The following is a 107649-nucleotide window of genomic DNA, read 5'->3' as shown; positions in this document are numbered from 1 at the left end:
AGCTCATCAACGCTGGACTGAACATTTAAATCTGTGCCCAGAGACAAGCGTGCTTAGCTTGGCCCTGCTTCAAGGCCTCAGCACTTGTTGATCTCCTTACCTGGTACTTTCCCCAGCTCCAGCATCAGCTGTAACCTCTGCAGAGATGGTGCTCCTGACCATTGAGTTATTGCCTTCACTCCACATTCTATCATATTTTAAAATTTTCAGTATTTGAAATAATCTTGTTGGTTTATTCATTTGTCTTCTCCACAAGAATATAAGCTCCATGAGAACAGGGGCCTTAGTTGTCCCTTCATTGCTGTATTCCCCAGTTTCCTATAATTGTGCTTGGCATATAATAGGTGCTCCATAAATATTAATGAATGCTGAATTGATTCTAAATTAAATGGCTGGGGGAGTGGGCCTTTGTACCTCTTCTCCAAGACTGAACAACAGGTCAGTATTGCAGAGATTGCAAACAACAGAGCATGTGGCTCCTGCTTCCCAACTGCTTGGGGAAGAAAGAAACAGCAGTATAAACATCATCAGAACAAGACAAGGCAAACTCTTACCAGGCGCTAGATGTGAGGCACAGAATCAAAGGCAAGAGACACAGGTGGTGGCTGGAACACAGCTTGAGTGCAGGGACCATCGTACTCACTCCACTATGTCAGCACCTAACTCAGAGGTTGTAGAGAAGTGCTCTGTGAGCGACTATTGAATTGCACTGAGCAGACAGCCCACCAAAGAAGTGCAGGAGGTTAGCTGAGATACAGAGAATCTGTGTTTAACTTGCTATCTTCCTACTCAGTTAAGTTTTCGACCTGTGTGTGTCAAGAGAGCCTCTTAATTTCAAACTATTTAAATATAAGCATATACAGAACAAGATAATGTTTTGGCTAAAATCCATGTCATTTATTTATTTAACAAAAACCTGAGTATCTTCTCTGTTCCAGACCATGTCCTTGGTGCTGAGAATGGAGATAAACCCTGGCCCTCAAGGAGCTCACATCTGGGGGAAAGATACGTACATGAGTAAATATAATGTAGCGTATGCCGAGGGGACCCTACAGGAGGCAAAGAGCAGAGGGACCGGATTCTACGGTTCACGTCCACAGGAACGAGAGACCTGGCTAACGGGTATTTTTTGTGAAGAACAGATAAGGTAGTGGTCCTCAGAGTGTGGCTGGCTAATTATCTACATCAGAATCATCTGGAGCACATATTAAAATGCAGATTCCCAGCACTTCAGCAGGTTGGGCTTTGGGACCTGGGAGTCTGCATTCTAAAGTGCTCTAGGTAATTCCACTGCAAATTAAAGTTTGAGAACCCGTTTGCTTATAAAACTGGAATGAAGAATGATCTGCACATCTGAAATGCTCATTTGTGTTGGCCTTTGGTGAGAGGCAGGGCAAGAAGGGAGGAAGAGGGGAGATGACATTTATTAAGCTCTATATAGTCTCTATATAAGTTAATTTAATTCTCACAATAATTCTGTGAGGTAGATATTATTACTCTCATTTTACAGATAAAGAAACAGAATTAGAGAGCTTAAATAATTTGTTCAACATTTGGAGCTAATGAATCCCAACACTGAACCTAGATTCACTTAACTGTAAAGTCTGTCCACTTTCTGTAACACCATGTTGTACCAGGGGACTGAGTAATGTAATAATTTTCTTTTAGTTCTTTGCCAGATCTTGCTAGGTAAATATAAAGAACAGCCAGATGGTACTCTGATCATGTCCGAAGTAACTGGCCATGGATACATACTTCTCTGGCGAGTGGGGGACTCAGGGCAAAGCTGGGAGGAACAATAAAATGAGCAGCCAGTTCTGGCTTCTTTCCCCATCATTTTCTCACCTTCTGGTGGAGGTGTTATGAAAGGTACTATGGCTAAAGCCTGGGTCCATCTGGAGGGAAAAGGAAACATATCCATGAAAGTAACTCCACCTGATAGCAGAGATTCCTGGGACTCCAAACATCCAGACTCAAGTTTCTCAAAAAAGTTAACTGTCAGGAACAGAGGCCTGAACTTGCATTAGGAAACAGCTCAACCTTAAGAGAAACTGTGAAAGACCAGCAACTTTTCCAGGTTAAACAAACACTATCTCTTTCTACACACAGACTCAGAAGTACAGCAAAATAACCACAGCTCAGAAAATAATGGGAAGTCCAACCCCCCATTTTATAAGCCCAACTTATAAAAAGTCTCCTGTAATAGAGAAAACACACACACAAACTGCAAATCCTGGTTAAATTCCCACTCACTATATTGTGTCATTCGCCAGACCATAGGCAGGAGCAGCGAAGTGGAGCATGTTAGATGAAGAAAAGGAAAGGTGTTATAATAGAGGCAGCTGACAACAATACTGGGGGCGGGACACGCTCCGGGGCCTCGAGTTCAGAAGGCAGGTGTGTAACCGCCACCGGCTTCTACCGCTGAGCTTGGAGCCACAACAGTGGCACTACTAACCAAACCTGAGTTTCCTGGGCTGGAGAGCTTCTTTCGTATTTCTGGCATTTCAAGCAACTGCTGAGTCCAAAGATGAGTTTTGATGAAATCAGTCCACAGTACTGACGCTATGGATAGAACACAGCTTAGATTTCACTATTTAGTGTAACAAAGATGATAAGCCAGACTTTATTTTATTGCTACATTTTCCCCACACCCATTATGGGTACATTTGCTTCCACCTACCTTTTCTATAATACTGGCATGGTTTAGAGTTGTTAAAAAAAAAAAAAAAAAGCGAGTCTGGATTCATCCTCTCTTTACAAAAGTGTTGATTTATTTATACTGCACTTGATTCAGCCCCTCCAAATACACAGCTCCCAACAGGCAGAGTTAGAGAAGCAGGCACCACAAACCATAGTTTAAAAATATGCAGGCAGCAGGCACTGTACCCGTTTAACTATAACTGAAAGCTGCTGATACTTCAAACCAGCTACACTAAAGCCATCTCTGGGGGCATCTAGACGGAGTCTTAATCCTGATGGCAGTATCTGGTTGTTCTAGAGTCTAACAGGATACCTGGGTTATGCCTTTGGCCAGCCAAGTGGGAAGAGTACGTAGAGCCCACATCTAACTAGAGCAGGTCTTCAAGCTTATTATCCTGTCACAGTTTATAAAGATGAGGAACTAATCATTTGGGAGCTGTGCAGTCAAAATGTCCAGAAAACAAATATACTATTACAGTGTGTAAAATCAAGTCAACCATCTTGTGGATCCTTGGCTGTCTCTGGTCATGACCTCAAACACTTAAAAAGGAAACCTCAAGTATGCTGGGAGATAATGATCAGAACGCTTGGGTACCTTGGTTCCTGACTATCAAGTAACAGGGCTCACCGCCATGTTACTTCTTGCAATAAGCATACAGGGCAACTCCTTAGAGACTGCTCATTATCGATGCTAAGCTCCTGAGAGGTCAGGGGGTGGGCAGGCTCAGGACTATCCAGGGCTGAGCAAACTCTGTAAACCAGCCTTACAGCTCTAAGTCTTATCCTGGTTCTGAGAACATTTCAGTTCTGCTCCAAGTCCGCTTTGTTCCAATTCAGCGATGACAGACATATATTTGAACTCGTTTGGTCTGAAGTTAAAGGTCTCCACTAACCCGTAGGTCTCTTTTCGATCAGTGGCATAGAAGAGCTGAACTTGGTTGGCAATGCACCGTGCCTCAGCAACATTCTGAAAGGTAAAAAGAACAGTCAGGTCCCTTCCAGCACAGGGCCAGGAAGCTCTGTGTCTAAGTCCTATGGCAGTTGGGGGCCCTCATCCAGGAGTCACTGCTTGCAGAAAGCTTCCCTGACATCCCAAGTCTTGGTGAGGTGCCCCTTTTCTGTGCATTCAAATTACCCTACACGTCCCTCTAACATATATGCATCATACTGTATTGTATCTGTCCTTTTTTTCCTCTTTTCTTTTTTGTCTGTCTTCCTTTGTGTGAATTTCTCAAAGTATGTGCTTCTTTTACATCCTGTACCCAGTGAAATCTGGTGAATGTTTGCTAATAAATTAATGCATATGTTAAAAATTTCCCTCTTCATTCAGTTCTTTAGTAACTGTTTAGTTTATCTCAAGGGGGAAAAAAATAGCAATAGTTACCCAGCTCCAAGAACCAGTTTGTGAGTTACTACTAAGTTCTTGACTAACCAGACATACTTTGAAATAAAACCTGTTCCTCATACCACCTCAGTCAAAAAAGTAGTGCCAAAGCCAGCTGTAGTTTTACAATTCGTCCATAAAGTCTATGACACAATGTTTTTTTCTTTTTTCTTTTTGACTGTGCTGCGTGGCTTGTGGGATCTTAGTTCCCTGACCAGGGACTGAACCCAGGCCCTCGGCAGTGGAAGTGCAGAGTCCTAACAACTGGACTGCCAGGGGATTCTCTATGACACTCTTTCTTCCCTGTGATGGAGCCTCGTTTCTCTTTCCTTGAGTGTTGGCTATACGTAGTGACTTGCTTCTAACGAATGGACTAAAGTGGAATGATGAAAAATGACTTCTGCTATTCAGTCACAGAAGACATTGCAGGTTCTGTCTTGCTATCTCTCTTGAATCACTTGCTTTGGGGAAAGTCAGTTGCCATATCATGAGGACATTCAAGTAGCCTACGGAGAAGCCAGTGTGGCAAGGAAATGAGGCCTCCTGCCAACAGCCATGCAAGTGGGGTCAGAGGTGGGTCGTCAAGCCCAATCAGCCTTCAAATGACTGTCGTCCTTGCCAACATCTTGACAGCAACTTCATGAGAGACTCTGAGCCAGAGCCACCCAGACATGCTGCTCCTGAACTCCTGACACACAGAAACTGTGAGGCGATAGATATTTGTTGTTTTAAGCCACTAAGTTTTGGAGTAGTAATTTGTTATGCAGTCATTTCTAACTAATCCACCCGCAAAGCCCCAGGGAAAAGAAGGGGCCACCTTCTCTAAAGCTCAGTAGCAGGGAAATGGTGACCAGACCACTCTGTGTAACAGAAGTGGGATCAGGACACAGGCTACACTCTTGAAACCTTACAAGAGAGTTACTTCAAAAACTCTTACTTTTGTTTCCTATACATTCTCTGGTGCCAGCTGATCAGAGGCACTTATTCATGATTACAATGTTCACACAGGCAAAACCCAACCCCAAGCGATAATGGAAAATTCCTACTAAAACTGTCAGAAGTGTGCTATGCGTAGCTACAGTGATGAAAAGAGGTTTATAAATACCACAGCCTGCTTCACCTCCATTCCCTCCTATGGGCCTTGCAGGTCATTTCTCATAAGCAGGCACTGATCTCTGAGACTGGATGTTCAATCAAAAGCCATTTTCCAAAATGCTGGCTATTTCAAATTAATAGAATTTTAGAGCCGGAAGGGGCCTTAGAGATCACCCAGTCCTCATTTAATGGACCAGGAAACCAAAGCAGATGAGGGTCAGGGATAGACCCAAGGTCATATGGCTAACAAGTGGCAGACCAAGGACCAGACCTCTGGACTCCCAGGCTGGTACTCCCTCCACTTCACCCTGATAGTATTTCTGGTGGGGCAAATAATTAAGACTGATCAAGGTCGATAACTCTACTTCATCATTTTTATCTTTCTTATATTCAAACATGCCTCAAGAACAAACCATCTCTAAAGCAAGTGCATAATCTGAGGCAGATACCACCACTCTCTGAGGCCCTAAACTGTAGGGCCTGTGAGTCAACTTTTATTTGAGGCTTAGGATGGTGGAGGTAAGGGTGATTTCAGTTGTGTACATTCTAGAACAGTGCTGCTCAAACTGCAGAGTCCTAGGTGGAGGTGCCTCTGGTCCCTTCACCTCTCTTTCAGCTGTTATATCCTGGGGTTTTACATAATAAGATTCTGTGTGGATAAAGGGCTCTGACCACTAGTTTGAAGACCATTAGAATGGTGGGTAGAGAGTTAAGATATGGAGATATGTGCAAATGTCTCTCATGGAGGATTATGGAAAGCTCTCCTGCACCCCAACCCCTGCCCACTTATTCACCCCCTGCCTTTTATTCTCTCAACATGAAACAGTAGTCTCTTCCCTTTCCAAGACCCAAGAAGATAAACATATTAATTCCCTATGTTGCTCAACAAGGAGGTTTATTAACAAACCTGATTCCTCCCTCTTTTCAATCTTAATAGCTACAATCAAATTACCGAGTCTTGCCCATTTTATTCCCTATATATTTCTGGAGACATTCTCTCTCCTCCATCCCTACTACCACTGCTCTAGTTTAGGTCTTTACTACTTCTTGCCCAGACTATTGCAACTGCATTTTAAATGATCACACTGACCAGGCTAGAACTAAAAAATATTTAGGAAGCAAATACTTAAGGTTAATGGTCTTAAAATCCAACTCTTTATGGGTCAACCCCCATTCAAAACCCTTTAATGATCTTTTTGTGCCCACAGGATAAAGCTGATCCTTTAAACACAACCCACCAAACCTCCTTTTTTAATATACCAGTGACAGCAAACTGCTTGTAATACCCCAAGTCATTTTATGCCTCCTAGCATTTATGTTTTCTATTTCCACCACCTGGAACATTCCCCTCCCCCTCCCCACTTTACCCTGCTAAACTCCTGCTAATCTTTGAGGTTCAGCTCAGGTGTCATCTCTAGGAAGGCTTCTTCCTCCTTCTGGGCCAGGAACGCTCCCCCTGCCCCCTCCCCCAATGCTGTGCATGTCTCTCTCCTAGCACTTACTACATTCCAATGAAATCATCTGTTAACACACATGTGGACACAAATAAGGCTTTCTAATACTATACTAAATTTTCATCATTAAAGTTAATCAGTTCAGAAGAAACCTCTAGTTTCCAGGTATTTCTATTCATTTGCTTTACTGTATTTGGAAACACTATGCCTAAACTGCAAACTCATGCATGAGTGTGCAGGGGATCATATATTTATATTACATTTCTAGGTTTCCCATCTCTGAATCGTGTATCTCTACACTAAATTCTAACATGTCTAATTCTGTACTACATTAGAAACTCACAGTGAAGTTGACTTATACAAGGCAAAGGTGTGTTGTCTGGTATGATGTTAAATATAAGGCTAGGAAGCAAATTTTAATAATTATGGGTCTGAGACTACTAGGGTGAGGGGGTATAAATGCTAAAACAGAAAGCGTCTCCTCTGACCTCTAGAGTCCACTTCTAATACAGTTAGATATTATGCTTTGCTGAAGATCAGAAAATGCAGTATAATCTCTATGTCACTCACTCCTGTGGTCAAATTTTAAACTTTATCATTATTGATAACTATATCCCCTCCAAATCTCAATTTGAAACATCCGTACTTTGTCTACTATTTCCTATATTTAACACTCACTCCCAAATTAAAAAATCCTTTAACTCAAGTAGGACTCGCAGTTCTGTCTCTAACCTTTCTCATGTTTCCACTTCCCTCTTTATCCAACTTGCACTCCATTGTCAATAATTACAATCATTCCTTTGCATTCACTTTTAAATTCCTGGTCCCTATCTTGCTTCATTACATCACTTGGCTAAACCATAACCCTAGTTAAATCCAACTCTCGGTCCTCCCTCTCTGTGCTTGTACCCGCACACCCATTCTCTCTTCCATTTTCCTAGATCACACGTCAACAAACACTTTCTGGAAAGGGAGACACTGTTAATATTTTAGGCTCTACGGCCCTACAGTCTCTGTTGCAGCTACTCAACTCTGTTGTAGAGGTAAAGCAGCCATAGATAACATGTAAATGATAAACATGGCTGTGTTCCAATAAAATTTTATCTACAGACACTGAAATTTGAATTTCATATACTTTTCACAGGCCATGAAATATTATTCTTTTTTAGTTGTTTGTTTCCTCAACTACTTAAAGATGTAGAACACATTCTCAACTCATGGGCCTGTCCTAGACAACAATTTCACACTTTCTCTTTTCCACCCAAAAGTCCAACACCTATTCTTCCATCCTCACTCTCAGCTGACGATCTTTCTTTTCACTAAGCAATCTGAAGAGAACTTCTTACAAGCTACCACCACCTCTATTCATTTAACTGTATTTGTGTCATTATATCCTGGCTTCTCTCCTGTTGTTACGTTTCTGGCAAAGATCAACCCCTCATTCCCAAGACTCACCCCACTCAAAAACTTCACCACTTCAACAACTCTCCAGCCTCCTTCTTGTCCATTATCAATATTTCCCTCTCTACTGGATCTTTCCATCAGCCTATACATATAATGTTATTTCTCTCATTTAAAACAAAACCAAAAAAACACTCTCATCCCCACTTCTTCCCCTATTCTCTCCTTCCCTTCTCAAAAACATCCCTTGAAAGATGTGTTTATGCTTACTCTTTCTCTTCCCATTCTTTCTTAAATGTACTCCAATCATGCTTCTGTCCTACCACTCCTTTGAAACTGCCCTTATAAAGGTCCCCAATGACTTCCATGTTGTGAAATCTAGTAAATTCTCAGTCCTCATCTCATTTGCCCTACCAGCAAGTGAGATTTGGCTAGTTGAGCACCCTTGTTCCTTGAAACATTTTATCTTAGCTTCCAGGGGCTTCTACCATCTTAGTTTTCCTCCTGTCTCACTGACTCTTCCTTTTTAATCTTCTTCGCTGATGCTTCCTCATCACTCCAGGGCTCAGTTCTTAGACCTCTTCTCTTTTCTACCTTAATTAACTTCCTTGGTGATTTCATTCAGTCTCATGGCTTTAAATAACAACCTGTATGCTGACTACTCTCATTTTTCTCTCTCTAGCTTGGACCTCTCCCCTGAACTCCAAGCTCATGTATCTAACTGCCTACTACTTGGATATCTAACAGGCGTCTCAGATTTAACGTGTTGAAAACTGAGCTCCTGATCTTCCTCCCAAACCTCTTCCGCCTGCAGTCTTGTCTGTCTCAGTTAATGGCAACTCCATTCTTCTGGGTAGGATTTTGGGTGACTTCCAGTTGAGTGTGATGGGTAGAAGGAAGAATGGGAGAAATGGGACTGAACAGTTACAGGAATAACAGACAAGGAAGGAGAGTCTCAATTATGTCCTAGACTTGGGACTTACTGCTACTATGAGATACTAGCTGAGTAGCATAACTTTTCCCTTTCTTGTATGCAGCTGATTAAGAGACAGAGGAAAAATAAGTGGGTGTTGTAAAAAAGAACCTCAGGAGGAAGAGGCACTAACGTGCCCACTGTCTTGAGGACATCCTGAACTTAAACCCTGCCAGATAAATGAGACTGAAATGAGCAAGGACTAGACGAACAGGCTGAACAGTAATCATAAAACTGCTCCTGGCCCTGGATATGTAAAGAACAAACACAACAGACACCATTACCTACGGGCATATGGTCAATGCTCTATCCCAGCAAATGGGAAAAGGAGGAAGGAAATTCACTATGTATGATGAATGCTGTACATGTGAACAGTGTGGAGGAAGATAAAAGATTAAGAACTATTCTAGACTTTGAACTCTTCCCTACATTTAAGAAGCCAATTTACTTGTCCATAGTCTCTTGCCTGAAACCCCTAGGGTCAGATGTGTCTTGGAGGCAGAATTACTGGATTTTAGAAAGGTAACAAGTGCAGATACCATATAACTGTATCTGAATACCTTCAGGGTCACCAGGTAAATCCAAAAAGGTAAAAGTTGATTCTTACCAGAAACGTGGAATCCATTTCTGCTGTCATCAGCACTATGCCCTTTTCTTCCTTAAGTTCAGGGTAGTGATACAAAATCAGCTGGCTGGCTGCAGCTTCCCCTCGGGTCTGTAAGGAGGAACACTTAATCAAGGCTCAGTAAGGTGCCACCACAACAAAACTGCGACTTCACAGCAACAGAGAGTCTGGAGGGAATTCTGGCTCTTAACAGCCCCTTGGGTGGCTGGTGAGTCGGAGGACTAGCACGTGGCGGTGGCCAGGTCTGCCAAGGCACATCGAAACTGACAGCTTGCACAGTGTTATTTGTGTCTTCAATTGAAAAAGGTTTGGCTTTTCTCCCGGAAAATGTTTACAGTAGGCAGTGAATCCTTCATCACGGCCATATATTTAAAAACAAAACGGCACAAGCAGCTACCAGATCAAGTCCTAAATAAAGCAATATGCCTGTGTAATTGCCGCCTTTATGGACTAGTGCATTTCACAGTTGAAATCTACTCCCCTTGGCTGGCTCTGAGGACTAAGCTCTTTTAAGCTGTAGCAAACAGCTGGAGAGTTTGCACATGGGCCAGATTTGTAATGTGCAGTTTTAAAATATAATCTGGGTGGGAGGAAGGGGGCAAAGAAGAATGGGAACATCATAATTTCATGAAGAAGGGACAGGGCAGTGGTGACTAGACCTCACTCCAGACTAGGAAGAGAGGCTGGGTTCAAAGCCTAAGCCCTCATATAGTATAGAAGGAAACAACTATACATTCAAAAGATCTCTGGGTTTCATCTTTAAAATTTCAGCAAAAGTCCTTTTAATTATCAATACCTAATTATTGCTAGGGTACTCTTAATAATAGTTCAGCCTCAGTTCTCTCGAACGTACTTCAAATACACATCATTTTGGTCATAATTATGTTTCTGGATCTTTTTCCTATACTTGTATATGAGCTTCACGAAGGCAGTCCTAGCGTAGTTTCCAACACAACAGCATAATGGTTAAGTTCATAGACTTTGGAGTCAATAACCTGGAGTCAAGCAACCCCAGCTCTACCACTTACCAGCACTGTGAACTAACTTCTCTGAGCCCACTATTTATTTTTCTTTTCTTTCTACTTTTTTTTTTTTTTAAAAAAAACAAACACAATATAACTTTTGGATATAATCACAAGGGCTACAGTCATGAGCAAATTCTCATTCTGTTTTGTGCTCCCTTTACCCCAACTTCAAAGCCACTATAATACATTCTTGTTTTTGCCAGATGCAGCCTCCAAATATAGAATGTCAATCCTAGTGATGATCTCATTTAAAATACTTTTATTTTAAAAGCTTCAAATGCTTTGGATCAAACTTCTTCATCTAATACTTGGGAGTAAAACAAAGAAAAAGGAAGGAGGGAAGCAAACAAAACGACATCTGTGAAATGAAAACTATGCATCTAGCACCTTAGAAAGTGCTGACCTGGTTAATAAAACACACGTAAGACAAAGAGCCTACCTTAAGGTTATAAAGATAACCATCACCACTCACCCATGTTTGTTAAGCGAGGTACATGCAGTAAATGTTATAGACATATGGGGAAGAGAGCAGAGAGCCAGCAATAGTCAGAGAACATGTTTTGGGATCTTTTCAATTTCTAGGTAGTGAGCGGGGCCTAAAAAGCTAGCCCAAAAAAGTATGACAATTCATCAGTGCTACAGCAAATCCTGCTGGTAGTTAGTACATATTATGCGTCCTCAAGCCTCAGCAAGGGCTCATAATAACACAGAGGGGTAGGCCTCCTTCATCTAGGGGCTGAGCACAGGCCACCTACCTGAATATTTATAAGTGCAGTGAAATGGAGTTCAGTACCTGTCCACTGCCCGACAAAAAACTCATAACCTTCCCTTCTTGGCAGTGCACAAAGAAACTGTGGGAAACAAATACATGAGGAGACAGATGAATAAATAAAATCATTTGCTCTATGTCCAACCACCTGTGTCATTCACTCCATTTCTTCAAAGTTTGGGTTTTAAAACTTTTTTTAAATTATGAAATTCATATGTATGTGATAATGTAACAAACACTCATGCACTTCCCAACCCACCTAAGAAAGAAGGCATTAGAGATCCAGTTGAAGCTCTCTCTGTAAACCCATTCTAATTCCATTCCAGTATAACAGGTAAACTGCATTTGGTGTCTGTCATTCCCTTTCAGGTTTTTATACTTTTAATGTATAGGTATACATCCATAAACAAGAAACAGTACTGTTTGCATGTTTAAAAAATTAAATCGTATCAAACTATATGTATACTTTTTTTTAACATCTTTATTGGAGCATAATTGCTTTACAATGGTTATATGTATACTTTTGCAACTCGCTTTTTTTTACTTCACATCATACTTCTGAGATTTACTCATGTTGATAAGTATAACTTCTAATTCATTATTTTCACTGTTATATGGAATTTGACTACAGAAATTTACCACAATTTTATCTATCCTTCTTTTGATGAACTTTTGGGTCTTTTTCAATTTCTAAACTTTCTAATGCTGCTGCATTAATTTTTGTCACAATTATTGTAATCACTTCATATTCTACTATCTGAGGCTGATACTGAAGCATGTCTCTAAACACCAAGAAATAATTAGTTTTATGCTCAAGATGAATTGGGGAGGAGTGGTGAAGAGAATGGTGCCAGAACAAAACAAAGTATAATCAGTCCAATATGCATTAGTCATGGAATTGTCTCCTTACTGCTAACCACCAAGGCTCTGTTTTATTATTATTACATGAGATAACCTCAGTGCCTAATGGGTAAACATTTTTTTTTAAAGCTTTATTAAGGTATACTTGAACTATAAGTTGCATATATTTAAAGCGTACAATTAGAATCGTTGTGACATATGTATACAGTGAAACCATTACCACAACCAAAGCAATGAACATATCTATCATCTCTAAAAATTCCTTTGTAATTCATATCTCCCTCTCTCCCACTGCTCTTAAGCAGCTACTGACTTGGTTTCTGTCACTACTGGTCACTCTTCATTTTCTAGAATTTCATATAAATGAAACCACAGAATCTATACTTCTTTTTGGTCTGGCTTCTTTCACTCAGCACAATTGTTTTGTGATCTATCCATGTTGGTGCATATATCAATAGTTCATTCCTTCTTATTGCTGAATCTTACTCCATTATATATGTATTGTATATGATGTATATGTACACACACACACAATTTCTTTATTCTTTCACCTGTGATAGAGTTGGGTATCTTCAGTATTTGGTTATTACAAATAAAGTTGCTATGAACACTTGTATACACGTCATTGAACGGACATATGCTTTCAGTTCCCTTGGGAAAATATCTAGGAGTAGAATGGCTGGGTCTTATGGCAGGTATATGCTTAACTTTTAAAGAAACTGCCAGACTCTTTTCTAAAGTGGTTGTACCATTTTACATTATTACCAGCAATATATTAGAGTTCCAGCTGCCCCATATCCTCACCAACATTTGGGATGGTCAATCTTTTTAATTTTAGTCATCTTAGTGGTATCTCACTGTGGTTTTAATTTGCATTCCCATTATGACAAATGATGTTGAACATCTTATAACTTCCATTGCACTTCACTGGTGAATTGTCTGACTCTTTTGCTCATTTTTAAATTGGGTTGCTTGTCCTCTTATAAAGTTGTAAGAGTTTTTAGTATATTCTATATACAAGTCACTTGTCAATATATGTTTGCAACTATTTTCTCCCAGTCCGTGGCTTACCTTTTCATTTTCACAACAATGTCTTTTGAAAAGTAGAAATTTAAAATTTTTTTTATTGTGGTAAAATAGACATAACAGTTACCATTTTAACCATTTAAAGTGCACAATTCAGTGGCATTAAGTACATTCACAATGCTGTGAAACCTTCACCACCATCCATCTCCAGAACTTTTTTCATCTTCCCAAACTGAAACCCCATACCCGTTAAACAGTAACTCCCCACCCTGCTTTCCGCTCATCCCCTGGCAACCACTGTCCTTCTTTCTGTATATGAATCTATTCTAGGTACCTCATATAAGTGGAATCATACAGTATTTGTCCTTTTGTGACTGGCTTATTTCACTTAGCGTAATGTCTTTAAGGTTCATGAATGTTGCAGCATGTGTCAGAATTTCCTTCCTTTATAAGGCTGAATAATGTTCTACTGCATGTATGTATCACATTTTATTTAACCATTCATCTATCAGTGGACACTTGTGTTGCTTCTACCCTTTGGCTACTGTGACTAATGCTGTTATGAACATGGGTATACAAAGAGAAAATTTTAATTTTGATGAAATCTCATTTATTGATTTTTTCTTTTATGGTTTTGTGCTTTTTGTGAGGTATCGATACTTAAATCTCTGCCAAGCCCAGGTCACTAAGATTCAATCTAAGATTTTTTTTTTCTAGATCATTTTTTTTTTTTGGCGGTACGTGGGCCTCTCACTGTTGTGGCCTCTCCTGTTGCAGAGCACAGGCTCCGGACGCGCAGGCTCAGCGGCCATGGCTCACGGGCCCAGCATCTCTGCGGCATGTGAGATCTTCCCGGACCGGGGCATGAACCCGTGTCCCCTACATCGGCAGGCGGACTCTCAACCACTGTGCCACAAGGGAAGCCCTTTTTCTAGATCTTGAGTTAATTTTTGGATACTGTGTGAGGTAAGAGTAGAGGTTCATTTTTTTGCGTATGGATACTCAAATTGTTTTGCACAATTTGTTGGACATGTGTTGAAAAGATTATCCTTTCTCTATTTAATTACCTTGGCACCTTTGCTGAAAAACAACTGACCATGCATACGCTGGTTTACTTCTGAATTCTCTATTTTGTTCCATTGATCTATTTGTCTGTCTTTATGCTGGTACCACACTGTCTTCACTACTGTAGCTTTATGAAAACATAGTCTTGAAATCAGGTAATGTAAGTTCTCTAAATTTGTTCTTCTTTTTCAAAACTGTTTTGTTATTCTAGGTCCTTTGGATATCCAAATAAGTTTTTAAAATTGGCTTGTCAATTAAAAAAAAAGAAAAAAAAGGCCTATTAGGATTTTGATTGGTATTATATTTTATCTAGAGATCACTTTGGAGAGAAATGACAACAATATTGAGTCATCCAACACAGTATATCTCTCCATTTACTTAGATGTTTTTTATTTTCTCTCAGCAATGTTTAGAAGCATTTTTTGAGAATCTTAGAAATTAGTATAGACACCAAGTCAGCTGATCCATCTCACCTATTCCCTTTCTCTTAGGTCTTCTGGCAGCTCAATACCCCAGCAACAATTTCATAATTCCTTTTAGGTATATATAATCAAAATAGCATGGCCAAAGCTGAAAAGAAACTGCCAATAAAAGAGAAACTTAAAGGAGGCTGAAAAGATTAAGGTCTCAGGTATTGCTTCCAACATTCACTTCTATTAATAAATAAAGATCCACATCAGAAAGGGCTGAGACGTTTCAGAGAGCTGAACAGCCACAGGCTCATTGGGCCAAACCCACATGATTTCATAAGGCTAAAAATCTTACTTATCAGTACAATCAATATGTGAGCATCTTTGTTAAATAACTATAACATGTGAGATGGTATGGAGCATGAAGAGATTGGTTAGGAAACATCCTTGTCTGGCAGCACTGATAAGGAATCCTCATATGGTCACTGGACACTTACTGTTGGACAGGACTGAGCTCGGTTCCAGATCAAATCAAACTTCTCTTTCTGTAGGTTAGAAAAGAATAAAATTCAAAAACAAGAAAACATAAAAGGCCACAATCACATTTAAATTCACCAAGACTGAACTCTAGAACTAAAATACAACTAAAACAACCCCAAGTTCCATCATCTACAAATCCCTCTTACAACAAAGAGGAAAAAGTAGAGGTACGCTTTCCTGTTCAATATCAGAATTCTGTGTGAAGAGTGGATACTGCAAATGCTCTAACTCTTCAGGGGACTCTGCCCAGTGTCAGAGACAACAGGTCACTGAGTTTGTCCAGGGAGAGCTAAGAAGGCCTGTTCAAACAATGAGTCAGCATTGGAGACCTAAAATATCATGAAAAGTGCCGAGCCTTCTGAATGTTGCACTCATGAAAGGAAAGGGTATATATGTAAAAGATCTTTTTATTTTCTTAAAAGAAAATAAAAGATAGCAATACTCTCACAACAACCAAAAGGCCTGGCTTTATTTTTCCATCTGTAAGTTTTCCTCCTTAAACTTACACGTGTAAGCTCAGTATATATTTGGGTGCTTGATATAAACTTAACCTAAAGCTACTTCCTCTTCAGAGAAGAACAATTAAAGAACTAGCTGATAACCCAGTACATTAAATGCTTTCTTCTGGTAGAAGGCAGCAGGACATAAACCAGAAGAAGTCGGCAGCCTTCCTTCCCAGTCACAGATCTTAATGGTCAAGCAGTGGCCCGTTACTATCTCCAAGAAAGCAATTTTGAGAAAGGAAAAAAAAAAAAGCCCCTTGCTAAGGGGAAATGCCAGAAAAAGACTAGGAGGAAGCTCCAAGTCAGCTCAGGTACAGGTCACTCATAGACAGGAAGGGAAGAAAGCTAGGCCAGAGGCCCTGTCCTAAATTCCAACAGCTTGGCTGGAAAACACCAAAAAGAAATAAAAGACACTTGGAAATTGCTCAGCAACATAAACTTACACCATACTCCCTTGTCAGAGACTTGACTCAAAGAGACATTTCTAAACCAGAAAGATGAAAAACAAAAGCCATAAATATACCATATGGAGCTCCCAATCTTTGGTGCTCAGGGTATAATAAAAACCCTCAGAGCTATAAATGTAAGTTCTCAAGAGGCAATAAACATAGGAAAAGTAAAAGCAACTGGCCTGCTAAGGTTAGAGCCCTGACCTTCATGTTATAACACTCTCATTTTCCCCTACAAACTACTTACAGGAATAACTGCATAGACTGTATCTTTTGCTGCAAAATACTGCTGCCAAATCTGTACAAAAAAGAGAGAGTGTCTGTGACCATCAGTAACCTTTTCAACCTGTACCAAGACGTGGTGACAGCTTTCATTGCTCAGAGTAATATGCTATTTGATAACAGGGAGGAAAACCCAACGTAATACTTTTATTACTAGTACATGATTACAAAAAAGATTTAATACAACCTACTCTTCTAGATGATCAAACTGTAACTCTTAATAACAAATTCCTATCAGAGAAACGGATTCTGAGACCTTGTTAATCACTTCTCCCAAGGTGTGCCTTGTGTGTAATAGACAAGCTTTTTTTTTTATCATACGTTCTCTCTTCTCTCCCAAAACCCGCACTGTCCGGCCAACTGTGGGCCCTCTCAGAGAGCCAGGATCAGTCATTCGGAACCCAGGGTCTGAAGTCAGGCAGATCTGGACGCAAATCCCAGCTCTTATCATTTGCTGGCTCTGCTACTTTGGGAAAACTACTGGAAATCCCTAAATTATATCAATATACTCATCAATAAAATAGTAATATTAACCTTAGAGGATTACCGTGAAGACTACTGAAATAATGTTTGTGCTTAGCACAACAGAATTACAATGCAAACCAAAGCCAAGGTGCTCCGAGGGCAAAAAAGAGGCACTTAATCCAAGTTAGGGAACAAGTGGCAGAGGAAGGGACACTTGAGCTGTATCCTGAAGAATGATCAGGAGTTAGCCAGGTGAACAGGGAGTCTGGGAAGAAAAACAGGTAGGAGAGAAGATAAGAGACACATTCTAAGCAGAGAATGACAAGCAGTAGCAAAGGCATAGTGGTTGGGGAAGGCATCATAGCCAAGGTGACACCTGAGGGAGCTGGTGTTGAAGACTGGGTCACCTTCCTTTAGAGCTGCTCTGCTTTGTCAACATTCCCATGAAAATGGGGGGGGAGGGGGCAACTGAAGATACTAATCAAAGTGTGATCTCACCAACACAAAGCACAGAAGGACTATTACCTCCTAGGACCTTACTCTATCAATGCAGTAAGGTTGCTTTTCTTTTTTTCCTTTTTTTTTTGCATGTCAAAACACTGTCTCATTTTTTTTTTTTTTTTTTTTTTTTTGCGGTACATGGGCCTCTCACTGTTGTGGCCTCTCCCATTGTGGAGCACAGGCTCCGGACGCGCAGGCTCAGTGGCCATGGCTCACGGGCCCAGCTGCTCTGCGGCATGTGGGATCTTCCCGGACCGGGGCACAAACCCGTGTCCGCTGCATCGGCAGGCGGACTCTCAACCACTGCGCCACCAGGGAAGCCCTGTCTCCTCATTTTAAGGACAGCATATCCAGCTTATTTTTATTTAATTTGTATTAGAAGATAGTTTATGAATCCACACTGAATTTATGAGACTGACAGACGTTCCCTAACATAGTTGACCTGGTTACTCAAAATTATATTAATGAACACAAATTTGTATCTAAAAATATAGGTCTAAATGATATTTGTCATATGATTATCAGGCCTCCTGGGCCTGGCTTCTCTCCCCCATAAAGGACATGCCTGGTGTCCACTTTCTATTGGCACTTCTTCCCAAAGGCAGTTTGAGGTCTCCTGGAGACTTTGCATTAAGCCTCTATTAACAGAAGTTAGAACTCTGCACTGTTTTCTTTTTGTTTTTCTGTCTTTCCACTAGGCTGAAACCCCTTGAGAGCTGGGGATTCTCTCATTTATTTCTATGCCTGGCACAGAGGCTGACATTTAATAACTGTCTGCTGAAATCAATGACACAGCGTTCAAGGACACCCACAGCAATTGGCACAGCTTCCCGTAGGGGAATTTGATGTAGAGTCAAACAGACAAGGGTTTGAGTCCTAGCTCTGCCACTAAGTTGCTTCATGTCTTTAAGTTACAGTTTCCCAGCTGTAAATTGGGAATAATAGCACCTACTTTATAAGGGGGTCATGACAATACAATGAAATAGTGTATATAAAGCACTAAGTACAGTACCTGACACGTAGTATACTGCTTTTATTATTATTTTGATTCTCTCAAGATACCTAAAATATAATTCATGGAACTATAAGGAATGCCAATAAATAGCTTATTATATTCTAATTAAAGAGAAAAGAATCAGATGTGAAAATGTAAATAGCATTTACAAATGCTAATTCAAGCAATATGGAATGCCTGGTATATGGAATGACCAAACAAGCGGAATAGATCACACGTGGTTTGAAGGTGTCCAGGAAGCTTCCTGCAGAAGGTCCTAAAATAATGGAGGACTCTGAATGTCAAGCAAAGGAATATGGGAAGTCACTGAATATTTGAGAGCAGGTTACTAACATAATATTTATTTTTATTTATTTATTTAAAAACACAAATATAGCACTTATTCTGTGCCAGGCACTGTTCCAAGTACTTTATAAATATTAACTCATTTAATTCCCCAAATAACTCCATGAGGTAAGTACTATTATTATGTCCACTTTACAGATAGGGAATCTGAGGCCCCCAAAAGTTAACTAACTTACCGAAGTCATTCTGCTAGTAAGTGGCAGAGCTAGGACTTAAAACTGGCAGCTTGGTCCTAGAGTCTGTGTTCTAAACCAATACACTATGCGAAGTAGAACTTTAGGAGGATTGAACTGGTGAGGATATGATAGGGGGAGAGGGGGTGGGAGAAATAAGAGCAGGGAAACCTATTTAGAAAGGTAGTCATCCAGGCATAGAGGAGTGATGATTTTAAATAAGATGTGGACAACAGGAATGAAAAAGAAAGGGGAAATGTCAGTTGATTAGATATATAGGAGTGAGACCAAGTTTTTGTATGCACTATTTTTCATGTAATTCATCACTTTTGTTTTCAATGATTGCCTTTCATTTTGGCTAGAAAGAGGTGTCAGGAAATGTATGCTCCTTTCTACTTTCAGATTTGGTTCACAGAGCACACATTTTCATAAAGTATGACAACTCATTTTCATTCATTACCTGTTTTATTTCTTCTGCAGTTTTGTCTTTCACCATCTCAATGTTAAAGATTGAACTGAGGGTCTGAAAGAGAAAATAAAAGGCAATTAACACCCACAATTAAAAAAATAAAACAGTTTAACTCTATCTGTAAGCCTTGTGGGAAGCAACATGGGAGGACAGTACAGCAGATCTTCAATAAGTGGAGAATGAGTATAAGAAAACCCACATGCTCAGAAAAGGGAGCCCCCAGGGCAGGTTTCACAGTTCTATTTTCAGGGGATATCTACTGGTACTTCCCAAATGTTTCACGCTCACTAATAAGTGTTGCAGCACTTTGCAGCTCCTAAGAGGAGAAAGTTCGGTTGTTACCTTTAACTGCTATTCTGCCAGAAGTGGCTCCTTATTTGCAAGTTAAATGACAGAGTAAACATGTTTTTATTTGATTTTTTAAAACTACTTCCTGGGACTTCCCTGGCGGTCCAGTAGTTATGACTCCACATTTCCACCACAGGGGGCACGGGTTCAATCCCTGGTTGGAGAACTAAGATCCCACATGCTGCGCAGCGTGGCCAAAAAAAAAAAATCTACTTCCTATAGAAAGTAGTAAGTAGTATACTACATTTCCTTCACATTTCCTCTAGCAGCCCCAGGACCCACACTATACTAGGAGTCATATCAAGGTCATAACAAAAATTCGTAGAAATATCTCTCATCTCCACAGTTAGAAAATCACAAAATCACTGAACCACAGTAAATATGTTCAAACTTGCAGCCTCTTATTATAGATGCTCCATATGAATTTACGCTTGGATATTTAATTAAAAACCTACCTTGTCCTTGGTGAATCCTCTGCTCATACGCTGTTTCCCCAATGTGTCTGTCTGAAATATACAGTGGGACAGGATATTAATCTATACTTTTAAGAAGAAGACCACCCTCCCTAGGTGAGGTGCCCAATAACTCATTTAGTAATGTTGCACCTTCTCTCCACTCTATACAGTAACTGTACATACTGTTCTAAGAGTTACTGTTTGTGAGACAACTTTTCTTTGACTGATTCTGAGATACAGAGATGAGAAAGGAGTTCTTTGTTAGTAAACACCATCTACTGGTACTGAGAGTCCATTATATCCCTGCCACCATGGATGAGGGAATCCTTCTCAGAACAAGCCTACTCGGGTTTCCTGTGCTCTCTTTCCCAGTGAGCCACAGAGGAGGTAAGAATGGAATGATGTATTTTCCAAGCTGCTTCTTATCTGTGACAGCATTTCTGAAGTCAGGCAACCTCAGCAGACTATTGAGTCTTTTCTAGTACTCCATCTTAGTATTCCCTCCCTCAAATTAGACTCCCCCTCAAAAAAGGCCAGGAACAACTGAAAGTGATTATTTTCTCTCCTAGCCCACTCTCAGATAAAGGTCACGGCCAGGAAATACAATTTTGAGTTGTTTCTGACAGTAGGGATGTGTTGTTCTGAGTTTTCCATTCAATTTCTGTGCCTTTCAGAGAGGAGTGCAATCCACACCTGGGATTCTGAAGCTGAAACATACTTTCTGCATTAAACCCTGTTTTTCATTACTCTGTGCTTTAATGAATCCAAACCTTTCATAAATGATGTCGGTAGAACCAGTACCCACAAACTAGACAAAAGCGTGCTGTAGAAAAACCTGCTGGATACACCCTATGTGCCCAAAGTCTCAAGAGCAATTAATGAAACATTTAAAGCATGTCTACTACAGATGCTTTGGAAACCTATGGGGACCTGTTGTTTTGTTATCACAATAATTGACTGGATGGTTTCACCTGCATTTATGGGCGAGGCAGTGGCGCTAAATGAGCTGCAATTTTGCAGATGAGTTCTACATAATGTATTTTCCCTCATCCCACACAACTTTCCAATTCTAGCCAGACCTTCCCTCCTTCCTCCCTCCCTCCTTCCTCCCTCCCTCCTTCCTCCCTCCCTCCTTCCTTTCCGTTCTCTTTCTTTCTCCTTTTTTATTCAATACTGAATTTTTCAGAAATGCAACTACTATGTAACTTCAGAAAAGACTGTACATTGTGGAATCTCATGAGGGTCACTGATAACAACACTGCTTATGGTTTGGGAGTTTTTATAATTACCAACATCCCGTACCAGTTTGCATTTGTTGCTTACGTATTCATGGTGATTCCATACAGAGGTGAAAGAACCTGATGACTGTACTAGGTCTCACAGCATAGTTGTGCCCAAGAACTTACATGCTGAAATCTGTATTTTATTTAAAAAATACTTCCCTTTATTACAGCTAAGGCATTATATTTATTTTTCCCCCTGAAATTATGTGTGTAGGTGGGTTATATTGTCTACATTTCATTTCAGGGTAGAATTAGAGAGAATTAAATACAATTTATTATAAAAAGGGGATGTTGGGTATCACGTGGTAGGGAACCAATGACTCAAAGTAAAGAAAAGGCTTTAGAAATGTAGCCATTAGCTATTAGCCTTCCTCTAGCTAGATAAGAAAGACAGTAAGTGAATATTTACCTAAGAGTTGCCATAATTTAAATTAAATCTTTACTTATTCTGCTCTTGTCATCGTAAAGCTGAATTTCTAAGTCTTGTTTCAAAAAGCCTTCCCAGATAATATTGAAAGTTTATAATACAGTAATATTTCCCATAGCTATTTATTTGTAATCTTGACACTATGTTTGCTAAAGGAAATTACATTTGATAAAATATTTGTAGTAGAAAGTTATTTGTTCATATAAAATTGTAAACTACGTTTATCACAGGTTGAATTTCTCCCCAACCTTGTAATGATTAACCCATTAACTATTCTTATTCTAATTAACTCAACCAGTTATTAAAAGACTGAGTGGATTCTCTTAAAATTTAGGATACCCAAGGCAAAAAAAGTTATTTTCCAAGTAAAATAAACATCTCTCCTTTTACAATGTAGAACCCCAATTTTCCACTGTAACTACCTTATTTCAGGCCCCTGCAGCCCACACCTGGATATATTCTCCCTGGCTTTGCCTCTCCCCCCTCCAATTTGTTCTGTACACCACCTTAGATTAGTATTTTTCAAATCATAGGTTGTGAAATCAATTTAGTGGACTGTAGCCAAAGTTTTTTAAAAGATGAAAATAATAATAAGAGTGCATTGCATGTATCAATAGTAAAAGTAAGCATTTGTTTCAGTTATAATTATATACATATATGTGTAATGAATTGCAATGTAAAATATATTTCTTACCGTGGGTTATGGTCAAAAAGTTTGAGAAGCACTGCATTAATCTTCCTATACAATTGTCCCCTGGTATCAGTCAGGGATTGGTTCCAGGACACCTGAAGACACCAGAATCTGTAGGTGCTCAAGCCTCTTATATAAAATGGTGTAGTATTTGCATATAACCTACGCACATCTTCCCATACACTTTAAATCATCATACTTATAATACCTAATACAATGTAAATTCTATGTAAATAGTTGTAAATACAATAAATGCTATGTAAATAGCTACCTGTAAGTGGTAAACTCAAGTGTTGCTTTTTGGAACTTTCTACAGTTTTTTTTTCCCCTGAATACTTTCTATCAGCTGTTGGCTGGATCCACAGATGCAAAATCTGTGGATGCAGAACCTGCAGATAGGGAGGGCTGACTAGACACAGCTTTCAACATGCTTTTCCCCAGCTCTGATTCTTGTTTAAGGGTAATAAGAGCTAACATGTATTAAGCACTTTTTCCCTCCCTGATCCCTACATGTGTGCCTTGACCACTCGACTATACCCCCTGGGAGCAGAGATTACCCTTTTCATCCCCTTATATCTCCACCATGACTACAGTACCTTGCCAGAAGGAGCAGTATACCATTTACGGATGGAGCTGATCCCCTCAATGAGCCCACTCCCAGGATAAGGGTCAGGGGTGGGGATGTAGAGCACTGGTGAGCCAACAACACCCAAAGGGGTAGGTCTTACCTTCTGTTCCACACATTTGATAAAGTCACCTTGCTTGGAGTGCCCCACTGGCTGCTTCCGAAACTCACTGCACTTCTCCAGTCGGGACTCAAAAGCAGTTGGGTCAGACCTGATCAAAGGTAAACCAAAGGATAAACAACCTGGGCCTTTCTTTCTTAAATAAATTTATTTATTTAATTTATTTTTGGCTGCGTTGGGTCTTCGTTGCTGCACGCGGGCTTGTCTCTAGTTGTGGAGAGCAGGGGCTACTCTTCGTTGTGGTGTGCGGGCTTCTCATTGGGGTGGCTTCTCTTGCTGCAGAGCACAGGCTCTAGGTGCGCGGGCTTCAGTAGTTTTGGCACGCGGGCTCAGTAGTTGCGGCTCATGGGCTCTAGAGTGCAGGCTCAGTAGTTGTGGCGCACGGGCTTAGCTGCTTTGCAGCATGTGGGATCTTCCTGGACCAGGGCTTGAACCCGTGTCCCCTGCACTGGCAGACGGATTCTTAACCACTGCGCCACCAGGGAAGCCCGCCTTTCTGCATTTTGAAATAACAAAGCACCATGTTCCACTTTCACAGAGAGAGGACACAGTCAGAGGCTGAAGGATTTGTCTTAATTTAGTTAGGCCTGAGCACAGGCCTACAAATCAAGAAAGTGGAAAGAGAAATCCACTTATTCAACTGTTATTACTCCTCAAGGGGCCTGTGTAACATTTTTCTCCTGCAGGATATTCCCTAGGGTGACACAGGGCTTGCTCCCTCAGGTACTTACACTCTGGGTATTTGGAATTTAAATCCTTAAGATAGGAAAGGTACTTTGTGGTCATCTTGCTGGGTTAGATGCAAGAATCCTCAGGCAGGAATCCCAGGTGTCCAGCTCTTACTGGAACACATCTAATTCTTAGACATGTCCCTTCCCTCCCCGACTAGGGCAAATCTCTATTTATTCAGATCCCAGCAACTCAGAGGCTTCAGGCAGCCTCTTTTGCAGATTTAGCACCTGAGTTCTCCCTGACCCTCTCTCCAAAGAACCTGCTCCAGTTGATGGATCATCAGAATTTGTCCTTATGTCAAAATGGGGCTGGTCTTCAGGCGTCAAGTCCGGGTTGGGGCTGCCATCTGTTAAGAATGCTTCAGGCTGTGTAGCTGACAATATTTGGCTGTGTACACTTTGGTGAAGATGTCATCCAGGGGCTCCAGCTCCCAGGCCATGAGACCTGTAGTGTCATGGGTGACGTCTGCAGGCTCCAAGGGCATCCTGGTTACCCCTCTGGTCCTTCTTGGTCAAGGCAATGGAAGGCGCTCGTCCTCCATGTAACTCCTTTCTGGAGGTGTTGTCGAACACCACTCCCTTCACTGCCATGTACTTGGATAGATCGTCCTTCCTTCCGGAGAAGGCCAGCTCCTCCTCGATGAAGAGCTGCACCAAGGGCCTCACCTGGTAGGGTGTGGCACCTGCCTGGCCAGGGCTGCAAGTACCAGGGCCTAGGTTAGTGTTGCCAGTGAGCAGATGGAGATGGTGAGGGGTGGCCCAGGCAGTGGAGCCCTGTGTACTCTCACCCTGGACATCTTTCATTACTAAAACATTTTGAGTCTAAGTCTACCTCTCTGCATCTTTCACTCCCCCAGGAACAAGAGAAAATGTCTAGTTCTTTTTATGAGTACCTGAAAATTGCTCTTATGTCACCTCCTAAGTTTCTCTTCTCTAGGTTGAATTTCTTCAGTTTTTTCAGCCTCTCTTCATATACATGATTTGTAAATCATTCCTTACTGTGGACCTGCTCTCTGGGCATGTTCGTTTATGCACACGCTAGATACAGTGGGCCTAAAGCTCTCACCAGTGTAGAGTGTGATGCAAAAACCCAGGTACTGGACTGGAGTGGGGTCAGCAGGGCACACAGCCTAGTCTTGCTGTTGGCTCACACTGAACTGGGGTTATAAGTGCTCCAAGAGCCCAGGTTTTAGTGAGTATGCTACAGCACTAACCAATCAGGACTATAATTCCTTTTAAAATATCTCACGATAGCCTACCTGTTGGTCTTGGGCCTCACGGTGAAGCTCTGTCTTGCCTCTTTCCTCGATGACTTGGCCCAGGTTCTACTGATCCTTTCTTGGCCCTGCTTTCACTGCATACCTCCCTTTTCCTCTACCTCATGTTCTTTTCCCTTTTGTAGCCGCAGTTTTCCCTCCCATCTCACTCAACTTCTTCTAGAACTTATTCCTTCCTCTCTCCCTTTCACTCATTCAACAAACTTGACTTGTTGTCTCTCGCCTGTTGGTTGACTTGCTGGGCTTCAGAGATACAGAAATAAATAAGAAAGAGTCCCTACCTCAAGGAGCTTACTATCTAGTAGGACAGAAGGACATGTAAATAAGTACATGAGAGTGCTACAGGTATTAAGATGAAAATTTGCTCAGATATTCCCAAATGGCTAAGGTCGTTTCAGGCTCTGTTGCTCCCCATACCTGGAACACCTGCCCCCAACGTCAGTCCTTTATTCCTTTGCGCTGGGCCATAGAGCTAAAAGGAAGTTTTGGTATTAGATAAAGCTAGGGAGACTGGCAGGTACTAGAGCACAAGGGCCTTGCATGGAACACTAAGGATATGGAGTGGCCTTGGAAAGCCACTCTTTAGGAGACAGCAGTAGTATGTGTAAACACTGACACAGGAATGATCTAGTGGGGAAGGAAAGTAAAACCAGTCATTCATTTGTTATGAATAAGAATGAACAGGAGCTGTGAAGTACTCAGAATATTAGTAGACCACTCTTCTGAGATGCTTGTCTGTGAAAGGGATCAGTGAGAAAAGGCTGAAGGGGAATGTAGGTCAAGAAAAGGTTTTTAAGATGACAAATACTTGAGTATATCTGAATGCTGTTGAAGGAGAGCAAAAATCCTCATTCATTTATTCTGTCATTCTTTCAAAGAAAGATCATTATAGTAGCAGTGACATGGACTGAGGGTAGATGGGTCTAAGACCAGAAGTGAGGAAGACTAGTTAGAGCAGGGGTCCCCAAGCCCCGGGCCACGGACCGGTACCATTCCGTGGCCTGTTAGGAACTGGGCCACATAGCAGGAGGCCAGCAGCGGGCAAGCGAGCGAAGTTTCATTCTGTATTTACAGCCACTCTCCATCCCTCGCATTACTGCCTGAGCTCCGCCCCCTGTCAGATCAGCGGCAGCATCACTCTCATAGGAGTGCAAACCCTACTGTGAACTGCGCGCGTGAGGGATCTAGGTTGTGCGCTCCTTATGAGAATCTAATGCCTGATAATCTGAGGTGGAGGTGAGGCGCTGATGCTAGCGCTGGGGAGTGGCTGCAAATACAGAGTATCATTAGCAGAGAGGTTTGACTGCACAGAGACCATAATAAATCAATTGCTTGCAGACTCCTGTCAAAACCCTATCAGTAGGGACTTCCCTGGCGGTCCAGTGGCTAAGACTCCACGCTCCCAATGCAGGGGGCACAGGTTCAATCCCTGGTTGGGGAACTAAGGTCCCACATGCTGCACAGTGTGACCAAATAAATAAATGTCTTGGGGCTTCCCTGGTGGCGCAGTGGTTGAGAGTCCGCCTGCCGACGCAGGGGACACGCGTTCGTGCCCCGGTCCGGGAAGATCCCACATGCCGCGGAGCGGCTGGGCCCGTGAGCCATGGCCGCTGAGCCTGAGCGTCCGGAGCCTGTGCTCCGCAACGGGAGAGGCCACAACAGTGAGAGGCCCGCGTACCGCAAAAAAAATCAAACCAAACCAAACCAAAACAAAAAAACCCTATCAGTGAGTGGCAAGTGAAAACAAGCTCAGGGCTCCCACTGGTTCTGCATTATGGTGAGTTGTATAATTATTTCACTATATATTACAATGTAACAATAATAGAAATAAAGTGCACATTAAATGTAACGTACTTGAACCATCCCGAAATCATAACCCGCCCCCCACCACGGCAGTCTGTGGAAAAACTGTCTTCCACAAAGCCGGTCCCTGGTGCCAAAATGGTTGGGGACCGCTGAGTTAGAGGATGACTGCAATATTCTGGGTGAAGATGACAGAGTAAATTAAGGCTGTGGAAGTAGAGATGAGCTAGAACTCAAAGAAGTTACAGCATCAGTCTTAGGTTTCCTTTCCTAAGACAACTGTGCCCACCCTGCCAGATTCTCTCCCAAGTCCCTTCGATTTTCCCTTTTGATCTCTTTCAGCTCTTCCCAGTTCAACTCTTTGGACCCTCCAAGGCCCCCTTATACCCACCTCAACCTCCTCTACTCTCCAGGTCCTTCTCTCTGGAAGGTGAAGGGTAGTGTTAGGAACCCCGGATTCCAAGTCAGAGAAATCCCAACCAGCTGTGTGACCTTTGGCAGGCCTCTTACTCTCTCTGATCCTCAGTTTTCTCATCTTAATGAGAGAGTTCAACTGAGAGCCAACTGTAACACTATTAATCTTTGATGCCCTGCCCCCACCCAATCTCCTTTCCTTACAGTCAGGGTCCTCAGCTAGAAGCCTGGGAACCCGAGTCCTAGGACAAGGCTCAGCTGCCTCAATAGGTGACCTTGAGCAAGTCAAGTCCCTTCTCTGGAAGGCTCCATTTTTCCCATTTCGATAATGAGTACAGGTTTCTCGGAGTTGCCTGCCTCTTAAGGGCTGTCGTAAGAGTCGACCTCAGCGTTTTGAGAACTAAAGCAGACAGAAAGACAACTGGGGCTTCGCAGAGACTCCCGGCTCTCACACTAGCTGTGTGATCTTAGGCAAGTGACCAAGCCTCTCTGAGCCTAGATAACCATCTGTAGAGTGGGGACAGTGCCAGTGATCCTCTAGCAGGGCTGCTGGAAGGGCTGAGAGCGCCAGATACAGATACACCAGGAGCGCGGGCCGAGCGCCGCCCCTCCTCCCTGCCCGCCGCCCGCCGCCGGCCGGGTCCGCACCTGCGCAGCTGCTGGATCTTGTCGCGGTAGCGGTCGTAGAAGGGGTTAGCCTCGATCTCTTTCCCGACCCCGCTGCCTTCGACGCCCCCCGCGGGCCGGCCCGAGCCGCGGCGCACCGGGAACACGCGCAGCTGCGCGGGTGACACGAGCCCCAGGCCCAGGGCGCGGCTGCGCACCGCGCACAGGCCGCGGTAGAGACCGGCCACCTGCAGGACGGCCGGGCCCGCGCCACCCGCTGCCGCCACCACGGCAGCCATGGCTGCCCCCGCCTCCTCCTCCTCCCCGGGCACTTCGGCCTCGGCCCGCGGCCCGCGCGCCCGCTCCATTGCCCTCCGGGTCCGCCGCGCCCGCGCTCCAGCAGCGAGGTTCCGCGCACTCAAGGTTCCGGGAGCCGGTGAAGGGCGCGGTGGGAGGCAGGGGGTTCGCCGCTCCTGCCCCGGGCCCTGCCCGCGCGCCGCGTGCTCTGCAGCTTTAGCGCCCCCGCCCAGCCTTCTCGCCGAGCCTGCGACCAGCAGCCCTTGCGGGTTAAGTCGCCTCTTGAAAGCTGCTCGGACCTACTGGTCCTCACCGAGCTTGCTCCCTTTTAAACTCTTTAGGCCCGTGCTGGAGTAGTCATCCTTCAGCATCGAAGGCCCTTTCATCAGCTGTAATCACAGTAGCAGCTTCTCTTTATTGAGCGTTTCTATGTGCAGGACACTATTTGCTTCATACTGTGTGAGGCAGGTTTTATCCCCATTTTATAGACGAGGAAACTGAAGCTGAGAATCATTAAGAGACTTGTCCAAGACTTGTCCAAGGGCTGAATTCTTTTAAAGATGCCAGCTGCCTCCGAAGCCTTTTCTTCCTCTGCTTCCTGACACCCACCTTGAACTCCAGCCAAACTGAACTACACTTCTCCCCAAAGAGACACCTGGATTTGTCCTTGACAAGTCTTTATACCTGGAATGCTGTCTCTCCACCCAATGCCACCATCTTCTTCACCCCCTGAACCAGGTGTGAGTGAACTCCTGGGGTCAAGAACGGTGACATCAACACCTGGTCTCACCTGCGCCCAGCACAGGGCCAGGCCTGGAGCAGGCCCCCTGTGATGGCACTGATCAGTCTGCCCTCATGAAAGTCCTCCTGTCGGGTCTTACATGATAGAAACCCCTCTTGAATGATGGACCTCTTAGGGTCAGGGACAGTGCCTTCAACTCTGCTCAGTCCAGCCTGCACTTTTGGACATGGGCCTTGGGCCCTGGCCTGTGCTGGGAGTAGTGTGGTAAACCCTGAGATTAGCAAGTCCTTTAAGTGCGCCAGCCTGTACCTGCCTTAGCATCCTTGCACTGGCTGCTCCCTTTGCACATGGCTATCTCCTCATCATCTAGGGCTCAGTTCACAAGTCAGCACCTCAAAGGGACTTTTCTTGATGCACCCCCGTCACTTTATATTCTTTATCCCACTACCTTATTTTCTTCAGAGCAGTTAAGGCTACCTGAAATTCTTACGTATTTATTTCCTTGTTTACATTAATTCATGGAGCTTACATTCTAGTGGGGTGAGACACAATATGTATACATACCTACATACGTACATAAATAGTGTTAGGTGATAATACACATTATGAAAAAACAAAGCAGGCTAGGAGAGACAGAGCTAAGGGGCCAGTTGAGCAGAGACCTGAAGGAAATGAGGCATGGTCTGTGTGGATACCTGGGGGAAGAGCCTTCCAGATGGAATAGCAAGTGCAAAGGCCTTGATGCAGGAGCACGCTTGCCCTGCTTGTGGAACAGCAAGAAGGTTATTGTGCGAAGGAGGCATGGAGAGGGGTAGTTTGATCGTTCAGGGCTTTGTAGGCTTTGGTTAAGGACTTTGATTTTAAATCTGAGTGAGGGTCCTCCTTGGTAGTGCAGTGGTTAAGAATCTGCCTGCCAATGCAGGGGACACGGGTTCGATCCCTGGTCCGGGAAGATCCCACATGTCATGGAGTGACTAAGCCTGTGTGCCACAACTACTGAGCCTGTGTCTAGAGCCCATGAGCCACAGCTACCGAAGCCCGCACCTAAAGCCCATGCTCCGCAACAAGAGAAGCTACTTCAATGAGAAGCCCATGCACTGCAACGAAGAGTAGCCCCCACTTGCAGCAACTAGAGAAAGCCTGCACATAGCAACGAAGACCCAACACAGCCAAAAATAAATAAAGAAATAAAAATAATTTATAATAAAAAAAATTAAAAAGCCTCATTCTGACTGCTGGTGGAATATAGGGCGTGGGGGACAAGGATGCAAGCTCTCCCAAGGGTGATTAATTTGTCCTAGTTTACCTGGGATTTTCCTGATTTTAGCATCAAAAGTCCTATGTCCTGGAAACTCCCTCAGTCCCAGGCAAACAGGGATGGTTGATCACCCTAAAGGGAGACCAGGTGAGAGAGGGTGGTACTTGTATTAAAGTGATGATGATGGAAAAATGGTCAGATTCTGGGTATTTTTTTTTTTTTTTTTTTTTTTGTGGTATGCGGGCCTCTCACTGTCGTGGCCTCTCCCGTTGCAGAGCACAGGCTCCGGACGCGCAGGCTCAGCGGCCATGGCTCACGGGCCCAGCCGCTCCGCGGCATGTGGGATCCTCCCTGACCAGGGCACGAACCCGTGTCCCCTGCATCGGCAAGCGGACTCTCAAACACTGCGCCACCAGGGAAGCCCCTGGGTATGTTTTGAAGGCAAAGCCTAAAGATTTTGCTACTGGAGTGAACGTGGGTGTGAGAGAATGAAGGGCGTCAAGGGTGACTGTCAGGTTTTTGGCCTGAACAACTGGAGGGAGAGAGTTGCCACTTACAGAGAGGAGGAGGCTGGAGTAGGTTTTGGAGATGGACCATCAGGAGTTTGGTTTTGGACATGGTAGTTTGAGATAACAGACTGGCAAGGAGGGATGTCAGCCAGGCTTTTGGGAGTATGAGTCTAAAGTCCTGAGGAATGGTCTGGGCTGGAGGTACAACGTTGAGAGTTGACAGTGTATATATGGTAGATACGCTATTTAAAGCCATGAGTCCGGGTGAGATCACTGAGGGAATGAATGTGGACAGAGGGCTGAGGACTGAGCCCTCGGGCACCTGACATTTAGAGATCAGGGAAAAGAGGAGAAACTAGCAAAGGAGACTGAAAAGCAGAAGCCAGTGAGGTAGAGCCCAGAGTAAGTGGAACCTGGAGAGAAATCTGTGCTCATTAGTGCCCCAAGTCCCACGCTGGGGACTTAAAGAGGGAAGTACTTAGATGGTGCCCAGAAGCTGAGCTAGGCCTAGTGGTGCAACCTTCAGGCAGGCTGACGTGGGTTTAGTTAGGGGAGGGCTTTCTAACTGAGCTGCCCATAAATGGATGAAGCTGCTTCAGGAGGTGTGGGCAAGTCCCTGACCCAAGCAATTCCCCACGTATTAGTGCTGGGTAGGGGAGATCTGCCTCTAGGGCTCAATCATGTGCTGGGAGTTGGACTACACAACTCTCAAAGTGCCTTCAAACTGGAGACGGTGTGATTCTGGGAAGCCAACTGAAAGAACTTTGTCACAGAGTAGGGGGTGTTGAGCTGAGCCTTGAAGGATAAGCAGGTGTTCGGTGGTGGGGAGAGTGGGGAGGGGCACTCCTAGGTGGAGGAGCAGTGTGAGCAATGCTCCAGAGATGTGAATAAGCAGGGTCTGTTAAGCAGGGTCTGGTCAGAAGGGAAAGGTGTGTGAAGGATGGGGAGGAAGGTGAAGCTGAAAAGAGATGTAGGGCCAGATGGTGGGGAGCTCCCATTCGGCCTGATGCCCCGGAAGCACTTGCCAATACTCATTGAAGGAAGGTAATGAAACAAAAGAGAAATTGTAAGAGCCAAGGAAGGCGGTGTTGACCACATAGCTCCCTTGAGTGGGTTGTCTCCTGACAAGTCAGTCATAGCAGACTTGACGGCAGGGCTGCCCACTGCTCTGGGTGCTCCCTGCCCAGGGATCCATCAACTGTTCCTTAAAGCCTAGGGACAAAATAAGCCCCCGAGGAATCTAGGGCCCTTTCCTGGGGGCTGCTCTGTAGGTCAGAGGTAGGGGGCCGACAATTCAGAGGGTGGGTCAGTCCTTGGTAGAAGCAGTAGAGACGCACTAGGCCTAGGAAACACCACTGGTGGCGTCTGTTCCTCCCATTAGACTTCACAAGCATCGCCCTTGGATGCTCAGTGTTCAGAACTCTGTGAACCACCTTTAGGGAACAATGGGGTCTGGGAATTCTGGGGACTCCTATTGGCTAGACAGATGGGTAGGTGAACTCCCTCTCCCCAGAGCCATCGGCCAGCTAGGTACCAAGGTTTGACGTTATGGATTCCCAAAGGGAGGACCTCAGCCTCCCTGGTGGTAAGTGTGCTCCCTCCCCAAATCCCTGCCCCCTGCTTTATGCCCTAGGCCTGGGGGCACTCAGGGAAGACCTTTTGCATGGGTGGGGGTGATGGCTGCCTGTGTGGAAGCATGCTAAGAGTTAGGACAGGGTTTCCTCTAGAAAACTATGGATTTCTTGAGGGCATAGACCATGTCTCTCTGACAGCCCAGAGGGGGTACCACAAATACCCCAGGCCATCACAGCTGAATGGTTAGCGGTATGGTGGAATGGGATGGGACATTGGTGTCCCGTCGACTGGTAAACTTTTACTCTCTTGATGGGCTTTGCCTTTAGTGAGGCTTCTCATTCTGATGGATCAGACGGGGCCAGGGTTGGGAACCAGAGGCTTGAGTAAGCCTGGGCAGGTCGTGCCCCTCTAGACCTAGCTTTTCTTATCTGTGAAGAGCGAAAGGTGGCCTCTTAAACTCCCTGGAAATCCTGCTTTGACTGAATAAAAGAATGATGAGGCCAGTCAATGAGAAAAGGAAGGAATGGAGAGAGTGGTTAAGTGGAGGGAACGATTGGTGAAAGGGCTAAGCAGAGGAATGAGAAACAGCTGAGACCCCAAGCTACAGCTATCAGCCAGCTTGCTTTTTTTCTTATTGCCTTCCTTAGTGTGGGTGCCACTGTACTTTGGATTCCTGGGGCTGTGTTCTGTGATAACCGGCGGCTGCATTCTCTTTCTGCACTGGAGGAAGAACCTGCGGCGGGAAAGGCGTGCCCGGGAGTGGATGGAGGTGATGCGAGCAGCCGCATTTACCTACAGCCCGCTGTTGTACTGGATTAACAAGCGACGGCGCTATGGCATGAACGCGGCCATCAACATGGGCCCTCCCCCTGATGCCACCAAGACCGAGACTGACACCCAGAATTCAGATCACCCGTGGGAGTTGGACATCCCCGAGAGCAGGAGCTATGCTACTCAAGACAGCAGCCCCAAGGTGGAGGCCCCCAGCCCCCTGCAACCTGCAGTGCAGCTGATCCCACAGCAGCCCCTACCTTCCCCGGTGCTGCGGCCCCAGGCCAGCTCCCGACCCCCGATTCCCATTTTTCAGGAGGTGCCCTTTGCCCTCTCGCTGTGTAACCTACCCCCGATGCTGAACCACTCAGTCTCCTACCCTTTGGCCACCTGTCCTGAAAGGAACATCCACTTCCATTCCCTCCCCACACTGGCCCAGGGGGACCACTGCTTAAATGCCAAGCTGTCTGCTTCAGAAGTGTAGCCTCCTCTCACTGAGGATGGGAGCTGGAGGTATCGGGGCAGTGCAGGAAATGGAGCTGACCTCAGGGAGGTGGTACTGACACAGAGGCCAGGGCCCATCTAGATGTCACATAATGAAAGATTTAAAAAAGTCCAAGACTCCCTTGTGTCTCATTTGCTGTTAGGAGGGAAAATGTCTGAGGGGGGCACTTCACAAACCAAGCTGAAGGTCAGAGTCTCACCAATACCAATGGGAACTGAGGGCTTGCTGCGGGGAGACACGCTGAACCAGTAGTTGTGATGGGCTCAACATCCCTCTAGACAGTATTTAAGAACAAAACCATATGTCAGACCCTGGGCTAGGTACCCAAAGGGAATGACATTCTGTGGGACATTAAGCACAGTTGCGACAAGAGTGGCAGCCACTGAGGATGCATGAACGATGGTGATTGGTAGTGGCCAAAACAAGTCAGTATGAAACCCATGAGCCACACTGCACTGCTGCTGGAATTGCATTCTTTGTTAACATCTAAGATGTATTGCGTTCTTGTGTGGTTGTCTACATTATTTCTAATACAAGAACACTGCCAAACAGATATCACAATCCTCTTCTTACAGATGAAGTTTCCAAGGGCATTTGCCGTCTCATGTTTTTTTTTTTTTTGGTGGTACGCGGGCCTCTCACTGTTGTGGCCTCTCCTGTTGCGGAGCACAGGCTCCGGACGCGCAGGCTCAGCGGCCATGGCTCACGGGCCCAGCCGCTCCGCGGCATGTGGGATCCTCCCGGACCGGGCCACAAACCTGTGTCCCCTGCATTGGCAGGCGGACTCTCAACCACTGCGCCACCAGGGAAGCCCTGCAGTATCATTTTTATGTTACAGAGCAAGGTCTCAAATTTATGTCTGTCTAGCATCAAATTTCCTGATCTTCCCACCATATACCGTGGTGTCCATTCCCTAATGAAGTCTTGTTTGAAGCCACTTGGAAAATGATTTATTGTGTGTGTAATTAACTTGGTTCAAGGATTGGCTTGGGGGAAGGGCTGGCCAATGAACCTCCTAAAAAATGTATTTTTTTTTAAATCTTTCTCAAGGGGATTCATGGCCTCTCCCAAAGTTAAGATCCACTGTGTACAAATATTAATTTTTGTACCTTCTGGAAACTATTCTAAAAGGAGAGACAAAGATAATACTGGCTATTTGGTCCCAGTTCAAAGATAAGAAGACCCAGCTCTGCTCCAGGATATAAAATTTTCCCTTTCACTTTGGGAATGAGAAAATCATCTTACCGTATTTGTAAATGAGCTAAGCTTTTTTCCTCCTGAGAGGAAAGGCCACCCAGATTGTGTGTGTGTGCAATCCCAGAATCTAGCGGTCATGTAAAGCTATTAAAAATTTTTTTTTCCTGTGTGTGAAAAAAGCCCAGCTCCTCCCTATATGACCCCTTATCTTGAAATGGATTTCAAGCCTTTTTCCTTCTTTTTTTCCAAAGACATTGGAATATTTCTTGTAAACATGCTCTCATATTGAATCTCAAAATAGAAAACAGGCGTAAGTGGAACTTCTCTGGTTGATACAGAGGCAGGGGCTCACTCTTCCCTCATCCTGCTCCCTTCCCACCCTGCACATGCCAAAACAGCCTTCATTTCTTCAGGCCAAATTGGGCGGATCTTCAGGCAGATTCTTCAACGTTACTTTCTGTCCACCATCTGTTAGGCTTTGCATTCAAAAGAAGGAAGGAGTCCAAAAAAATACGGATCAAAGCAGATTTTTTTCTTAGTAATTGGGAGGATGGAGGGGCAAGCCTTTAATCACAGACACAGTGAGAGAAAAAAGAAATGTTTTATTTAAATTAAAATTGTTTTATTACTGATATTAAATTAGCAAAGCCCAAATCAAGTGATGGAAATCTTGAATTCCCTCCCTAAACAGAACCAAAATTGCTTAAACATTACCAAAATAGCTCCACTTAAGCAAAGTAGATTTACATTTCTTAATATGAGAAAACAACAAGGTAGGTTAGGTTCGTATAACAAACAGTACACGCTCTATAAAGTCTCAGGAATACCCAAATGTTTTCTGGTTTGGATATGAAAGAGGGGACCATATCAAACTGGCGTTGGTAAGCAAGCCAATGAGGTGTAGCAAACAAAAGCTGTTACTAAAAACAACTCAACAGCAGGCCATATGAGTATGAGCCTATCACAGTCAAAATCTTCAACTGTGACCGGCAGGACCAACATGGGGGGGCGTGGGGGCGTGCAGATGTGGTTACGGCCAGAGATATAACGTGAGGGGGAACGCCAAAGGAAGGGAAAGAAACCAGCAGCAGGTGAAGGGTGTCCACTCTTCAGCTGTGCTGTATCAGACACAATCCTAAGAGCCAGGCCCTTCTCGGCCTTTAAGACGACACTACAGTCATCCCTAAGCCAGGTTCTCTCTTCTTTTGGTTCTTCTCTTCCTATAATATATTGCCTCTCTGATTTATGGGGGAGGCTCTCTAGGTAAACATTATACCAGATAAAAGGCGAAAGAAAAACAGGACCAAGAAGACATGCTTTGGGTAACTCAGGAAAGCAGCAGGAGGAGCTGCCGGAGTGCAAAGGTAAAAGCATTTGAAACGAAAACCAAAACCAAACTCACTACTACTACCTAGCTGAGGGCTGAGGTGTGGTAGGTGAGGCTTGATTAGAGATCGACACAAATCATAGGCTGGATAAGTTAAGACAAATTTCAAATAAAAATCCCAAATTAATAATGATAAAGGCTTATGAGAATTCTTTTTTTAAGCCAATGAATACGCTCAACTTAGAACAAAGGAGTTCAAGATGTCCTAGTTCTGCCTGGGAGATATGGCACCTTCCCAGGCGGTGTGGCAAGGGTACTCGCAGGTCTGAGGGCGCAGCAGGAACACCTCTGCCAAATCTGGTGGGGAGAGGATGGAACCATCCAGCTGGCTCAGGGATGATGGTAGGTGGCGGACAAGCTTCAGGTGGGAAGAATGGAGGCTAAACTAAAAAGCACAGCTGATGCAAAAGAAAAGTATATACGAAGAGTTAAGGTGTCCTCCAACTATTTGCCTATGAATAAGAATTTGAAACTAAAAAGGACAAGCTACATTACCCTCAAGTATACTTCATATAAATCAGTTCTCAAAAAAATACCTTCCAGGTACAGACATACTATTTATGGTACAGTACATATAAATATAGCAGTATAATTCAATTTATTGCTAGAATTTTATTTGGTTGTTACAAAATCTGCAAGGGTATATATATTAAAAAGGGGGGGGGCATGAAAGGCAGCCAGAAGAGTAAGTTATCTTCAAGTTACCTAAAGTGCCAGGCTAATTTTATACTATATTTAAACCTTTCCAAGAAAGTAAAATAGCATAGGTAGGCAAAGGAATTGTTTGAGAGAAATAGAGCGAGAAGCGTAAGCCATAATGAGGTAAGCAGACACATTCATGGGAAAAGACTTCATCCTACTTCAACTAAATTTTAATATTTCTAGAAAAAAAACCCAAGGTTAGCCAACACCGACCTGAACATCATATAAAGAAAAAAAACAGCCCTTAAATATTTAAGGGTGCTCCACCACATCCATGGCTAACGGGCAACTTGGACAAAGTTAAAATGGAAACAAGCTTTACTAGAGAAGTCTGAAAGCTTCTCCAGTTTCTCCCTGACTTGGCCTACAGCACAGTTAAGTTTTGCAGGTTTCCTTTTGTGTTGCCTGAAGATTGCTTCTAAGATCAACACAGCACACACAGAGGTGACATGGAGGAATAATTCCTTCCAGTTCAGGGACCTTTAGTAGCAGGGCTACAGAAGCATTTAATGGGAGAAGTACTGCACTTGCTTGTATTAGATTTGCTGCCATAACGTGAAGCCCCCCGCCCTAGGCCTGCCTGCCATGTTTGGCATCCTCTGGACAGAAAGCCTCTAGCTATTTCTGAGCTGTAATTGTCAGGAAACCTAATATGATTTCAGGTGTTTCATTTCACAACCTTTTTGGCCTTAGCCCACAGAAGAACATAGTAGGTTCTTGGTTAGGCCCCAGGTAAAATCTCAAGAAGTTTCCTGGATCAAAATTAGAGGCAGAGCTTTCCTCTATAGTTCCTGAGTAGCCAGGCTGAGACAGTGGCCGAAGGACTGCAGCCCTGCCATTCAGAATGGAGACAGTATCAGAAGTGAAAGTCAGCTACGGCTTAAAGGTAGACTTGAGTGGGTGCGTGGGGGAAGATAATCTAGTTCACTCAGGGAGGAAATGTAGCTCCCACTGGATAACTTTTTATGCTCATAAATCCTGAAACAGGATTAAAAGAGAGAAAATCCCCAACAAGACTTCTCTGGTTCACAGGTTGGGAGGAGCTGAGAGGATAGACCAAAGAGCCAGAATCCTGAGCCTGGAGGCAGCACCGTCCCCAGTGTCCACTCCCTAAATCTACTCCCCCAGCACCAGGCCAAACCCCATGGCAGCACCCAAAGAGGATGTCTTAAGGAGATGGGGACACAGCTTCAAGCTGCTACCAGATCAGATTAGCAATTTTTAACAGCAAGTCATTTGTTCACGTCCTGTTTCAAACCATTCTTCCTACTTCCCACAAAATATGCACAACTCTTTCTTTCATTTTAAATATTTACAAACAGAAAAGGTCTGTCTGTTAAAGCAAAGACATTTTCTGAGTCTGTATAAAGTGCAGCTAATTTAAGGCAAATTTATGCGAAATATAAAAGGTGGCTTATTCTCTCTATATACACATTTTCCAGTTTTAAAAGATAAGGTCTCCTCCCCTCAAAAAAAAAGGAAAGAGAAAAAAAGAGGGCTTGACTTTTCTTCTGGCAATTTTAAAATTAAGATCCTACTGGTTTAAGGAAATCATAGATTTCTGAATATCATATTATAAGTAAAATGGTCTTTTTTAAAAAAATAACTTTTACATAGCTTTTTCAAACAAGGTAAAAGGTGGCAATGTGTCTGCTACTGTAGTTTGGAGGACTGGAGGATTGATGGGTAGGTAGAAGGGTTGTTTTTGTTAGCTGAGTAGATATTAGGTAGTCCAGGGCATACATCCATTTTTAAAGTAAGCCTGATGAGGCTAGACACCTAAAGCTGCTCTTAGCTCCAGGAATGAGTATCTTCCGTCTCCATCAGAATCAAACTCCCTCAAACGCTCTGGTTCTGGCACAGCAGAATGTAAGGAGTCCCAGATTTCCTGGTAGGTCAGCTTCCCATCCACATCCTGCCCAGTCTTATGGAATAAATCCTGAAGATCTGTTAAAAAGGAATTACAAAAAAATGTATATGTCTATACATATAACTAAATTTAGTTAACAGTTTAAAAAGTAGTCTCAACAGAATTTTAAGCACTGAAGGAAAAGCTACTTTGCAGACTTTGTTCCCAAAAGGTAAAGTTTAAGATCTCACTAAATCTGAAAGACTAATTCTTGATCCTTTAAGAATGAGAGGAACACTGTAGGGTACTATCGTCCCAAAATAGAATCAGTGACAGATAATCACAGGAGAAGTGAATGGACTGGCTTTCTCTCTGTTCAGGGCCTTTCTTTTAGATTTTCCAGATTTTATTCTTACGTTGAAGGGGTGGAAAGGACTGTAGAAGCCTTAAGAGCTAACTGATAGGAGCTCTGATAGCCTATAAAACAGACTACGTATGGCATATTGTCAGTTCAACAGTTACTATATAACCCAGCAATTCCATTCCTAGGGTATATACTCAAGAGAAATGAAAACATGTTGTCTACACAAAAAGTTGTATACGTATGTTCATAGCTTCATTGTTCCTAATAGTCAAAAAGTGGAACCAACCCAAATAAATGTCCATCAACTAATGAAAGGCTTAACAAAATGCAGTATATCCGTAGGATAGAATATTATTCAGTCATAAAAAGGAATGAAATATTGCTGCATGCCAACCTTGAAAACATTATGCTAAGTGAAAGGAGCATATTGAAAGAAAGAAGCATACATAAGACCACGTATTATGATTCCACTTATATGAAACACCCAGAACAGGCAAATCCAAAGAGACAGTGGTTGAGAGATTAGTGGTTGCCAGGGGTGGGGGCAGGGGGATAACAGGGTGTAACTGTTCTCTCTTGGAGACTGACCCCCTCCCCGACCCAAGAGAGGGCCCTATAATAAATACCTAGGAGGGCTGCTTGTTTACACGTCTAAAAAGGGCTTGGATGTGTCCCCACTGAATGACTTAGTGGATTCAGTCTCTAATACCAGAGGACAGTACTGTCAAGCAATTTTGTAGACAAGCTTTTGGGTAAGTCCCTACTTTTAGTCCTAAGACAGCTCCAACAAAGCAGCTGAAGTCTCAAAAGCTCTCCGAAAAGCCAGAAAAGCAGTGAGACACTTGTTCCCAATGCCTGCCACCAAGTGGCTAGCTGGAAAATGTTTGTGTGTGTGTACATGGGGCATGAGTTTTAGAGCATGCTATGTACTCTATAGCAGTATTCAAATAAAAATCTCATTGGTGCCTCAGGTCATTTATAAAATGTAGTCATTCAAAAGTGTGTAAGGTCTCCGTTAGGGATTAAAGTATAAATGTTAAATTGGCTATTTCTTAATCTGCTCTAACAGTCTTTCCTCTTTTTATTCTCATCAATTCTTGATGTAATAATGAAGAGTAGGAGGAGGCAACTTATGTTGCCAATAAACACAACTTAACACTCTCTTGTCTCTCCAGAAAACAGAAAAGAAAAATTGGGGACAGGGAAAAAAGTAATTGCATTTAAATGACAATATAAATTTAAGCCTCTATGCTTTAAAAGCATTAATTGTAGCCTGTAGACAACTCATTCACTTAACAAATATTCACATGTACCAGGCACTAGGCTAGGGGCTGGGACTGAAGTTAAATGTTATAGGTCCCCAGGAAATTACAATGGAGTGACACGTGCAAATGTAAGATATTATGAGTGCATACACAGGAGAAGCCTAATCCAGTCCTGGGAGGTAAGAAAATGTTTCCTGGTGGAAAGGTATCTAAACTGAGGTGAAGAGCCAGGTAGAGATAGGGTGACAGGAATGGGTGATTTTTCAGGCAGTTAGCAAGTGCAAAAACAGGAGACCAAACACCACGAAGAGGGATGGAACACACACTGTTGGAAGCAAGGCAAGCACATTTCTCTGTGAATCATATCCTTCCTACTAAAGTTTTTCTTGCTGATTTTCAGCCAAAGGACCCCTCATTTTTGGAGGGCTCTGACAAAAAGGGTCAACTTTTACTTTATTTTGCTAATCTCACAGTATTGTGTTTGCTTGCTTGTCTTCTCCACTAGACTGTTATATCCATGAAGAAAGTGAGAATGATTCTTACACTGTATTCTTACTGCTTACACTGGGTCTAACCAGGCACTCATCGAATGAATGAAGAAGACTCTAAAAAACATTCATAGAGAGATAATATAGTGCAATGTGGTTAAGAGTGCAAACTTCAGCGTCAAACTGCCTTGGTGTGAATTTTGCCTCAATCGTTTGCTATGTGGACTTAGGTAGTTTCCCTATCAGTAAAATGGGTATAATACATGAATATTGATGGTCCCAGGACTGTTATCAGGATTATATGATATAATGTATATCAAGTATCTGGCCTATAGGAAGTGCTCAATCAATGTTAGCTATCATTCTTTATCTTACAAGTTTAAAAAGTCAGAAAGTTATAACTTTGAGCATTTTCTCTATCACTCCATAATATAAAAATTTACCTTCGATGCTAGAAATTCCTGGTAGGGAGACAGGCCTTAGCTGAGCAGCTTTCTCAGTCTGGCCTCCAAGAGACCGTGGGAATTTTGGCAATGCTGATGGCTTTGATGTGAAACTCTGAACTTGCTCTGTAACAAACAATACAGTTTTAGATTACTAATGTGACACCAAATTAAACCGGTATTGAAGGTCCTAACCTTTTAGGGCAAATTCATATTACTTAATTTAAGAGAAACAGCTGAGAATTAAGTAGCATAGTGACTACATGAAGTTAAAGATACAAATTGAGATGTTTTGTGGATAAGTGAAGATCAATCAATATTATGTAACATTAAGGTTTGAAGCCGTGGTCCCACTGGTTGCTCTTATAGTACAAGTTAGCATTCCACATGTTTAGAGGTTGAGAGTTCAAGCTGCAAGTGAGAAAAGCATTGGGTATTTGACATCCTAGGAGCTGTGCTATGAGCCCGATCTGGGGGTATCTGCCACCAGACCAGCTGGTGCTGAAAGAGTGCTAACATACGATTATGTAGCACAGTGTTAGGGCAAGGCCTCCCACTGTACTTTGTCTCTCACTTAAAAGAGAATAAGAGAAGTTGTATTGCTTTCCCCAAAATGAAAAATACTTGTGGGAGGGTAGGGGTCAAAACCAACATAATATAATGCCGTGGTTACATCTTCATAGAGCAGTACCAGCAGAGGTTAACGCACCTGCTAATACTGATTAGGTTATGTCCCTGACTAAAGCCAAAGGCCCTTCCAACCCGATGATCCCATTGTTATTTGTTAATGGTTTTTTACAAGGACTAATATTTATTTTTAAGTAAATTTTTATGCATTTACAGAAATGAAGACTCTCGTAAACAACATTTAGGGCTGGTTTAATACATGCTACGGCAGTAATGTTTTTGCCTATAATTGGATGCAGACAGCATGGAGAAGTCTATTTCCAGCTAAACACTACCCATTTTTCCCTTAATAGACTGGAGTACAAATCATGTGCAAAATGGGCTTTTTCTAAATGAAAGCAAAGTGTAGCAGCTTCATCTCAGTGCGCTCAGGCATCACTCACTCAGTGCCATCAGTCCTGCTGGAACACCTTTCCCCACTCTCTGTGTGGGAGGCGAGCTGCCCAAGCCTGCGTGAAATATTCAGAAGCCAACCCTGAATATCTCACCTTCATCGGCAGTCTCTGGAGGCCTGCTGCTCTCAGGTTTGTTTGTGAGAGCACTGATCAGCTGCAGTTTCTCTCTGAGCTTGGATACCTGAGAATCTGAACTATCTTCTTTCTGTCCAAAACAAAGATCACAGCAGGTTTAAGGCGGAAGGAAGACCTCAACTGATTCTTCATGATATACCCAGAGCCTATTTAGCCTGTAGTGCTTGACCCCAAGTAGGCTTCCTCTGAAGGCAATGAAGGAATGAATCAACAATTACTAGAGATATCTTCAGTACTCAGTGTTGATTAGGGCCTGGCTGGATTTGAGCCTAGACCATCAAGGGGACATTATGCTACAGATGATCTGATTCACTGTGTGCATTTGGCGGACGGGGAAGGCAAGCATGTGTCAGCAGTAAAGGAAACATATACTTGCTCAGGTGCTGTTGTGATACCCATTTCCTAAATGGGTAGGATATTGTTTTCTAGGTACTATTTCACACTAACTAACTAATTTTCCTGAATAGCTTACTTCACCTTGTGACTAGATCAGTTTAGGCAGTTTTATGCTTTTATCATCTTAAAAAAAAAAAAAGCAACCAAACCACAAGTATTCCCCCTGATCTTCCTTCTCTGCCACCATGGTAATGATTCAACTGGTGGCAGGAACTGTTAGGAACATAAGGGAGCTACAATATTTTTTTTCCTGTTCTTCATTCATTTATTTGTTTATTTTTTAACATCTTTATTGGAGTATAATTGCTTTACAATGGTGTCTTAGTTTCTGCTTTATAACAAAGTGAATCCGTTATACATATACATATATCCCCATATCTTTTCCCTCTTGTGTCTCCCTCCCTCCCACCCTCCCTATCCCACCCCTCTAGGTGGTCACAAAGCACCAAGCTGATCAGGGAGCTATAATATTTCTAATTCGAGGCCTTACTTGTATCTTTAAAAAAATTTTTTTCCCCTACCCTGCCTCATTCCCAGATGATATAGTAGCATATAAAAAATACAATTAATTATAAAAAGAGAGAAGTCTGGTTTCTGTGAGGTCAGTTTCTAACTGCATAGGCTAGTGTGAAAGGTCCTGAGTCCATGTTTAGTTAGAATATCGACCATTACACATTTCTTTTATTCAATATTTATTTACTTATTTCTCTCCTATCCTTATTCTACCCTAACAGTTACTGTACAGTAGATCACACTTAGCTTATTTAGGGAGCTAAAATATGGATGTATATAGCTAAAACTAGGTACTAAATGCTTGAATAATTTATGGCAAGGAGAAATTACATTTCTTTTGGACACTTAGATGAGGTAGGACAAAGGGACTAATACATTGGGGTAAGAGTTAAAAACACAAAGTGTCAGAAAGTAAAGCCAAAAAATTCAGGCAAAAATGTGTACTAGCTCTATTTTATTCTGATATTTACTGTCAAAATCTGAACTGTTGCTGAAATCACTATTATTTTCCAATAGTAACCACCCATTACTTTTTTTGTGCTTGAACATTTTTATCTGGATCTTAAATTTTTCTTGTCATTCTCTAGGTGAATATAAAATTTTTTTTGGGTAGCAGCAGTTAGAAAACTCAACAAAAGCCTAGCTTATAAAGCACTAAAATCTTAATATATGTGATTTTTATCCAGACAATACAAAACTGTTAAGGAAGAACAAGTCTAGATGCAAAGCATTACATTGAAAACTGCCTGACATATGTGGTTCATTTCCAAGTTCATTTCCTGTGAACCCCATCCTTGAGCTCATCGAATGCAATGTGCATCTGAAATGATATTTTAGTCACTCAGTCACAATCTTTCTGGCTTTTCCTTTATTTTAGCCAAGATCTTATAATATTAAACAGTACTCTAATCACAGAGAATGCTGAAAACAAACTTTCTTTCCTGGGATAACAAAGCAACATCACAGACTACTTGTCTTATCTTGACAATATGTCTGGGAAGAACAAAAAAAGGGAAGGTACAAGGTGAAGGCAACAGGCTGAAGCTTAAAGAGACTATGTATGTACTGAGACTGCAATCTTTCTTTTCCCCCTTCCACCCCCCAAGAGTCTGTAATTTTAAAAATAAGAAATAATTTTTAGTTTAGACACTATTTTTAGATTATCTATGCCTCTCATCATTAGTACAGATAACTTACTGTCTTAGCTTAAAAGTCACTTCCTTAGGGAAGCCTTCCTGTTCTCTGTTAGCACTGTTATACCCTATACCTTTCCTTTGTAGCACTTATCATACTCGTGATTATCTGCTCAATTATGTGTTAATGATCTTCTGGCTGATGGACTTCGAGCTCCACCAGAACAGGTGTCACGTGTCTACACTGCTCACTGTGGTCACACCAGCTCCTAGCAAAGAGCTGAGCAAGGGGCACGTTCCTGATAAAGTACTTGCTTATTTACAAATATACTAATTTACTAATTACTTTGTCTTGAAGTTTCAAAAAAAGACCAAAGTGCTCCCTTTGAGAAAGAAGCAGGTGCTCATGCATTTATTCTTACTTCAGAGAAAGCCTCCTATTATTTACCTTTATGCTCTGGGATTTTACTGACTCTGTTCTGTTGGTCACTTGATGCAAAGACTCTCTCTTCAGAGTGGCAGCTCTATCATTCATCTTAAAGGGTAAAAGGAACAAAACAAGAGAAGATTAAAGGAAAACATTAAAACTTAAACAACATCCAGCATTTTAAAAACAAACTGGCCAAACTTATTTAAAGGGTCTCGATATACAACTGATTCACTATGCTGTACACCTGAAACTAACACAACGTTGTAAATCAACTATATTCCAATAAAAATTTTAAAACAATAAATAAATGAAGGGTCTCAGAACACTTTCAACAGAAAACCAGCAGGAGAATGAGAGGAGAGAGGGAGAAAGGCCTCAGAGAGACAAAGCTGAAACTGGTGCTTCTAGTTTCTGTCACAAACTTTAAAACTTTGAAGTATAAAAGGCGAGAGGACTTCTACCCAAAACCATGCTGGGTATGATGCTGCTGGAAGAAACAGTAGGACAGATGGCACTATTAGCAATTTCCTCTTCTGGAAAAAAAATAGGGTGAGGAGAGGAGGGACAGTATGGAGAGCTTTGGGGCTGGTGAGTTTTCACTATAAGCCTTGAAAACCAACCTTCAAGACCTAAGACTCATCAAATCATCCAAAATTCCTAGCCTCTACTGTACTCAGTTTAGCTAAGTTCAAAAAGGCTTTTAAAAATGAGGAGGCTCCTTTGATCTTCACAGCTTTGTAGTAAATCACACACCCCTGTAAAGGAGGAAGAGGAGCAGGTCCTCCTACTCTACCCTCAAAGCCAAGGCCGGGCCACTTGCCAGGGCTCCACTGTAGCAGAGCCAGTTCAAAGGCTGCTTCCTATGTGCCAGGGCTTGACTTTACTTGTAGGCTTGCTTGCTTCTAGCTTTGGCAGTTACTTGATTTACACAATTTATACAGTTACTTGACTTATACAATTTATACAATCTCCTGTATTTGGTTTCCATTTCTATATGCCTATGTCTTGGCTGTGGGAAATCTTTAAGAGTGGGGCTCGCAGCTATTAAAAAATGACCCACGTGGATTCTAGAACAATGCATATGTGAAAGGTGATTAAAAGAAACAACCACCACATCTTATTTGCAATAACATGAAAACCAGTAAACCATACGGTCTGTCAGCATCAGTGACTTAGTACGTCATTCAGGTTCCTCTTATGTAAAATGAGAGGGCAGACTCAATGATCTCTTAAGGGGAGGAGCTGGTCTGACTGATTTGTCTTAAATAGCTTTCCTGACATTATCTGCAAGGGGATCCCCCTCATATGCCCATGAAACAGGACAAGTCTGAAAGCCGAGTCTGGGCTTAAGGAAATGACAAAAGATTCTCTAGTTATTGTCACTGTCATTGTTCCCATCCTTAATAAATTAAAAAAGTAAAGATCAAGAAGACCTCCCTTGGAAATATGTGCCAGAGCTTCCCTACCAGATGAGTCACTGGCAACATAAAAGGAAGCTTGTCGTCTCTGCCAACTACTTGTGGTGAGGCCTTGGCAAGCAACTGAACCTCTCTACATCTCCCTCCCAAATCAGGACTGACATTGTCTGTGCCATTCACATCACACAGCTAGTGTAAGGATTAAAGGAGACAAGGATTAAGCATAACACAAACGTGAAGCCTCTCAAGTGTCCTAGAAGTCGTGGTCTGAAAAGGTTGTGGAATGTCATCCATGTACAGACAAAACACACTGCAACACAGAACATGTCACAAAAGACGTGAAGAGGCTTACCATGCTGAAGGACAGGTTCGCTCGCTTTTCTACCTTGCTCATAGCAATCAGATCTCTTTCTATCAAGTTGACTCTCTGGGTAAGATTACTGACTGTCTCATTCATCCCCTTGAGTTTAAGATCATTCTCTCTTTGGTACCCCACTAGGGCACTGTTTACCTCCTCTAAAAAGTTGTGGAGGTACAGGATATCCTGGAGTGGAAATAAATCAAGTTGTGGAATCCAGCTAAAGACATGTACTAGACAAGCAGGCCAGCAGCACTGAACAACCATTATTATGTCAACTTATTGAAGTAAACTCCTTTTCCTGCTCTTGACCATTGATTGTCAGTCTCTGTTTTGTCCCTCCACTCTGAACTGCTCCCAGTTTACTCCCTCTGGAATTGTCTGACCTCAGTTAGACAGGAGGGGGAAAGAGGGAAGAGACTACCAACATGATTCACTCTCTGGTCCCAGAAAGCTGAGAGCTTGAGAATTGATTTCCCAATGTTTACCTCACCTGCTGGCGAGAAAGCCTGCTGGGTTATTGACTGAAACGCTCAGTAACCTAATTTGTCAGAACAAAACTACCGTAGAAACAATACCAATTACTGAATTGGCTCATGCAGCAAAACCATAACAGGTAGTGCATTATTTAGTACAAGATTCAATTATTTTTGACATTCTCCAGTACTGATTATTTAGAAAGGAATGATGATTATAGGCTTTAAAGGGCATTAAATTCAGGACAGGAATTCTTCGCAGTGAAGATTTCTTTTATTCTTTTTAATGTGATTCTGAACTCATCCTTTTCCCTCCTCTGGTCTTTAGAAGATCTTGATTTTCCAGGATATGCTTTCTAATGTTCTTAGTACTTACTGTGACCCCAAACAGCCATCACTTTGAATTAATCTGCTATCCATCCATCTTTAACTTGCCCAGATTGCTATTCAAAAACTGTTCAAAAACAGTTTCAGGATAATCTGGTCACTTTATGACTTTCAAGATGTGAAAAGGAATTTACTCCACTGATCGACATGCAGGGAGAAAAAGCAGACTGCCAAGGAAGACACAGGCAGCACGCTGGCTCCCTGACAGAGCCACACCCCCCCCCAACTCTGCTCAGCTCTCAGGCAGGCAAACGTGTGCACGAGATGCCTGCTCAGGGATCGCAACATGGAGCCTACGCTACTCAGGCCGCCTCCAGAGTTCAATGGTCATAGGGAGTTAAGCCAGAGACAAAAGTACCTGTTTCAAATTCTCACTGTGGGTTTTACTGTCAAGTTCAGATGTAGCTGACGGTGATGGAATGATCTGGTTGCTTCCACTGGTTTCCTTTAAGGCGTGCTGATTCTGTGAACAGGAATGAAGGTTGGTACAGGCAATAAGTAATAACTAAGTTTGCTTATCCATCAGGGACGGTCCTGGAACATTCCAGCTTCTCACAGGTGGCATCCACAGATTAATCAACAACTATTTCCCAGGAGCCTTGGTATGACCAAGCCTGTGCTAGGCCTGAGGGCACCAGGTACTTCTGGGATCCCCAGCCTAAAGCCTGGACTGGATCAGCAGCACCCAGACTGCGTCAGGGAACTGAGGTCCTCTGTTTCTCAGTCTCTGAATGGAATGAACTCCCTAGAAACCAGGCCTCCTCTCCCTGTCACCTGTAACTCCCAGAGAAACTATACAACCACTGTATCTCCCAGGACCAACTCAGTCTGAACCTGGTTAGTGTCATTGTTTCCCCAGGACTAAAGAGCTTTATACATTCAAAGAACAGCCAGTCAAGGAACCACTGGCTTTGGGCACTGAGCACAGTAACCAACCGTGCACATTATTAGCTTCTCAGTTTGTACAGCACATGCCAAGAGTTATGAGGGTTACCCTTCCTTTCTCATCCCCTTCCCACTGCTCAAGTCTCTCCTGGCGGCGACTGAAGTATAACATGCTTATATACACTTTTCCCTCTAATGGAAAAACTTTGTATGGCTTATTCAGCAGGAGGATTACCACTGGAAACCATGGAAGTTTAAAAGATACACATTTAATGATAACAGGATGCAACTGGTAAAAATAAACTGTTTTCCTTGAAATCTGAAATCCTAGACATTTGTCAACTCTGCTTTTATAGGAGACAAATGGTAACAACAAAGAGAAAAGGAGGAGAGGATGAGAAAAAAAAAGAAAAAACCCCATGGTTCTATAAAGTATGAATTTTTGAGTTAGTAAAAAGTATTTTAGAAAATAATTACTTTGAGAAAATGCTCAAGCTATTAAAATAATAATAATAATAAAAGAACTGTTGAGTTAGAGAAGTCTTTATTATTATGGATCACACAGTTACTCAGTGGCAGAGTTGGAATTAGAATCCAGGGTGTCTGGATACCTAGATCAAGGCTTTTTCGTCTGGGTCAGCCCCACTAAATAAAAGTGAGGAGTATTTGTTCTGAAGAAAATGAAAAACCCTCCTTTCTAGAGCTCTAATACAGCCCAGGTCTCCTTGGCACAAACTGCCCAGTTTAAACTTGAAACTCCAAAGCTTGAAAAGAGCATGTAGGGCAGATCTAGAAATTGGGGGAGAAGCTAGGGAACTTTTGTGTGCCTTGAACTGTCCTGATTTCATACATGTATAACTCATCTCTCCAGCAGGACAGCGAGGGCTGTGCCATCCTTTTTCACCCTTCATAAATCTTTCATGGAGCTGAGTATCCGTTAGGAGATTAATTAAGGCCTCTGAATGACTGCAGACAGCTTACATCTGCACAGCATTAAGCAATGTTTGAAAACAATTCCCGAGCACTGCAGGGGTTTGCTTCTGTCTCAGTTATCTGTTGCTGTAAAATAAATCATCCCCAGGGACTTCCCTGGCAGTCCAGTGGTTAAGACTTCGCCTTCCAGTGTAGGGGGTGAGGGTTTGATCCCTGGTTGGGGAGCTAGGATCCCACATGCCTTGCCGTCCAAAAACCATGGCATAAAACAGAAGCAATACTGTAACAAATTCAATAAAGACTTTTAAAACAGTCCACATCAAAAAAAAAAAATCTTAAAAAAAAAAAAGAATCATCCCCAAACTTTGTGGCTTAAAACAAGTTTATTATTTCTCATGATTCTGTGGGTTGACTGGGCTCAGTGGGGTTGGGGTGGCTTCCTGTTCCCCGTGGTATAGGATGAGGTCACACATGTGGCTGTATTCGACTGCGAGACAGGCTGAAACTGGAACACCCAAGATGGCCTTTCATCCTCTGGAGCTCCTCTTTGCTTTGCCTCTAATCATTCCCAGTCTAACAGCCCTGCCCAAACTCCTGATCCACAGAACAGTGAGAAATAATAAACTGTTGTTTTAAGCCACTAAGTCTTAGGGTGATTTGTTATGTAGCAATAAATAAGACACTTCCCCACTCCCCTTTCCTTCTTTTCCGTTTTCCTTCCTACCCATTCAACTCTAAGGACAGTGTCTTAGTGCTGTAACTCCTCTACCACGTTTGCAAAAGACTCAGCTTTTAATCCTATCTACCTCAATTTATAGATTGTAGTAAAATCAATCAACACTGCTTATTTTATCTTTTAAAAAGGTGCCTGTGGGGCCTGTTTAGGTAAATGGAAAGTTGGTATCACAAGATTACACAGAAAAGGGTAGGCAGGAGTATGCTAACTTTCTGTAGCATTTGTAGATTTCCGTACCATATCACTCTGCAGTGACTCCATGGTTTTCTTGTGTTCGTCCACAGTCTTCTGTATTGCCTCCACAGCAAGATGGACGCTGTTTAAAGTATTGCCAATGGAAGCAACACTCTGAACAGAAACATGTAGTAGGGTCAGTGTTTTTTCCTTTTTAAAATTTTTTAATAACTTTATTAAGATATAACTGAGAAACAATAAACTGCACGTATTTAAAATGTATAACTTGGTAAGTTTTTACATATATATACATACATATATATATATATATATATATATATATACACACACCTGTGAAACCATTACCACAATCAAGATAATAAACATCCATCACCCCCAAGTTCCCTCATGCCTCCTTGTAATTCTTCCCTCCCTGTTCCCAGGCAACCACTGATCCACTTTCTATCACTATATATATATGTGTCACTATCTATCTATCTATCCATACACTTATATATCTCAGTTTGTATTTCCTAGAATTTTACATGAATAGAACAGTGAGTGAGCATGTACTTTTTTTTGGTACGGCTTCTTTCATGCAGCATAATTATTCTGAGATTTATGCGTGTTGTAGCTACTCAGCATGTTGTGGAGTAGCATTCCATTCTACAGATACATCACCTTGACCTGCTGATGGTGTTTTAGATTTTAGGTTGTTTTCAACATTTGACTATTACAAATAAAGCTGCTATGAACATTAACGTACAAGCCCTCATGTGGGCATATGCTTTCATTTCTCTTCATCATAAGCTTTCTTGTTATCACAATTCCTAGGAGGTGAGTGGCTGATCACATGGTAGACGTAGGCTTAACTTTTGTACTCCATCTCCTCATCAATACTGGTATCCTCAATCTGTTCCATGTTAGCTGTTCTAGTGGGAGTGTAGTGGTATAGCATTGTGATTTTACTTAACCACTGACCTAATGGAGGATTATTTCAAATACCTTCGAACTATGAACTCCATGTAGTTTATACTGACACAATTAACCAGAAAGTACACATACACACACACATAATTTTCATAGACGAAAGCCAGATCTTTCCTTAAAAACAAAACAAAACAAACAGAACAAAAAACCCCCCAAAAAACTAGCTTATAAATCTGGGATCTGTAGGTAAAGTTCTCCCACAAACTGCCTCTATGAAGCCCTGCAGGCAGATGGTCAGAGCTATCATTGTAGATTGCCACTCTCAGGAGCAAATGATGACTTTTGAGTGAAAATGGGTGGAACCATTTTTGGCCTTGGAAAACCCAGCATTGTAGAGATGAAGGGAAAATTCCATTTGGCAGCATGTGTTCTGCTTTAGAATCCCATCAGTAACTACTGAGTAGAGTTAGATACGGCTAGTAGCTTACTTGCTTTCATTAGGTCCAAGGAGCCCAAGTGGATTGCGGACTTAGGAATATAATTCAGAAATGATCTTTTAAAACAGCCTTGTCCTACAGGAACATCTATAAGAGTGTTACTAATTTGATAGGTTTTGGTCTTTCATTAAGATATACTGATAATTTTATAGTGTCCCATTAGTATTTTTAACCAAGTGTGTTTATTATACTGATAGTCAAGAATCCAAGAGAAAAAGAAATGACATTTTCAACATTAAAAAAAAAAATTACATGAGATACACTGGAGTTAGGTTTTTTGAGATGACCTACCACTTCAAAACCGAGCCACCTGTGATAAAAGTAGTGCCTGACATGATAAATGCACAGATTTGCAAAGAGACAACATACTGGGTAGAAGTCTCTAAGCTGGGATTTTGTCTATGTAAGGTCTGTTGTTACAGCAGCTACAAGCATTCAAAGACATCCACTGTTAGAGAATCTTCACTGGCTGGATGCATGAGCCCATCAGGACGCAAGAAGATAGTAAGCTCTTGTTTAAGATTTTTTTTTTAAGGAAGCAGCTGACAGAGCCATGTGAACTCTAGAGCAAAACCCTGAAACTAGTATTCTCACCAACTGCAAAGTGCCTGGCACATACTGGAGGAAGCCCCACAAATGTTTGTTGAATTAACGAATGCAAGAATAAACCAATTTCCTTTTTGAATGCAAGACTGCCAGAGTTGCTTCTGTATTAAAGGCTACAGAGGCCTACCTTTTTCCCCACTTGACCCTTGGGAATAATGGCAAAAACAGTCTGGTCTCATCAAAGTTGTCCCTACTTTTTTTTTTTAAGTTGTGCAGATGACCATATTGGACAAACAGCAGACTACAGAGACTGAGCACACACAGGTGGTGTGGCTATAAAATAACAAGTTTTGTTTCTGGCTTAGGAATTTCTCACTCCTTTGAGGAAACAATTTGTCTGTTTATAGAGCCTGGTATATAATCAAATCAAACTCAGCACACACTGACTTTTAAAAGCCAAAGATTCTAGATTTGATACCCATTGTTTGGGGTTCCCTGCTCCAGAATCCTTCTTCCACTTACTGCTACAGGAATATATATTAAGATATAACTGAGAAACAATAAACTGCACGTATTTAAAATGTATAACTTGGTAAGTTTTTACATATATATACATACATCCTGCTTCCACTCCTGGCAGCTACAAGATGCCTAACCCTCATGTTGCTTGTGTGCCCATTAAGCACTCTTTTCCTTCCATTCCCTACCCACTCTCCCCACCCAGCTCTAAAGATCCCAACATATTCTTCAACTGGTTGGTTACTGCCTCCTGCTCTAGGCTGAATCCTAGGGATCAAGTAAATAGAAATTCTAAAGTAATGTTTGCCTAGGCCCTAGAGTCTAGGGCATATACCTAAGAGTGATTTGCTTAGAGGGTGTGTCTCTCTACCTTTATAAAATAATATATATTGTTTTCCAAAATGCTTCTTACCAATTTATACTCCCAGCAGGAGTGTTTGGAAGTTTCCCTCTATCCACATCCTTGCCAGTATTTATCACATCCTGAATTTTTATTTTGCACTTCCCCAAATTATCTTTAAAAAACAAAACCAATGAAAACAAACAAAAAAAATCCCCTCTCTTTCTCAATCATGGAAAATAATAGCAACTTAGAGCAACTCTCATGTACAATTGCTCTGCTTTCATAAAGACATTGTGGATGATGAACTGAAACAGGCAAGTAATGAAAAGCAAACCCACACATGTTAACACAAGAGTCCCAGCAAAGCAATCCTGGGACTTGGAAAGCCAAATAAAAAGGTGTGAATCTATATAAACCATAGCTAAAACCACCTGCTGCAAATTAAAGGCCCAACCAACCAGACCAAAGCAGAGATGTCTTGAACTCTATTACTGTCCTTGGAGTAGCTGATTTCAAACGCCAGCCTTTCAAAGAGAATTTGTAAGAAGACAGAATTACAGTAGGTTAATTTCAGTGCCCATACACAGCACTTACCTTCTGAAGTCCCTCTACAGTGGCAGGCAGGCTAATTAAGTCTGCAGCTGACTTGACATTGGCTTTGAGGTGGTTTACTGCAGAAGTCAGCAGAGAAATCTGAAAGGAAATGAGTAATAAACAATGAAAACAGAACTTGTAGAACAATGCTCCCTTCACACACTCTACAGCTGATGGTGATGTCAAGCACCTTTGGGCATCATGTGATTCTGTGATCCAGACGTTCTGCCCGGTCAGGTCACAGGAGTAGAAGAACTCTGCAGAATACCTTGGATAGACTTGAGATGTGGGAGGAAGCAGTAACACCCCTTCTCTCCCTGCCCAGTTTAAATACCAGCGCCAAGGAGGGAAAGGCAGGCATTATTCTTTACCCCACTCCTGGCAGCTACAAGATGCAAAAATCTTAAATTACCCAAAAGATGTAGTAATTACAACACAATCCTTCAACAACTGGACAGGAAGAAAGCTAATGATCAAGGACCTCTGAAAGATTTTATTTTGGTAAAAAATACCACCTCAGTTATTTGCTGAACTTTTGTTTCTGCCCAAGTGGGAACATATAAAGTAAAAGCCCAACATCACAATATACAGTTGACAGCAACTGAACCCTGACAACTTGAATGGCACTTTCAACTGCCTGGGGATTTAGTTTTGGTTTAACAATGTGATTAACATTTCAAACTCAATAGCTCAACCAAAGCACTACTTTGTACCCTGAAGGGGCTCAATAAATACCCACTGACCTGCTGGCTGACTGAATGTATTAAAATAGGAATTGAATCAAAATAAAAAGTATCTTCCCTTCTGCTATTTATGGGTGAAATTCTAAATAGCTGGACTTCTCTCTAGAATGAGGACTGGTGGAACCTGTGTAATACTGTTTCAGGTTGCAGAGATCATATTCTAAAAACCTTGCAATGTGGCTCAAAACTTGGTTCCACACTGCTTTCCTGTCCCAAGTTCTAGGATGAGGACACAGATCTACCAATAGCAATTATATTCAGAATGGCCTCACAGAGTAACCATGAAAGTTTCTGGGCACTTGTGACATGCCTAACCCTGTGGTGGGCATCAGATGGATACAAGACAAAGTAAACCTGACCCCTTATTCTTTTCTTCAACAAATGCCTGGCACCTTCTCTGTGCCCAGAACTGTGGAGAAAGTGGCAAATAAGACTGTGAGGTTTTGCTTTCATGGAGCTTACATCCTGGTAGCAGGTGACAGAAGAACAAAGAAGCAAAGTATTAGATAGTAATAAGTACTGTGTACAGTATTTAAGGAGAGCTCCTGGAGTGAGCCCCAGCGTGTTCTGAACAACGGGGTGCAGTGAGGAGCCTTGGAACTCTTCTCCCTCTTTCCTTTTAGGAGGGATGTGTTCAGGGGCGTCAGACCATTTTCCTTTCATTCACCCACTCATTCATTCATTCCTGCAACAAATATCTATTAAGCCCTATTTTATTCCAGTGGTGAACAACACAGATGTCAGTGATCTTTGGAGTTTACATTTTAGTACAAAGAGACAGACAATTTGATATAAGAAAAATTAGATAGCGGGATACATTAGAGGAAAATGAAAATAAGGTGACTTCTGTTTACAACAGCCAGGACATGGAAGCAACCTAAATGTCCATCAACAGATGAATGGATAAAGAAGATGTGGCACATATATACAATGGAATATTACCCAGCCATAAAAAGGAACGAAACTGAGTTATTTGTAGTGAGGTGGATGGACCTAGAGACTGTCATTCAGAGTGAAGTAAGTCAGAAAGAGAAAAACAAATACTGTATGCTAACGCATATATAAGGAATTTTAAAAAGCGGTACTGATGAACCTAGTGGCAGGGCAGGAATAAAGACGCAGAGGTAGAAAACGGACTTGAGGGCATGGGGAGGAAGGGGAAACTGGTATGAAGTGAGAGAGTAGCATTGACATACATACCCTACCAAATGTAAAATGGATGGTTAGTGGGAAGCTGCTGCACAGCACAGGGAGATCAGCTCGCTGCTTTGTGACGACCCAGAGGGATGGGATGCAGGGGTGGGAGGGAGGCTCAAGAAGGAGGGGATATGGGGATATAAGTATACATACAGCTGATTCACTTTATTGTACAGTAGAAACTAACACAACATTGTAAAGCATTTATACGCCAATAAAGATGTGAAAAAAAAATAAGGTGACGATGAGTGACTGGGTAGCTACTTTAGATTGGACTGCCAGAGAGGGCCTCTATTAGAAGATGAAATTTAAACTGAGATCTAAATAATAGGAATTAACCAGAGAGAGAGATAAAAAGAAGTACATTTCAGGGCAGAGGGAATTGCTAGGGCAAAGGTCCCAGTGTGGGGAAGAGCTTGGCATATTTGAAGAATAGAAAGAAGGCCTGGGGGCCAGGAGCAAAATATGAGTGAGAAAAGGAGAGGGAGAGGGGGAGGGGAAGAGAGAGGAGGAGGGAGAGGCAGAGGGAGGGAGGGAGAGGGGGAGGGGAAGAGAGAGGAGAAGGGAGAGGGAGGGAGGGAGAGGGAGAGGTAGAAGTAGATAGGTAACATTAAAGAAACAAGTACTAAATGTGATACTGAATACAGTCTAAGAAAATATTAGTGCAGGTTGAAAGGGACAGGCTTCACTGAAGCAGGACTCAAATCAGACTCTGAGAGAGAAGTAAGAGTTTTATATATAGAAATAAATCAGCTATCCTTTCTAGGTTAGAAGGGTGAGTGTGGCATCAGGGAAGAGGTAGGGAGCAATAGCAAGAATAGGCCCAGGAATACTTTTCCTTCATAGCATTTCTCAGAGCGACAATGATTTATTTATGTGTGTGATTTTAAATTAAGGTTTCTCTCCTCCACTACTAGACTGTAAGCTCCATGTCATCAAGGACCATGTCTGTTTTATTTTCCATAATACGACTGACACAAAGACAGGCATTCAATAAGCATCTACCAAATGAATGAATGGCTAAGAATGAACACTCTGTGTCTGGGATGGACGCTGAGAAGGGTAGACCAAGCAGAGTAGAGGGTAGAGTCTAGGAAGCAGGAGATAAGGCTACATAAGTGTGAACTCATTTTCCTCACTGGTAGCATGGTATAACAACAACCATCTCATAGGGACATGTGATGGTTTTAAAATATGTCCACAAAATCTTTGATAGTCCTCCCTTCAAGAGGTGGACACAAATTCCCTTTCCTTTGAGCATGGCCTGCACTGAGTGTCTCACTTTTGGCCCACAGAATAAAGTGCAAGTGACAATGGGCAACTTTGAAAACTAGGTCATAAAAAAGCACTGTCTTCCTTTTTGCTCTCTTTTGGATCACTCACTCTGGATAAGCCGGCTGCCATGTTGTGATAACACTCAAGCAGCCCCATGGAGAAGCCATGGTGGGACAAACTGAGACCTCCTGCCAACAGCCATATGAGTGAGGATGCTTCAGTCCCAGTCAAGCCTTCAGATATGCAGCCCTGGCCGTATATCTTAGCTGCAACCTTAGAGAGATCCTAGCCAGAACAACTCAACTAAGCTGCTTCCAAATTTCTGACCCAGAAAACCTGTGAGATAATACATGTTTGTTGTTTTAAGTCATTAAGCTTTGGGACAAACGTAACACAGCAACAGATGACTAATACAGGCTATGAGGCTTAAATGAGATACATATCTAGAGCTCTCAGCACGGTACCTGATACAAACAAAATACCAAGTAAGTGTTAGCTCTTTAATAATGAAATTTAATAAGCACTTAAACATGCAATTCTCCATAAGTGCTCCAAAATACTCAGACTAATCTTCAACATTCCAACTCTATCCATTTAAAAATAAAATGGGTGAGAAACTTCAGCTCCAGAGAGATACTCTCAGCAAACTATAAACCTCTTAAGAGCAGCAGTTACATCAAGGAGGTTTTAACACGTGCCCTTAAAAAGATATGAATAACACTGAGGTCTGAAAAGCACATACGGAAATAGGTATTCTCATGCACTGTTAATGGAAATGTAAATTGGAGAAGACTTGTTAGATGGTTATCTAGGATTATCTGTCACAATTTGAAACATTTACACCCTTTAATTCAGCAATTTCATTTCTAGAAATCTATCCTAAAGGTTACTTGTTAAATCAAAAAGAATAAAATACTTAGGAATAAATCTAACTAAGGAGGTAAAAGACCTGTACTTGGAAAACTGTAAGACCCTGATGAAAGAAACTGAAGACGACACAAACAGATGGAAAGATAGATCGTGTTCATGGATTGGAAAAATTATTCTTAAAATGAGACCATACTGCCCAAGGTAATCTACAGATTCAATGCAATCCATATCAAAATATCAATGGCATTTTTCACAGAACTAGAACAAATAATTCTAAAATTTGTATGGAAACACAGAAGACTCTAAATGGCTAAAACAATCTTGAGAAAGAACAAAACTACAGGTATCATGCTCCCTGATTTCAAACTATAGTATAAAGCTACAGTAATCAAAACAGTATGGGACTGGCACAAAAACAGACACATAGATCAATGGAACAGAATAGAGAGCCCAGAAATGAACCCACACTTATCTGGGCAATTAATCTACAACAAATAAGGCAAGACCATACAATGGGGAAAAGACAGCCTCTTTGATAAATGGAGCTGGGAAAACTGGACAGCTACGTGAAAAAGAATTGAACTGGACTACTCTCTCATACCATGAACAAAAATAAATTCAAAATGGATTAAAGACTCAAATGTAAAGACCTGAAACCATAAGACTTCTACAAGAAAACACTGGTAGTAAGCTCTTTGACACTGGCCTTATTAATACTTTTTTGAATATGTCTCCTTAGGCAAGAGAAATAAAAGCAAAAATAAGCAAATGGGATTTCATTAAACTAAAGTGTTTTACACAGTGAAGGAAACTGTCAACCAAACAAAAAGGGATCCCACTGAATGGGAGAAGATGTTTGCAAATGATATATCTGACGAGGGGTAAATACTCAAAAATATACAAAGAGCTCATACAACAACATCTAAAAAACAAACAACCCAATTAAAAAATGGGCAGAGGATCCGAACAGACTTTTTTCCAAAGAAGACAGGCACATAAAAAGATGTTCAACATCACTAATCATCAGGGAAATGCAAATGAAAACCACAATGAGATATTGCCGCATACCTGTCAGAATGGCTACTATCAAAAAGACAACAAATAACAAGTATTGGCAAGGATGTGGAGAAAAGGGAACCCTCTTGCACTGGGAATGTAAATTGGTGCAGCCGCTATGGAAAACAGTAGGGAGATTTCTCAAAAAAAAAAAGAACAGAACTACCATATGATTCAGCAGTTCCATTCCTGGGTATTTATCCAAAGAAAATGAAAACACTAATTAGAAAAGATATATACACCTTTATGTTCATTGTAGCATTATTTACTATAGAAAAGATATGGAAGCAACCTGAGTGCCCATCAATAGATAAATGGATAAAGAAGTTGTGGTGTGTATGATACACACACACACACACACACACACACACACACACACACAATGGAATATTACTCAGCCATAAAAAAGAATAAAATCTTGCCATCTGTGACAACATGGATGGACCCAAAAGATGTTATGCTATGTGAAATAAGTCAGACAGAGAAAGACAAATACTGTATGATATCACGTATATGTGGAATCTAAGAAACAAATGAACAAACATAACAAATCGGAAACAGTTACAGATACAGAGAACAAACAGGTGTTTGCCAGAGGGGAGGAGGCGTGGGGGAAGGAAAGAACTAAGTGAGGGAGATTATGAGGTACAAACTTCCAGGTGAAAAATAAATGAGTCACAGGCATGAAATGCACAGTGTTGGGAATGCAGTTAATAACTATGTATTATCTTTATATGGTGGCATAAGTAACTAGACTTATTGTGGTGATCATTTTGAAATGTATATAAATATCAAATCACTATGTTGTATAACAGAAACTAACAGTATTATAGGTCAATTATAGTTCAAAAACAAACAGACTCATAAAAAGAGACCAAATTTGTCGTTGGTTACCAGAGGTGGGGTGGGGGGGAATTGTGAGGGGAGGGGGAGTGGGAGGAAGGTGGTCAAAAGGTACAAACTTCTTGTTATAAGATAAATAAGTACTAGGAATGTGATGTACAACATTATAAACTTAATTAACACTGCTGTACGTTATATATGAAAGTTAAGAGAGTAAATCCTAAGAGTTCTCATCACAAGGACAAATATACATATTTTTTCTACTTCTTTAATTCTGTATCTATATGAGATGATGGATGTTCAGTAAATGTACTGTGATAATCATTTTATGATGTATGTAAGTCAAATCATTATGCTATACACCTTAAACTTATACAGTGCTGTGTATCAATTATATCTCAATAAAACTGAAAGAAAACAAATTAAAAAAAGATTACTTTATGCTCACCAGCATAGAGATGTACGCTTAAGACTATTCACTGCTTTCTTATTTGTAACAGCAAAACTCTAGAAACATCTAAATGTCTAACACTAAGGGTGTAGATATATTGAGTAAACAGAGAACGCCGTAGAATATATACCTAATGACTCCATTTAGTTACACACACGCGTATGCATGTGCACACGCTAACCTAAAAGCTAATTCACATTAAAAGCTATTACAATTCTGTAAATGCATATAAAGGGGACTGTAAGAATGTAGCCCAGACTACTGACAGCGAAGAACTATGGGGACAGGGAATGTGTGTTATGTGTGTGTATCTGTGTGTGATGGGGGCACATACAGAGATGGGGTTGAAGGGGAGTTTTCGTAAGAGTTCTATGTGTATTTTACTATTAAATCTTATATAAGAATACATTCACATATTACTTATGAAATTTTAAAGACAAAAGGTGGGAAAGAAATATACACATAGGAAAACATATCACAAAGCTTTAGAAGGGGTGTGACAGATTTCCTTGGCTGGCCCTTTCCCCATGCCCTCCACTGGGCCTTCGAAGACTATCTTAACATGCTCAATCATAAAGTACTTGGAAGGGGTCTCCCCCATGTGTGTTTTACTCAGCCCCAAATCATGTACACAACTGGCTCTACACCAACTTGATGGGCAAGGATATGATTATTCCAAATGACCTATCAATTGTGTGGTTCCCTTTTTTTCACCTGAGGGAACAACTCCTTCCACTGACAACTGGCCAGAGCTTACAGGGACAACAAGCTGTGTTCTAGGTGGAACAATCTGGGTAGAAACTACTCTCCCAGGTACGGCTCTATCCTGAGGCTGCGGCAGAGCCAGATGCTAGTCACAGGTACCTCAAGAATGGTAATGGCTTCACGAATGGCCAGTGTGGCTGGTTGACAGCTATCATTTCACCCAAAACCAGAGGAGCAGCCTGAAAGCCGAGGCAATGTAAGGTGAGGTGCTGTTCCACTTCTCCCCATGCCCCAAACGCTCTAGGCCTAGGGTATCAGCTGCCTCACAGAAAGAGTATGCTCTGGAGAGCTGACCACTAGTGCTCCAATTACCAGGCAACACTTAGGACTTCTTACTCACTTATAAGACCTGGACCACACACTGTCAGTAGGACCCAGCTACAGTCCCAGAAACTGCAAAGCTGGATTCCATTTTTCAGCATTCCTCTCTTGGGTGGAATAATGCCCAAATCTGTGGAAAACTACAGCAAAGCTACATGTTTAACTAGAATAGAGAGACAAGGGGCACTCTCCCATTATTGATATCTGGGACTGCTTTGGTCTCTGACAGACACATTCTAGCATAGCATGTCAGAATGGATTCAAGTGTTATAGAACTTATCTCTAAAGTCACACATTGCAATTCAAAGAGTCTAAAAAGTTGAATTAGGTACAAACCATTAAGGAAAAATCCCCCACATTCCAGCCAAAAGAGGAGTCATGACTTTCATGCATATTACATGACTTTTCATTAGTGAAATTAAAAATAGCTACTGTAGACCATTTTATTAGACCATTTTACACTATAAAGCCTGAAATGCTGCTTTGGGGTTAAAATTAAGTGCTCTTTAAATAGTAAGTAAAAAAGTTACTAAAACAGACAATCATCAATGATGAATGATTATGAGCCCTGACAGGGACTCGACTTCACATCCTTTCAGCTTTATCTACTAAGCACCTACTGTGTCCTTTAGAGGTTATAAAGATGGAAGGCAGAGTAGAAAACTGGAAAGAAAACAGGTTCCTACAACTTGAATATTTTGTTAGAACTGCTACACAGCTGTTGACCTTGGTCAAACTACTTAACCTCATTGAGCCTTAGTTTTTTAATCTATAAAATGGAGATAGCACCTCCTACTTCACAGAGTTATAGAAGCGAAAAAGGAGAAAGGAGATCTCATATGTAGTACATCTAATGCCTTCTTTATGCAGGCATTTAATGAGTGGCAGTTACCATCATCATCAGTCTGTGCGCAAAGCTCAGAACACAATATACAACCTTCTGGTGTAATTAGATGCCTCAGAACGGTAAACTCCACGACTGGCTACTATAAAGAGCCCACAGTTTGCCCCAGAGAGAGATGCTAACTGTCTCTCAGTGCTTCATGATGGTTTACTTTCACCTGAGGTACTCTCTGGACAAACTGCTCATGTGCTCTGTGAATACAAGCAAGACCACAGTTTATCCTATTTTTCTTGTAAAAACGGAGTGAATACCTGCTTTTCCCTTATAACTCAGAGTCCAAGGCTAAATGATAACTAGTAAATACTAGGTGCTGCAACCCATCAATTATTTCACGAATACTTTTTAAAAATGAAAGAGAACTGAATAAAAAATAATAAAATATCATAAGGCAGCATAATATTAAGGACAAGTGACTGTTTTCAGAAACTTTTATTTCAGTCACATACACGTATGCATGTGTTTACCGGGTAATGATGGAAAATATTTCTTACTGTGGGTTCCAGGAAAAAGTTTGAAAGCTTCTGCCCCAGGCCACTGATCTCTGGTCGCAAGTGCTGAACCGCCCCACTCCCAAACTACTGCTGAAAGGAGGGGGTTGCTTCAAAAACAACAGCAAGCACTTCATTCTAGCATGGTGCTCTCTGCCCTGGCTGATTCTGAACTTTGTGACTCCACTCTGAGAAAAGAATATCCTCTTAGCCCCGACAGGGATGACAAAACTATTTTTAAGCACTTTGTGGGTGTACCATTCACTTGGCACTTGAGTTTTCTTCTCGACGCACACGTCTTTCTTAACTAAGCCACAGAAACTGAGAACAGGGGCTATAGTTACCAAGTGGCAACTGCAGCACCTTATTCGTATAAGCACAAGGTTTGACTGCTGAATCCTGACAATGCTGCATCAACATCTTCTGAATACGCCCTTTTCCTCTGGCAGAGTCTCTCTTTCGGAATGAATGTGAGATCTGGCCAATTTAGGGGCTGGAAAAGTTTAGGCTCTAGTCCTTCTTGCCTGGTCAAGGTATTTAACCAACTCTGCCATTTCCTCCAATGCTATTCTAGAATAATACTTACCATTAGCTGCTGATAAGTTTTTAGTACAGCATATAGCACTACACCCCAAGGCTGTAAGTTTGTAAACTATATTAAACAAAATAAGCTCTCACTATCTAATAAAAACAATTTTCTTGGGCGTTAGACAACACTTTTTTTTTTTCTTTTTTTTTTTTTTGCGGTACGCGGGCCTCTCACTGTCGTGGCCTCTCCCGTTGCGGAGCTCAGGCTCCGGACATGCAGGCTCAGCAGCCATGGCTCACGGGCCCAGCCGCTCTGCGGCATGTGGGATCCTCCCGGACCGGGGCACGAACCCGTGTCCCCTGCATCGGCAGGCGGACTCTCAAGCACTGCGCCACCAGGGAAGCCCAACGACACTGTTCTTAAATTTAATACCTACACTGTTCCTTAGGAAAAGTTGATTCAAGAATTTCTAACTTCCTCTAAACTGTTCTACTTGGTAAAACTCTGTTCCTCTGCAGAAAGGGTTAACATTTTAAATATTGGGTAAATGCATAACTATTACCTATTTTACCTGACTTTAATGTGTTGGGATCACAGTATGCAAAGCACCATTTCAAAAAGTAAAACAATCTGAAGTGAGTTCCCTATACTTACAGATACATACTGAACAGACAAAATGAAATATTCATAGCTTACACAGAAATAGAATCACACTTTTGCTACCTGCTTATTCATTTCTGTGATGTTTATCCAGACTTTGTTCAATCCCAGCTCTCCAGATTCAATCTTCTCAAGTTGTTTCTGTTTGCTGAGTAGTTCTTCGTTAAGTTTGGGAATTTCCTGGAATGAGCTTTTCTGATTAGATTCCACTGAAAGCAAAAATAAGAACAATAATAAATAGCCATAAAGTTCCCTCATGGCTCCAAGATGAAAAAATGATCCTACAGCAGGAAAGAAGACAGATTAGTGAAAGTTAATTCTGGGAGGATAATGACAATTCGTATCTATCAACTCCACTATTCTTTTATTTATGTAAATGTATATCTCTAACACTAAAGCTCCATTTAACTGGGGCTATTTCACTACTGGCAATACAACTTCTTAAAGTCAGGTGGCTAAAAATGATAACCAACAACATCAGCAGAGAGTTCGATTTGAATTTCAACTCTGTAACTTACTGGGATTTTGAGCAAACTACTCAAATTTTTTGAGCTTAGTTTCTTCACCTGTAATACAGTGATAATTCTAACCATCCTGTGAAGTATATTTTAAGTGAAAGAATGGCTGTAAAGCACTACACACAGCTGGCCAGGCATACAATACGTGATAAATAAATGTTAAGTACTGACCTGCTCAATTAAGAAGCTTTCTGACTGGTCAATGAAGATTTATAAACCTTACTCCATTAATGCTCAAGGTGACATCCTAAGTTATATCTCTAAATGTTTAAATCTATTTTTTTTCTATCTCAAATTGGTCAAACGCAAGATAGATTCTTGCCACCTTTCAAGTACTGTTATGAGAGCGAAGATATTTAAATCTTTTTCATAAACAGCAAATAGTGTTTTCTTAAATCAACCCCAAAGCTCAAAGTGAAACAGAAGATAAAGGAAAATGTTAGGTGAAGTATAGGGTATTATCTGGCCTTTCTTTTGGGAAACAACATCTCATGGATGGTTTAGAGATTTGCCAGCCTGCAGGTAGAGGCCTGAAAGAGTGCTTTCTCTTCTTTCTTTAGAGTATCCTTTCCTTTTCATGGAAAATAAAATACTGATTGATAGTGGTTGGTCCTCTAGGATAAAACCTATGTCTTTCTTTTAAAGCCACAGACTGCCTGATTAGTTGTCATATGCTTTCTTTAAAACCAAAAAGTGGCATAATGGACAGATAAAAAATAATTTACTAAAGTGTAAGTTCCCAGACTTTTTTTGTTCATTTCTGTATAGTTGGCGTTTAGAATATACCTGGCACACTTCAGGCACTCAGTAAGTATTAGAGACTAAATACATCTGGCCTTTGCTTACCTCCCAACCATATTTCTCATCACTTTAGCTACCACTTCAATCTACTTTCTAGCCAAGCTGATTTTCCTGACACACCAACCTCTTTAAGCCTCAGTGACTGCACACACTATTCTCTCTGCCTAGATGTCCTTGGCTTGCCCCTTCTTCATTTCTGCCACCTTAGCCTAGTTAATTCCTTTCAAGATTCAGCACAAAGAGCTGGCCCCCACCTTGGACCACCGTTACCTCTTTACCACTCCAAACTCTACTGAGCACTGAACACACTGTGCTATACTTATTTACTTGTCTGTCCCCTCCATCAGACTGACAGAGAGCTGCCTGAGGACAGGTCTTATTGGGTCCTGTATTCCCAGGGCCCAGCACAGTCCCACGTACACAGAAGCATGCAAATGCCTATCCAGTGAAATGACTGTATGGTATGAAATGGAGTTAATGTTATCCTATTAAGTTAAACAAAGAAAACTCAACAAATAAATAAATTCGACAACAAAAAAATCCCCCCAAAAATCAGGGGGTGGCGGTGGTATCCTCACTGTAAGCAAACCCACTACCTGAAAATTCAGAACTATTAAAAGAAATTAGATATTTTTATTCACTTTTCAAAAATATGTGAAGGATTTCTTTAAAAGTAGCAGACTTGGCTAAGTGCTTTTAATGTAACATTTGATTTACACACAGTTTGCAGGAATACATTCATCTCATATGGTAGGAATATTTTACCAGTCGAAATTAATGTAGCACTTATAGCACCCAACTGAATTTCGTATACATATCCAGTTAGGTTATAAAGAAAAACTTATCCCACACACGTCTGCCATTCTCTGGTGGTAAAACATCCTAAGGCTGGGGGAGAGTCTCTTTTTTTCCTGCAGTCTGTATGAATTAAGTAGAGGAGGAAGTAGGACAAACACATAAATAACTTGGATTAAAATTATTAACTAATAAACATGTGAGTCTGACAAGCCCTGAAAACACTCTGGATCCTGAGGATTGTATGAGCTAAGAGGGGATTATATTCATGATCTGATTTGGGGTTTTTTAGGAGAGATAAGACAAGCAAAGGCACTCTGATTACATAAGGGAATGAAGTATAGTAAACAAACAACTTATGATTACTAATTCATGTTCTTTCAACATGGAAAGCAACTTATTTAAAATTTAGTATAGTCATACTCAAAAGAACTTACTTAGCTCTTTTCCTGATCAGGAAATGGAGATTTTTGCCTACACCCTTTAGATACAACATATAATGCCAACAACAATACTTTATAATTATACATCTTTATAATTTGCAATAAATTTTTATGTAATTACTCATCTTGTGATCAAGCCCCTACTATGTGCCCGGCCCTGTACTTGGCACTAGTGCATACAAAAGACCCTGAAGCTCTCAGTCTAGTGGGGAGCAAGGCGTCGCCCCAGAATTACTATACAGTGTGACAAATGTTATGACAGAGGAATGCCCAAAGTGCTTTCGTAAAACAAATACATCTTTACATATTATGGATGGGAAAATGAGGCTCAGAAAGAATAAGTGACTTGCCTATGTTTCATAGCTAGTGATGAGCAAGTCAGGATTCGACAGTCAAACCTTGTGCTTCTAAGACCAATACTCTTTCTAGTATACTTCAGCTGTCACAGATGCTTATAGCCTAACAAGACCATTTTTAAGTTCTGCACTGAATGACCAAACTGCTACTCTCCCTGTATGACCAGCAATGAAGATGTCTGATTTATCAATACTGTCCTTTTCTTCCAAATTCTTTCCCCTCACTTTAGCCTTGAGCGATATGGAAGATTGCTTGGGAATAGAATCTTCTTTATAATAACTGTGGAGGTCTTCTGGAGTACCTGCTTCTAGAAGAAGAATACTAAGCTTAGAGTTTCAGGCCAGCCAGCACTTCAAGCTTAAGGATCAAGTTACTCCTTGGCCTCAAGGGAAAAATACCAAGCCTATCTGCTTTGCTTTCTGTTCCAGATATTTCAGCAATCCTGCCTCCTTTCCTCACAAGTGTCTTGGAAGATAATGAGACAAAGGACAAGGGGCTCTGAATTTTTCAAAAAGGTATTTAAACCAGGTCAGCAGGTGGTCTTATTTCCACTGTCCTCTTGAAAAACAAGAAATAAAAATAAACTTATTGAAATATATTGAAAGTAGAAGCATAATTCAAAGGAAGACTATTTAAATTTAACAAGATTAACCTCATTTAGCCAAGAAAATGGTTTTCACAAAAAAAACTCTTGCCAAGTAGTCCACAATGGTTCAGCCTGCGGATTGATTTATGCCCCAGGCCCTACCCCATCCTCCTTCAGGAAGTCCTGCTTTAGACTGTATAGGTGCTGGTGTATCTATTGCAGCAAACCAAAGCCCACAGAGCAGCTGGACTGACAATTCCAAATCTGCTTCATTCAACTGGCTGACAAATGCAGTCAGGGTCCCAGGGGAAGGCTGCTCAGTGATAGAAAGTAGGTCTCACAGTCCAGGGTACAACTCCTGGCATTTCCTGAATAGAGTATTTCCAGGTATTAACATGTGCTCAATAAATATTTGTATTAACATGTGCTCAATAAATATCTGTTGCCTGATCGATTGTCAGGTCTATTACATGTATACATTTCAAATATGCTTTTTTTTTTTTTTTTTTTTTCGGTACGCGGGCCTCTCACCGCCGCGGCCTCTCCCGTTGCGGAGCACAGGCTCCGGACGCGCAGGCCCAGCGGCCATGGCCCACGGGCCCAGCTGCTCCGCGGCACGTGGGATCCTCCTGGACCGGGGCACAAACCCGTGTCCCCTGCATCGGCAGGCGGACTCTCAACCACTGCGCCACCAGGGAAGCCCAAATATGCATTTCTAAACAAAGAAATTTCCTGAAAATGAAAAGCTCAGCTAAGGTACAAATTACACTGGTGTTCTAAAAACACAGGCACAGAGCAATCAGAGAAATGAATCCCTGGAAGGCAGAACTGAGCAATGTTTTGAAATGTATAAATAAACAATTGCTATATGTAACCAAAACAAGCTGTAGTACAAACGGAGGAGGCCCAACTAGTTATGGAGAGATGATGGCACAGACAGGTGTCGTCAGTGGTTATTTATAGTTAAAACACTGCTTCTCAGAACCTCATTTCCAAGTTATGATTACTACTTACCAAGAAAACACTGGCCTTAAAAACACCGTGTAAATACTGCTAAGGACAACATTCAGGAGAATACAAATACAAATCTCATTCTTACACTGTACTCTGATCCCACCAATTGATAAAACATATAGGTCAGGATGATCCTGGTAGAGAACTGTGGCCTACCCAATCCCATTCCCTGAATCAGAAGCTCAGAAGAAAACCAAAGTTAGTATTTCAATATATTTTTTTCAAGCAACATCACTAGGAACGTCATTAACATACTCACTAAGGATTAGCTGTCCCTAGGTCAGGTTTGGAACTTAACTAACTGCAGGCAGCAAAGAGAAGCTGGGGTGAAGGAAAGCTAGGATGTTGTGATCTCCTATGGCTTAAGAGAGGAAGTGAGGAAACAACTCTAATTCTAGTTCTGGGGCCAGATTTCTTTATGGCTTTGAGAAAGCCTGGTGGTCAGTTTCCTGGTGTGTTAAAGCTGCTAAAGTTAGGGTATTTTTGATTAACCTGAAACTGCTTCCTTAGCTTAGAAACTTTTTTTAAAAATTAATTTTATTATTTATAATAAAATTCAGATTGTAATTGTAGCTATGCACTAATTGTTAGTTAAAACAAAGACTGAGTAAAGCATCTTTTGGGCATAACTTTACTTTCTTTTTTTTTGTACATTGTTTTTAAAAAATTTTTACTAGTTTTAGAAAATTAACCCTTGAAACCTAGAACTAAACATCTCAGTGTTGCTAAAGGAAGATCTTTAGGTTAAAACAGGTTGAAGCTACCATGCAAACACACCTTTCAGAAAAAGTACTTTGGATGTGCAAAATACAACTTGACAATTTTGCATACATAAAACTCTTCAACTTCAAGTTTCTTAAACTTTAAAACACTCAAGAGACAAATATTTATTTCTGAGTTGGCATACAGTAAGCACTCCACACATGCTGGCTACCATTATTACTGCTCAGTCCTATGTTTCTATAGGTTTTTATTAAGGAGGAAACTGTCTGACAGACACTCCCACATGCTTTCTCAAATGTCCCTGTGAGGAGGAAGGAAACAGCCTAGTGTTGCTATTGCCACTTTATAGTTGGGGAATATGAAGTGGCAACAGGTGGAGATTAACCAAGATTCTAGACTTCTGGATCTTAGCCCTTGCCTTCTGCACTGTAAGTGTTGACTGCAATACCATTATTTCAGATGCTATTTGTCCTAGTGGTGCATAAGCACTGTTTTTTGTTTGTGGATTTAGAAATGAGTAACTGTTACTGCCTTCAAGCTGACAGCTAAGAAAGAGTTTAAAAATGCTGACAGGGGCTTCCCTGGCGGCGCAGTGGTTGAGAGTCTGCCTGCTGATGCACGGGACACCGGTTCGTGCCCCTGGTCCGGGAAGATCCCACATGCCGCAGAGCGGCTGGGCCCATGAGCCATGGCCGCTGAGCCTGTGCGTCTGGAGCTTGTGCTCCGCAACAAGAGAGGCCGCAACAGTGAGAGGCCCGCGTACCGCAAAAAAAAAAAAAAAAAAGCTGACAGGAACATATAATTGCTTCATCAGAGTGAGCAAAAATCTTAATTCAGTGTGGTTCACTTTGTCCTAGAACCTGGAAAAAGAGTCCAAAATTATACTCTGAAAAGGGTGACCACTTACTTGTTCTAAATTTTTCCTTGAGGGCATCCAGATCCTCCTTCAGAGCAACTTGCATCCACACCAAGCCAACACAGGCCACGACGCAGGCGGCAAGGATGACGAAAGCACAGAGGGGGTAACAGATCCTGCAGCATCGCAAATAGTCTCCCCTGATCGTAAGAACAAATTCAACCAGGAGTACAGAAGAGATTGGAATACAGCCTTACTCAAAATAGCACGTTTCGCCATGCAATTATCATCTCTAATGAATACCAGTTAATTCACCAGGGAACACGGGGGTAACACACTTAAATCTGAACAGCAGGTTGAATATGTCTAAATAATATGACCTATAAAGGGTTCATCTATAGGGGACAAAGGTTTCAAACTTCACATGAAACAGAGGGAGTTCCTGTGAGCTACAGGAAGCACCTGCGGGCACTGCAGCTCACTGCCATCTTCAATTCATCATCAGTTTCTTTGGAAACTGGCTCAGGTTAGGGAATTGTAAAGACCAGAGCTTCTCTGCCATTCCATCACTGTACTGTAATTCACTTATCTATTTCTCTCTCTTAAATACATACTCCAGAGGACCTCGTTTCAGTTTACTGAAACTTTATAAACTTTTGAGTGAGTTTTACTCCAAATGGAATGAAAAAAAGTAGACAGTAGGTTTAAGTGGACACCTGGTACACTCCAGCTTATTGGTTCAGAAAGAAGGGAAACATAGAAAGGGGTCAGATTTCACACCAAACTTCAACCAGCACTCAAGGTCTAAACTAACCCAACAGGATAACTATTCCAGTTAACTATTCCACTTCATCAGATCTTCACAGCCCAAACCCAGGATTACCCTGAACTACCTCACCTGGCAAAGAAACCAATCTCTTCCTTTAACATAAAAGGACACAGACATTCTAAACAAACCTCAAAGGATTCAATCTCTTTTCTTTTAGCATCCCAACCTTCTGCCTAGCTCTTGCTTCCACAACCTCAGCAGCATACTCTTCTTTTAACGTGCTCCTTAAGAGAGTCCAAGGGCACCTTCAAGGTTCCCTTCAGCCCTTTCCTACCGTAACCCCCAATTCGCAATGTCTTTGTGCTCACTACGGGATTTGTCTAGTGACTGCACCATCTAAAAGTGGTTTGAGAAAACCTGCTTCTTCTTTTTGTTTCCCACTCGTCATTTCTCTCAAGACTCATGCTTTTTACAGAATGTCCCTCACCATATTCCCCCATCACCAAGATTCAGACCCATCAAGAGTGCAAAAAGAAACAGAAACAAAAAAACCCTCAACAACCCCCCCTCCGAAAACAACAACCAAAAAAATCCAACCAACCTAACAAAAAAACCTGCAGTCCTAAGGTCCCTGTCTCTCCTATACTTAACAAAAGGTCTAGTCCCCCAAATTTCTCTGTTCTTTGTTCCCTATTCTTAGCTTCTTTGCTACTCCCGCCTTGGTCTCTCTGGGCTCTTAGCACATTCCCCAAGTCCACCTTTCCACCCTAGATTCAGAGCTCTTCTTTGTATACTCAGAGATAGATCTCTAATTTATCCTTCATTCAGAAACTGAACTCATCTTCTCCCTAACATTCTTCCTCCCTCTGTGCCTTCCAAGGTCTACACACTTTTTTCTTCCTAAGAACTCCCTTCTCCTTCCCTTTAATTTGCCTCCTTGGTAGTGCAAGGAGATGCCTTTTCCCCATCCCACCCCTGAGTACTGCATTACTCACTTGACAAAGCGAGAGCGATTTCCAGCTACACCAAATTCCTCTTCCTCCTCTGAGCTGGACTCAGAGTCTGAGTCAGGAGGCTCGGTGCGAAGCAGGCGGTGGCCTGAGCCTTTCTTGGGCTTCTTTCTCCGGCTGTCCCCAGCCAAGCCGATCAGTGCATTGAGCTCTTTGCGCTTTTTCATCTTCTTGTGTGGGGTAAGTGGAGCACCCACTCCTGAGCTGCCAGGTTCGTACCCGACGCCCAGTTCTCTCGAGGCCTTGGAGCCGCCTTCCAGGGTGAGGAATCCTGGGCCAGAGCCCCTCTGGTCAGTCCCACCCAGGAGTGGGACTGACCAGATCCGCTGGGGGCTGGAGATTGGAGCCCAGAGGAAACCGTAACTCAGATGGGTAGGGGAAGTCACATAAAGATGGCCAGAGAGCCGGTGATCCAAATGGATAAAGCCCTAGGCATGCACTGTCAGTTACCGAAGAGGGTGTTGGACGTGGACGAGGGGGGAACCTTTGTCTCCCAAAGAGAATAAAAAGTCAAGTCAAGAGACTCTCAGACCTGGTCAGTATATAGTATTTCTAAGGGTGCTCCAGGAGCTGGGGAAGGACACAGATGGGTGTTTTGGACTTCCGGGGTAGAATTTCCAATGCAGAGAAAAAAAGAAACTTGTTCTTCAATGGGAGGAGAGGGGGAGATGCAGAGCGAGACGCTGGGAAGGCGCTGTTCCCTCCCTAGCTGGCAGCAGGAGGGGGCTCCCAGCCGCTACAACCCCGACAGAGAAAATGCCTGAGTCTGAGATGATCACCGTCCTCCGGCCTCCGGCCTGAGTTTGAAGGAAGCCAGAGGCCGAGGAAGACCCAGAGCCCGGCCTGGAGGGCTTGGCCTGAGAGGAGCCAGTCCCGCGCCTCGGGAGACCCCAGCCCTGCTGTCTGGGCCTGGGGGCGCGGTGAGGAGGGGCGACGGCGGCTCAGCCCACCTGAAGCGCTCCCACCCAGAGTTCGAGCTGTTCCGGCACGGGCGACCCTCGGCAACTCACACGTGCCGCCTCCACTGCAGCCGCGACTCCGGCCCCCGCTCCGGCTGCAGCCGCCCCTGCTCCCGACTCGCTGGTGGGGGGGGTGGTGGCGGCGGCGGCGGCGGCGGCGGCCGCGGGCTCCAGACCCGGGCCATCGCTCCAGCCCCAACTCACTTCCCTTTGGCAGCGACCGCCGACACCGCCTGCCAGTAAGGCGCGCTCCCATTGGCCGCCCGTCTGGTAACGTCATGCGAGGGGGCGATGGGGAGGCGGGGTGTTAAAGGATGCAGGCTCAAGCGAGGGCAGGTCCCACCTGCCAGTCGAGGAGGCCCCGCCCCCAGGAGGGTCTGGGACCTGTAGCTCACCTGACAAGGGCGAGTTTCGTTTCTTGAGGAGCAGGGTTGGGCCAGGCAAAGCATCCAGCTGCTCGACCTGCTTGGGAAGTTCATCAGCCGCCCGGGCCCCCCCAGTTGTGACTAACCCAGCCTAGAGGCTCCAACCCTCTGACTCTCATGCTGTTTATTAAAGGTTTAGGCCTGTTACAGATTAATGACCCGGTTGAACAGTTCATTCATTCATTCCGTAAATATTTACTGAGAAATTACCATATGCCAGGAGCAGTTCTACCGCTGAGGATTGAGCAATAAACAAGATAACCACTATCCCTGCCTTCCTGCATAGGGTTGCCCAATTTAGCAAATAAAAATACAGGACACTCAGTAATGTTTGAATTTCAGGTAAACAACGAATATCTTTTTGGTATAAGTATATCCCATGCAACGTCTGGGACATCTTCATACTTTTAAAAGTTAATTCTATTTTACCTGAAATTACTTTTAACTGGGTGTCCTGTGTTTTATCTGCCAACTGTTTTCCTGCAGCTTATACTCGAGTGGGAGGACAGCAATAACATATAAAATGTCAGGAGATGATAAATATTATGAGGAAAACTGAAACATGATAAGGGGACAGGGAGTGCCTCTGTGATAAGGGGACCTTTGGTTAGAGATTGGGAGGCAGTGAGGGAGTGAGCTGTGCAAGTGGCCAAGCGGAAGGAGTGACCTGGAAGACCTGCTGTGGCTGGACCTGAAGAGCAAGAGGAGAGCGGTAGAAAATGAGGTCAGACAAGCATCAGGGGCAGATCTTTTTTTTTTTTTTAATTTTATTTATTTATGGTTGTGTTGGGTCTTCGTTTCTGTGCGAGGGCTTTCTCTAGTTGTGGCAAGTGGGGGCCACTCTTCATCGCTGTGCGCGGGCCTCTCACTATTGTGGCCTCTCTTGTTGCGGAGCACAGGCTCCAGATGCGCAGGCTCAGTAATTGTGGCTCACGGGCCCAGTTGCTCCGCGGCATGTGGGATTTTCCCAGACCAGGGCTCGAACCCGTGTCCCCTGCATTGGTAGGCAGAGTCTCAACCACTGCGCCACCAGGGAAGCCCCAGGGGCAGATCTTGCAGGGCCTTATGGACCACTGTGAGGACTTTGGAAAACCCTTGGTGCTTTAAGCTCTGGCTTAGATTTTTAAAAGATCTAAGCCACTGTGTGGAAAAGAGAATCAGGGACCAGTGAGGGACAAATAAAGATGATGGCAGTTGTGGAGATGGTGAGCATTCTGGATGCTTCTTGACCACAGAGCTAACAATATTTGCTGATGGTTTACAAAGAAGGTGAGCAAAAAAAGAGGAGTAATAGATGACTCCAGGGTCTTAGGGTGGAACAGCTGGAAGAAAGGAATTGCTGTTTACTGAGATGGGAAAGAACAGATTTGGGGCAAACTTGAGAAGTCAATTCAGTATTCAGATGGACTATTTGGTATATCTATTTGGAGTTCTGGGCAGAGGTTGGGGCCTGAAATGTAAATCTGAAAGTCATCAAATGTAGATGGTATTTAAAGCAAAGTGCTTTGAACTACTTGGAAAAAAGTCACTTAAAGTGATTTTTATACCCACATTCTTATTGTGGCAATCACACTGTCTTTGTCTAGGGATACCCACCCAAAGTCTGGGTCTGTCTCTTATTTATTTTTATGTGTCTAGACCAGAGGTAGATGATCCAATATATATGTGATGCCTACATGAGTGGGCAGAGTCATACAGAGGTATGAGTGGAGTTTTGGAATCAAGAGATCTGCAGTGAAATCATGCTTTGAATGTTTGCTAACTCTGTCAGCATGGAAGCCATATAAATTCTGAGCTTCAGTTTTCCTCTCTGCAAAATGAGGATTAATATCTATTTCACAGGACAGACCAATGAGAAGATGCTTGTGAAAGTGCTTTTGAAGCCCCCAAACATGGACAGTTACTTTGGGTTTTTTTTTGGTCTCATTTTGTTTCTAGAGCTGCACTGCCCAATATAGTAAGTAGTCATTAGCCACATATGGCAATTTAAATTTACATTTAGCTTAATTAAAATTAAATTAAAAGTTTAAATTAGTTCCCCAGTCTCACTGGCCACTGTGCTCCACAACCATATGCGGCTAGTGGCTATTGGGCAGCACAGAACAGTACATTTCCATCATTATAGAAAGTTTTATTGGACAACTCTGCAGTAGCACTTCCCTGAAGGTCTGGGGATGGACAAGAAAAGGTCTTGACTTCAAGAACCATTTCACAAACAAACCCTATGTTCGTAAGAAGACACAGGCAAAAGGGGTGACTGGCCCAGGATGGCCCTTCCCATGGCCTTCCTGTGCTGTAGATCTTGCATGTTCACCAAGGGAACCAGGGGCTGAGGAACCCAAGGGAGTAAGGCGGAGCCAAGGATGTATCGCCTGGTTACAGTGACATCTGGTCAGCCAGGCCCTGACCTTTCATGCAATGGACTGGTCATGGGTGGGGAGGCTGGAGGAGGGTATTTGAGAGCTAATGGGATGCTTCTGCTGGATCTACCATTCAGTCCCTCTGTCTGACTGTTCGTCTATTGGTCTATAGATAACACACCCTTCTGTGTTGGGTAAACATCGCATGAGATGCTGAGTTATCCTTTGAAAACTGATGGCCAGGTGTTTTTTTTTATCTCAGGAGCTCTTGGTACCTCCCTAGCCTCCTCCCTCATACCTGGGACCTTCAAGGCCAATGATTAGATTAATCCAACCGTCTCAGAGCGAGGGCTCCAGCACTGCCCTCCTACACCAGGACTCCTCAAGGTTGTAACCCATCTTTTCATTTGGGGAGGTTCATATTATGATCTTGTGTCTAGGGAGGCTTGTTACCCATTCAAAACTTGCCTGAAACACAATGTGATCTTGGGTAAGTCACTTTGCAGCTCTGGTACTCCAATTTTCCTGTCTGTAAAATGAGAATGAGAATATTCCCTGCCCAGCCTTCTGCTCTGTGCTCTTTGGGGGAGGGAGCAGCATGAAAGTGTTTATATGCTGTGAAGTGTCCTGTAGGGTGGGTGATGCCTGCTGAATCCTCCTAACAGCTCTGTGGGGAGAGTGAGCAAGGATGACTTCCCTGTGCTCAAAATTCCATCCTGTGTGAGTGGCAAAGCCTCTTGAGATGCTGTGCTATCTTAGAAGACTCCACAGAGCACTTTCACTTGGGAAGACTGAGGCAGAGAGTGGGGGCAAACTTGCCTAGGGCCATGATCAGAAATGGGATCCAGGACTTCTGATTCCTGGGCTGAAGCTCTTTAAGATCTCAGAATCCTCTCTTCTCTGGGGTCGAAGTCCACATCTGAACTCTGCCACTTGGCAGCTGTGTGACCTTGGGCAAATGGCTGAGCCTCTCTGAGCCTCCACTTTTGAGAAATGGTGGTAATAAGAGTAACCAGGACCAGCCATATAATTTGTGGGGCCCAGTGCCAAGGAAAATGCAAGGCCCCTTGTTCAAAAATCAGGAAAAAAGCTTTTTACCGTTCTCTCATGATTTCTTGCTCAGCACATCACGCTGTTTATTGCTCACTAGTTAACGTCGTGTTCCCTTGGGTATGGGGACCCTCACGGGGCGGGGTGGGGGCCCTTCCTTATGACTTGGCATGCACCGCCAACCCAGCCCTCTTTGCGCCTGCACCCAGGCCCCTGTCTAGGATGAGGCGGGGCAGGCGGACAGGCAGCTTAGAACCCATCCTGGGGAGGGGGAGAGGGTGGTTAGGAGAGGCAGGACTATGTATGAGTGAAGCTTCCAAGTCCCCAGTGTATGCTCCATGTTCCATCAGACTTCACTTTCAAAACAAATTCAAAAATAAAATGATTAAGAATTTCAAGATGGCGACCACAGAGCATTAAACCCCAATTGTGGGGCAAACTTCTGAGTTATGGGTTCTGTGCAACTGCGCTGGTCACATACCCATGAAGCTGGCCCTGACAATACCTAACTCACAGAATAGCTGTGCAGAAGTAATGTGCCTGACTCATAGTAAATGCTCAATAAATGTACCTCTTCCATTAATGTGATTATTAATTATTAAATGTGATTTATTACAGATTTATTAAGTGTGATTTTGATGATGACCCAGTTGTGGTAATACATCTTCATTTACCTAATAGAAAACGCTGCTTCCATCTGCTACAAGAACCCTCTTTGCCATCATCTTTCTTGGTGTTTTTCTATGGTTAAAGTCGGGGGAAGGAACAGAAATGAACATTTAAAAATACGCAGGTATTAGGCATTTTCGTGTTAATTGTGACTGCAATAAGCTAATCCTCACTAGACAAGCATCTTATCCTTGCTCTAACTGAGAAGAACATAGATGCTCAGAGATTGTAAGAGGCTTGCTCAGGGACACACAGCACATCAGTGGCAGATACTGGGGCTTGAATCTGGATCTGAGCCTCTGCCTGAGTCCTGCACCCGGTGCCCAGCTCCATACTGGCGGAGTCCGCTGCCTGGGCCTTTGTCTGGAGCTCATCTAGGAAGGGACAACCAGCTGAAGCGTCTTACCTCTCCTGGGACGGCCTCATCTGCTCCCCCCAGCCCCTTCCCCATTCTTTTTACTGCTGTGTCGGCAGCTGCTTCCTGTACCCTGATGAGAGGGCTAAAGACAATGGGAAGGGGAAGGATTGGGTGGTAGGAAAGGGGCCAAGCTCCAAGCTAAACAATGGTTTTTCTCCCAGTGGGTCCCAGGCAGCAGGAAGCAGCACTGGTTCCCAGTATTATTGTGGGCAGGGGTGAGGGCTGCCCCCGCCGTGCTTCTTCTTCTATTCCAGGCACAGTCTCCTTCGAGTTGCTGCAAGCTTTTGTTGCTGCAAGCCTCAGTTTCCCCATATACTGACTGTGCCTTAGCACCCAGAACAGGGTCCAGTGTTGGAGGGACCTCAGGGACTGTTTGCTGAATTAAATTATTGGAAGAGCAGAGGAGACTCTAAAGAGTTTCCAGGCATTGTCCTTCATCTTGGTGACTCCATCCATCCATCCATCCGACAATCCTGCCTTAAGGAGGGCCCTACCATGTGCGAAGCCCTGTGTGTGGCCCTGGAATACACCAGTAATATCCAGGTTCTGTTCTGTAAGAGTTCCCAGGAAGCAGGCAGTGGTCCCCAGGGTTTATATTGGGAGGAAAAAAAAGAAAGTCTGGAGTGACTGGGTTTATTTTAGGATGAGAACAATAATCCTGGGAGGAAAGTATGTACACTATGGCCTCCAGACCACCTGCTCCTGCCCTCTTCCCTGGGGGCTTGGGCTGGAGAGGGGGTTGCAGCTGGACCAGAAGGAGCCCTGGACCAGTACAGTCTGGTGTTGAGTCTCAGCCTCTTCACCCACTAAACTGTGTGATCTTAGGGGAGTTCCTTTTTCTCTCTGAGTCTGTTTTCTCATCTGTAAATTGAAACTAACAATGCGCACCTCCTGGCAGTGCCTGTGGTAGGATTAGATTTAAATGGTGGGCATTAAAGGACTTCAAGGGAATTGCTAAGTGCATTGAGTGGACAGGGAGGCCAGGAAACAGACCTCCGAGAAATCCTATTTGGAGCAGGGAACTTAAACAGCACAGGCTGGGAGAGAAGGTGGTGGGATTGTGAAGGGAAGGCTCTTCTAATTGAGGAAGGGCTGTGTGTGTGTGTGTGTGTGTGTGTGTGCGCGCGCGCTCCCTCCATCAATGCTGGGTGTGGATGAAGGAGTAAATGGCAGGAGATGCTGAATCAGCAAGGGGTGGGGGTAACCAGGAGAGGCTACCTGGGCCCTCCTGAGTCCTTTACTGAGGGAATAGCACTGGCTCTGCGTGTCTAAGTCAGCCTGAGACTACAGTCCAGCTCCATCTGAGACCAGTCCCTACTTACCTGAGAAGACTGGCACTAGAAGACAATAGACATGCATGACCTCGTGCTGCCCTCTGCTGGTTTCCTGCACAACTGCACCTCTTGGATGGGGACAATTTCCATTTAACACAAATGATAACTCTCCTGTGTCCAGCCCTGTGTAGGGAGATGGGGACACACAGATAGACATGATCACACTCCTGTTGTGTAAGAACTTCTGGGGTGTGTGTGTGCGTGTGTGTGTGTGTGTGTGTGTGTGAGAGAGAGAGAGAGAGAGACAGAGACAGAGACAGAGACAGAAACAGAGAGAAACAGACACATGAACAATAAAGATGTGATCAGCACCATGATACAAGATGCAGAATGGGTAGAGATGGCATTAGGGAAAGATTTTGAAAGGAGGTAAGCTTTCATCCATCCATCCATCTATCCATCATATATTTATTGAGCACTTAATGTATTCTAAGCCCTAATCTTTGTGCTAGAGCTATAACAGATAACAAAATATACAGATATCCTTGCCTGCATGGAACCTACATTCTAATGAAAGGAAAGAATTCATAAATAAGATGGTAAATATATACAGTGTTGGATGATGAGTACTAAGGAGAAAAATGAAGCAAGAAAGGAGGACAGAGTATTGTTGGAGTGATTACAACTTTTGAAGTGAAATTTGAATAAAAAGACCCAAGGGAGAGGGATTTTAGCTTCTGAACATGATTAAGTTGTACTGGACTTTCTGTCCTGCATAAATAACTAGAAAACTGGACAAATATATGAAAAAACTTTTTCAGTCATTGGACACCTGTTAGCACTGAACTATGATCCTTGAGAGAAGGAAAACAAATAAGATGATTCTGATGATCACCCTAGCTTTATGCCTGAGGCAGTTTCTGGCAGAGCAGGGAGAGAAAACCCAAGTAGACCACAGGGGTATTTTTGTGTTGATGAGAGGGATATTGGAGTTTGGAAAGGCTGACACATTAGAATTTGCAGGGTAAGAGTACCAGAGAGGAAGCAGCTACTCAGAAATGAGCTCAAGAAATATATATAGGGGGTCTCACTTGAGTTTTTGTCTAAATGCTAAGTTGTGCATGCACAGGATGAAAATCCATAAGTGTGGGTAAAAAACTACTGGGGAGTTATACTTTCCAGAATTCAGACTGGGCTGGGAGACATTCATGTTCCATCTGTATAGAGTGGAGAGAACTTGTTGAACCAGGGACATTCAGTAGAGACTTCAAAAGAATCATAATAGTAGGGCTAAAGTAGCCTTAAAGACTACTCTAGAGATACCTTAATAAAGCTTGAAAAGGGATGGAACTGATCCACAAGTAACTTAATTGCCTGCCCAAACAAAACACACTTCAACATTCTTTAAAGAAAGGAAACAAAATTCAGACTCTCAACAATGAAACATTTACAATGTCCAACATCCAATAAAATGATTAGACATGAACAGAAGCAGGAAAATATGATCCATAACCAGAAGAAATCTTAATCCATAGAAATAGATCCAGAAATGACAGAGATGATGGGATTAGCAGACATAGACTTTGAAGCAACAATTCTAAACATACATTAAGAGATTTGAATGGAAACATGAACATAATGAGTAAAGAAGTTGAAGTTACCAAATGGAACCTCAAGAGTTTAAAAGTACGATATCTGAACTAAAGAATACATTGTATGTCTTTATAGCAGATTAGATACTAAAGAAGAAAATATCAGTGAATTTGAAAACACAGCAATAGAAAATATCCAAACTGTAGCACAGAAAGAAAAAAGACTTAAAAAAATGAATAGAGCCCCAGTACCTATGAGCACTACAAGTAATCTAACATATTTGTAACTGGGGTCCCAGGAAGGGTAGGGGTGAAAAACATTTGAAGAAATAATAGCCCCATTTTTCCAAACTTGAAGACTATAAACAACAGACCCAAGAAACTCAACAAACCCTAAAAGGATAAACACATAAAAAAAAAACATACCAGGCTTCCCTGGTGGCGCAGTAGTTCAGAGCCCTCCTGCCGATGCAGGGGACACGAGTTTGTGCCCTGGTCCGGGAAGATCCCACACGCCACGGAGCGGCTAGGCCCGTGAGCCATGGCCGCTGAGCCTGTGCATCTGGAGCCTGTGCTCCGCAATGGGAGAGGCCACAACAGTGAGAGGCCCGCGTACCAAAAAAAAAAAAAAAAAAACCAAAGCACATCATAACCAATTTACTAAAAAACTAGTTATAAATAGGAAATATTAGAGGCAGACTGAAAAGAAGATATGTATTATATACAGGGAAATAAAAAAAGAAGCATCACTGATTTCTCACTAGGAACAATGCAAGGCAAAACACAATGGAATAACCTCTTTAAAGAGATGAGAGAGAGAGAGAGGGAGAGAGAGAGAGGGAGAGAGAAGAGAGAGAGATCAAACTAGAATTATACACCAGTTAAAATGCTCTTCAAAATCAAGTGAAAATAAAGACATTTTTAGACAAACAAAAGCTGAGAGAATTTACAGAAACTACTTTGCACTAAAAGAAATGCTAAAGGAAATTCTACAAGCTGAAGTAAGGTGATACCAGATGAAAATTTGGATCTATACAAAGAAATGACAAGCACAGGGAATGTTAAATACAGAGTCCTTTCATCTCAGTTTAAAAAAAATTAAATTAACTATTTAATGCAAAATAATAACAAGGTACTGTGGTGTTTTTCACATATGTAGAAGTAAAATGTATGACAAAAAAGGATAGGAAGGAGAAATGGAAGCATATTATCATTTCCTTCAATATGTGTGAAGTGGTATAATATTGTTTGAAGGTAGAGTGTGATAAGTTACAGATGCATATTTTAAACCTTAGAGAAAATAAAACATGCATGACTGATAAGCCAATGGTGTAAACAAAATAGTAAAACAAACAAATAAACAAACAAAAACCCCTCTATCCAAAAGAAGGCAGGAAAATAAAAAAGGACATCAAAATTTGAGGGTAGTGACTAAAATTACTTAAAATGAAATCTGTAATTTTAAATTCTTGCATTAGAAAGAAACAAAGGTTGAAAAGTAATTATATAATAGTTTACCTTAACATAATAAGAGGGACTTCCCTGATGGAGCAGTGGCTAAGAATCTGCCTGCCAATGCAGGGGACATGGGTTCGAGCCCTGGTCCAGGAAGATCTCACATACTGTGGAGCAACTAAGCCCCTGCACCACAACTACTGAGCCTCCGCTCTGGAGTCCACTAGCCACAACTACTGAGCCCACGTGCCACAACTACTGAAGTCCCTGTGCCTAGAGCCTGTGCTCCGCAACAAGAGAAGCCACCACAATGAGAAGCCCGCGCACCACAACAAAGAGCAGTCCCCGCTCTCCGCAACTAGAGAAAGCTTGAGCATAGCAATGAAGATCCAACGCAGCCAAAAATAAATAAATAAAAGGCTTTCCTTAAAAAAAAAAAAGGCATAAGAAATAATTTTTAAAAACGTAATACGAAAAAGAAGGAGCAAATTAAGTTAAAAACAAATATGGTTGACCCTTGAACAATGTGAGGGTTAATCTGTGTATAACTTAGAGTGGCCCTCTGGACCCATGGTTTCTCTGCATCCACAGATTCAATCAACGATGTAGATCTGTGGTATTTATTATTAAAAAATATCCGCTTGTAAGTGGGTCCATACAGTTCAAACTAACGTTGTTCAAGGGCCAACTGCAGAAGGAAGGAAATAATGAAGATATGAGTGGAAATCAATTAAGTAGAAAACAAACAATAGAAAAAAATTAAACCAAAGCTGGGTTCTTTGAAAATATCAATAAAACTGGTATATCTCTAGTCAGACTGATTAAGAGAAAAGAGAGAAGCTGTGAATTATCAATAAAAGAAATAGAAGAGAGAACATCACTACATATCCTTTAGATGTGAAAAGGATGATAAGGTAATATTTTGAAAAACTTTATGCCAATAAATCTGACAACTTAGATGAAATGGACAAATCCCTTGAAAAGTACAAACTGCCAAAACTTACTAGAGAAAAAAAAATTCCGTATTGAATAGTCCTATATCTATTAAAGAAATTAAATTTGTAATTAAAATCTCTCCCCACTTCCCCCCAAAAATAATAAAGGAGAAGAAAATCCAGGACTAAATAGCTTCTCTGGTAAGTTTTATTAAACAGTTGAGGAAGAAATAATACTAATTCAACACAAACTCATTAAAAAACATGGGAAGAGGGAAATTTCTCCAATTTATTTTTTGAGATGAATATTATCCTGATATTAAAACCAAACAAAGATATTACAAAGAAAATTACTAATTTTCTCTTATGAAAATAGGTACAAAAACATTTAACAATTGTTACCAAACTGTAACCAACTACAAATAAAAAGCATATATCATGACTAAGTTGGGTTCATCTTAGAAATGCAGGATTAGTTTAACATTTGAAAATCATCATGTTATAAAATAAAGGCGAAAAACAAAATTTATCACAATACATGCAAAAAAAAAAAGAGCATTGATAACATTCACCAACTATTTATAAGAAAAGCTCTAAGAAAATTAAGAGTAGAATGCGATAAAAAGCATCTATGAAAATCCTACAGCTAATATCATATGTAATGCTGAAAGAGAATACTTTTACTCTTAGATTAGGAACAAAACAAGGATGTCTGCTCTCACTATTTCTGTTCAACATTGTACTGAGGTCCTATTCATTGCCATAGCCAAAAAACCCCCCAAAACAAAAAAACACATAGTTAGATATGAAGAAGTAAACTGTCTTTATTTACAGATCAGATGATATGATCATATACTGTAAATAAAAAATCCTAAGGAATCTACAAAAGAGCTATTAGAGCTAATATATTAGTTTAGCAAAGTCACAAGATAAAAGGTCAATGTACAAAAGTTAATTGTGTTTTTATATACTAGAAATGAACAACTGGAAAATAAAAATTTAAAGTACCATTTACAATGACTTAAAAACATGAAATATTTATGGATAAGTTTAGCAAATTATGTGTAAAATTGGTACACTAAAACTACAAAATATTGCTGAGAGACTAAAGTAAGACCTAAATAAATGAAGACATGTACCATGTTCATGGATTGGAAGACAATATTGTTATGATGTCAGTTATTCCTAAATTGATCTATAGATTCAATGCAGCCTTAAGCAAAAAACCAGCAGGTTTTTTTTTTTTTGGATAAAAATTGACACGCTGATACTAAAATATATATAAAAATGCCCAAAACCTATAATAGTAAAAAAAATTTGAGAAAGAAGAACAAAGTTGGAAGATTTACAATATTTGATTCTAAGACTAGCCCCAAGATGGGAGCATGTTTGCACGTTTGAGGAACAGTGAGGATACCGGTATGGCTGTAGCAGAATGATTGATGCAAAGAGATAATGGATTTCATTCTAAGTGAGTTAGGGAGCTATTAGAGGATTTTGATAAGAGGGATTATATGATCCCACTTAATGTTTTAATAGGATCACTTTGGTTGCCATGTTCAGAACAGAATGAAAGGCAAAGAGCAGAAGCAGAAAATCAGTTTAGAGGCTACTGCAATAATACAGAGGTGATGGTGATTTAGACCAAGTGGTAAGAAGTGGTTGGTTTATGGACACATTTTCGAAGGCAGAGCTGACTGAATTTCCTGATGAAATGGATATAGGATATGAAAGAAAGAAAAAGAGAAGTTAAGGTCTGGGCAACTGGACAACAGAACTGCTGATTACTGAGATGGGGAAGCTGGTAGGAGGATGAGACCAAGGGTTTTGTGTGGCTGAACCACACTGACTCCATCTTGTCAGCTTCATCTTACACCTGAAGTCCTACCCCCTCCCCTTTCTGCATGACTGAGCTTTAATCTACTCACAAGGAATGCGCCCAAGCCAGATAAGTTCTCTGTCAACTTTTACCCTTGCCTCATTTCATATGAAAACTGGAAGAATGCTTTTTGCTGACACAGATGGTTAATGGTCATGAGACCCCTGGGGGAGAGGAAAAACGCTCAGTTCCATATGGTGCTGATGTGCTTCTCACTTGGTAGTCGGGTTCTACATTTAGCTTTGGCCCCTTTAAATCCTCCTGTACCCCTTCCACAGTCCAGTGTGCAGCACCGCTACAAATGCCTCTGGATCATAGTCTGCCCAGACCTGCCTGTATGTAAGTTACCCACAGTAAACTTCATTATTGCACTTTATGGAGTTGCCTGCTGTGTTTTTCAATCTTAAAGTTCCTTCTCAATTCAGAGGATATTATTCCATATCCCTCCTCCCAACAATTTTATTAGAGACGTAAATCTGAGATATCTATTGGTTACCCAAGTGGGGCTATCAAGTAGATAGATATATGAATCTGAAGTCTAGGGTAGAAGTCTAGGTTAGAGATGGATTTAAAGCCATGGGATTGGATAGGATGACTAATGGGATGAGTGGAAATAGAAGAAAAGTTCCAAAGGCTGAGACTTGTGGATCCTCCAATATTTAGCACTTGGGAGGTTAGAGGGGTTCATCATAGAAGTAGGAGGGAAAGCTTTGCTAGGAGCAAAGGTGTTAGGAAGAGAAGAGACTGATAATAGACATATGGGCAGCGGACGTCATGAAGGGCCTTGAATGCCAGGATAGGGATATCATTGAAGGGTTTCTAAAAAGACAGAGTCATGATCAGATTCAAGACATAGAAAGATTGTTCTGGTAGCACTGTGGGGCTGGAATGGAGGTTAGGAAGGTGTGAGGCTGTAGGCAGGAAGACCAGGGAAGAGGCAAAAGCAATCATGAGGTCATCCAATCAGGCCAAATCAGGATTGATGATCTCCTGATCTGGGATTTCCCTGTCCTTGAGCTCCTGGAGCCCAGGCATTTGTCTGCCAAAGATTCCAGCTGGGTGTTCCTGGCTTGACCTGAACCCTGAGAAGAAATGAATAGTCGGGGCCTCTGTCCGTGGTGCTGATTTGTAAGGTCCTCTCTCCACCTCTTGAAGACACTTCTGTGTTCCTATCTCAGCTTTCAGGACTGGCACAGAATCAACCAGCCCAGCATCACTCTGCATATAGCCAGAGGCTCAGATCCTTGGGATGTGATAAAAGATGTTTTTGTGTGTCTGGCTCCATCTCTTTTCAGATCTCCCAGGGCATGGTTGCTTTGATAGAGTCTTGCTGGCCAGACAGATTGAGAAAGGCCTCATACCTAGGGAATGGAGGGCACTGACCCAGTCACTTTTCTAGACCCTGCCCCACCCCTGTGTTTGAGGTTGTTGGACCTTCATAGTTCCTTAGACTTTTTTCTTATAGGGACAGTTCCTTAGCCTATTTCCCATTCTGCTCAGCAATTATCTTTAACAATCCAAACCCAAACTTTCTGGCCTTTTATATTTGCATGTTGACTTTTCCTGAAAAGCCTTTTTATACCTTCTTCATCGGAATCAATCCTAGGTGCTCTTCAATGCTCAGATTAGGGGTACCTTATTCCAGAAAGCCTTCTCTGATATCCAGGTTGCTTAGGTGTCTCTTTCTTCTCCTACTCTTCCTCTTCTTCTTAATTGACACCAGTTGCACAAAATTGGCTTATCTGTAATCTTGGCTCATGACACTGCCATTATTAGTCTTTGCATAGACCTATTTTCCTCCCTCCTTCCCTCCTCTTCCCTCCTTCCTTCCTTTCTCCCTTTCTCCCTCTTTCCTTTCTTTCTCCCTCTCCCTCCTCCTTCTATTCCTCCCTCCCACTCTCTCTCTCTCTCTCTCTCTCTCTCTCTCTCTCTCACACACACACACACACACACACACACAGATACAGAAGCTCACAACCCAACCCAACAAGTAACATCAACAATAATTATAGAGATTGGTTCAAGATGGCAGAGTAGAAGACTGGAGAACAATTATACCACAGAAGTCCACCCATTGGAGTGAAGGTTCTGAGCCCAACGTCAGGCTTCCCAACCTGGGGGTCTGGCAATGGGAGGAGGAATTCCCAGAGAATCAGACTTTTAAGGCTACTGGGATTTGATTGCAGGACTTTGACAGGACTGGGGGAAACAGAGACTCCACACTTGGAGGGCACATACAAAGTAGTGTGCGCATTAGGACCCAGGAGGAAGGAGCAGTGACCCCATAGGAGACTGAACCAGACCTACCTGCTAGTGTTGGAAGGTCTCCTGTAGAAGCAGAGAAGTGGCCACGGATCACCAAGGGGACAAGGACACTGGCAGCAGGAGTTCTGGGAAGTACTCCTTGGTGTGAGCCCTCCTGGAGTCCACCATTAGCTCCACCACAGAGCCTCTAGGCTCCAGTGCTGGGTCACCTCAGGCCAAACAACCAACAGGGAGGGAACTCAGCCCCACCCATCAGCAGACAAGCGGATTAAAGTTATTGAGCCCTGCCCACCAGAGCAACACCCAGCTCTACCTACCACCAGTCCCTCCCATCAGGAAGCTTGCACAAGTCTCTTAGATAGCCTCATCCACCAGAGAGCAGACAGCAGAAGTGAGAAGAACTACAGTCTTGCAGCTTGTGGAATGAAAACTACATTCACAGAAAGACAAGCAAAATGAAAAGGCAGAGGACTATGTACCAGATGAAGGAACAAGATAAAACCCAAGAGACACAACTAAATGAAGTGGAGATGGGCAACTTTCCAGAAAAAGAATTCGGAATAATGATAGTGAAGATGATCCAGGACCTCAGAAAAAGAATGGAGGCAAAGATCGAGTAGATGCAAGAAATGTTTAACAAAGACCTAGAAGAATTAAACAAGAAACACCTAGAAGAATTAAAGAGCAAACAAACAGAGATGAACAATACAATAACTGAAATGAAAAATATACTAGAAGGAATCAATAGCAGAATAACTGAGGCAGAAGAACGGATAAGTGACCTGGAAGACAGAATGGTGGAATTCACGGCTGTGGAAGAGAAAAAAGAAAAAAGAATGAAAAGAAATGAAAACAGCCTAAGAGACCTCTGGGATAACATTAAACACACCAACATTCACATTATAGGGGTCCCAGAAGGAGTAGGGAGAGCGAAAGAACCTGAGAAAATATTTGAAGAGATAATTGTTGAAAACTTCCCTAACATGGGAAAGGAAATAGCCACCCAAGTCCAGGAAGTGCAGCAAGTCCCAGGCAAGATAAACCCAAGGAGAAACACACTGAGACACAGAGTAATCAAACTGACAAAAATTTAAGACAAAGAAAAATTATTAAAAGCAACGAGGAAAAACGACCAATAACATACAAGTGAACGTCCATAAGGTTAACAGGAGATTTCTCAGCAGAAACTCTACAAGCCAGAAGTGAGTGGCACAATATATTTAAAGTGATGAAAGGGAAGAACCTACAACCAAGATTACCCTAGCCAGCAAGGATCTCATTTAGATTCAGCAGACAAATCAAAAGCGTTACAGACAAGCAAAAGCTAAGAGAATTCAGCACCACCAAACCAGCTCTACAACAAATGTTAAAGGAACTTCTCTAAGTGGGAAACACAAGAGAAAAGGACCTACAAAAACAAACCCAAAACAATTAAGAAAATGGTAATAGGAACATACATATCGATAATTACCTTAAATGTGAATGGATTAAATACTCCAACCAAAAGACACAGGCTCACTGAATGGAAAAACAAGACCCACATATATGTTGTCTACAAGAGACCCACTTCAGACCTAGGGACACATACAGACTGAAACTGCAGGTATGGAAAAAGATATTCCATGCAAATGGAAATCAAAAGAAAGCTGGAGTAGCAATACTCATATCAGATAAAATAGACTTTAAAATAAGGAAATAAGGAATGTTACAAGAAACAAGGAAGGACACTACATAATGATCAAGGGATCAATCCAAGAAGAAGATATAACAATTATAAATGTATATACACCCAACATAGGAGCACCTCAATATGTAAGGCAAATGCTAACAGCTCTAAAAGGAGAAATCGACAGTAACACAATAATAATGGGGGACTTTAACACCTCACTTACACCAATGGACAGATCGTCCAGACAGAAAATTAATAAGGAAACACAAGCTTTAAATGACACAAGAGACCAGACAGACTTAATTGATATTTATAGGACATTCTATCTGTAAACAGCAGATTACACTTTCTTGCAAGTGCACATGGAATATTCTCCAGGATAGACCACATCTTGGGTCACAAATTGAGCCTCGGTAAATTTAAGAAAATTGAAATCATATCAAGTATCTTTTCTGACCACACTATGAGATTAGAAATAAATTACAGAGAAAAAAACATAAAAAACACAAACACATGGAGGCTAAACAATACATTTCTAAATAACCAAGATATCACTGAAGAAATCAAAGAGGAAATAAAAAAATACCTAGAGACAAGTGACAATGAAAACATGACAATCAAAAACCTGTGGGATGCAGCAAAAGCAGTTCTAAGAAGGAAGTTTATAGCAGCAGAATCCTACCTCAAGAAACAAGAAAAATCTCAAATAAACAATCTAAACTTACACCTAAAGCAACTAGAGAAAGAACAAACAAAACCCAAAGTTAGTAGAAGGAAAGAATCATAAAGATCAGAGCAGAAATAAATGAAATAGAAACAAAGAAAACAATAGCAAAGATCAATAAAACTAAAAGCTGATTCTTTGAGAAGATAAACAAAATTGAAAAACCTTTAGCCAGACTCATCAAGAAAAAGAGGGTGAGGACTGAAATCAATAAAATTAGAAATGAAAAAGGAGAAGTTACAATGGACACTGTAGAAATACAAAGCATCATAAGAGACTACTACAAGCAATTCTATGCCAATAAAATGGACAACCTGGAAGAAATGGACAAATTCTTAGAAAGGTATAACCTTCCAAGACTGAACCAGGAAGAAATAGAAAATATGAACAGACCAATCACAAGTAATGAAATTGAAACTGTGATTAAAAATCTTCCAACGAACAAAAGTCCAGGACCAGATGGCTTCACAGGTGAATTCTATCAAGCATTTAGAGAAGAGCTAACACCCATCCTCCTCAAACTCTCCCAAAAATTGCAGAGGAAGGAACACCCCCAAATTCATTCTACGAGGCCACCATCACCCTGATACCAAAACCAGATAAAGATACTACAAAAAGGAAAATTACAGACCAATATCACTGATGAATATAGATGCAAAAAACCTCAACACAATACTAGCAAACAGAATCCAACAACACATTAAAAGGATCATACACCATGATCAAGTGGGATTTATCAGGGATGCAAGGATTCTTCAGTATACACAAATCAATCAATGTGATACACCATATTAAAAAATTGAAGAGTAAAACCCATATGAGCCTCTTAATAGATGCAGAAAAAGCTTTTGACAAAATGCAACACCCATTTATGATAAAAAATTCTCCAGAAAGTGGGCATAGAGGAAACCTACCTCAACATAATAAAGGCCATATATGACAAACCCACAGCAAACATCATTCTCAGTGGTGAAAAACTGAAAGCATTTCCTCTAAGATCAGAAACAAGACAAGGATGTCCACTCTTGTCACTATTTTTCAACATAATTCTAGAAGTCTCAACCATGGCAATCAGAGAAGAAAAAGAAATAAAATGAATACAAATTGGAAAAGAAGAAATAAAATTGTCACTGTTTGCAGATTACATGATACTGTACATAGATAATCCTAAAGATGCCAGCAGAAAACTACTAGAGCTAATCAGTGAATTTGGTAAAGTAGCAGGATACAAAATTAATGAACAGAAATCTCTTGCATTCCTATACACTAACAGTGAAAGATCAGAAGGAGAAATTAAGGAAATAATCTCAGTCACCATTACAACCAAAAGAATAAAATACCTAGGAATAAACTTACCTAAGGAGGCAAAAGACCTGTACTAAGAAAACCATAAGACACTGAAGAAAGAAATCCAAGATGACACAAACAGATGGAGAGATATACCATGTTCTTGGATTGGAAGAATCAATATTGTGAAAATGACTATACTACCCAAAGCAATCTACAGATTCAATGCAATCCCTATCAAATTACCAATGGCATTTTTTACAGAACTAGAACAAAATTTAAAATTTGTATGGAGACACAAAAGACCCCGAATAGCAAAAGCAATCTTGAGGGAAAAAAACAGAGCTGGAGGAATCAGACTCCCTGACTTCAGACTATACTACAAAGCTACAGTAATCAAGAGAATATGGTACTGACACAAAAACAGAAATATAGATCAATGGAACAGGATAAAAAGCCCAGAGACAAACACAGATACCTATGGTCACCTAATCTATGACAAAGGAGGCAAGGATATAAAATGGAGAAAAGACAGCCTCTTCAATAAGTTGTGCTGGGAAAACTGGACAGCTCCATGTAAAAGCATGAAATTAGAACACTCCCTAACACCATACATGAACATAAACTCAAAATGGATTAAGGACTTAAATGTAAGACTGGACACTCTAAAACTCTTAGAGGAAAACATAGGAAGAACGCTCTTTGACATAAATCACAGCAAGATCTTTTTTGATTCACCTCCTAGAGTAATAGAAATAAAAATAAAAATAAACAAATGGGACCTAATGAAACTTAAAAGCTTTTGCACAGCCAAGCAAATTATAAAAAAGATAAAAGAGAACCCTCAGAATGGGAGAAAATATTTGCAAACAAATCAATGGACAAAGGATTAATCTCCAAAATATATAAACAGCTCATGTAGCTCAATATTAAAAAAACAAAAAACCCAATCCAAAAATGGGCAGAAGACCTAAATAGACATTTCTCCAAAGAAGATATACAGATGACCAAGAAGCACATGAAAAGCTGCTCAACATCACTAATTATTAGAGAAATGTAAATCAAAACTACAACTCACACTGGTCAGAATGGGCATCATCAGAAAATCGATAAACAACAAATGCTGGAGAGGGTGTGGAGAAAAGGGAACCCTCTTGCACTGTTGGTGGGAATGTAAATTGATACAGCCACTATGGAGAACAGTATGGAGGTTCCTTAAAAAACTAAGAATGGAATTACCATATGACCCAGCAATCCCACTACTAGGCATATACTCAGAGAAAAACATAATTCAAAAAGACACATGTACACCAATGTTCATTGCAGCACTGTTTACAATAGCCAGGTCATGGAATCAACCTAAATGCCCAATGATAGACCAATGGATAAAGAAGATGTGGTACATATATAAAATGGAATATTACTCAGCCATAAAGAAGAATGAAATTGGATCATTTGTAGAGACGTGGATGGACCTAGAGACTGTCATACAGAATGAAGTAAGTCAGAAAGAGAAAAATAAATATCGTATTTTAACACATATATGTGGAATCTAGAAAATGGTACAGATGAACCAGTTTGCAAGGCAGAACTAGAGGCACAGATGTAGATAACAAACGTATGGACACCAAGTGGGGAAAGCAGGGGTGGGGGTGGGGGTGGTGGGATAAATTGGGTGATTGGGATTGACACGTATACACTAATATGTATAAAATGGATAACTGATAAGAACATGCTGTATAAAAAATAATAAAATAAAATTCACAAAAGAATAGCAAAATACAAAAACGAAAACAATAATTACATTTAAGTGTCCATCCCCTTTCCCCGTCCCATGTAAACACCATCCTGAAATTTCTATTTGTCATTTCTTTGATTTTCAAAACAAACACACATACACACTTTTTGTAGTTCTAGCTTTTTTTGAAATTTACGAAAGAATATCATGCTGTATACAATCTTCTGAGACTTGCTTTTTTCTTTTAATATAAATATTACCAATATTCAACCAAATTGTAATATGGGCTATAGTTCATTCAATTTTGCTGCTGCATATAAAATATCCTTTTCTGAAAATATATCACAATTTACCGATTTCCTGTCAATGGATATTAATGGAGTTGTCTCTATTATTTTGCTATTACAAACAGTACTGCTAAAAATATTATTGTACATGTATCCTGGTGCATCTCTCCTCATACACACCCACACTTACATACACACACACATACATATCTTGAAGTGGAATTTCTGGGTTGTAGAGTATCTGAAAATTTAAACTTATAAGATAATACTAAATTTTTAATCAAAATGGTTGTGTAAATTTACACTTCCACGCACAGTGTATAGTAGAATAGTTGACCAACATTCTTTCTAACATTTGCTATTGTCAGACTTCTTTATTTATTTTTTATTTTTAACCATTTTAATTGAAGTATAGTTAATTTACAATGTTGTGTTAGTTTCAGGTGTACAGCAAAGTGATTCAGTTATATCTATATATATCTATATCTCTCTCCATATATACATAAATATATTCTTTTTCAGATTCTTTTCCATTATAGGTTATTACAAGATATTGAATATAGTTCCCTGTGCTATGCTCTCAGACTTCTTAATCTTTGTAAATTGAATGGGGTCATTGGGATTTCATTGTAGCCTTTGTTTTCCTTTACCTGATTACTAATGAGGTTCAGCAAATGTTTATTAAAGATTTGGTTTCCTTTTCTGTGAAATGCCTAATTGTGACTTTAGTTCATTTTTCTATTGTTTTTCCTTCTATGAATGACTTGAGGCATTTTATACATTCTTTATATGTCTTTTGTTGGTTTTCTGTTACAATTGTATTTTTTCCAGTTTGTAAATTATTGCTTATCTTTCTTTAAAATGTCTTTTAATGGACAGAAGTAATTATTTTAATATAGCTCATTATTCTTTTTGTTTTATGATTAGCTCTTTTATTGTAAATTGTTTAAGAAATTACTTCCCACGTCAAAGTTATAAAAATATTAACCTGTATTTTGTACTAAATGCTTCAAAGTCTTATATTTTCCATTTTGGTCCTTAGTTCATCTTGAACGGATTTTTTGTGTATAGGGCAAAATATGGATCCAGTTTCACATTTTTCATTTCTGTCATATTACATGATAGGTCTGCTTGGGGATTGTCTATTCTAATTCATATTGGCCATTTCTATCATCATACTGTCTTAATTACCGTGATTTCATAATATATTCTGATAACTGGTAGGGCAAGTCTTTCCTCCCTTTTCTTCTTCAGAAATATCTAGGATATTCTTGGCCCTTTCCTCTTCCATATTAGTTTACAATCAGTTTGTTAGGTTGAATTTTAAAAAAGCTCTATGGAGATTTTGATTGAGGTTGAATTGAATCTAAAATTAACCGTATTAAATATTTCTATTTGGAGACATGGGATAGATATGTCTCTATTTATTTAAATCTTTCATATCTTTCAGTAAGGTTTTCCCCCCAGCTTTTAATTTGGGAACAATAATCAGGACTCTATATATCCACAAGAGTAGTAAATCAATACCTGCGCGCCCTTGAAATGTTTGCTTTAGCTCTCTATATTTATATAAGTATTAATGTATTCTTTTGTTCTGAACAATTTGAGGGTAACTTACTCTCAAGTTATGAAATTGTACTCCCAAATATTTCTGCATATAACTCCCAAGTACATAGATGTTCTTCTGCATGAGCACAGTGTAATGATCATATTCAGGAAATTTGACACTGATGCATTATTATTTTCTAATATAAAGTTCTTAACAAAAAGTCTTCAATTGCTCCTTTAATGTCCTTCGTAGCTGATTTAAAAAGCATCAGGATCAAATCAAAGATCTCACACCATATTTAATTGCTTTGTCTTTTTTCTCCTTTAATCTAGAGCAGTTCCCCACCTGTCATTATCCTGTGTGAATTTTTGTCTTTTGTGATATTTTTGAAAGTACAGGCCAGTTGTTTTGCAAAAATGTCCTTCAATTTAGATTCCAAATGGTTGTCAAATATACACTCCCACCAGGAAGTGTTGTATGATTGTTTCCTCAAGGTTAGATTCAGGTAAAACATTTGTGGCAGGAATACTATAACACTGCGATGTCCATCTCAGTGTATCACATTTGAAGGTACAGTGTCATCTGTGTAATTACTGGTGAAGTTAGATTTGATCATTTGGCTGAGGAAGTATCTCTCAGTAATTTATTGTAATTATTTACATGTAGATCTTACACAACTTTTAGTTACTATTATGCCTAAGCACTTTATAATTTTGTTGCTATTACAGTTAGAACCTTTTAAATATTGTTTTCTATGGCAATTGTTGGTTGCTGGTATATAGAAATGCAATGACCTTTGTATATTGCCTTTATGTCCAATTGCCTTGCTCTCCTAATAATTCTAATAATTTGTGGATTTTTTTGTTTTGTTTCATTTTATGTGGACAATCATATTATCTGTATTTAATGACAGCTTTATTTCTCCCTTTCCAGTCATTTATGCCTGAATGTCTTTTTCATTTATTAGGGTTGAAGTTTCTCCTTTGTGCTCTCAGCCCCAGTGCTTCCGTGTCATGCAAAAAATTTTCTCTTCTGAACCTAAATTCTAAGGAAGGACCAAATATGTGTGTTTCCCTGCCAGTTGGTCCCTGTCTGTTGTCTTAACTTCTTTCTGTCCCTGTGAGTCTTTGTCAATATCCATGTCCTAAGAATTTTCTATAGGTTGTGGGAACCAGGATACATTTCTCTGGTGGAAACCCACCTGTGGAGTCTAACAAGATTAGTGGGGTGAAGTTAAAACAAAGCTTTGAAGGTGAGGGCAACTCCTTCAGGAGTTGGTCCAGGAATTCCAGTGAGAAGGTATTACAATGTGTGGCAAGGTCTTGAGAGTCTTACCTTATGCTCAGAGACAGCTGTGGCTTTGGCTGGTTGACTCTGTTGACCTCCTACCACTTTTCCCTGTTCACTGCTTTGGGGGAAAGGGGATTGAGGAGCAGAAAGGATTATGCCAAGAGATGCTGTGATTGGAGACCTGTAGGTCATCCTGGGCTTGGCTCTATCCTCTGTTGTTTTAGGGCTGAACAACTGGGTCCTTGGGACAGGCTGGCACAACAGCAGGTCTTTCCTTGACTCCTCCAGTCATGCACAGTCCTCATCCCACCCCATCAATACCTGCCTGAAGCATGGCTGCCTCTCCCACCAGATTGGAGCTCCTCAAGGGCAGGGCCAACTTCTTACATCTTCCTGTGGTCCCTAGCACCCAGCACGTTGGGGAAGGGACATCAGAAAATGCTTGATCATTAACATTTGTGGGGTAGCTCAGGTCATGTCTGTCCACAGACATTATCCAGGCATAATCTCTTTTCCCAAAAGTCACGACAATTCTTTGAAACATGGTAGGGATCATCACCCATTTTATAGCCAAGTAAATAGAGGTGCAGAGAGGTAAGCGATACATCCAGTTTCACACTGCTGCTAAGTGGCTGGCAGTCTATACGCTGCTTCACATCTGCTGCCTTGGGAGGGATCCACATCTGGAGGGAGGCTGGTGTCCTCCCACTGGGGAATGCTCAATGTAGGGAGATTCCTACTGTGGTTGGGGTGATAGGGAGCTCTGTCTGGTTTCAGCCTCCTGTAATTCTTTCCCCGGTGGTGTCTGTTCCTTTTGGCCAGCAGAGGGAAGCACTGAAACACAGAACTTTCTAAAGCCCAAGACTGCTTTGGGTTCACCCTCCCTTTCCACGGTCAGAGCCTCGGTAGAGTTCTAGGCAAGTAATAATGACTGCCGTTTACTGAACGCCTACTACGTGCCACAATTATTATCATATATATTATTATTATTATTATTATTATTATTATTATTATTTTGTGGTACGTGGGCCTCTCACTGTTGTGGCCTCTCCCGTTGCGGAGCACAGGCTCCGGACGCGCAGGCTCAGTGGCCATGGCTCACGGGCCCAGCTGCTCCGCGGCATGTGGGATCCTCCCGGACCGGGGCACGAACCCACGTCCCCTGCATCGGCAGGCGGACTCTCAACCACTGCGCCACCAGGGAAGCCCATATGTATTATTTTTAATCTTTAAAACAACTGCACGTGGAAGGGAGGACAGTCTTCATTTTCCGGATGGGGAAACTGGCTCAGAAATTAAGTCACTTTCCTGTGGCCATGGAACTGGTAAATGGTATACCTGGGAGGTGAACCAGGTCTGCCGGTTCCAAAGGATTGGTGTGTCTCCCTTAGCAAGTTCAGGACAAATGTCTGTTGAACAAACTTGTTGAATGGAGTCAAGGCAGGGTCCCCCTCCCTCCCAGACACGCTACTCCTCCAAGCCATCCTACTTCTTGGGACACCACACAGAGCTGAGTGCAGATCTCCAGCTTGAGGAGGAAATCACCCTGCTCCCTGCCTTCTACCTCCTGATTCTGTCACTGCCCAAAGTCTCCCATAATGTCTTTTTCTTCTTCCTCTCTGAAGCTGCCTCCAATGCTTCTTTTCCATCCAAAGCTGGGACAGGAAACAGGAGCTTGGGGCTAGAGTCTGGGACACTGGACTGGACTGGACTGCTGACCTCTGACCTCTGGTCTTGCTGCTACTAGTCTTATACCCAAGTGCTCCTCAGTGGCCACTGCCCTAGTATAAGCCTCCACCTTCTCTTGTCAGCCCTCCTCACTGCTCTCCTACCCTCTAGGCCTTTCCACCTCTCCACACTAATCCCCACATTAGCCAGAGTGGCTAATGCCTCAGTTCTGTTCAAATCTTTCAGCCCTCCCCATGGCCTCTAGGGTAGAGCCCCAGCTCCTCAGCCTGGCCTGCAAGGCTTGGTGTGATCTGGGTCTGGCCTCCCTCTCCAGCCTCTTCCCTCAGTCTGCCCCATCCTCATGCCCAGTGCCCCGGCATGACTCAACAACTGGCTGGCTGTCCCCTGCCTCTGTGGCCGTGGCCATCCACATTATTTTCTCTGCTAGGGAAGGCTTGCTTATCGTTCCAGACTCAATTCTAGGGACTCTCTTCTGGGCATGCTTCCATGACCTCTCTTTCCACCCCAGCTGGAACAAATTCCTCCTCCACTCCCTTCCCTGTGGTTCCAGTAATGGGAAGCACTTCCCTGCCCTAATTCGTTCTGTGTTTTTCTCTCCCACTCCTCTGTGAGTTCCTCCATGTCTGAGATAGTTCTGTGTCCCCAGCACTCAGTACGGGGCCCAGCACATGGTAGTAGCTTAGTGGGTGCCTGTTGAAAGCACGATGGCTTTACTGCTCAGGCCTGCGGCTTCAGGCTCCAGCTGCTGCAATCTCCTCTGAAGTTATGGGAAAACTGGGCAAAGCTGTATGAAGAAAGAGCTGGCTTCAATGTCCCTGCTGGTCAGGCTCCCTCTGCCTCTGGACACCCTTCCACATTGAGTAAGCATCCCCCACCATATCCCGCCATGGCCAGAGGGAGATCCTGCCTTGGAGTTCTGCCTTGGCATAAGCCTTGGGGCACATTCCCTCCTTCCTTCTCTCCCAGCCACTTCCCTCTCCAAAAGTCTGCCAAGAGTCTATAAACTGTGCAGCTCCTGGCATCCCCTGTTGCCTCCTGGCTTTACTCACCCTCTGTTGTCAATGGTCAGGAGAGAGGGTGAGGGAGCAGGTGGGGTTGGAGATAGGAGAGAGCGGAGGTGGAGAGGGTGAGTCATACCTTGATGTTCTAGGGCTTCCATCTTCTCGGTGAAGGGGCAAGGAGACGTAACTCCTCCTCTTTGGCACTTTTTGCAGGGAAGGGGATGAATGATTTAATAACAGGAACCCCGACATCTTCCCTGAGGGCAGGTCCTCAGAGGCACCTGGAGCCAGCAGGTGCCTGCTTTTTAGCAGAACCTGATTCACATTTTCTGCCCTTGTCTTGTCCTCTCCCACTCACAGACATGTTTGCATTACATAAGTTCTGATTTGCTTTACTATTAGACAAACTACTATTTGTGGAGGGATTCACTTTCCAATCCATCTATGCTGATTTTTTTTTTGCGGTACGCGGGCCTCTCACTGTTGTGGCCTCTCCCGTTGAGGAGCACAGGCTCCGGACGCACAGGCTCAGCGGCCATGGCTCACGGGCCCAGCCGCTCCGCAGCATGTGGGATCTTCCCAGACCGGGGCACGAACCCGTGTCCCCTGCATCGGCAGGCGGACTGTAAACCATTGTGCCACCAGGGAAGCCCCAAGATGATGCTCTTAATTGGAATTTTTGGCTGCCCCAGGCAGCTAGTGTGTCTGATGAGGAGGTAGTGGGGGCCAGGCAAGGCTTGGTCGGTGTGTGGCTTGAACACCAGGTGAGGGCTTGCCCTTCTCAGCCAGACCCCTGAGGGCAGAAAGTATTGGGAACTTACATCTGGAAAATGCCGAGAGGGGTGGAGCTGGACAGGGTCTGAGGGGAGGGCTATAAGAGTCCACCCTCATGCGGAAACATGCCCTCCTACCTGGGTTCCTCCAGAGGGGAACAGAAGCCCTGTTTACCTGAGGTCACACTGCCATTGGGTCTAGCTGAGGGAAAGCACTGAGTCATTATCCCTAGTAGGAGAGGGAAGGGAAAAGTAGGAAAGAAGAGAGGAAGGAGGGTGAGAGACAAGTAAATTGGTCTTTTTGGAATGTCAGATGGAGTTTTCTCTGATGTGCCAAACACACCCCTCCCCACTATGTGTTCTAAAGCAATTGAGAAATACTCATATCTCTTTTCTTGGTACCTGGGAAACTAGGTATTTACACAGGGTTCCCAATTTTTCTGACTCCCCAGGACCAGGCTGGTAGAACTGACCATTGACTCAGGGTCCACTGAACTAATCAGGGCAATAAAATGGGAGTAGCACATATATTTATTATTTATTTATTTATTTATTGGCTGTGTTGGGTCTTCGTTGCTGTGCGTGGGCTTTCTCTAGTTGCAGCGAGCAGGGGCTACTCTTCCTTGCTGTGCATGGGCTTCTCCTTGCAGTGGCTTCTCTTGCTGTGGAGCATGGGCTCTAGGCACGTGGGCCTCAGTAGCTATGGCACACGGGCTTCAGTAGTTGTGGCTCGCAGGCCCTAGAGCACAGGCTCAGTACTTGTGGCGCACGGGCTTAGTTGCTCCACGGCATGTGGGATCTTCCCTGACCAGGGCTTGAACCCGTGTCTCCTGCATTGGCAGGCAGATTCTATTTTTGTTTGTTTTGTGGAGAAGGTAAACTTGTATTTTATTTTGCCCAAGGAGGGGAACAGAAATCACCTTAATATAACATTGCCTTTCCTGTTGTCGCAGTCACAGTCACATCAGCAGGCCAGAAAAGCCATCCCATTCCTGCGGTAGGCACTTGTGAATGTGGAAGGGGGGCCAGTCTTGTGGCCGTAGCGTTGAACGGCCTCTCTGATGTGTCAGGGCTGGATGGCATTGATGTGAGCCTCAACACCACAGGCCGCGATGCTCTTTTTTCTTTTCCTTCGTTTGGTTTTAGCTGAGTCTTGTCTCGCACTCCCATTCCCTAGGGATCCTGATGTGGTTCTCCCTGAGAGCTGTGATCCAGACGATGGAGCGCTTGGTGTAGGAGGAGGTGTGTTCTCAGGAGAGTCTGGGTAGGACCTCAGGAAAGATCCCTCAGCAGAGCTGTGATACTGAATGAAGGTGGCAGAAATGGCATGGCTGAAGGGGTCTCCTGCCTTGGTTACCACGTCCTGCTTCATGAGAAGAGCCAGGTCCACTAACTGTGCCACAGTTTCGTACGCTAAATATGCTAAAATTTCCATAGCGACAACATTGGGCTTTATCTCCATACTGCTGCAGTCCAACCAGTCTCGAAATTTGGAGGCTTTTCTGGAGAAACTTAATTGTCTACTTTCACAGAATTCTGCATATTGAGCTGAATCCATAATTCGAGTTTGTCTTTCTGCTCTCTCCATTCTTTCTTGTTTAACTTCATCAATTTCATCATCTTCAAACATTGCCAAGAATTCTCCTGTTTGGTCAATAGAGTTGAGAAAGTCTTGAGCTTTTTATCTTTTGTTCACATTATTACTGCCACTCAATTTGTCTTCCAGAAGATCATCCTTGTCGATGCCTTTGACAATCTTTGATTTGTAGTCTCGGAAAAACACGTACTTTAGCAGTCTTCTAAGTTTTTTCTTATCTTTGTGCATCAAAAACAGAAGATCTTCAGCAGAGATTACCCTTGCTCCCCGAAGTTGAGAAACTTCAGCAGAGTGCTGTAACAGGTTAATTAACTGAGTGTGTACTACATCTTCTACCAAAACTGCTGTTTCACGGAGAGGCCTCCTAGAATCACCTAAAGAAAACACATATATTTTGGCAAGATGCACTTTCTCCAACCACAGCTAGATTCATCCACATGCAGTGGCAATGGACAGCCTCTGTCTCGCATCATACTCTGCAATTCTGCTGCAAAACTTATAGACTTCCCTGTTCTTCCACTACCTGAAGTGGCAGTAGATATTGGGCTGGCTGCAGTATTATTCGTCTGTGGCTTAAATGGACAGGTCACTTGCTGGCCTTATTCCAGATAGCTCATCTCTGTTCTAGGAACGCTTGTAGACCCGGCTGCGCGTCGCGCGTGGAGAATGTGGGGTTAGAGATGGTTCGGTTTTGGCGGCGGTGGCGGCGGCCGGGGACACGCCTGGAAAGGGACGCGGGGCGGGGAGGGGAGGCGCTGAGCGTGTCTAAAGGGCAAGGGTGGCTGGGCGCGTCCGGGGGGACAAGATGGCGTGAGCTCGCCTCTCTCTGTGGGGCGGGGGTTGGCGGAGGTGGAGGAGGGAGGGCTACGAACGCCCCCACCACTCTCCGGCAGGCGGATTCTTAACCACTGCGCCACCAGGGATGTGGAATTAACATGTAGGCCCCACCCCCTGCCTTCTGACCCGTGTCATCTCAGCCCTGCCCACGCACTCAGTTACATAACCAGGGGGCACAGAGCCCTAGGTCTTAGCTTGGGTCTCCCCAGAATGCAGAACAGATGACTCACCCCAGAAAATAGGAGTGGTGGGTGGCTGGGAAGAGTGACCAGGGGAGGAGGCAAAGCCAATCGGAGCTGGTTACCCCTGGGGGCAAAGGGCTCAGCCCTGCCGGACCAGACCGCTGAGGGGCTGTTTACACCACAGTATTGCTTGCTGGGGCATGGGAGGGGAGGGTATTTGTTTATCCACTAGCTCCTTTTCTTCATTGATCATGTTGGGGTCCAGGGCAGCCCACCCCAGAACATGCCTCAGTGGCATACTGATTATTTTGAATTGAAGTTATTTAAGAAACAGTCCGTATGTAAGGGAGACACTTTGTCTCTCCTCTCTGTCTCCCTGAGAGCGGGAAATAAATCTCCCATGTGAAACTTGCCCTCCCTGTACGAGGAGGTAGAAGGATGCCCTTTTCCCCAGAGATAGGGAATTCAGGGCTGAGAGTTCACCTCTTTACTGATTTGCTACCCAAGCCCAAACCTGGCTTAAATCCTTTGCTAATAGAGCACCCAAACCTAAGTTTCTTTGTCCTGTCAATTCCTCTCAAATTCACTGTCTCTTTGTCTAAAAAGCATAAAATCTTTGTCTTGCTTTGGCCACTTCTCAGGCCCTATTTCTATGAGACCTCTGTAGGCACGCACGAATCATATTTGTTTCTTTTTCTCTTGTTAATCTGTCTTGCATCAATTTTATTATTAGTCTAGCCACAAGAACTCAAGATGGGTAGGGGGGGAAATTCCCCTTCGCCGACAGTCAAATGTTGCCTCAGAGGTGTCAACTGTCTGGTCCAACCAGGTGTGTGCACCTGTGCTGGCATGGCTGTGCAGACCCCTCCGGGTGCCCCACATGGCAGCTGCAGGGACGTCCTAGGGCAGAAAACTGAGAGATATGAGAGAGGTGAGGTGCCAACAGGCTACACCTGTGTGCAACTGGCTGCTGTAGAAACGGTCAGAGCACAAAGGCGAGCAGAGAGGCAGTGAGATGGGGCATAAATGCTGCTGGAGCGGAGGTACCATCATTTGCCCCCTGGAGAGCACAGAGCATTGCCATGATCTCAGGATCCTCACCAAAGCCCCGTGACACCATCTGATTCACTGACGGGACAAACGGAGGCACCAAGGGCAGCAGGGTTTCATCTGAGGTCACACAGTGAACCACAGAATTGAAACCAGAACCCACATTTCCTGACTCTCACCCAAGGGTCTTCAGTCTACTGGGCTTACACAGAAGTGATCTTCCCAGGAACAGGGTCACCTGGCAGGCAGGGGTGCCTGAGCTCTGGACCCAGGCTCCTGGGAATACTGAGAGAAGTCTTTTTGGGGGGGGGGGCAGAACAATGTTAGAATGTGAGCTCCTTGTCTGTCTTGTTTATCATTTTATTTCAAGTACCCAGTGAAACATCCGGCACATAGTAGGTGCTCAATACATACATGTTGGTGAATGAATGAATCGGTTTGATGACTGATAGGAGAAAATTGGCACCACTGCTGGCTCCTCTTCTCTTGTACACAGATCTCCTCTTTGATGTTTATCTTCTCAGGCACTGACAGATCTTTGTTCACGTTTTGTATGTAACTTAGGTCTGCTGGGTTTTATCTGTTCTGCTCCCTCACCTCTTTTTCTCCTCCCATTTGCCAAGACTATTCCCATATTTCCCAGGGATGCGTCTCTTACTCATTTCTTTCAGAGTGTTACACAGCTCGCTGTTTTACCCAGAACCTAAAGTACCACACCATCCCAGGTGGAAGGGCTGGGGTCTGGCATCCTTGGAAGATCAGGGATTCTAAGACAAGTCCTCCTCCATTATGCTGCATCCTTAGCTGTCCCTGTGGCAAAGCCATCCTTAGGGTGGATCAGAACACCTTGGAAGAAGACCCCTCCTCTCTCTGGTCAGAGCCTGCAGAATAACCAGCTTCAGTCCAGCCTAGCCCCTTCACATTCCCCTGCCCTCACCATCTACACACTCCATACTTCCCTCCCCTACTTCTCACACTTTCAGGACCAAGGTACTCAGCCAAAGCAGGATGGGATGGCCCGTGAGCAAATACAGACCAGGTGGAAGGAGCGGGGCTGACAAAGATCAGGAAGCCCCGGATGCCAGGGTGAGGAGCCATCTCCCCTGCCTCCCCCAACTCACTTTGGGCACTGACTGTAGCCCAAAGTGAGTAGCCGTGAAAACCGGCAACGTGCACAGAGCATTGCCATGCTCTCAGGAACCCTACCACCACCCCATGACGAAGGCCATGTGAACAGGAGACAGAGGTGGGCAAGCTCAGAGGATGGGATGCGTCGAGGACATCAGATGTTTCTGAAACTTTCTCGGTGATTCCAGTGTGCAGCCAAGATGGAGAATTATGGTTCTAGAGACAACTTTTCTTCCCATGAACGTAATCTGATCCCTCCTCTCCCCTATCACGAATTCACACTTACCACTCACTCTATTTGCCTGACATCCCCGGGAAACTGAGGTAAGTGTCAGGCTGAGGATGGGGTGAGCTCTGGGCTCCCCACCAGGCAGCGGCCACTGGGACCCAGCCACAAGAGGGGCCAAATTCACTGTCTAGAGGGGCACCTGTATGGCATTTCCAATATATTTTGCCTTTGGTCAATCAACCTTTTCCCCCTTTCTCTTCCCCACATCCCCTACAATAATAGCCAATCCCTTCAAAGTCCATTCAACAAACAATTATTTATTACGTGCCTACTGTATGCTGGGTGCTGGGGAAGAGGAGAGAACCCTGATACAGAGCCTTCCTTGAAGATTTACAGAGCTATGGGTAAGAGTGGGGCAGTGAGGTGGGTGCACGTTGCCCACATTCCCCTAACTCCAGCAAAACTCGGTGCCTGCAGAACCCTCCAGGCTATCCATCCTTTCACTCATCCACCTGAGCGTGGGTTCACTGAGTGCTTGTGTCTTGTCTGCCTCTGCTCAGCCATGCAAACGAGGGAAAAGACTAGCTCAGTCTCTGGCTTGCAGCAGAATGGGTAGATCTGAGGGTAAGGCAAGCATTCTTGATAAAACAAGACAACTGCTGCAAGGGAAAAAGGGAACAAATCCAAGAAGAGCTGCAGACTCAGTTAGAAGACTGGCTCTCATTTGTGTTTCTGAAGTGGAGGAAGGCTTTCTGGAGGAGAAGAGCTATTGGAAAACATTTGGATAAAGGCAGAGGCTCAATGTCTCCATCCCCTTAACACACATACTATTGGATAGAGGGTTATCTCCAAGCTTTTCTTTACAGTTGACATTTTCTACTGGGCTCTTGAGGACAGAGCCAGTGGGAGCTCCACGGAGGCACATTTTGTCTTCCAAGAATCACACTGCCAAGGTAACCCGAGGGGTAGCGGGTAGGAGTAGGGCTTGGGAACTGACTGCTGTCCAGTCTCTGATTCTGGCAACATGGTGACCTCTCTTGGGCTCTAGAAGTGTGGACGGCTGCCAGATATCAGCCAGGGAGTGGACAGCAGGGTGTGTGACAAATAGCCCATGAGCACTGGGTCGTGCTTCTAGCAGGAGGAGGTATGCAGCACCTCTAAGGCCGTCATCAACTTCCACCCTGCTGGTCCTCCCTCTGATTCCCTCCTCCTGATTGCCCACCCGGGCTCCAGGCCCCTTCCACGCCAGGCCGGCTCAGAGCCACTGCACACACACGGAGGGGGAGATCTTCCTGGAACACACCTCCAACCACCCTTTCTCCTCACCCACTCTGTGGCTTGGAGCACAGAACACAAAGATCATTCCACTTTCTCCTCTGTCCAAGGCTCCATGTTAACACTTGACATGCCGGTTTCCCAACATGCTCCTCCTTGTGGTTTCGGCTTCACAATAGCCCTAATGTTTTCTTCTCCCCCAAGCTGTGCCCTTCACCCTAATCAGATTGTTTCTTGTTCCCTCTAATGGAGCTCTGCCCAAGCTAACCCCACTTGTAATTCCTTCATGAGCCCTGGCTTGGGGAAGTAAGAGCTGCTGCTGCCTTGCTATGAGCCTTTGGACAATTCCCTGCCCCTCTCTGGGACCAAGTGCCTCACTCCATCAGTCCAGGGGTCATTGAGCTTGGTGATCTCTCCTCATCACCGTGAAAATAATGTTCCCAAGTTCAAGTCTGTACTATGATCTTGGGAGTGGAGTTGGCGTTTTTCTGACCCAAGCTCTCCCTTCTGGGGCTAGAATCTTGCCCCTGAAGGTGCCTCACAAAAAAAGACTTAAGCATCGTGAGTCTGGCATAAATGCGAGCTCTCCCAGTGGTCCATGTTGAAGGGGACAGCGGAGGCTCTCTTGCAAGAAAGCACAGGCAAGTTGAGCCTCAGTTTCATGATCTAGAAAATGAGTTTAAAGAGTGAGTACCTATGACCTCCTTGTTGGGGTTAAATGAGATAGTGTGTAGGGAGTGCCTGAAACAGCCAAGGTAGCTTATATGAAAAGGTGGTCATTATTATGCTGATGATTACACCGAGAATCGCCTTCTGGGTGCTCCTCTAAGGAACCAGATAGGGAAACCCATTGCCTCATTGCTTTGAAGCCTACCATCTAGTTTTTCTTCAGTTGAGTTTTGGCAGAAATCAGCCAGGCTGTCTCCTCTGTTGTCTGTGAATTTGAGGGCTGTCGTCTCTGCCCTGTGGAGCTCAGACTAGCCTGGGCTGCTGCCAACAGCAGGGCGTGGTTGGGGTGGGAGCTGGCAGGGTGCCTGGGTTCATAGTATAAGAGAACTTGAGGGCATCAGGAGGCAGGTGGGAACCTGGGTGGCTGCGACTCAAGCCATGGTGCCTGTTTTGCTCTCCCCGAGCCTCTCCCAGCTGAGCCTGTGGGCTTTTGGACTGATCTTGGTCTTAGGCTTCCTCAAGCTCATTCGTCTGCTGCTGGGGAGGGAGATGCTGGCCAGGGCTCTGGACAGCTTCCCAGGGCCCCCCACCCACTGACTCTTCGGGCATGCCCTCGACGTAAGTGACCAGGAGGGGGATGGTGGAAGAAAACGGCCTCCTTACCTTCAGAGAATCTGGCCTAAACCCCTGGGGGCCATGGAGGGAGGCTGTATGCTTGGGCAGAAGAATGGGGTCCTTGGAGCCGTGGTTCCCATTCACCTTTCCCACTGGGTCTCCCCCTCACTCTTGTATTCCAAGCTGGCATCAGGTGGGGGTGGGGGATGGGGACACTCAAAAGCTGGGACCCAAGCGGGCCATCATTCTGTCCCATCATTCTGAGGCCCAAGGTTCAGACAGAGCTCTGCTAAGGACTCGGGGATAACATGGGAAAAATACCCCTGGATAGTCTGATACAGCTAGGCAATCTTGTTTAGAGCTTAACCAGTGTTCTCTTTGTTCTGTGCAGTATAAAGATTCCTTTTTTTAGGGCAGAAAATGGCAGTGAAGGCAGGGACGAGTGGTCCCACCTGAGAGACCTCCGGACCATTTAAACAGTCGGTGACCCCAGAGGTGGGGTCCTCCCTGCCATGCCTATGGGCTGGGTGGGGAGCCAGACATCTTCCTGGGGTCAGATTCTGACTCATCCTTCCCACTTATCTCAGGGCAGCGGGGACCACTTTAGCACACGTTGTCAGGAACAGCTCTTAGTTTCCTGCCTTCATGGGGATG

The 107649-nt window shown here is 42.7% G+C and overlaps 3 protein-coding genes and 1 pseudogene across 6 annotated transcripts; 1 reads left to right on the top strand and 3 right to left on the bottom strand.

Moving 5' to 3' along the window:
* Nucleotides 1-921: 921 nt before the first annotated feature.
* On the bottom strand, nt 922-28809 carry ATPAF1 (ATP synthase mitochondrial F1 complex assembly factor 1). 2 transcript variants are annotated; one of them, XM_030870051.3, is made up of 9 exons: nt 28357-28805; nt 23466-23574; nt 20337-20387; nt 19525-19587; nt 16531-16581; nt 15289-15336; nt 11416-11511; nt 9618-9725; nt 925-3670 (listed from the first exon to the last, which is right to left on the bottom strand). In XM_030870051.3, exons 1-9 carry the CDS (start codon nt 28680-28682, stop codon nt 3476-3478), a joined length of 1047 nt encoding a protein of 348 aa, XP_030725911.1. In that variant the 5' UTR covers nt 28683-28805; the 3' UTR covers nt 925-3475. The 2 variants fall into 2 exon arrangements, with proteins under 2 accessions (XP_060161849.1, XP_030725911.1); XM_060305866.2 differs by lacking the exon at nt 16531-16581 and having other exon boundaries at nt 922-3670; nt 28357-28809.
* Nucleotides 28810-29107: 298 nt separating this feature from the next.
* TEX38 (testis expressed 38) lies at nt 29108-33950 on the top strand. Of its 2 annotated transcripts, none has more exons than XR_009559848.1 (2): nt 29108-29349; nt 33343-33419. XR_009559848.1 is itself a non-coding variant. In XM_030870056.2 (2 exons), exons 1-2 carry the CDS (start codon nt 32669-32671, stop codon nt 33948-33950), a joined length of 645 nt encoding a protein of 214 aa, XP_030725916.1. In that variant the 5' UTR covers nt 32602-32668. The 2 variants fall into 2 exon arrangements, 1 of the variants encoding a protein (XP_030725916.1); XM_030870056.2 differs by lacking the exon at nt 29108-29349 and adding an exon at nt 32602-32705 and having other exon boundaries at nt 33343-33950.
* A 1800-nt stretch (nt 33951-35750) lies between these two features.
* Nucleotides 35751-73304, bottom strand: EFCAB14 (EF-hand calcium binding domain 14). 2 transcript variants are annotated; one of them, XM_030870047.2, is made up of 11 exons: nt 72111-73304; nt 70398-70546; nt 64317-64462; nt 54152-54250; nt 50786-50896; nt 48353-48457; nt 47126-47317; nt 45374-45460; nt 42842-42953; nt 41667-41792; nt 35751-39204 (listed from the first exon to the last, which is right to left on the bottom strand). In XM_030870047.2, exons 1-11 carry the CDS (start codon nt 72290-72292, stop codon nt 39029-39031), a joined length of 1485 nt encoding a protein of 494 aa, XP_030725907.1. In that variant the 5' UTR covers nt 72293-73304; the 3' UTR covers nt 35751-39028. The 2 variants fall into 2 exon arrangements, with proteins under 2 accessions (XP_030725907.1, XP_030725909.1); XM_030870049.2 differs by lacking the exon at nt 47126-47317.
* Nucleotides 73305-100377: 27073 nt separating this feature from the next.
* Nucleotides 100378-101238, bottom strand: LOC115860511 (transcription initiation protein SPT3 homolog; annotated as a pseudogene).
* Nucleotides 101239-107649: the final 6411 nt, after the last annotated feature.

This window comes from Globicephala melas, chromosome 1, assembly GCF_963455315.2.
Source record: "Globicephala melas chromosome 1, mGloMel1.2, whole genome shotgun sequence".
In the NCBI taxonomy this organism is placed as follows: Eukaryota; Metazoa; Chordata; class Mammalia; order Artiodactyla; family Delphinidae; genus Globicephala; species Globicephala melas.
This window is presented reverse-complemented; position numbering and strand designations above follow the sequence as displayed.

Bases quoted from the DNA above. Each gene is read 5' to 3' on its own strand.
- ATPAF1 (XM_030870051.3), bottom strand. From the start codon at position 28,682: ATGGAGCGGGCGCGCGGGCCGCGGGCCGAGGCCGAAGTGCCCGGGGAG. The intron at 20,388-23,465 runs GTAAGACCTACC...TGTATATTTCAG, and splicing joins TCAAATGTGTGGAACAGAAG to ACAGACACATTGGGGAAACA. The intron at 19,588-20,336 runs GTAGGTTTTTAA...TTTCTCTTTCAG, and splicing joins GAGGATTCACCAAGGACAAG to ACCCTCAGTTCAATCTTTAA.
- TEX38 (XM_030870056.2), top strand. From the start codon at position 32,669: ATGGATTCCCAAAGGGAGGACCTCAGCCTCCCTGGTG. The intron at 32,706-33,342 runs GTAAGTGTGCTC...TGCCTTCCTTAG, and splicing joins GGACCTCAGCCTCCCTGGTG to TGTGGGTGCCACTGTACTTT.
- EFCAB14 (XM_030870047.2), bottom strand. From the start codon at position 72,292: ATGAAAAAGCGCAAAGAGCTCAATGCACTGATCGGCTTGGCTGGGGAC. The intron at 70,547-72,110 runs GTGAGTAATGCA...TCTTACGATCAG, and splicing joins AATCGCTCTCGCTTTGTCAA to GGGAGACTATTTGCGATGCT. The intron at 50,897-54,151 runs GTAAGTGCTGTG...GTTTCTGTTCAG, and splicing joins CTGTAGAGGGACTTCAGAAG to AGTGTTGCTTCCATTGGCAA.